This window comes from Pleurodeles waltl, chromosome 3_1 (genome assembly GCF_031143425.1).
Source record: "Pleurodeles waltl isolate 20211129_DDA chromosome 3_1, aPleWal1.hap1.20221129, whole genome shotgun sequence".
NCBI lineage: Eukaryota > Metazoa > Chordata > Amphibia > Caudata > Salamandridae > Pleurodeles > Pleurodeles waltl.
In genome coordinates, this window is record NC_090440.1 from 1,627,843,640 (window position 1) to 1,627,987,818 (window position 144,179).

Genomic DNA, 144,179 nt, shown 5'->3' on the forward strand with positions numbered 1-144,179 from the left:
TCTGCCAGATCATTGTGGCATGCTGTATGTTGCACAACCTTGCCTTAAATTGCCAGGTGCCTTTTCTGCAGGAGAATGAGGCTGGAGATGGCTGTGTGGCAGCAGTGGACCCTGTGGACAGTGAAGAGGAGGAGGCAGAGGATGAGGACAACAGAAGTGCAATCATTTATCAATACTTCCTATGACACACAGGCAAGACAGTGGAACTTCACATTTAATTGACAGTTTTCGGTTTGACATTGTCACTGGCAGGCTGATTTTCCCACTTCTATGGCTACTCACTGTAGACTTTGGCATCTCTGTTTTCAGATATTTGTGCCCCACTATCGCTCCTGGTGTATTGACAGCAGCCAACTACAGGTCATTCCTATGCATACATTTCTGTACAGTTGATTTTCAATGGTTAAACCTTGTTAAAAGAATACATACTTAAATCATTTGACATACTCTATACTTTTATTTTTTCAAAGTGTGTTTATTTAAGTGCTAAGAGGTGGGGGTGCAATGGGCTGGGGGGATGATGGAGGAAAGTCCAGGTTGCAGTCCAGTCTATTTGTATCACAGGTACATTTTCCCAGGGGGCATAGGAAGGGGAGTAATGACAGTTCAAGGTGGACAGGGTGACAGAGTGCGACACAAGGGTGACAATCAGAAGAGTCTTATTTCCTGGCGGGGTCTTGACAATAGTCTCTGGCTTCTGATTGGATTGCAGGGAACGTTTGCAGGGTGGTTCACCTTCTGCAGGGGGAGGGGTGCTGGTGGCCTGTTATCCCTGTGGCGGGGCCTCCTGTCTGTTAGTGGCAGCGGAGGTGGAGGGCTGTTCATCGGTTTGGCTAGTGGCAGAGGCCCAGTGGAGTACCACTGCCTCCCTCATAGCGTTGGCAATGTCTACCAGCACCCCTGCAATGGAGATCAGGATGGTGTTGATGTCCTTCAAGTCCTCCCTGATCTCCAGGTGCTGTCCCTCCTACAGGCTCATGTTCTTCTGCAACTTGTCCAGTATCTGATTCATCGTCTCCTGGGAATGGTGGTATGCTCCCAGGATCATAGTGAGTGCCCTGGGCCTGTCCTCCCCCGCCGCACAGCAGTGCTCCCAGCTTCCCTGTTGTCCTGTGCCTCTGTCCCCTGAACAGTATGCCCACCGCCACTGACCCCAGGTCCTTGATCATCCTGTTTTTGTGGGGTGGCCTGGGATCCCTGTAGTGGTGGACACACTGCTGATTGACGTGCCCTGGGGACAGAGGTATGGGCCCGCTGGGTGGGTGCTGTGGTGGGGTTTCCTGAGGGGGAGGCTTTCTGGTAGGTAATCGACAGTCCGGAGGTCCCTGATGGGCCAGGTTGGTCATCCAGATCCAGGCGAGCAGAACTGCTGTCATCACTGTGGGCCTCTTCTGTGGGGGGACTGGATGTTGCTGGCACCTCTTCTCCGGTGACATTAGCAGGGGGACCTGTGCGGATGTGACTGCAGTGTTATTGTTTCTGCGTGTGACATTTTGTGCATGGGTGTGTTGCCCTCTATGGTTGTTGTTGCCCTGGCAGATTTGCTTTTGAGTGAGTAGCTATTTGGTGGTCTAGGTGATTCCCTCCAGTGTGCATGCAGTGGTGATAAGTGTCCATGCAGGTCTGTGAATGGTGTCCATGCACTGGTGTTACATGCAGGGCTTGGTATTAGGATGAATGGGTTGTGATGGTGGGGTATGTGGGAGGTGGTAAAGTGAGGGGAGTGAGGGTGGGGGTGAGAGTTTGTGATGGCATGCAGGTGGGTGGGAAATAGTGATAGAGATTTGACTTACCAGAGTCCAGTCTGCTTCCTACTCCTGCCAGGCCCTCAGGATGCATGATTGCCAAGACTTGTACCTCTCATGTTGTAAGTTGTAGGGGAGGAGGTGGGGGTCCACCGGCAGTCCTCTGTACAGCTAGTTGGTGTCTTGCTGCTGTGGAACGTACCTTCCCCCGTAGGGCGTTCCACCTCTTCCTGATGTCGTCCCTTGTTCTGGGGTTCTGTGCCACGGCGTTGACCCTGTCCACGATTCTCCACCATAGCTACATCTTCCTAGCAATGGATGTCTGCTGCACCTGTGCTCCAAATAGCTGTGGCTTTACCCTGATGATTTCCTCCACCATGACCCTCTGCTCCTCCTCAGAGAATCTGGGGTGTCATTGTGGTGCCATGGGTGTAGTGTGAGTGGTGTGGGTGAGGGTGTGTGGGGTGATGAGTTGGGGTGTGTGATGTAAGGTGCGTGGGTGGTGTACAGGTGTTGATGTTATGTGGCTCTGGTTGTGTGTGTGCTCTTGCAGTCTCTCTCTGGTGGCAATTCTTTCTAGTCATAAAGGGTTGTGGGTAATATGGGTGTGTGTTTTATAGTGGTGTGGGTGTGTGGGTGTGGTGTGTGTATGGGTGTCAGGTGTGTGTAGTTTAAATTGTCCAATGTGGTTGTTTTGTTTGAGCGTGTGTATTTTCAGTGCAGCGGTGTTATCGCCAATGGTATACCGCCATTGAATGTCCGAAGCGGTGATTTGTGGGTCATAATGCTCTGGGCGTAGTTCTGTTGGTGTAACAGTGTGGGTTTTGCTACCACCAGTTTATCACTGACATTTGGGCTGGCGGACTTGTGTGTGTGGCTGTATAGTGACGGATTGGTATGTGTGTGTCATATTATGGTTGGCGATATCCGCGGCGGCTGCATTATGTTGGCGGCAGTCGGCATGGCGGAAAGCGGGATTTACCGCCAATGTCATAATGAGGGCCTATGTTTTACATTGTTAATATGGTATCAAATTTAGGTCTCAACCCATGATTACCCTTAGGTTTCTGACTTCTTTTGATATTGTTGAAGGGGTCTCATGTTCGTTAGACTATATGGCTTTTGTCTATTATTTTTTGTCTTTATCCACAGGTCATAAGCTCCTCTGTGTTTGCTATAGTTACTTTAGATGGTTATTCATCAGCCATGTGTTTATGTCTCGAAGGCCAATATCAAGTTTTAAAATGTAGAGGTCTTCCATAATGTTAGAAATGGGGTCTTTGGTTGGCAGCCTTGCCCTGTCCAAGCAAGGACCCTCACTCAGGCTAAATGAGAATTACCCTCAGCTAACCCCTGCTTACCCCCTTGGTAGCTTGGCACGAGCAGTAGGCTTAACTTCAGATGCTAGGTGTAAAGTATTTGTACCAACACACACAGTAACTTAATGAAAACCGAACAAACTGACACAACACAGGTTTAGAAAAATAGGAAATATTTATCTAAACAAAACAAGACCAAAACGACAAAAATCCACAATGCACAAGTCAAGTTATCAATTAAGAAGCAAAAAGAGTCTTTATGTAGTTTGAAACACACACTAACACTGTTAGCGTGAAAATGTGCCTTGGGTGCGTCAAACATAACCCAGCATGGGCTAGTGTGTGTCAAAAAGGGCTTGCGATGCGTCGATTTCACTCACGAGCGAGACCTTGCATCGTTTCTCCTTTCATCGGGTCAGGCGCATAATTTCTTCTCCCCGCAGGACAGCGATGTGTCGATCCGGTCAGCACTCTCGGGTCCGGGCAGGCTTTGCACTGTTTTTACATGCCCAGCGGTGCTTACGTCGGAAATCCAGCCGCACGATGATCTGAAAACCATGCAGCACGGGTTGCGATCTCCCAGCCTCCGTCAGCGATGCTGCGCGTTGTTCATCCAGATCCGTGGTTCGATTCTTCGGTTGCGTTTCTGCCGAGCCTCTATTTTTAGCCACGGAGCCGGCGGCGCCTCATTTCTTCAGCCGCAGATTGGAGTTGCGTTGATCTTTTCCCCGCACAGTGCTCTGTGCATGGATTTCCTCCTCTTAGGCTGCCAGCTTCTCCTTTCAAGGTCCCAGGAACTGGATGGGCACCACAGGGCAGAGTAGGAGTCTCTCCAGAGAGAAGCCTTTGCTGTCCCTGAGACTTCAAACAACAGGAGGCAAGCTCTAAATCAAGCCTTGGAGATCTTCACAAGATCAAAGTCACACAAAGTACAGTCTTTACCCTCTTACTCTGGCAGAAGCAGCAACTGCAGGATAGCTCCACAAAGCACAGTCACAGGCTGGGCAGCTCTTGTTCCTCAGCTCCTCAGCTCTTCTCCAGGCAGGTTGCTCTTGGTTTCCAGAAGTATTCTAAAGTCTGTGGTTTTGGGTGCCCTTCTTACACCCAATTTCTCCTTTGAAGTAGGACTACTTCAAAGTAAAGTCTCTTTTGAATGTGAGATCCTGCCTTGCCCAGGACAGGCCCCACACACTCACCAGGGGGTTGGAGACTGCATTGTGTGGGGACAGGTACAGCCCTTCCAGGTGTAAGTGCCCAATCCTCCCCTCCCTCCTAGCACAGATGGCGCATCAGGAAATGCAGACTACATCCCCAGCTCCCTTTGTTTCAGTGTCTAGTGTGAGGTGCACCCAGCCCAACTGTCAAACTGACCCAGACAGGGAATCCACAAACAGGCAGAGTCACAGAAATGGAATAAGCAAGAAAATGCTCACTTTCTAAAAGTGGCATTTTCAAACACACATTCTTAAAATCAACTTTCCTAAAAGATGTATTTTTAAATTGTAAGCTCAGAGACCCCAAACTCCACATGTCAATCCACTCCCAAAGGGAATCTGCACTTTAATCAGGTTTAAAGGTAGCCCCCATGTTAACCTATGAGAGGGACAGGTCTTGCAACAGTGAAAAACTAATTTAGCAATATTTCACTGTTAGGACATACAAAACACATTACTATATGTCCTACCTTCACCATACACTGCACCCTGCCCTTGGGTCTACCTAGGGCCTACCTTAAGGGTGTCTTACATGTAAGAAAAGTGAAGGTTTAGGCCTGACAAGTGGGTACACTTGCCAAGTCAAATTTACAGTTAAAACTGCACGCATAGACACTGCACTGGCAGGTCTGAGACATGATTACAGAGCTACTAATGTGGGTGGCACAACCAGTGCTGCAGGCCCACTAGTAGCATTTGATTTACAGTCCCTGGGCAGCTCTAGTGCACTGTACTAGGGACTTACTAATAAATCAAATATGCCAATCATAGATAAGCCAATGAAATACACATTTTGTAAAGGGGCACTTGCACTTTAGCACTGTCCAGCACACATCAACAACCTGGGAAACAGAGGCAAAAAGTTAAGGGAGACCACGCCAAGGATGAAAAGTCTAACACACACTATGCATTTTTTTAAATGATTTGGGTGTCATCTTCATAGTTGCAACAGGAGACGTTGAAGAATTTAATCAGATTTGGTAAGGAGGTTAGGTAGACATTGAATAATAAAGGGGATATGATGGACCCCTGTGGAACGCCAGAGTGTTGTGTTTGAAGAGCTGATATGAATGGTAGCACCAAACATAAGTTTGCTGTCACAGCTAAGAGGCCAATAATTTGATTGGCATTAGATGACCTCCCTTCTCACATTTCACATATGGTATGACAAACAAGAACTTTCTGTTTGAAGAGAATGCACAATTGTACAGGACATTGAATCATGTTCTCCTTAAGACAGCAACTTTCATGTCATTTTTTATTCTTAAAACATATGTAGTTGTCACTACCTAACCCTACTAATCACTCAGAAGCAATGCCCAATCAGGAAACTGTAGATTCCAATATGGCATGGGGTTTTGATTAGCCTATTGTGCTGTGGCAGTGTAATTACAAGTCAGTTGCAACTTTACATTCAACTGACATTGCTTCAGCCTTCACATGCCTGTTGTGAAATACAGCCTGGTGAGATTATATATCTGCTCTACAGGTCGTTCTTTTGTTTGGAGGAGCCAGATAGTAAGTTAGGTTAATGTGCCTTCTGCAGAGGGCTGCAAATACTCTGACTAGCAGTAGCGTGGATCTAATATGACCCTGTATAGCCTGCCAAGTTACAAAGAACTGCTGTAACAGGATATCTTTCAAAAATGGTTTAATGACTAGATACACCAGCCAGGAACAACGGTCTGAGGATTCATTTCCTTGAAAAAAATATTGTGAAAACAATAATCAGGGTATCTGAGGCTGAAAACATTTGTATTATGATTGACCTCTCTAGACATTGCCGCAGAACTTCAACTAACATTTTCTGATTTACATATATTGTTATGTAAGGTCTGCGTATTATGAATCTGTTTTTTAAAACATTTACTCTGCTTCATCTACATCAATTTTATGGTCATAGCAAACAAATCCTTGTTCTGAAGTCCTATGTAATAAATGTGCTAAAGGCATAATATTTGGTAAAAATTTGGGGTAGCATTTTTATTGGGAGCAGTGTGGGCATGCTGGGTGGTAGGATCTTTATGGATCGCGACAGATTACAGAATTTTCCTTCACAGAAATATTAGAAAAATCTGTGATTTTGCCAAAGTTTGGGGTTTCCAGGGCTTTCTGGGTAAGAAAGGGTATTGGGATCCATACAAGCTACCCCACCCAAGACTACCCTTTGTTCCTTGTTTTCAGAAATATCTGGAAGTGGCAGGTTTCCCTGGGTGGCCTCAGTATTGCAGCTAACCACAACTGGTCAATTTGCAAGGTAAAATCTTGATTTTCCTTGTGTATTAGGGGCTTTAGGGAGGATTTCCTTTCATGAGCGATAGCACAGTCACACAACTTGAGCACAATTGTTATTGGGAGAAGCGTAGAAATGGTAGGTGGTAGCACACTTGTGAATCCACACAGATTCCTTTAGCCCTGTCTGCTTTCACTTTTGTTTTGCTGTGTAACACCAGTGCACACAGCGTGCTGCGCAATACAGCAAAACAAAAAGTCAGACTTGAGAGTCATGGGAAGCATCTGTTTGCATGCTGACTTTAATTTTGGAAAAGAAAATGTTTTTGTTATGTTTTTACCAGAAACAGTTTCTTTCCCAGTACTGTGGATGGCCAGTTGAAGTCCACTGTGCTGTGAAAGTAGTGTGGTGAAGGTCAGTGTGTACTTGTCTGCCATAAAGCAGTACAAACTCACCATATCCCTGTAGCTTGAAGTCCTATCCAACAAGAAATGACAACAAGCTGCAGAGATATGATGACCACATTGCACTTACGTCTTTGTTCCATTATCATAGGGATCTTCTCCAGTTCCAGGTGGCCTCCAGGATAGGAGACTTTTGGGACTGGGGAACAGTGAAAACCCCTGAGGTCTGATGCTGCTAATGGCCATGCACATCCAAGAGACTGTTTCAGTTGCCATCCATGGTCTACGGAGAAGAGGGTTTAAGAAGAATAAACAATTATTGAGAAGTACAAAGAAGACAGATGAGAAGGTAGAGAGATGAGGTTCTAGAAAAGGAGAGAAGATTGAGAGAAAGAAAGGAGAGCAAATAGAAAAAGCAAAACAGAGCAGGAGAAGAGAAGAGAGATATGAATAGAAAGATTGATGCAGCAGAAAACAGAAGGCGATAGTGAGGAAAAGGTTGAGAAAGGCAGTAGGGAGGGATTGGGAAATTGGGAAACAATAGAGAAAATAGGATTGAGCCTTAAAGCGGCTAAATGATAGCTAGATACACATAGAGAAATGGTGATTGGAGATTTTAAGTGAAATTTATAGCTTATCATTTGTTGGTCAATACACCTGGTCCAATGTTATTTCAAAGCACAATTTTGCACTTTATTTCTTAAAGGGATTTTAGTGTAAGATCCAAAAATCATCTTGCATAGTGGTCTTTAAAATACTAAAAAGGTCTAAACGTTGTTACGTGACTCACATTGCTTTTTGCAAATTGCTTAACAGTGGTGCCCCCTTGTTAGTTGTTACTATTTGCTTTTGGTGAGAAGTGATGATGCCTTATATTTTAATGCATATCAGCCATGCCTCCATTTGCTGGTATAATTGCGGGAATATATAACCCATTTGCTGAGAAGTCCAAGTTCTGTTAAGGAGGTGATTTGGTGTTCTAGTGCACATTGAAATATGGCAGTCTCTTAAATGTTTCATAACATGAAGTCTGACTTTTATCTGTACCTGAATTAATGCAGAACAGTTTCTCTGCAAGTAAATATTTTCAATTTATAGTATTTATTGTAAGGCTTCCACACTTCCTACATTCACGTCTCAGAAAAATGCATGCTCGTCCAAGTAATGCTAGCCACCTAGAGGGTGCCACCTTGAAGGTCCTATGCAAGGAGTTTACTGCATATGAAAGTACAGAATGTCCATAATTCTGAAAGTGAAGGACTTTATAGCCTCCAAATTAGGGGTACCTTGCAAGCAGCATCAGACAGAAATGTTATCACAGAGCAGGATCCTTGATGCAAACTGTGAAACCACCACTCAAAACATAAGAGGTAGTGTGGCTGCCTGCCCATCTACAGCACCTCTAACTGGAGATGGAACTAGTTTCCCCAGCCAGGCCTCAAATGGACTCATCCCAGGCTCATACAATCACCTATACTATTCCTAACTGTTTTGCTGGTCGAAGTCTAACAAAAGTCTCCTTTTGCACACCACCTTTCATGCAATCTGCCTGTAACTATGAGGTGTGTATGCCAATGTCAGAGCCTGCTTCAAGTCCATGCAGTTTTAACTGGTGCTTTTGATGAAATGCAATTGAACTATCCATCTTTTCTCACAACCTTATAGTAAAATTCATTGTAGGACCTTCCCACCTTCCTCTGTAAAATGACATTTAATTTCTATTTAGCTTTCAATATTGTTACATTCCTAAAATGTTTAGAACACACTGTTTGTCACTAGTTTCTTAAAATGTTTTTGATGGATGTGCTCCAAGCTCTCTGTAAAGTTACTTTAAATTAGTGGTGAGTTAAATTAAAACTTCATTTACTAAATTGGTCAGAATTAGGAAACTCTATGAAGCAGATGAAGTTTCCTAAATTTACTTGAGGTAAGGTTTATCCTTTCTGGCCTTCAAGTGTGATGATTTCGTGATGTTGAATGGTGATGGTAGGACATCTTCCTGCAAAATGTTTTGAGTGTGAAGGCTGGACATCCACCTCCTGAGATTATCAATCTAGGAGGGAGGATTCTTACCTGTGGCCAGCTGTTTTGCTTTTCAAATAGAACCGGATAAGCTTTGCATTGCACAAAGCTTGAACAGTTTTGAAAACACACAAAGTTGCAAGTCAGCCTCCTATACATCCATCTACTTTAAATCCCATCTAACTGTTAGGATTTAGAGTTGAACTGTGAAATGTTGATTGAGTGCACTTTAATATGTACCCATAAAAAATGCAGGAATTCCTTCACATAGAATCACACTGTGTGGACCTGAATATTGAAATCAGAACAGGGGCAGCTCATTTGCAATGGCGAAAATGCGTCACCCCCCCGGTTAAGAGCCAGGAGCTGTAAGTTAAAACAATATTTAGTTATTGTTTTATTTTACAGCTGCTGGCTCAGCCAGCAGAATGTTCAGGGAGGGGCTGGGTCATGGGAGGGGGGAGAATGGAAGAGGAAGGAGGAGAGAGTGCACCTAAGTGTGCATGTGTGTTTGGCCGGACTTAGACAGCCGGCCAAACACACATGCGCTCTTAGGTTTCTTCAACCCGGCTGTGTTGAACAGCTGGGCTGGAGAACTGCAAAGAGCCCAGGTCTGTGCCTGAGAGGCAGTCCAAGCCACATAGACCAATCCTGGCACTGCTCTCATGCTAGGTTTAGCATGATTGCTGGGGAGCCTGTGCTGGTGTCCCAGTAAATGCTGGGACACCAGAACAGAAGAGGAGCTCGAGGCTTACTCCTCCACACCCAAGGACATTTCACTACCCTTTGTACTGGGTGAGTTCTGGGGAGCAACCAGTCACCAGACTGGATGTTTTAAATAAGGTATCAAGGGTACCTCATTACCGATGTGGTACTCCTGAAAAGAGGGAAGGAAGGAATGTTATTATGAACCACAAGACTATTTTGACTTTCCCTTTGAAAATGTTCATGTTTTTCCTCCTTGGTGTATGCTCTGAGAGCTATGAACACTACCGAACTAGTATATCTGAAGCGAAAGATGCAGCTGGTGAGAGTAGAAGCATGCAGGAGACACGTGTACCTGTTCCTATTATCCAATACATCTTGAATGTCTTTCAGAACTAGTAGGGCTGATGGTGGGATTCTGTGTCCCCCTGTGCATAGTATGAAACACATAATAATACCCAGTAATCTTCCTGTCTAGTCTACTCAATATGGAAACCACTAGGAGTCTTTTGGTAGGATTGAATGGCAGTTTGAATGCACGGAATATAAACACACAAATAAACAAGCAGAGGCAGATGTTCCTAACTGACTCCTCATCTGGGTGAGGGAAGAAAGGTAATCCAGTTCCTAAACAGGTAAAACACTAGAACAGAGGTCTTCAAACTGGGGGGTGGGCCCCCCTATGGGGGCCTCAAGTGATCTCAGGGGGGCGCCAGACTCTGGCCAATAGAAGCATTACAGATAACAGGCCTTTGTTTTAAGCAGAAGCATCTTATTGCATTTAAAAATATATAACAGTACTTAACTGCAATGTTTAAATAGGTCTAGACATGGTAAAACATTGCCATCTTTATAAAATAATTGTGAAAAATTCTGAAGGGGGGCCAAATGATTTCTATTTTTCAACTGGGGGGCACGGCATTAAGAAGTTTGAAGACCACTGCACTAGGAGATGCCGAGTATGAGCTAATCTGGCTGGGGTTGAGTGCAGAACATCCAAAAGTCTGTTCTGCACACACTGACAGTTAAGACAAAGTTCCCTCATAATCCTATCATAGTGGGGCTAGGGACCATGACTTGCGAATATCGCTCCACTTGATGGAATTGAGTATAGCGTAATTTAGAAAACAAAGATTACCTTTTTTTATAACTTGGTTTGTAACGTGGCTGCATTGTAATGTGGTCTGTTAATTGCATTGCATTATGTTATATTGCATGCTTGCAAATCCTATTGCGCCTCCTTGATAATGTGTATGCATGCATCACTACACAAATGTTTACCTGCTGAATGACAAGAGGGCTAATGTACTTATTTTATTTATTTACGTATCAACGATGACAGATACCACTGCGAGCAATAAATAAAGAAGTACATTTTCTCCGTTCCTAAAGCACATTTATGAAAGGGTAACCTCAGTGTAAAAAAACAAAAGATGAGTAAGGCAATACCGATTGCACTAAATTCGAATATGCAAATAAGACTAAAATTAGCTGCGCAGCAGGGTGTAGCTGAAAGTCGAACAAGAATGACAGGACGATGATGACATTCAAAACAACTGGTCTCGTGCTCCCAACATCATTATTTTACAGTTTAATGACACTTTCCACTTATTGTCTGACAGGATGGTTGTGCGCACCACGTGACTCTTGTAGGTGCATGCAGGACGAAGTTTCGCAATCCGATACGGTTGCATTCAAGCTGTCCACGTACCTTCCTTGTTGTCAAAACGGAAGCCGCGCTACAGTCTATTTACTTCCTCGTAGTGTATATAAGGGAAGAACGTGTAGGAGGCGGCTCATTTCACTCCTGGTTGAGAAGAGCTCGGCGCTTCAGGTACTCTCTCTTTATATTTTCTGAAATTAGTCAAGTGGTATTGGAGTCATACCTCTTGCATTAGAACGTTATAAAGAATGGCATTTGTGTTTTATAATTAGGCGTAGGTGAACTCATTTAAGGCATTAATTTAGTTAATCCGCATTAGCATTGACAGGTATCCATGGCCTCCGAAGCAAGCAACTAAAGTGGGACAATGTGGGCTAATGAGTCAGGGGTGTTACAGAGGCCCCCGCGGCGAGAGGGGGTGGATGTTTCTTGTTTTATAGGGAGCTCCTTCACTCTCTCAGCCATGCCATTGCACCCCTTGCACAATGCGTGCAGTGGCATGGAAAATAAATAGTTAAACGCTAGAGAGAGCGACCCCGCTTTCATGAGCAGCCCTCTGCAGCATGGGGGAGAGGCCCAACTGTTCAGGGGGCTCCCATGGTGCCCAAGACCAATGAATGCCTGTACGATCTGGGAGACACCGGGGTCCCTCATCACAGTCTGCGGTGGAGGGTGGGGTGGGCATCATTTTGCGTTAAGCCACTGTAGTGAGTAGTAAAAGATGGCCTTAATTGGGGGGCTGTAAGCTTCTCAGACTCCAGGGTCCTGGTGTCATTGCACCTGTTGCACCACTGTTAGTTACATTCCTATTAACCTGTAGGGGAACATGGCAGAAACAAAACACATTAACTCACTGCAACTCTTAAGTTGGTGACTCCCAATACTAAAGAAGGCACCTGTTCTAACATAAGATGGTGAAAAGAGGGATATTTTGGCAGAAAAGCTAGGCATTCATAAAAATACCCTCAATGAATGGCACAGGGGCTACTGATAAAGTTAAAACTCCAAAGATAGAAAGATGTGTACTGCAACTCGATGAAGAAACACAAGCTTTACTATGCACTGATGTCAGAGTGTGAGGCTTTGCAGGGGAGGGACTACTGTACGTCCTACTCAGTGGCCACTGACAGTAGGCTAGCTGCCTCTGAACGCTAAATAATGATCTCATGCGCAGTACTTTGCACATAGCCGTTAGCTAAGGATGTTCACAGACATCAACGTGCTCAACTGTCATAGTGTTTTTCATGTCAAAGCAAATCATAGTTCTCAGCTTGGAGGTCCTCCCTTAAAAGCTGTGGTAGGATGGCAGAATCAGACACCTTGAATTATCAGGGACCGTGGTGTGAGAACTCTTGGTACATCCCCAGTCAGGGAAAGATGAAAGCCCGGACATACTCAGAGTCTTGCCATAACTAGAGCCCTAGACCATTTGGTTCCTGCTAAATTATAATCCTTGTAAAACTACAGCCCCGATTTAAACTGAGCCTTTGTATAAATAAATTGTCTATGAATTTATAGGCTTTTGGTTTAACAGAACTCTTGAATATTTATTGTTTTTGTATAGCTCTACAAGCCACAGAACGTAACCTCGGAATGCTATGCATCAGACAATGTCAGCACAGAGATTCATAGGGTTTTAGATGTAGGAACGGATATCAACCATACTGAATGATCTAAAATGAAGATGGTAAAGCTTTATAATGACTCAGCTTAAAGGCCTCTTAAGCAGTGGCTGGTTTTAGGTGCCTAACTAGAAGGACTGGGACTGCAGGACCATGGGGACAGCTCGAAGGGCGTCAATCCAGCAGGAGTGTCCTGGATAATCAGAACCCCAATATATGAGGTCTTAAGATGGTTCCTTCCAGGAACACCCCCTCTATTTTTTGTTAATAGTGAAATATTTGTTGCGATGAAGGGCTGCAGTCTTTTATGGAAATGACCTCTCTGCTCAGAAAATTGGACCAGATACAGTGATTGTATAGACTTAACACTTATTTGATTAAATGTGTTCTTTAATGTACTCCAAAAGTTAGTTGACATGTTTCACTCTGGCGTGCTTAATGCCAGGGAGTGTTGCAAGCAGTGTCAAGTATGCATAACTTGCAGATATGACTTGGTTTGGTCAAATGTCTAACCATAGGAGAACTTCAGTCTGGCTCAATAGGCCAATGAGATCTGTGTTGTATCAATCATCTGTTTGGTCCTAGGGCAGTCCTGGACTGACCTAACTGACTGAGAAGAAATGGTCCATGCCCTCTCCCAATGATCCAACCCCAGGATCGCCACTCTATGTTGCCATTTCATAGGTGAGTTGCTTTCAGTCTAGGCTGTGGGGTTTTACTTGCCCCATCAATCTTTCTATAATGGAAGCGTTCACAAGAGGGATTATTTCTATTACCCCCACAACTTCATCCAACTCATCTCAGACTTAAACAGTGAGGCAACTCTGCCTCTGACAGAGGTGTATACCACACCCTGGGGCAAAGACCCTGTCTGCATGCAGACTTCTACCATTTATATTACTAGTATAAACAGCTCCCTTCCACCCGTCCTGTGTTTTCTCTGTCCTCGGAGAAGAGGTAAGCCGCAGTTGTTTGGATATGCATACAGCAATGTTATGTTTCTTACTTGTTTTGTTCTTTGATACAGGACATGAGAAACTCGTTTGCACTGTTCTTGTGGCGCACCTCCCGTCAATGTGCTGGGGTGAGGAGCGATTCTGGCTTTGGAGCTTGGGCCAGTGGGGAGCTGTGTAGTGCTGTATCCCCAATTGCTGTGAGTGCACCATGGGTGTGGAGCTGGCTCCAGCAGGCTGAATATTTGTCAGGTGCCAAAATCTCACAAGAACGAGATCCGGTTACTCAGCAATAGTATATGAACAGGAAGCATGCGTCCTAGTGCATTGTTTACCTGTTTTCCAATATGGAGGCCAAAAAGGCTAATAACGAGCATTTTGTTGAGCAGATTGTGGAACAACCTGAAGAAGGCGAAGATGTTGTACAGATTTCCCATGCTCAGCTTCAGGCCTTAAAAAGGAGGCTGTTGAGTTCCACTTTGGCTGATCCCTTAACCGAGAATTCAAAACTTGATCATGATGCTGATCAGGATTCTGGTCAAAGGGGCAAATATATTCAAAGCCCACAACTGAAAGACCTGTTAAAGCATATTCAAGAGATTTTGGGTTTTGAGGAGACACCCAGACAAGAGGATGGGTTGTATGTCCAATCGAGTGACGTGGAAGGAGAATGGCTTATTCCTGCACAATTACATTAAAATAATGCTCACCAAAGAATGGAAGGATCCGAACAAACAATCTATTCAATGTTTTCTTAATAAGAAATGCCTTATTAGAGACTTTGATGAACAGTTCCCTCAAATGTCAAAAGTGAATACCATGTTAGCATCTATGGTTTCTAGGTCAATGTTAGAAATGGGGTCTCCAGATGGCAGTGGTGTGCACCCTGTCCATGTAGGGACACTCACTCTAGTCAGGTTAAGGGAATCACACAGCTAGGATAACCCCTGCTCACCCCCTTGGTAGCTTGGCATGAGCAGTTTGGCTTATCTCAGATGGTAAACACAGTGAAAACACCACAAAAGTATTCCACGCAATTTAGACAAATAACCAATATTTATCTCAGTAAAACAAAACCAAAATGACAAAACTCCAACATACACAAGTAAAGATATGAATTTTCAAACATTAAATCTTAGTATAGCACTTAGAAACACAATAGAACCAACTGGGGCTATCACAGCGTCTTGTCAGATTCGTTCCCAACAGTCCGATGTCACTTGCGAGGGAGTGCGGACCCCAGGTACAGTACCTTGGAAAATTATGAGGAAACAAGGACATTGCATGGAGTCAGGAGGTTGAAGGGTGGCTGGAGCCTGTGCGGCATTGGTTCCTTAATGGTACCAGGGGTTGAGGCAACCTTTCCTTACTACTAGGCAGTGGAGATAAGGCGTTGGTTCCTTATGGCTGCAGGGGAGATGAGGTGGTGTCGGTTGCATGATGTTGGCTCCTTACATACCAGTGGGGTTGATGAATCCAGCAGGTCAAGAAGTGAGGCATTGACTTCATAGTGTCGCAATTACACCATGGGGCTATCGTGGACACAGCACTCTGGATTCACGCTGTGGTGCGACTTCAGAGGCCCTGCAGCAATATCTAGCCTCTGTTGCAGGTCACGTTCGTCAGTGGGGACCACGGCTCTGGTGCAGGCAGCGCGCAGAGTCAAAGAGCAGCACCAGTTCCTAAGTCGCTCTTGAGTCAAGGTACTTAATTTCTTCTTAGTTTCACCAGAGAGTTCTTCCAAGGGCCCAGGAACTGGATTTGGAACCCCTTTGCAAGTCAAGACTCTCAGCAAGAGAGCCCAGGTACTGGCAAATGAAGTCTTTGATAGCCCTGAGACTTCCTAATTGGAGGTAAGTTCAGTTTAACCCCTTGGAGAACCTTGGAACGGAGGATGTAGAAAGCAAAGTCCAGTCCTTTCACTCCCAGTACAGAAGCAGCAAGCAGGAAGCCAGCACAACAAAGCAACAAACAGAGTGGCAGTCCCCTTACAGCATCCAGCTCTTTTTCCTGGCAGAATGTCCTTAGTCCAGAAGTGTTCTAACTATGTGGTGTCAGAGGAACAGTATAGCCATTTCTGTCTTTGAAGTGGGCAAACTTCAAAGAGAAGTCTTTTTAGTGCACAAGACCCTGCCTTTCCCTGCCCTGGCCCCAGACACACTGCGGGTGGTTGTAGACTGCTTTGTATGAGGACAGGCACAGCCCTATTCAGGTGCAAGTGTCAGCTCCTCCCACCACTTCAACTCAGGAAGACACATCAGCCTGGTGATGGGCTATCAGGATATGCAGGACACCCCTCACCTTCCATTGTGTGACTGTCTAAGGTGAATGCACAAACAGCCGAACTGTCACTCTGACCCAGACGAATATTCAGCAGGCAGCCAGAGAATGGTTAAGCAAGAAAATGCCCACTTTATAAAAGTGGCATTTTCAAACTTACAGTTCAAAGAACAACTTCACCAGACGATGCCTTTTAAAATTGTGAGTTCAGATATCCTAGACTCCAAAGCTCTATCTGCTCCCAATGGGAAATTACACTCAAAAGATATTTCAAAGCAGTCCCATTTGTTACCTTAAGGGGGAGAGAGGCCTTGCAATAGTGAATACCAAAGTTAGCAGTATTTCACTTTCAGGACATGTAAAACACACCAGTACATGTCCTGCCTTTTAAACACACTGCACACGCCCCCTGTGCTGCCTTGGGCCAACTTTAGGGGTCTCTTACATGTAGTGAAAGGGAAGGTTTGGTACTGGCAAGTGGGTGCACTTGCCAGGTTTAAATGGCAGTTTAAAGCTGCACACAGACACTGCAGTGTCAGGTCTGAGACATGTTTACAGGGCTACTCATGTGAGTGGCCCAATCAGTGCTGCAGGCCCACTAGTAGCATTTGATTATTGTAAGGAAATGCCTCCTTGGCATGGTTACCCCCTGACTTTTTGCCTTTGCTGATGCTATGTTTTGAATTGAAAGTGTGCTGAGGCCTGCTAACCAGACCCCAGCACCAGTGTTATTTCCCTAACCTGTACTTTTGATTTCCCAATTGGCACACCCTGGCATCCAGATAAGTCCCTTGTAAGTGGTACCCCTGGTACCAAGGGCCCTGATGCCAAGGAAGGTCTCTAAGGGCTGCAGCATGTCTTATGCCACCCTGGAGACCCCTCACTCAGCACAGACACACTGCTTGCCAGCTTGTGTGTGCTGGTGAGAACAAAACAAGTAAGTCGACATGGCACTCCCCTCAGGGTGCCATGCCAGCCTCTCACTGCCTATGCAGGTATAGATAAGTCACCCCTCTAGTGGGCCTTACAGCCCTAAGGCAGGGTGCACTATACCATAGGTGAGGGCACCAGTGCATGAGCACTGTGCCCCTACAGTGTCTAAGCAATACCTTAGACATTGTAAGTGCAGGGTAGCCGTAAGAGTATATGGTCTGGGAGTCTGTTTTACACAAACTCCACAGCACCATAATGGCTACACTGAAAACTGGGAAGTTTTGTATCAAACTTCTCAGCACAACAAATGCACACTGATGCCAGTGTACATTTTATTGTAAACTACACCCCAGAGGGCACCTTAGAGGTGCCCCCTGAAACCTTAACCAACTATCTGTGTAGGCTGACTGGTTCCAGCAGCCTGCCACACTAGAGACATGTTGCTGGCCCCATGGGGAGAGTGCCTTTGTCACTCTGAGGCCAGTAACAAAGCCTGCACTGGGTGGAGATGCTAACACCTCCCCCAGACAGGGGCTGTAACACCTGGCGGTGAGCCACAAAGGCTCACCCCTTTGTCACAGCACCGCAGGACACTCCAGCTAGTGGAGTTGCCCGCCCCCTCTGGCCATGGCCCCCACTTTTGGCGGCAAGGCCGGAGGAAACAAAGAAAACAACAAGGAGGAGTCACTGGCCAGTCAGGACAGCCCCTAAGGTGTCCTGAGCTGAGGTGACTCTAACTTTTAGAAATCCTCCATCTTGCAGATGGAGGATTCCCCCAGTAGGATTAGGGATGTGACTCCCTCCCCTTGGGAGGAGGCACAAAGAGGGTGTACTCACCCTCAGGGCTAGTAGCCATTGGCTACTAACCCTCCAGACCTAAACACGCCCTTAAATTTAGTATTTAAGGGCTTCCCTGAACCTAAGAATTTAGATTCCTGCAACTTACCTGAAGAAGAAGACTGCTGAGCTGAAAAACCCCTGCAGAGGAAGAACAGAAGACACCAACTGCTTTGGCCCCAGTCCTACCGGCCTGTCTCCTGCCTTCCAAAAGAAACCTGCTCCAGTGACGCTTTCCAAGGGACCAGCGACCTCTGAATCCTCTGAGGACTGCCCTGCTTCAAGAAAAGACAAGAAACTCCAGAGGACAGCGGCACTGTTCCAAAAGAACTGCAACTTTGTTTCAAGGAGCAGATTTAAAGACCCCTGCAACTCCCCGCAAGAAGCGTGAGACTTGCAACACTGCACCCGGCGACCCCGACTCGACTGGTGGAGAAACAACGCTTCAGGGAGGACTCTCCGGCGACTCTACGACTGTGAGTAACCAAAGTTGTCCCCCCTAAGCCCCCACAGCGACGCCTGCAGAGGGAATCCCGAGGCTCCCCCTGACCGCGACTTCCTGAACTCCATTTCCAGACGGCTGGAAAAGACCCTGCACCCGCAGCCCCCAGCACCTAAAGGAACAGAACTCCTGTGCAGGAGTGACCCCCAGGAGGCCCTCTCCCTTGCCCAGGTGGTGGCTACCCCGAGGAGCCCCCCCCTTGCCTGCCTGCAACGCTGAAGAGATCCCTTGATCTCTCATTGAAAACCATTACAAACCCGACGCGTGTTTGCACACTGCACCCGGCCGCCCCCGCGCTGCTGAGGGTGTACTTTTTGTGCTGACCTGTGTCCCCCCCGGTGCCCTACAAAACCCCCCTAGTCTGCCCTCCGAAGACGCGGATACTTACCTGCTGGCAGACTGGAACCGGGGCACCCCTTCTCTCCATTGAAGCCTATGTGTTTTGGGCACCTCTTTGACCTTTGCACCTGACCGGCCCTGAGCTGCTGGTGTGATAACTTTGGGGTTGCTCTGAACCCCCAACGGTGGGCTACCTTGGACCAAAAACTGAAACCTGTAAGTGACTTACTTACCTGTTAAAACTAACATTACTTTACCTCCCCCAGGAACTGTGAAAATTCCACTGTGTCCACTTTTAAAACAGCTTATTGTGTTTTATGTAAAAAGTATACATGCTAATGTAATGATTCAAAGTTCCTAAAGTACTTACCTGCAATACCTTTCAAATGAGATATTACATGTAGAATTTGAACCTGTGGTTCTTAAAATAAACTAAGAAAAGATATTTTTCTATAACAAAACCTATTGGCTGGATTTGTCTCTGAGTGTGTGTTCCTCATTTATTGCCTGTGTGTATGTACAACAAATGCTTAACAATACTCCTTTGATAAGCCTACTGCTCGACCACACTACCACAAAATAGAGCATTAGTATTATCTCTTTTTGCCACTATCTTACCTCTAAGGGGAACCCTTGGACTCTGTGCATGCTATTCCTTACTTTGAAATAGCACATACAGAGCCAACTTCCTACATTGGTGGATCAGCGGTGGGGTACAAGACTTTGCATTTGCTGGACTACTCAGCCAATACCTGATCACACGACAAATTCCAAAAATTGTCATTAGAAATAGATTTTTTGCAATTTGAAATTTTTTTGTAAATTCTTTAAAGTCCTGCTAGGGCCTTGTGTTAGTCCTTGTTAGCATTTCTTTTAGAGTTTAAAAGTTTGGTAAAAGTTTGAATTAGATTCTAGAACCAGTTTTAGTTTCTTAAAAAGTATTCCAACTTTTAGAAGCATAATGTCTAGCACAGATATGAATGTGGTGGAACTCGACACCACACCTTACCTCCATCTACAGATGAGAGAGCTAAGGTCACTCTGTAAGCTAAAGAAAATAGCAATGGGCTCCAGACCTTCCAAACTACAGCTCCAGGAGCTGTTGGCAGAGTTTGAAAGAGCCAACCCCTCTGAGGATGGCAACACAGAGGATGAGTATAGTGACTTGGAGGGTGATTCCCCCCTACCAGTCCTATCTAGGGAGGACAGGGCCTCTCAAGCCCTGACTCCAAAAGTAATAGTCAGAGATGCTGGTTCCCTCACAGGAGGGACCAACCTCTCTGTAATCACTGAGGATAACTCCAGTGAAGAGGACATCCAGTTAGCCAGGATGACCAAAAGATTGGCTTTGGAAAGACAGATCCGAGCCATAGAAAGGGAAAGACAAGAGATGGGCCTAGGACCCATCAATGGTGGCAGCAACATAAATAGGGTCAGAGATTCTCCTGACATGTTGAAAATCCCTAAAGGGATTGTAACTAAATATGAAGATGGTGATGACATCACCAAATGGTTCACAGCTTTTGAGAGGGCTTGTGTAACCAGAAAAGTGAACAAATCTCACTGGGGTGCTCTCCTTTGGGAAATGTTCACAGGAAAGTGTAGGGATAGACTCCTCACACTCTCTGGAAAAGATGCAGAATCTTATGACCTCATGAAGGGTACCCTGATTGAGGGCTTTGGATTCTCCACTGAGGAGTATAGGATTAGATTCAGGGGGGCTCAAAAATCTTCGAGCCAGACCTGGGTTGACTTTGTAGACTACTCAGTAAAAACACTAGATGGTTGGATTCAAGGCAGTGGTGTAAGTAATTATGATGGGCTGTACAATTTATTTGTGAAAGAACACCTATTAGGTAATTGTTTCAATGATAAACTGCATCAGCATCTGGTAGACCTAGGACCAATTTCTCCCCAAGAATTGGGAAAGAAGGCGGACCATTGGGTCAAGACTAGGGTGTCCAAAACTTCCACAGGGGGTGACCAAAAGAAAGGGGTCACAAAACCTCCCCAGGGGAAGGGTGGTGAGACAGCCAAAAACAAAAATAGTAAAGAGTCTTCTACAGGCCCCCAAAAACCTGCACATGAGGGTGGGCCCAGAGCCTCTTCACAAAACAATTCTGGGTACAAGGGTAAAAACTTTGATCCCAAAAAGGCCTGGTGTCGTAGCTGTAGTCAGTCTGGACACCAAACTGGAGACAAGGCCTGTCCCAAGAAAGATACCACTTCTAACTCCCATCCAGCTAAAACTGGAATGGCCAGTCTCCAAGTGGGATCAACAGTGTGCCCAGAGCAAATCAGGTGTCACACTGAAGCTACATTAGTCTCTGAGGGTGGGGTGGATTTAGCCACACTGGCTGCCTGGCCCCCTAACATGCAAAAATACAGGCAGCAGCTCTTAATTAATGGGACAAGTGTAGAGGGCCTGAGGGATACAGGTGCAAGTGTCACCATGGTGACAGAGAAAATGGTTTCCCCTGGCCAATACCTGGCTGGACAAACTTATCCAGTCACCAACGCTGACAATCAGACTAAAGTACATCCCATGGCTATGGTAACTTTAGAGTGGGGAGGGGTCAATGGCCTGAAACAGGTGGTGGTCTCCTCAAATATCCCAGTAGACTGTTTGCTTGGAAATGACCTGGAGTCCTCAGCATGGGCTGAGGTAGAACTGAAAACCCATGCAGCCATGCTGGGTATCCCTGAACTGGTGTGTATCAAGACAAGGGCACAGTGCAAGGCACAGGGTGAAAAAGTAGAGCTGGAGTCTGGAAGAAAGGCCCAGCCTACCAAGAGAAAAGGAAAGTCAGCTGGGAAACCAGCTGCAACACAGCAAGAAAAAGAGAACCTCTCTTCTCAGGAAGAAGTTCTGCCCTCTGAGGGAACTGAGCCTATGGAGCTGGAACCTTATCAGGTTGAGCTCTTAGGCCCAGGGGGACCCTCAAGGGAAGAGTTGTGTAAGGGACAAGAAACCTGTCCCTCTCTTGAAGGCCTTAGGCAGCAAGCTGCTGAAGAGTCCAAAGGCAAGAAAAATGGAACACATAGGGTCTATTGGGAAGATGGACTCCTGTACACTGAAGCAAGAGATCCCAAACCTGGTGCCACTAGGAGAGTGGTAGTGCCTCAGGGTTTCAGAGAGTTTATTCTGACCTTAGCCCATGATATTCCCCTTGCTGGGCATTTGGGACAAAGCAAGACGTGGGAGAGGTTAGTCAACCACTTCTACTGGCCCAATATGTCCCAGAAGGTAAAGGAGTTTTGCCTCTCCTGCCCCACCTGTCAAGCCAGTGGTAAGACAGGTGGGCATCCAAAGGCGCCCCTCATTCCACTTCCAGTGGTGGGGGTCCCCTTTGAAAGAGTGGGTGTGGACATAGTTGGTCCACTGGAACCTCCCACAGCCTCAGGAAATATGTACATCCTAGTAGTAGTGGATCATGCTACTAGGTATCCTGAAGCTATTCCCCTTAGGTCGACTACTGCCCCTGCAGTAGCCAAGGCCCTCATTGGTATCTTTACCAGAGTGGGCTTCCCTAAGGAGGTGGTATCTGACAGAGGTACCAACTTCATGTCAGCATACCTAAAACACATGTGGAATGAGTGTGGAGTGACTTATAAATTCACTACACCATATCATCCACAAACTAATGGCCTTGTTGAGAGATTCAACAAGACATTAAAGGGCATGATCATGGGGCTCCCAGAAAAACTCAAAAGGAGATGGGATGTCCTCCTGCCATGTCTGCTTTTCGCTTACAGAGAGGTGCCTCAGAAGGGAGTAGGATTCTCACCCTTTGAACTTCAACCAGGGCAGAAAGTCTGGGTTCTGGAGCCTGTGGCTCCCAGGGCACTTCAGGACAAATGGAGTGGCCCTTACCCAGTACTAGAGAGGAAGAGTCAGGTCACCTACCTGGTGGATCTGGGCACAAGCAGGAGCCCCAAGAGGGTGATCCATGTGAACCGCCTTAAGCTCTTCCATGACAGGGCTGATGTAAATCTGTTGATGGTAACAGATGAGGACCAGGAAGCTGAGAGTGAACCTCTCCCTGATCTCCTCTCATCAGACCCTAACGATGGCTCAGTGGATGGAGTGATCTACTCAGACACCCTCTCTAGCCAACAGCAGTCTGACTGTAGGAAGGTCCTGCAGCAGTTTGCTGAACTCTTTTCCCTAACCCCTGGTCAGACACACCTGTGTACCCATGATGTGGACACAGGAGACAGCATGCCTGTCAAAAACAAAATATTTAGACAGTCTGACCAAGTTAAGGAAAGCATCAAGGTGGAAGTCGACAAGATGCTGGAATTGGGAGTAATTGAGTACTCTGACAGCCCCTGGGCTAGCCCAGTGGCCCTAGTCCCCAAACCTCACACCAAAGAAGGAAAGAGAGAGATGAGGTTTTGTGTGGACTACAGAGGTCTCAACTCTGTCACCAAGACAGATGCTCATCCCATTCCTAGAGCTGATGAGCTAATAGACAAATTAGGGGCTGCCAAATTCTTAAGTACCTTTGACTTAACAGCAGGGTACTGGCAAATCAAAATGGCCCCTGGAGCAAAAGAAAAGACAGCATTCTCCACACCTGATGGGAATTATCAGTTCACTGTTATGCCCTTTGGTTTAAAGAATGCCCCTGCCACCTTCCAAAGGTTGGTGAATCAAGTCCTTGCTGGGTTGGAATCCTTTAGTGCAGCTTATCTTCATGATATTGATGTCTTCAGCTCCACCTGGCAGGATCACCTGGTCCACCTGAAGAAGGTTTTGAAGGCTCTGCAATCTGCAGGCCTTTCTATCAAGGCATCCAAATGCCAGATAGGGCAGGGAACTGTGGTTTACTTGGGACACCTTGTAGGTGGAGGCCAAGTTCAGCCACTCCAGCCTAAGATCCAGACTATTCTGGACTGGGCAGCTCCAAAAACCCAGACTCAAGTCAGGGCATTCCTTGGCTTGACTGGGTACTATAGGAGGTTTGTGAAGGGATATGGATCCATTGTGACAGCCCTCACAGAACTCACCTCCAAGAAAATGCCCAAGAAAGTAAACTGGACTATAGAATGCCAACAGGCCTTTGACACCCTAAAACAAGCTATGTGCACAGCACCAGTTCTAAACGCTCCAGATTACTCCAAGCAATTCATTGTGCAAACAGATGCATCTGAACATGGGATAGGGGCAGTTTTGTCCCAAACAAATGATGATGGCCTTGACCAGCCTGTTGCTTTCATTAGCAGGAGGTTACTCCCCAGGGAGCAGCGTTGGAGTGCCATTGAGAGGGAGGCCTTTGCTGTGGTTTGGTCCCTAAAGAAGTTGAGACCATACCTCTTTGGTACTCACTTCCTAGTTCAAACTGACCACAGACCTCTCAGATGGCTGATGCAAATGAAAGGTGAAAATCCAAAACTGTTGAGGTGGTCCATCTCCCTACAGGGAATGGACTTTATAGTGGAACACAGACCTGGGACTGCCCATGCCAATGCAGATGGCCTTTCCAGGTTCTTCCACTTAGAAAATGAAGACTCTCTTGGGAAAGGTTAGTCTCATCCTCTTTCGTTTGGGGGGGGGGTTGTGTAAGGAAATGCCTCCTTGGCATGGTTACCCCCTGACTTTTTGCCTTTGCTGATGCTATGTTTTGAATTGAAAGTGTGCTGAGGCCTGCTAACCAGGCCCCAGCACCAGTGTTCTTTCCCTAACCTGTACTTTTGATTCCCCAATTGGCACACCCTGGCATCCAGATAAGTCCATTGTAAGTGGTACCCCTGGTACCAAGGGCCCTGATGCCAAGAAAGGTCTCTAAGGGCTGCAGCATGTCTTATGCCACCCTGGAGACCCCTCACTCAGCACAGACACACTGCTTGCCAGCTTGTGTGTGCTGGTGAGAACAAAACGAGTAAGTCGACATGGCACTCCCCTCAGGGTGCCATGCCAGCCTCTCACTGCCTATGCAGGTATAGATAAGTCACCCCTCTAGTAGGCCTTACAGCCCTAAGGCAGGGTGCACTATACCATAGGTGAGGGCACCAGTGCATGAGCACTGTGCCCCTACAGTGTCTAAGCAATACCTTAGACATTGTAAGTGCAGGGTAGCCATAAGAGTATATGGTCTGGGAGTCTGTTTTACACGAACTCCACAGCACCATAATGGCTACACTGAAAACTGGGAAGTTTGGTATCAAACTTCTCAGCACAATAAATGCACACTGATGCCAGTGTACATTTTATTGTAAACTACACCCCAGAGGGCACCTTAGAGGTGTCCCCTGAAACCTTAACCAACTATCTGTGTAGGCTGACTGGTTCCAGCAGCCTGCCACACTAGAGACATGTTGCTGGCCCCATGGGGAGAGTGCCTTTGTCACTCTGAGGCCAGTAACAAAGCCTGCACTGGGTGGAGATGCTCACACCTCCCCCAGGCAGGAGCTGTAACACCTGGTGGTGAGCCTCAAAGGCTCACCCCTTTGTCACAGCACCGCAGGACACTCCAGCTAGTGGAGTTGCCCGCCCCCTCCAGCCACGGCCCCCACTTTTGGCGGCAAGGCCGGAGGAAACAAAGAAAACAACAAGGAGGAGTCACTGGCCAGTCAGGACAGCCCCTAAGGTGTCCTGAGCTGAGGTGACTCTAACTTTTAGAAATCCTCCATCTTGCAGATGGAGGATTCCCCCAATAGGATTAGGGATGTGACCCCCTCCCCTTGGGAGGAGGCACAAAGAGGGTGTACTCACCCTCAGGGCTAGTAGCCATTGGCTACTAACCCCCCAGACCTAAACACGCCCTTAAATTTAGTATTTAAGGGCTTCCCTGAACCTAAGAATTTAGATTCCTGCAACTTACCTGAAGAAGAAGACTGCTGAGCTGAAAAACCCCTGCAGAGGAAGAACAGAAGACACCAACTGCTTTGGCCCCAGTCCTACCAGCCTGTCTCCTGCCTTCCAAAAGAAACCTGCTCCAGCGACACTTTCCAAGGGACCAGCGACCTCTGAATCCTCTGAGGACTGCCCTGCTTCAAGAAAAGACAAGAAACTCCTGAGGACAGCGGCACTGCTCCAAAAGAACTGCAACTTTGTTTCAAGGAGCAGATTTAAAGACCCCTGTAACTCCCCGCAAGAAGCGTGAGACTTGCATCACTGCACCCGGCGACCCCAACTCGACTGGTGGAGAAACAACGCTTCAGGGAGGACCCTCCCGCGACTCTACGACTGTGAGTAACCAAAGTTGTCCCCCTGAGCCCCCACAGCGACGCCTGCAGAGGGAATCCCGAGGCTCCCCCTGACCGCGACTGCCTGAACTCCATTTCCCGACTGCTGGAAAAGACCCTGCACCCGCAGTCCCCAGCACCTAAAGGAACGGAACTCCTGTGCAGGAGTGACCCCCAGGAGGCCCTCTCCCTTGCCCAGGTGGTGGCTACCCCGAGGAGCCCCCCCCTTGCCTGCCTGCAACGCTGAAGAGATCCCTTGATCTCTCATTGAAAACCATTACAAACCCGACGCGTGTTTGCACACTGCACCCGGCCGCCCCCGCGCTGCTGAGGGTGTACTTTTTGTGCTGACCTGTGTCCCCCCCGGTGCCCTACAAAACCCCCCTGGTCTGCCCTCCGAAGACGCGGGTACTTACCTGCTGGCAGACTGGAACCGGGGCACCCCCTTCTCTCCATTGAAGCCTATGTGTTTTGGGCACCTCTTTGACCTTTGCACCTGACCGGCCCTGAGCTGCTGGTGTGATAACTTTGGGGTTGCTCTGAACCCCCAACGGTGGACTACCTTGGACCAAAAACTGAAACCTGTAAGTGACTTACTTACCTGTTAAAACTAACATTACTTTACCTCCCCCAGGAACTGTGAAAATTGCACTGTGTCCACTTTTAAAACAGCTTATTGTGTTTTATGTAAAAAGTATACATGCTAATGTAATGATTCAAAGTTCCTAAAGTACTTACATGCAATACCTTTCAAATGAGGTATTACATGTAGAATTTGAACCTGTGGTTCTTAAAATAAACTAAGAAAATATATTTTTCTATAACAAAACCTATTGGCTGGATTTGTCTCTGAGTGTGTGTTCCTCATTTATTGCCTGTGTGTATGTACAACAAATGCTTAACACTACTCCTTTGATAAGCCTACTGCTCGACCACACTACCACAAAATAGAGCATTAGTATTATCTCTTTTTGCCACTATCTTACCTCTAAGGGGAACCCTTGGACTCTGTGCATGCTATTCCTTACTTTGAAATAGCACATACAGAGCCAACTTCCTACAATTATCAGCTCTGGGCAAACATAGTGCACTGTACTACGGACTTACTAGTAAATCAAATATGCCAATCATGGCGAAACCAATTACCAATACATTTTAGACAGAGAGAATATGCACTTTAGCACTGGTTAGAAGTGGTAAAGTGTCCAGAGTCCTAAAGCCAACAAAAACAGGTCAGAAAAAATAGGAGGAAGAAGGCAAAAAGTTTGGGTATAACCCTGTAAACAGGGCCAGGTCCAACAGTCAAGTGTGGGTTCTGAAAATGCTACACTTTCTGAGATGGTAGACAAGAAGGTAGAAGAAATTCTTAAACGGATCCTATGCAGCCGCAACTTTCTTTATCAAAGCCAACACATGTGCAGCCTATGTCACTCAGACATTGCTTAAGGACTTCCAAACATTGAGTGACACTGTTCAGAATAACAAGGAACCTACGGCTCTTTTGTTTAACATGGAACTCCTTGCCCAGTTCTTCTCTGACATCACATTCTCTGGGCTGCTTAATCATCTGCTAGAGCTGCTGTAGCAGGCTAGAGATTGTTATGGATGAAATCCTGGAAACTTTAATCCAGTCAGAGGTCTTTGATCCAAAAACTTCCTTTTAGGTGAAAGAATATTTTTGGTCCTGAACTAGATCAGATGATTTAGAAAACCATAGAGGCCTGTGGCTGGGAAGAATTCCTTTGTTACAAAGAAATTATTTCAACTGGTTCAGAACAAACATCACTTTTGAGGCCAGGCCGGGGGACAGGAGGTGCATTTGGCATCAAAGTCCAACCAACCAGTCCCAATAGTGGAGTCTAGCAACATAAATCGCTATCTGGAAGTTGGGGCAAAATAAGGTCGGTTCTTTCCTCAGTGGGGGGAATGCATTATGATCAGATGAGTCCTGGTGATGATCAAATGCGGTTATCAAGTCCCTTTTCTCACTGAACCTTCTTGAGACCGATTCCTTCGCACTCCCTTGTCAAAAGACAAGCTTCAACAACTGGCAATTATGCAAGGTGTCCAGGTTTTAGGAGGCAAAGGAGCAGTGATTCTTGTTCCATCAGATCAGAGAGGAAGAGGTTTTTATTAAATGTTATGCTTGGTTCCCATGGCCATCAGGAGATTACGTCCCATACTGAAACTCAAGGTACTCAACAAATATGTTTTGGTGGAACATTTCAAAATGATTTCAATTCAGCCCATACTTCTGTTATTTGCAGTGGTGGATCTCCTTGTCACTTTGGACTTACAGGACACCTAATTTCACATCCCAGTTCATCCAGACAATCAAAGATTCCTTCATTGTGCTGTTGGTCACCAGCATTTTCAGTTCAGGCTTTGCCTTTCGGTTTGGTAACATCTCCCAGGGTTTTCACAAAGGTGCTTATGCCTGTTGTAGCTGTTTTGCATTTGCAGAACATTTCTATATTTACATACCTTGACGAATGGTTATTACCTGCTTTTTCTTTTTTAAAGGCACAGGAGCACATGTAACTGGTGATTACACTTCAAATAACAAACCAATCTGTCAGCAAGAGCATGGCTCAAAGTACAAAGACTAACAACAGCCACAATGGTGGTGGTTCCATGGGCAAGGTTTCATCTCAAGCCTTTAGTGAATCATATCCTGCTTCAGTGGTTGCCACGTTTTCAAAATTACAATACTTAATCCCAGTGACACCTCGGATTCACCATTGTCTGGATCAGTGTCTAGTGTCAAGTGTCCAGTGATTTGTCAAAGGGTGTCCTGTTGCAACCCACATCCCTGATACAGGTCACCACAGATGCAGTTTGGGGGTGGGGAGCTAGCCTGGGGAATCAGAACAGGAAAGTGCCCTGGTCATCATGGGAAGCTAGTCAGTCTTCCAATTGGAAGGAGATAAAAATAGTGTGGCAGGCCCTCCAGGTCTGTACTCCACAATTGGAAGGCATGAATTTAGTTTCGAGGATAGACTACTAGGTGACGAGATGAAACCTGAACCATCAAGAGGCTACAAAGAGATGGAAGCTGAATTGGGTTGTAAATCAAATTTTTCCTGGGCAGAGAATCACCTTCTAGCCTTGTCAGAAGTATATCTCCGGTTGGGTCTGAATTTCAGGGCAGACAGTCTCAGTTGGAACATGCCTTTTTCTATCATCTATCACCTGTCATTGATAGGGAGTTCAGTCAAGTATGTGCACTGTTCGGGAGTCCCTGGATTGTCTTGTTTGCCTTGCCCCAAAATGCCATGCTTCCCAGAATCTGTTCAGAACCTTGGTGTCCCCAAGCTTGGTCGATCAATGTTCTCTTGATCTCTTGGCCTCCAGGGAGACTCTGTGCATTTCCTTCAATTCGCTTCCTCCCGAGAATGCTATAGAAGATTCAGGAGGAGAGGAAACACTGTGACCTTTGTAGCCCATTTATGGCTATGACGACTGTGGTTTCTGCTCTTGATGAGTCTCTCCAAAGGGGAATATGTCCATCTATCTCGTCAACCTCCACTGCTTCAGTTTCCTGGTCTTCCGGCTGTCCAATTACAACATCTCAAATTGACTGCTTGGATCATGAAGTGGTACGCATGGCACTGATTGGCTGGTTAAGGCTGGTTTGCTCTGGATATTCAGTCATCACAAAAGCCATCTACATTAGCCTCATACAAGAAGCCTTGGGGTTCTTAAATTCTGTGGTGTGCTTCAAGATATCTCAATCCCTTAGCCATTGATCTCTTCCAGATTTTGGAATTTCTGAGGGATTATTTTTTTAAAGGGACTGTCATCTTCCACCTTGTCTTCTCAATGGGCAGCCATCTGGGCTCTGAATGTTCAGATGGATTCTTCACACGTCTTCATTGGTCTCCACATTGCTGTGGGGGCTTAGAAGGAAATGTCCAACAACCACACATCCAATCCCTTCATGGGACTTCTCAGTTGTTCTAAAAGGTTTGCAGTTAGAACCTTATGAGCCTCTGAACCGTCAGATCTAGCCTGGTTGTTTTCCAAGATGGCCTTTATGATGTCTATTACTTCTGCTAAGAGATTAGGAGAATTAGGTGCCTTAACAGTTCATTTTCCGTATCGCCTGTTCTTTTGTTCTTTCTAGATAGAGTAATTCTGAACCTGGACGCCAAATTAATTCACAAGGTCCATTTATCCTTTCATGTGGCACAAAAGGTGTTCCTTCCTGGTTTCACTTAGATTCAGATAGTGAGTTTACTTCTTCTTTGGATGTCAAAACAGCTTTGACTCTTTATTTGGGCCAGACCAAGAGTTTAAATCATCCAAATTCCTCTTTGTGTAATATGGGTCCGCCATAAAGGTTACAAGGTATCAACTCACTCACCCGATGGGTTCACCAAGTTATATCCCAGCATTATGAATCTCTTGGGAAAACCATTCCATTGAACATCCAGGGTCAGTCCACCAGGGCAGTTGCAGCATTTTGGGAAGCATCTGTACATGAGATATGTCGAGCTGCCATTTGGTTGTTTCATCAGACTTTTTTTTAGACACTACAGAATGGATCTGTCCAATTCAATGAATTCTTGTGGTGCACCAGTTTTGAAAACAGTAATGATGTAAATGTTGTTCAAATAAATTTGGTTTGAGCATCACGTGTTATCTATGCATGTTTTGATAGCATGGCATCTCCTCACTGTGTAGGTCTGGGACTGGGTGGCCAAAGATGAGGGGGTAATGAGGAGTACTGGTAAGTAACAGAGTCACTGCACAGGAACCACGTCATTTAACTGCAGGAATGCCACTTTCCCAGTGGACATTCAGCGCCTTATACTTTTTATAGCGCCGCATTTGTGTCATTTTTTTACTCAAAAGAGACGCAAACCTACAAAATTCAATTATATTTTGTACGTTTGCACTGCTTTTGCGTCAAAAAATGATGCAACTGCGGCGATAAAAAAGTATAAATCAGGCCCTCAGTGCTATAGAAGGGGCCTTGCACAAAATAAAAGTTTGGCCCTTGCAGGACAGGCACAAAGGCCCATATGTATACTTTTTTAGAGCCGCATTTGCGTCATTTTTTTATGCAGAAGCGGCGCAAACACAAAATACAATTGTGTTTTGTAAATTTGCACCGCTTTTGCGTAAAAAAGCGGAGCAAATGCGGCGCTAAAAAAGTATAAATATGGGCCAAAATCTCCCTGTTCAAGAGTAGGCGGAGGCAGTGCATGTGCTTATCAGGGTAAGGTAAGTTAGCAGTAACATATTATGCAGTGCTACATTAACGAAAACATCTTCAAACTTGCCTTTATTCAGTGAATCTTGACCGGAGAGTGCTCCAGCTGGTAAAATTATATTTTGCTTGAATATTCTTGTAAATTGCTCGCGAAGAGGGGACTTCAAGCGAATAGGAAATATCACGAAGTCTAGGTTCTTAAAAGAAAAACAAATAGGAATAAGGCCAAATATAGAAAGTAAAAATCAAGGGGAAAAGTCTGTTAAAAATGGGCTGCTCTGAAATGCAGTGGAAGACAGAGGTTGCGCCGAATTGTCAGGGCAAGTGTGGGAAGTGGTGACTTGAAAACAAATGCCAATGTAAAAGCGTCCGCATCACTGCTTTTAAATGAGTCACGGGGGGTCGAGGGGATCAAAGCCTTTCAGACTTCATTTGTCCTCATCAAATCTGCTGACACCGTTCCCTCCTCTGCTGGATGTTTTCTTCTCTGTTTTGCTTGCTAAGCACACTCCCACTCGTGCTGTTCAGGATTACTGGCTCCCATCAGTGCAGAACACTCTCTACAGTGTATACGCTGGTCAGGACAGCGTTGGAATAAAGAGAATTAACACGCCCATCACATCTCTGAAACAAGATTTCCATTTTGTGACAATGTATTTTTAGTTCAAGCTTCTTTCCGAATAGCAATCAACTAAACAGCAGTCTCTCTTTTGAGAAAAGCTGGCACAATTAAACACCCTCTTTCGCCCATTTCCCTCTGTTTTTGGTATTTTTTTTAATATGATGTTTTTAGTTACCAGTCACAGAAAGTCCACGTTCCTCCTCTCATAGAAAACGTTTTTTTTTGTTTTTGTTTTTTTTATTTCAGAGCAGCTCTGTATCCTGACTCAGTGGGGAAATGTATGTGTATGTTGCTTTTCTGGTCGTCGTCGTAGTGTTTTGCTACTTATGGTGGAAAATCAGAGATGGACAGAAGATCTCAACTGTCACGGAGAAGTATGTTTTCATCACCGGATGCGACACCGGATTTGGAAACTCTGCTGCGAAAACTTTCGACAGATGTGGATTTCGGGTGCTTGCCGGGTGCCTGACAGAAGTTGGGGCCACGCAGTTATCTGAAGCAACCTCCAACCGCCTTAAAACAACGCTGCTAGACGTGACGGACTCCGACAGCGTCGACAAGGTAGTTGACTGGATCAAGAATGAAGTTGGGGACAAAGGTGAGTGAGTGCATGGCAGCCGCGCCATCTTTTATCAGATTGGCAGTTCTTGCACGTTTATGAATCTAAAGTAATTGACACAACGCTTACTTGGAACCTGTACATGAAACAGGCGACGTGTGAAACGCCACATAATTTTAAACCAAAACACTGACTAGAAAAACTAGTCTTGAAAGTTATATCCGTGGGGCAAAAATGCAACGCTGTGATCTACAGCGCAATTTAAGGCGCATAGGAATTTCCATTTGAGACGAAAGCAAACATGAAAGGCCTTAAGGAACGTACGTGCAAAAAAGTGATAGCTGAACCCCTTTCTCAAGATCCAAAAAGAAGGGGTACGGCAGGAGAGGGGTGCTGTCTTCCCACAATACATTAAAGGTGGACGAGCCAACAAATGAACTGGCACAGCCAAACCATGGCAATACAATATTTGGCATGTAAATCATGCAATAGGCTTCATGTACAAATGCAATATAACACAGTCTCTTACAAATTCAAAAAGTATGATTAGTTTCCACGATGGAGCATTTCACCTTCATGCATCAAATTATATCTCTGAATTTAGAGGTATTATATAAAAGTGATAGTTTTTAGACATGGACTTAGAAACACTCCTCCCTACATGGCAATGTCATTAATAAACAAAGAGACACGCCAGTTGTCTTGTGCCCTCGATATGTGCCCTAGAGTCTCAGCATAAATGAATTACCATTGCAGTCTATTAAATCGAACACAAGCAGCCCATAGGCTGTGCTCACGAATTTAAAGGTGCACTCATGGGTGATAGTGAAGAAGAAGGAGGCTCGGTGAAATAAAATATTTTCCTAGTATCACACAATTTAGTGAAGCAGGGAAGCTAGGATTGGTCCCAAGTTTTCTCTTTTCACATTGTGCAATTCAGCCACTAGGTGAACTTCTCTTTCTCTCCGTTTTTTTTTTACATCAAAGGTCATTTTTTGTCTTTAATTCTTGGTGCATGAGATTAGAATGTGAGTGGCAAAGAGAAGCAACATGAAAGCTTGGCTTTTTAGGGCTTGAAGGTCCAAGGAGACCTTGGGCTGAGCCAGAGCCAGCACGAGCCTGGCTGGAGCTTTCAGTGTTTTGCCCACCTCTATAATACAGTACCGTTTATGCAAAGTAAAACACAGGACACACTCCTGCCAAAAATACACATCTTACCAATGATGGAATGACGACAATTACACAAGCAACCACTTGTTTTCAGGAGTTGTCTATGTTGTGTGTTAATGCACCACTGCACATCTTATGCACTATTCCAATCCATCTGCTCAAATGAATTGCTTCATGACAACACAGTGTAATTTAATGCTGCACTGGACTAAAGCAGATTGAGGTCATGGCTTCTTAATGGTAATTACTAAATGATGCATTCCTTAAACTTCTTGTGTACTCTGCTCTGCGAAGCAAGCATTTAGCTCAGGGCTGAGGCTGTCTAATTTGGCAACACTTTTTCATTGATACTTATGAATCTTGCAACATTTCTGTCTTCGGAAACAGGTGGCACTGCTCCCCTTGCACTTCACATCACATGGCGTTCAGAAAACATGGTGAATGCCACTGCCATTGTGACTCATCTTTGGTTTGTGGTTGCAATATCCGCTGCTTTGAGTCTCAAAAATGCCATTTATGGGCGACCAAAAACAGCTGCACCAACTGCTATTTATCTTATAAAAGAAACCATTTTCCAAAGTGCAACTTGCGGACTTGAACTTCCTGCTCAGTTAGTCAGTACCTGACACTTACCACCACAATTACCGCCACAGTAGCACACTGTAGAGGAAACACCACCATGCACTACTTTGTGCTTCTAACATACGCAACTCTGATACACAAAATCCATGAATAAGACCCTAGGCGCATTAAGGAATCATGACTTTGAAATAAAGGCAAATAAATATAAATTCATTAACAGAGATGGAGGAAGATCTTATGAGCAAACTGATGATGCCGATTAACCCCTGAAGATGGTCGATATACAAATCACACAGGAAACTAGTGTGTAACTAGTGTGGAGTTACATGATGTGGTCGTCTTGGCGCATAAATATGTATATGCATTGACAGGCATGTATAAATAAATAGTAATTGGCCTAGGCCTAGTACAATTACCCTTGGCATTACTCTGTGGGGAATATCTATTCTGCTTGTCTCAAACATCTTTCATTCTTTTTTAACCAGTACATGCCCATGCTCTAGTGAATTTAATATGCTGTAATAATTAATAATTTTGAGGCTTTCAAGAGAGATTTTGGTGGAAATTATTTTTAAGATTAGGTGTTCTTGATGGTGAAGTTTACCAAAAAATAGTAGTATGAACGTTAGGTGTATGTATCACATGAATAATTTAAAAGGACTGTGAATTATCAGCATAATGGTTGTAAATCCATAGATTGATTACATCAATGAGTGTTTGTCGCTACGTGCTATAAAATAAATCACTCACAACAGTGATCAATAATATTGCAAACCAGACCTCCTTTATTTTCACATCATTGCTATAAGGGGAGTGAGTCTACAAGGTTCAATAGGATAAAATAAAGAGTAAGACTTTCAGATTGTAATAGGTTGTTCACATACGGGTCAGAGCTGGTCACATGCACTTTGGATCATATTGAGCAGTCTTGCAACCTAACTTTAGAGACTAGCAAGACTGTTTAGGTGTTCTGCTTGTTTAGTACATTTTATTATTGAACTTTCCTAAAAAACTATCTCTTTTAGGGAATCTATTTACCAAGTAAGATTGATATGAAGGGTTAATTGTCACTGGTTGACTTCAAAATGCATTAATGCAAAGGACGTTTCTCTATTCTATTTTACTATTGCTACGAAAGTATTTTTCTGTAAAGTAACGTATGGGGCTGGATAAAGAAGGCAATCGCGCAATCATACATCAGCACTCATTCACGTATTACTCCCTGGGGTTTCAGCTTTAAATGTTCCCTCTTTCAATCTAGAATGCAAGGTAACCCCAGTTGTTTCTAGTTGTGAAGAGCATTTATGCAACTTGACATTAACATTAGTATAATGATCTGTGGCACTTCTAGAATATCTGTGTTCCTCAAAGAGGAAGAAGATAAGAATATTTTGAGGAAGGAAAAGTCGAACCAAGTCATGCAATTTAAAAAGGTCAAGCTATATCTTGAGAGTAAGCAACGAGCAGGCACAGAATACTGCAGAGAACAACAATTTGTAGATTAGTGGATCTGGCTTGTATTTTGAACTCTCGCTTAAAGAATAAAAAAGCCTGTTGTGGTGAAAAACAGAACAATTTATTTCTGTATATGGTGCATTAATGACATAAAGACTTGTATGTGACATGTTTCAGAATATTTTGGAGATGTAAGATAATCATGCTTTGCAGAGCAAGCATTCTATACAAGATCGAATAATGGTAGACCAGTCAAAAGCATGAGGTGAGAGAGGAAGTAGGCCCCCCTAGAGCAAATGCAGTCTGCACAGCTCTAATTGAACCTGCTCTTACTGGTAGGCTCTAAGTGCTCTTGTTAGCATTTGATTCTATGTTCCCCATTCTGACTTGGATGTAACCGACTGAACTGTGATCACAAGTTTCACCTCAACATTTCAAACGGATAAACCCTTAAACATGTTTTGGTGATAAAAATGTCTGAAAACAAATGAGTTACTGCAAGATTAGGTATGGAGACACGGTTCCGATGGTAATCCCCATTTGTTTTAGATCTGGTGCTAGGCAAGATCCTTTGATTTTAGTAAAGTTCTATATATAATATATTTACTTATAAGAGTTTACAGCAATCCCTCTTCGTGTAGTGGTCGTTGTGTCGTTTTCATTTTAATTCCACCCACTACAGCACATAGCATGAATCAGTGGATCAACACACTTCCGCCATTGGTGAACTTTGCTGCGATTGGTGGTATTCTGCTCTCTCACAAGGAGAACTTCCTCACACGATTTAGTTGCCTTCAGTGGTAGGGACTACTGTGGCAATGTGTGCTTTTTATGACCAAAAAATATTTTTGCCTTTAACTATGTTTTTTTCTATTGACGACAATAAACAGACAAGTTTAAGAAAAACTATGAGAAAGCCAAAATGCTGGTAGCCCCTACCTCACCTATTGACTTTGGCACTGCCTGTGTATTGATAGTTAGCTCTGTCCTCGAGTTGTTCTTTGCAGCTTTGTGAACCTTCTACTTTGGGTTCCGTGTCAATTCCATTTTTGATAACCCCAGAGACATTGCAATAAACAGTATAAAGTTTGGTATAATGATTAACACTTTAGCGGTTGGCTGAAACTTTTCTCTCTGCCCAGGATGCAGCCGCTCATATAACTATGATGAAAACCGTCACTCCTTAACGAATCTCAGGGAGATGTAAGTCGAAAAGTACTGAACTGTTCATTGTTCTCTATCAGTGACAATACGTGTGCCTCGCCCCACGTGTACACACACCTGCTTTGCTGCATGCATTCCCTGCACTAATTGCAGACCTCTGCCCTTTGACTCCTCCCTGAAGTGAACACGAAAAGGGGTGTGGCCTGTGGGTGACAGAACTTGTATGACCCAACGCCTCTTCTCCTGGAACGGAAATAAATACGTGATTCATGAAAATAAACCTACATTGAACTGGAATAGTTTCGGGGAGTCGGTTGTAAGAATCCAGAGTCATGGAGGAAGAGAATGTCGAAAAGAGATATTCACAGATGCTCTTTACTTGCGCTACACGTACAAATGCTGTTTATCATATTAAAGCCTACCCTATTGACTTTGCCAGTAAAGGGAACGTGTAGCAGAAAACGACTCCATTCTCTGTAGAATGCATGCAAGGCATAAAGTAGTGAATGTAACAAAGATCATGGCGATTAAAATTATTTAGATGTTACATAGTCCTCACAGATTCCAATTGAAGGACTTTCAAGAAAGTGGAATGATACATCAAGTGGCCAATAGCATGAGATGAGCAAGTGGTACTCCTCGGGTTGGCAGAGGAATAGCTTAGTCAGTGAGATTGAGGGGGTGTAAATCTAAAATGACCCAACTAAACAAGCAGTGGTCATGGAAACCCTAAATGTGACCTAGATTCTTCTTATAGGTAGACCAACATTACTCTCTATTAAATCAAACAGGTGCTTGTGCAGCACACATCCTGAACTCAATTATTTAAAAGTGCACTCACATGTACTAATAAAGAAAAAGGAGGCTCTGTATGATCCTAGGCAAATAAACTATTTGTCTAGGATCATACAATTTGGACAAGCAGGGAAGCTTGAATCAAAGTTAACTGTAGTGTCTTTTTTACTTGGCTAAGGATGAAAAACTAGAGATGGAGATAACGGACCCACCTGGGGCCCCCAGCCCCAACTACAAAGCCACAGATGCATTTGAGGGGTGTCATACTCCAAACAGCCCCCTGAAGCTACACTCCTGCTGTTTGGAGTCAAAGATCACTCTATGTAGACTTTAAAAAATCAGTAAGAATGCATGTTAGACACAGTTGTGCTGTCAAGCCAGACCTAAAATCCAATACTCCAGCTACAGCAAAAGTACAGCTATGGTGTATACAGAGGGTATTGTCCAGTAGGTAAGTGTTTTGATGGTACTGCTGTCAGCAACGTTCCAAAATCTCAGTACTCTAGTACGCTCATTGCAGTTGTCCATTATTAGAGGATAGCAGTACTACTGCAATGCATGCAAATATTCAAGATGAAAGCACACTTATCTATGACCAGCCCAGATCATGCTAAAGATATGACATGGGTCAAGACCTCGCAGAGCTCACTTTGCAATGACTTACAGTATGCTGATATGAAATGTACTGATAATTTGTGATCTAATTGTGTATAAGCATATGACGCCTTGTTAGCCAAACATCACATTTCCTTTCCTAGATTAGATGCATTTAGTCATACCATACGTGTAGGCTAAATGTCACAAATATAGAACCACCCTGTTGTGGTCTTATGGAAACAAATTAGCAGAATGAGATATTTTCATTTGCTGTGTCACCAGGAGCATGGCAGGATGTCTTCTTATACTATCCATGTCCAGAGTGAGATGGATGCCACTATTATCTCACAACAGTAGACTTCCATTGCTCTCTCCTGGATTGGCAGAGTAGGCTAGCCTCACCGAGGTCCGGTGGTTCAATGGATTAATGCATTCATTGACGGGATCTGCAGTTGGCTTCATGGTTACAGGTTTGACTCCTGTTGTAACCTTATATCCTTCTGAAGTTGCTAAAAAGAGCACTTAACTAGGTGAGCAGCAGTAAACATCTGTTATTTCAGTGCCAAGAACCACAAGGTGTGAAGCTGCTCTGTAAAAACACATGTTAATTAACTACCTTTTCTCTTGTCTTTCTCCAAAAATAATAGTGAAGGTCCTTGTGATGTACGTTTTGGTACCTCATACTGCTATGAAGGGCTTTGGCTAAATTGTTTGAAACCACACTTCATTACTGTCTGCATATCAACCCTCATTAATTACTACCTCTAAGGCTGCTATTTCCTGACACAGCCTGAAGACACCTTGTTGCTGACATGTCACAAGTTGACCATAACATGACAGTCAATCCGTACCCTTCATGTTAAAACTGTTTTTTAGTGCTTTGAAGCAGCTGTGGGCCACATACTCACTGTACAAAGTTCATGACGAATAACCAATCTGCACACTTAGCAATGTAACTGTTTAAAATTTAAGACTGCCGATATAGATATGTAGGACTAACTTAAGAGTGTTTACAGAAGTATGGGACACAAACAGACAGATTGCCATTCCTAACAATGGAGGACAGATGAACATTTTACATATTCGTTTTTTTCAGTTCTGTGAGCGAGGACACCTCAAGGAAACTCACTGTCTCTTCCTACCATGTCACCTGAAACAGGAACACAACATATCACGGAACACATTCTTCTGACATTCACTCTTCTGAGTGGTCCTTCACTGATGCTGAGTGCAGAATGTCCACTCCTGAGAACTCTGATATCCACCAAGGGGGTGAAGGACTGGATGCAGACTCTGCTATGCAATACAGCTCAGCAGCTAGCTCTGGGACTGAAAAGTCTGCTACCAGTGAGGAAAGGGTCTACCTGCCATCTTCCCTAGGTTTTATAGGAGACTCCTATGGCCTGCAGAGGTATTAACATTCCTGTAGCTTCACAATGAAACACTTTATTGGGGAATGCGTATAGTGCAAAGCCATGGAGAGGATGTTGAAGATTCTCGCAATGTAACAGAGCTTGGTGGCCAGACCCAAGACTGAACAGAGTACTTCTGGTGAGTTATGAAGGAAATTAGTATGTTTCTTCTGTTTGGCAGGGACTCTCTCTAGGGTACGGTGACATTGTTGTGACTGCAGGCCCAGTAAGTTGAGGAATGCTGCCGATGGTGAGAATCACAAAACCCATGGAAAGAATGTCGAGGAGGTGCATGGTGGCCATGTTTGCACACTTCTTCAGGGGTATGTCCTCATGTAAAACGTTGTTGCATCATAACATAGAAGTGGCAGGCATTTTAGATGATAGACTTACTCTATCAATCAGTGTTGCTTACCTGCCAAGAAATTATTTCAATTACGATGACCAATTTAGTCATGAATTTGATGTTGTGGCAATCTTAGATGAGAGGATTCCCTCTGATGCAACAGTTTGGGTCCACTTGAAATCACAGCGACTTGAACAGCTAAAGCACTAGTGTGCCTTCAGGCTGTAGAGGCAGTAGCATCAAGTCCCAGTCTCTATCCAGCCCAGCTTTTCTCACCTGCTAGAAAAGGAATTGCTTCATGTAGCACTGCCACTGCGATATGATGTTGAAGCAATGGCATCTTAGAGAAAATGTGTTGCCTGATTGTGTTATGATGTTGACGCAATGGTGATCTTAGAAAAAAATATGTTATCTGAGAGAAATTACATTCAACACAGTAACCAATGGAAATCCCATAACAACATACGAAAACATCCATGAAATGCCATGGTCTGATGCTAACATGTGACGGACTTCCCAGCAAACCAAAGCCCGAAGGTGTCTCGCCCACACAAACCAATAATTAAAATGTTTGTGAGATGTGATGCCAAGAGCTCTGATAGACAGCTAAAGATGTATGTAGTGTGGCCTAAAAAATCATATCATGGCTAGCACGCAGTCCCCCATAGAATGGGCCACCACAAGTAAATAAACATTATGAGCCACACTACAAGGTTCCCGAAGTTTCTTGTGCACCACAAATTGGACAATACCAGGGGTTTCATTAACTTGAGGGGTTTAATCATGTTCCCGAAGTTTCTTGTGCACCACAAATTGGACAATACCAGGGGTCTCATTAACATGAGGGGTTTAATCATAACATGGATTCTGGAATGAACCCTCAATTAAGGAATCACTGGGGGATTGATAATTCTGGGGTACACTCCCCTGATACTACCTCATTCTCCACCTCAGATGGAAAGAATATCAAAAAATTGCTTTTTATTTTATTTTATCGCACGAGGTCTGTATATTACCAGAGAGGGCATAGGAACCATGTCAGCGGAGGGGATGTTTTTAGATTGTGTACTATAGTGCTGCAGTGGTATGGGGAGAATTTCTTGTGCCAGGCCAGAGGCTGGAAGACAATGACAGCTCCAAACCACTCTGCTAGACTTCATTATTGGCTTTGTTTAATCAGCATTCTCTTCATCAAAGCTAAGCAAAATCTAAAAATGGTTTCTCTATTCAGGGCCTAATGGCAAAAGTGTCAAAACCTGTCGCCTGCAGACTGCCAAACGCGTTTTTCTAAACTCTATCTTTCTAACTAGTTAGGTACATCTACTTCTGCTCTTTTTGCTACATAAAACCAAACACTATAGAGTATTTCACTTTGTTAACATTCGCCTTGAATGAAGAAAAACTATTTCTTTACTTAGCCAAAATAAACATGCACTGTAAAAATATATAACGTGTATTAGCTGCCATCAGAATCCATCAATGGTAATGGCTAAAGTCGTCGTACACATAAGATGGGATTGCTTGGCAGCAGTGATAAAGGTCCAATTAGAGAAAGTCCATCAAATCCACAGTTTCTTGGGCTATGAGGCAAATATTTAGGCGTCATTACATAATTTCAAGAGGTCTACACTTCCCACTGGGGTTCACTGGGGCGACCCCAGACCATTAAACGTCAAAGTGCCTATAAGAATGGGCACCCACTGTTAAGCGGTCCATTGATAACAAAATACTACCCCTGCAGGTGGACTAGCCTCTTCTGTTTAAGATGAGGTCAGTCGACATTGAAATAGATTGCACTACTGAACATCGACCCCAGAACATCGCTATACAAGAAGATAGAGAACAGAATATCGAGAGACAAAATATTGAAAGTTAAATGCTTATAGGGAAGTACAGATTTACTTTTCTAAATTCCACATCTACATACCTTAAAGGTATATGTCCCACAAAGGTACATTTATGTGGAGTTAGGTATAGAAAATCTAGGCTACCTGTCATTTTTCAATACTTCTTCCTGTACATTTTCTCAGTGTTAATTCCCATTGATATTCTGGGGTCGATATTCAGGGTACACACCTTAAAGATAGCAAGGTTCGGAAATGGGTCTATTACCCACCGTATAACACTATAACACTATTTGTGCTGCATGCTGCTCAGTGTTCATGACAAAGCTTCTTAATCATATCATGATCGTAAAGTTCATTATAAACTTATGAGGATAATTTTTCTTGATTCGCAATCGGTTTATTGAAAATCAATGAATATATAATATCAGTTGATTAGGTGATGGTGTTATCCATACTGACCCAATGCATTTCCGAGTGGAGCGCCCTTCATAGGGGGTTACTGTTCACCCATTCGGTATATGCATTAAATCACCAAAAAACAGAAAAACAAGCAAACAAATAACTTAGAATATCTTCCTGCAATGATAAATTAGAGGATGCATGCAATATTTTACGTTGGCAAAACCGAACCCAAGACCAAAACCAGGTTATACGAGCACAGAAGCAACAGTAAAAATGCCTTTAAATAATCTTCAGTAGCCTGAAACTCTCTGTGCCCTTCCTATGACTACCACTGACATCTCATATTTGCCTAATGTGCCAATAATTCTATATTTACTTGAACTTGACATATTCTTTAGAATTGTCTAAATTTGAGGACGGTGTCAACATTCTACATGTTCATGAAATAGCCAATCGGCTTTGTAGGGCAAGAATAGAATTAGCACCATTGCCTATCTCAGGAAATCCATCAGAATAGCGGCTATTACCTACCGTTTCTAAAATGTATCTTTCTGTCTCTGTCTATCCAGGCCTGTGGGGTCTGATCAACAATGCTGGAGTGCCTGGAGTCATTGCTCCTACTGACTGGCTGAAGATCGAACATTTCAGGAAGCCTATTGCAGTGAATTTGTTGGGCCTGATACACGTAACATTAGCCTTACTTCCTCAAGTAAAGAGAGCCAAAGGAAGAATTGTGAATGTGGGCAGCATTGGCGGAAGAGTGGCAGTCAGTGGAGGAGGATATTTTGCTTCAAAATATGGAGTTCAAGGATTTACAGACAGCTTAAGGTAAGTTGGGCCTTCAAAACCAGATCTCATAGTTGTAATTAAAGGCTCTGTCGCAAATGTCACCGACACAAAAGTATGTTCAAATAGCTTGTGAGATGCCAAATGCAGACTAAATAAATGCAATTAATTGCAGTCAATTAAGGAGGGAAAGAGAAACAAGTAAATACTAAGCCAATCTATATAGATTTCAGGTTAATGCATTAATATAGAAATCAGAAATGTATGGGGCAAAGGAAAGCGAAGCTGCTACTGGAAAGTGATTTGTTGGTAGGAGAGTAAGGCCATTAAGGTAAATTCTGACAACATCTAGATCAATATTGAACTCAAATCTCTTGGCTTTGTTAGCTGGGAGAAGTTCGGCTAAGTGTAGATTACTTAGCAAGAGTCTACTCCTTCAGCTAACAAGGCATGGCACAGTATAGGATCAGGTCTGGCAAATGCATAGAAACACATCGTTCAGCAGTGTCGTAAGTACGAGTGATGGGATGCAAGACCAACCCCCAATTCTCAGCCCTTGTGTACCTTATACTTTCACAGGCACCCCTGTATTTCTGAAATATGTCAAAATATTGAGAGAATATTGGAGTGTGACAAAATGGTCACATCAGGTTTGTATCCTGCAAAGTTATGGCCTTTGTCTAGTGAGTTGTTAGTCTGATCTCAAAATAGGTAGGGATGCACTTTGCAAACTCATTTGAGACAACTGTCTTAAGTTTGGTTTGGTAGTGGTAGAGACATATTATGCCTCTCATGACACATTATGCCTTTCCTATTCTCAGCATAACTGAGACAACTATTGGGAGAAGGCAATACCTGCTCCGGGGTTAAAATATCATACTGACGGCCCTGAAAAGTAGTAGCCGGTGTCAGTGCTAGCAAAGATGCAGAGGGGACGGTATTTAAGGTACACTACCAGTACTCTGCCTGATCCTTCCACTTGACCTTCATAGAGACTTGTGCCTGCCATAGTAGGTCTGCAGGCCTAAGCTGCAGATTGTGGGTGGAGAGCTTTTGCAGCAGTTGCAGTGTCACCTAAGAACAAAGGGACTGAAGGACCCATTAAGACTGAATTCGGTTTACAGCAGATGCAGTTGTAGTGCTGGATGCCAGCTATGTTTGATGGAAGTTGGACCTGAACTAAACTTATTAGTACTTACTTATTTAATGTTTTTACATAGTGCCACGCATCACTTGAACCAAATCAGAGTGCTGAACCAGGAGCACCCAAAAATACATAAAGACAAAAGGTATTACAGTAAGTGAGGTAGAGTCCAACCAGATAAAATTGTTGTGCATAGAGTTGGCTTTTTTTAAGTGCTTTCCGGATGTGTTAAATTTAGGTGAAGGAGTAGTTGCCAGGTTTGGTTTTCAAGAGATTCCTGTTCTGAAGGTAGCACGCTTTCATATAGAGTTGAAAAACTATCCTGTTGCAATGTTTGGACCCTTACCTTCCAGGTCTCAGTTCAGCTCTGTCAAAGACAGCGACTCCTAGGCCAGAAGGCAAATTACGGGAAGTTATGATTGCCCCTAGTGGAGTACACTGCAGCTAGTTTCACTCCCCACACCACAAAACTGTCTGGGTCATAATCGTTCTGTTTGAGCTGTGGATCTCCGTAACAACACTTCTTATTCCACCTTTCTTTGTATTCCGAGAGGTAGACTTAACCACGTTTAGTCTAATGTTCCTTTATTGGCAACGTCAGAGCAATCAGGTATACACCCCTTCTTCTGCAAACCAGTGCTAGAAAACAATTAATACCAGGTTCAGTGCCAAAGTTCAAGGCAGCCTAACTGCTTGGACACAAAAAAGCACAGGAGACAGCTTAGCCCATCAAGCAGACTGAAGTATACAGCCATCTAGTACTGGACCGCCTAGATAAACCTGCCATTGATGCTGCTTACGTTTGCTGTTGGTCATGGTTTCAGCTGACATCCTTATTAAACCTATTCTTCCTGTTATTCTTCAATAGGTCGATCAGCATCAGCAAGTCAGTAAAGTAGGTTATTTAGTGAGAGCATGGGGGTGGGCTCTGGTAATTGCAAACTTCATGCATCAGCCATTTTTATCTGGCACAGAATGTATACTTTGAAGCAACCTTTATTCACTTTACAGTCATTTTATTTTGCCAGAATATATGAAATCTGTACATGCATTTAAAAATAAAAAAAAGGAAATTGTGGTAAAGGTAAATTTATACATAGCTAGGCCACACATAAACTATGAAAGTGGGAATAAGGGCTTCATTAGATCACCTATGTAGGCAAGTGAGTTTTGGGCCACGCACTACTCCCTGATAAATTTTTTGGGCCACCTAAATTGGATCTCTGCCTTGAGTAAGAGTATCTAATGAAGTCTGACCCATTGTGAGCGTCTGTCAAAAGGGCTATTTGCTCCAACTGCCAGCGCCCACCTTTTAAAGTTAGATCCACTTCTGCACAGTTAGGGTAAGAAGTCTGTGCTGGTTATACGTGAACATGTGTCGATAGATATGTGCACAAATGTGGATGTTAAGCAATTAAGACTGTTGTCAGGCTCAGCTTAGTATCTTTGTGGAAGTAGCAGAGTCACAGATGGAAACCTAGAATAAATTCTCTATGGCCGGTGTAGACCTTGTAATCTACACCAGAATAAGCCAGTCTCTGGGCTGGTCACAGTAAATGACAGTTAAGGTTGAAGGGGTGATGTAAAATCTCTCGATTTAGTATGAACACATACTTTCCAAATACTCACCACTTCCACTTTTGAGGCAGTGAGAAGAGTGAACTACAAATGAGGAAGGACAGGCAGGCTCACCAATAAACTTCTGCCTAGATTGGCATCTAGGTATTTAATTCCAGAACTCTTTTAGACTCTGTCTCCAGAGCCAGAGCTTCCCCACTCCCTCTGGGGCAAATTAGATGGAGGACTTGTTGAGGATCCTCAAGGAGAAGGATCAGTTGAAATGCTGTGGGCTGGCGCTGTGGTGGATGCCCCTGAAGGGGTTCCCCCTGATTTCTTTTTGGCAAACATGCACCCTTCAAATGTCCAGGAAGCAATGGGGCCTGAGGAGTGCAGGCAAAGAGTGGAATCTTCCTGAGGGCCAACAGGTGCTGCAGTAAGACAGCCCCAGGCCAAAGAAACACCAGGAGCTAGTACAGGAGGACATGTCATGGACTTTTTACAGCTCCACACAACTAGAAAGAAGCAGCAGGGTCTAGAAGATGTGGAAAAGCATTTCTTAACCCCTAGGGTGCCTTAGAAGTAACGGTTACGTCCTCGGCAGCACTGCTCGGGTGCTGAGGACATAGATGTTAAATCCTGCACCAGGCCCATGGGGGGAGCACTAGCGTTCCCCTCCATAGGCCTCCCACCCACCCCACCCCCTGGGAGGGGATGGAAGCAAATTGCTTCCCCTTCCACCTCGACTATCCCCCCAGAGACATCTGATGATGTAAGCGTGCGATCGCGCTCTCACCTCATCAGAGGCCGCCCCAATTGCACTGGAAGCTCAGCTTCCAGTGCGATCGGAAGAGAAATGAAAGCATTTCTCTTCTGATCGAGGGGTGGGGCAGGCAGAGAGGCATGAAAGAAAAGGCCTCTCCTTCCTTTCATGTCTTTTGAGCATTTCTGCAGCCCCATTGTGAAGCGATCGGGTTGCAGAAATGCCCACTAGACACCAGGGATTTTGTGTTTGTTTGTTTTTGTTGTATTTACTTATAAGAGGAGCAGCCCCTTTGGCAAGGGCTGCTCCCCAAGGGGGGCATTTTTTTATTAAGCCTTTTCTGCCCCTGGGGGGGCAGAACCCATTAGACACCAGGGATATATATATATATTTTTTTTCACATGTGGGGAGTGACCCTTTAGGCAAGGGTCGCTCTCCTGGGGGCAAATTGTTTTTAGGCCATTTCTCCCCCCTCAGGCCAATCTGCAAACCAGTAGAGATCAGGGATTTTTTTTAACAACAGTTTCACGCAAGGACAACAACATCTTAGGCAAGGGTCGCTCCCCTGGGGGGCAAATTTATTTTAGGCCATTTCTGTGCCCCTTGGACGCAGATCAAGTTATTTTAGTTAGGCCAATAAACACAAGGCAACGGGTTTTTTTTTAAGAAAAATCTTTTTTTACAGATGGAGAGCGACCCTTTAGGCAAGGGTCGCTTCCCTGGGGGGCAAATTTATTTTAGGCCATTTCGGCCCCCCTCTGGGGGCAGATCAGCCTTTTTATATTGGGCTGATCTGCCCCCGGGGGGGGCAGAAACCACTCAGGCGCCAGGGATTGGTGTGTGTGTTTTGTTTGGGGGGGGGCAGCCCCTTGGGCAATGGTCTCTCCCCGATGGTGGCACATTACTGTTGGTCATTTCTGCCGCCTTGGGGGCAGATCAGCCTATTTTTGTAGGGCCCACCTGCCCCCAAGTGGGACAGAAATCCCACCAGACACCAGTTAAGATTTGTTTTTTTTTAAAAAGAGGGTGAGCGTATGCCAATACCCCAACCCAAATCAATGGGGCCAAAGTTGTTCTTCCCACCGGTGGGCAGATGGGGCAATAACCCCTGATCCACTCCCTGGGGGTCGAAAAGCCTACTAGATGCCAGGGAATTAAAAAAAAATAGTGGGGTGGTGGCTACCAACCAGTATGGGCATGGTTATGCCCCCCAACTGAAGGGGGGGACAGTCTTTCAGCTCTCCCCACACACACTAGAAGATCTTATCCCACCTGCAAGCAAGAGGACATTTGATTATTTTGGGTCTTGGTTTTACGTTTGGGCCATGCGAGCTTGGCTAACTCTCAAAATCGTCCCACTTGGAATGGTGAGAGCTGCACTTTTTGGACTTTGGGAAGCTGCTATGTAGAAAAATCTACGAGACCTAGACGCATCTGAAAACTAAACGTCCGGGTGAATCCAGAGTGATGTGCTTCACGTGAACCCCGCACCATTTTCTTACTCACAATGCCAAGCAAACCTCCAACTTTGCTTGAAATCACACATTTTTCCCACATTTTTGTGATGGAACCTTCTGGAATCTGCAGGAATGCACAAAATTCCTACCACTCAGCTTTGCCGCATCTATACCAATAAAAATCCGACCTCACTTGTCAACCGAAAAACTTTTTTTTTTCAAACTGCCCTTTTGGACCCGCTTTAGTTCCCCCTCAATTTTGACATGTTTTTGGCTCTTCCCTGTCACAGGCACTTGGCCCACCTACAGTGAGGTATCATTTTTATTGGGAAACTGAGGGGAACGTTGGGTGGTAGGAAATTTGTGTGGTGCAGTGAGCCTACATAGAAATGTAGTAAAATTAGATTTTTTTAGCTAAATTTGAGGTTTGCGCAGGATTCAGGGTAAGAAAACACTGGAAGATCCATGCAAGTCACACCTCCCTGAACTCCCTCAGGTGTCTAGTTGTCAGAAATGTTTGAGTTTGCTAGGTTTCCCTTAATGGCTGCTGAGCCCAGGACCAAAACCCCAGGTGCCCCTCCCTGCAAACACATGTAGTTTTGTATTTGATCATTTTGATGTGTCCACATAGTGTTTTGGGGCATTTCCTGTCACAGGCACTAGGCCTACCCACACAAGTGAGGTGCCATTTTTATCAGGAGACCTGGGGAAATGCTGGGTGGAAGGACGTTTGTGGCTCCCTTCGAATTCCAGAACTTTGCAGCACTGAAATGTGAGGGAAAAGTGTTTTTTGTTGACCAAATTTAAAGGTTTGTTAACAATTCTGGGTTACAGAACCTGGTAAGAGCGCCACAATTAGCCCCATCCTGGGTTTCCCTAAGTGTCTAGTTTTCAGAAATGTCCAGGTTTGCTGGGTTTTCCTAGGCTAGAGGCCAAAATCCATAGCTAGACACTTTGCAAAAAAACAGGTCAGTTTTCTTTATTGGGAAGGTACCATTTTTAGCAGGAGACTTGCTGGAATGCTGGGTGGAAGGAAGTTAGTGGCTCAACTGAGATTCCAGAACTTTCTATCACCAAAATGTGAGGAAAAAGTGTTTTTGCCAAAGTTTGAGGTTTGCAAAGGATTCTGGGTATCAGATCCTGGTAAGAGCCCCACAATTCACCCCATCCTGGATTTCCAGAGGTATCTAGTTTTAAAAAATGCACAGGTTTGGTAGGTTTCCATTGTTGCCGGCTGAGTTAGAGGCTAAAATCCACAGCTAGGCACTTTCCAAAAAACACGTCAGATTTCAAAGTAAAAATGTGATGTGTCCATGTTGCGTTTCCTGTTGTGGGCACTAGGCCTACCCACACAAGTGAGGTGCCATTTTTATCAGGCGAATTGGGGGAACAGAAGAACAAGTGTTATTGCCCCCTGTCTTTCTCTACATTTTTTCCTTCCAAATGTAAGACAGTGTGTAAAAAAGTCTTGTATTTGAGAAATGCCCTGTAATTTACATACTAGTATGGGGACCCCAGAATTCAGAGATGTGCAAATAACCACTGCTTCTCAACACCTTATCTTGTGCCCATTTTCTAAATACAAAGGTTTCCTTGATACCCATTTTTCACTCTTTATATTTCACCAAATGAATTGCTGTATACCCGGTATGCAATGAAAGCCCATTGCAAGGTGCAGATCATTTATTGGCTCTGGACACCTAGGGTTCTTGATGAACCTACAAGCCCTATATATCCCAGCAACCAGAAGCGTCCAGCAGACGTAACAATATATTGCTTTAAAAAATCTGCCATAGCTGGAACAAATTATAGAAATGGACAGAAATGGCTCTCTTTTTCACCTCAATTTCAATATATTTTTATTTTAGTTGTTACTTTCTGTAGGAAAACCTTGACAGATCTACACAAATGACCCCTAGCTGAATTCAGAATTTTGTCCACATTTCAGAAATGTTTAGCTGTCCAGGATCCAACATTGATTGCACATCCATTTCTGGCACTAACTGGAAAGAGGATGAAAGCACAAAAAATAGTAAAAATGGGGTATGTCCTAGTAAAATGCCAAAATTGTGTTGAAAAATGTGGTTTTCTGGTTTAAGTCTACCTGTTCCTTAAAGGTGGGAAGATGGTGAATTTAGTAATGTAAACCATTTGTTGATGCCATTTTCAGGGAAGAACCACAAGCTTTCTTCTGCAGCCCTTTTCCTCCATTTTTTAAAAACAATTACATTTTCGCTGAATTTTGGCTAATTTCTTGGTCTCCACCAGGGGAACCCACAAAGTCTGGGTACCTCTAAAATCCCTAGGATATTGTAAAAAAATGACACAAATATGGCGTGGGTAGCTTATGTGGGCAAAAAGTTATGAAGGCCTAAGTGTGAATTGCCCAAAATAGCCAAAAAAAGGCCTGGCACCTGAGGGGGAAAAGGCCTGGCAACGAAGAGGTTAAACCACCAGAAAATCATCCCAAAAATGTAGAGGCCAGGACGTACTAAACAGATAGTCCTGGAAGCTTGAGCACATCACCAAAAGCAGAAATCACAAGATCTCATTCAAGAAGACCATCAGGACAGAGATACTGCTCTATTTCAAAGCCGAATGTGTGCAACATTGGTTGTTCCTAGCACTAGTGGCTAGGGAGCACGGCCACAAGTCACCTGGTCCTAGAAGGAACCTTTACATTTCCTTAATGTGAGCCCTGGACCTGAAGAGTCTTTCCCAGGGAATCAGCCTTCATCTTGTGTTGATGTGTTCATGTTGACACAGTTGCCCCATCTGAGGTGGGTAGGACTGGTTGGAAATGCTTATGACCAGCAAGGGCTACAGAGAAGCACCCTAAGGCATCCCCTGCTCCAGGGAGTCATTAGTCTTTCCTGATACCCCTGTGAGGCAAAAATGGTCTCATTGGGTGAGGGAGGCACCTCTTACCTCAATCGTCTACTTTTCTTGTCCATTTCTGAGGGATGGCGACTGCCAGGTGGTTTCCTTGCTCAACTGCGAGTATTGCGAGATGGTCAGTATGTGAAGCCATGCAACCACATCTTAATGGTATATGGGTGTCTCAAGGGTGACTAGGGGCACCCACAGGGACATCACCGGTGGGCACTTTCAATAGAAAAAGAAGAGGGAAAAGTTTCCTCTCAGTGGATGTTCGAAGTAGGACCACCACAAGCCTAAAGATGTGTCCCAGAAGGCCTTGGGGCTCTTCAAAGAAATGTACATAGTGTGACCCTGGTTCCCCAGGAGGGCAAGGCCACTACAAGAAAGTGAGATTGTGTTGGGGCCACTGATGAGAAGCATTGCCCCCCCATCAGACATTTGGAGCCCACTCTGATTTGTGTTTTGTGACGCTTGACTCAAAATAACATGTCATAAAAAGAGTAACCTCAGAAGGGCTTTCGTTCCAACTCCATTTATTCGTGGAGCTAGAGCTTTTGGTATAATCTTTGGGGTGTGGTTCTCTGTAGTTGGTAAGCCACTTTATTTATGTTGAACCAAGGCTCTTTCACAAGAGATTAAGGGCCAGATGTATCATGTTATCCAAAAGCGATTACTTAATTGCTATTTTTTGCGAATCGCAATTAAGTAATCGCTACTGGAATGTATGAAACTCCATGAGTTTCATACTGCGATTCACAAGGGCTCGTAAATGGACCTACAACATCAATATTCATGCCATTGCAAATTGCTATAATCACAGGGAGGGTGGCCTACTGGGTTCAGCAGACTACCATGTCTGTGATTGTTTTTCAATAAAGCAATCTTTTTTAAAAAATGCAGCCGTTTGCCTTAAAGCAAAACGGGATGCATTTAAAAATGAAAAATTTAAAGTTTTCTTTTCATTTTTTAGGAGTAGGCAGTGGTCTGTGGGACTACTGCCTGCTCTTAAAAAACATTTCCACATGCATTCACTTGGGGACCCCTTCTCTTTTGCGAATGGGTTACCACCTACTTGAAATATGTGGTAACTGCGATTGTTTTGCGACCGCAATCACGGTCACAAAACAATCATGCATACCTCTGCGATTCGGTATTAGGAAGGGATGCTGTTAAAAATGGGTTCTTTGGTTGACAGTCAGGTTACCCCCTGTTCAAGCAAGGACCCTCACTCTAGTCAGGATAAAAAAGAATCGCCCTCAGCTAACCCCTGCTTTCCCCTCTTGGTAGCTTGGCACGAGCAGTAGGCTTAACTTCTGAGTGCTAGGTGTAAAGTATTTGTACCAACACACACAGTAACTTAATAAAAACACTACAAAATGACACAACACAGGTTTAGAAAAATAGAAAATATTTATCTAAACAAAACAAGACCAAAATGCCAAAAATCTACAATACACAAGTCAAGGTATCAATTAAAAAGCAAAAAGAGTCTTCATGTAGTTTTAAACACACACTAACACTGTTAGCGTGAAAATGTACATTGGGTGCGTCAAAAATAACCCTGCACAAGCGAGTGTGCGTCAAAAAGGGCTTACGATGCGTCTATTTCACTAACGAGCGAGACCTTGCGTCGTTTCTCCTTTTGGCTGGTTGGGGTGCGTCGTTTCTTCTCTCTGCAGGAGAGCGATGCATCAATCCGGTCAGCACTCTCGGGTCCCGTCAGGCCTTGCGTTGTTTTTACATGCCCAGCTATACTTGCATCAGAAATCCAGCTGCATGATGATCTGAAAACCACGCAGCGCGGGTTGCGATCTCACCAGCCTCCATCATCGATGCTGCGTGTCGTTTCTGCAGCTCCGTACATTGATTCTTCGGTTGAGTTGCAGGCGAGTGTCGATTTTAAGCTGCAAAGCCATTGGCGCGTTGATTTTTAGCCGCAGATCGGAGTTGCGTCGATCTTTTTCCTGCACGGCATTCTGTATGTGGATTTCTTCCTCTTAGGCTGCCAGCTTCTCCTTTCAGGGTCCCAGGAACTGGATGGGCACCACTTGGCAGAGTAGGAGACTCCAGGTGCTGGGAGAGAGAAGTCTTTGATGTCCCTGAGACTTCAAACAACAGGAGACAAGCTCTAACTCAAGCCCTTGGAGAGTTCTTCACAAGAAGGAAGGCAACACAAAGTCCAGTCTTTGTCCTCTAGCACAGGCGGAAGCAGCAACTGCAGGATAGCTCAACAAAGCACAGTCACAGGCAGGGCAGCTCTTCTTCTCAGCTCTTCAGCTATTCTCCAGCCAGAGGTTCCTCTTGGTTTCCAGAAGTGTTCTAAAGTCTGTGGTTTTGGGTGCCCTTCTTATACCCATTTTCTCCTTTGAAGTAGGCCTACTTCAAAGCAAAGTCTCTCTTGAATGTGAAATCCTTCCTTGCCAAGGCCAGGCCCCAGACACTCACCAGGGGATTGGAGACTGCATTGTGTGGGGGCAGGCACAGGCCTTTCAGGTGTAGGTGACCACTCGTCCCCTCCCTCCTAGCACAGATGGCTCATCAGGAAATGCAGACTACATCCCAGCTCCCTTTTGTGTCACTGTCTAGTGTGCGGCGCAAACAGCCCAACTGTCAAACTGACCCAGACAGGTAATCCACAAACAGGCACAGTCACATAAATGGTATAAGCAAGAAAATACTCACTTTCTAAAAGTGGCATTTTCAAACACACAATCTCAAAATCAACTTTACTAAAAGATGTATTTTTAAGTTGTGAGCTCAGAGACCCCAAACTTCACATGTCCAACTGCTCCTAGAGGGAATCTACACTTTAATCAGATTTAAAGGTAGCCCCCATGTTAATCTATGAGAGGGACAGGCCTTGCAACAGTGAAAAACTAATTTAGCAATATTTCAGTCAGGACATAAAACACATTACTATGGCCCTCATTCTGACCTTGGCGGGCGGCGGAGGCCGACCGCCAAAGTCCCGCCGTCAGGTTACCGTTCCGCGGTCGAAAGACCGCGGCGGTAATTCTGACTTTCCCGCTGGGCTGGCGGGCGGTCGCCTTCAGACCGCCAGCCAGCCCAGCGGGAAAGAGGCTTCCACGATGAAGCCGGCTCGGAATCGAGCCGGCGGAGTGGAAGCTGTGCGACGGGTGCAGTTGCACCCGTCGCGTATTTCACTGTCTGCGCAGCAGACAGTGAAATACATTTAGGGGCCCTCTTACGGGGGCCCCTGCAATGCCCATGCCAGTGGCATGGGCACTGCAGGGGCCCCCAGGGGCCCCGCGACCCCCCCCTACCGCCATCCGGATCTCGGCGGTCCGACCGCCGGGATCTGGATGGCGGTAGGGGGGGTCGGAATCCCCGCGGCGGTGCAGCAAGCTGCGCCGCCGCGGAGGATTCAATGGGGCCGCGGTACACTGGCGGGACCCCGCCAGTGGTGCCGGTCCGACCGCGGCTTTACCGCCGCGGTCGGAATCCCCATTGGAGCACCGCCGGCCTGTCGGCGGTGCTCCCGCGGTCCTCCGCCCTGGCGGTCAAAGACCGCCAGGGTCAGAATGACCACCTATATGTCCTACCTTAACCATACACTGCACCCTGACTTTGGGGCTACCTATGGCCTACCTTAGGGGTGCCTTACATGTAAGAAAAGGGAAGGTTTAGGCCTGGCAAGTGGGTAAACTTGCCAAGTCGAATTTACAGTTAAAAACTGCACACACAGACACTACAGAGACAGGTCTGAGACAGGATTACAGAGCTACGTATGTGGGTGGCACAACCAGTGCTGGAGGCCCACTATTAGCATTTGATTTACAGGCCCTGGGCACCTCTAGTGCACTGTACTAGGGACTTACTAATAAGTCAAATATGCCAATCATGGATAAGCCAATTACATACACATTTTGTAAAGGAGCACTTGCACTTTAGCACTGGTTAGCAGTGGTAAAGTGCCCAGAGTAACAAAAACAGAAAAATCAGAGTCCAGCATACATCAACAACCTGGGAAACAGAGACAAAAGGTTAAGGGAGACCACGCCAAGGATGAAAAGTCTAACAGTCGCCCTTGACATGGCCCTTCCTAATACCGAATCGGTTTGTAGTCGCAAATCCAATTTGCAATTCGGTAATAAGTTACCGAATCGCAAAATGGACTTGTTACATACCAAAACTCATTTTTGTGATCGCAAACATGTTTGATACATCTGACCCTAGTTGTTTTAAGGCTTTTTTGCACAGAAATTGTAAGCGCAAACAAAATTCAAGATTAGTGTATATTTCTAATGCGATCTTAAAATGTCTTGCATTGCTGTTCATTGGCAGTGAAGGCTTATGTTCTAACTGTGGTTTATACAGTATGGTGACATCTAACAATGTATACTTATATTTTTGCAAACCCCCCCCCATGTTTCTGTTAGGTGTATAAGGGAGCTATGTTGTGTTTACGTGTTAGAACATGCTGGTGTACAGACCAGTAGAAGTTTCTGCAACTCAGGGGGTTCAGTGTACACATAGGAGTAGGTTGACTTGTCTAGCCTTTCTTTGCTGTGTGCCCCATGTAAGTTTGTGAGACCCTTTAGATGATGCTCTCAAAGGCATTAACCCTTGCAAGTCTGTATTTATTTGTTAAATTGTGCATAGTACTTAACTTTATGTATACTCGTTTTCTTGTTAGAAGTAAAACACTAGAGAGCCATTTATCAAGTGTTGTTTGTAGTGATGCTAAGTTGTTATGTGTATTTATCAAGCACATGTCTCACCCAGGTGGGTATCCTGGCTCTTAGTTCTGAGTTTCTAGCCCAAATTGCCATTCCCTCAGTAAGCCTTGGACTGTTGTGCCTCCCTATGATCTGAGTGATAAAAGGTTAACTTCGTTGCCATTTTGGGGTCCGCAGAACTGGAGTTCTAAGACACCAGAAGTCAAAGAATCAAATTGGTATAATTGGGGCCCTGAGCCATCTGACTATTGTGGGTGCCTCTGACCCTGATTTCTCATAGCTTTTACCTTGCATGTCATATGTCGTTCACAACTTGCTCAATTATGCTCCGGTTGTAAGCATACTATCTTCAAAAATGCCATATTTCATTCACAGATTGCTTGATTATGCTCCATTTATAGGCATTTACAGGCATAGAATATCCTGCTTACTTCCACCATAACAAACTAGTCATAGTGAGTTAAAACAAGTACCAGTGGATCTTGATGGGGCTAGTAGAGTCGGCACACTATACCTTAGTATGGTAGCCAAGCACATATAATCCCACACATTCACATTAGTCCTTGAATTTTATTTTGTATTTTTTATGCTTCTCTCTGCCTCCAAATTGAAACCTGGCCTATCCCTTTAGATGATGAAGTGACTATGGCCCTCATTATAACAATGGCAGTAAAAACCGCCTACCGTTGCAGTGACTGCCGCCACAATACCGTCACCGCAGCCACCATCCGTCCACCAGTTGAACGCCGCCAGCCGTATCATGACCTGTAATACGGCCTGGCGGTGTTCTGCTGGTGCTGTGCCCCTTCCCATTCCCTGCCAGATGACCTCCTCATTCAAGGTAAGTGAGGATTCTGACAAGGGAGGGGGTAGGAGGGTGGGAGATGTATGTGCGTGTCAGAGTGTGTGCATGAATGTGTGAGTGTGTGTGTGTGAATGCATCTGTGTGTGTTGTGCTGTTTGCTTGGTTGTATGCGTGTGAGTGAATGTGTGTAATAATGCTGCAGTGAGTGCGCGTCTGCATGTCAGTGTGATCATTCTAAGAATGTGTGTGAGCATGTCTGGAAGTATGCATGTATGAATGTGTGTATTCCAGTGTGTGTATGAATGCGTGTATGCCAGTGTGAGTTATTGGGTGTATGCGTGGTGCTTGTCTGCGGATGTGTGCATGTATAGGGGGAGTGTGATGATCGGAGGGTGTGTGTGAGGATCAGAGGTGGTGGGGGTGTGTATGTGTGAGGATCAGAGGGGGTGAGTTTGGATGGAGGGGGGTGGGGATGTCAGGTGTGTGTTGGGGGTGGGGGAGTCGCCTACTGGTGACAGGAAGGAATTCTCTGTCACAGGTAGGGCGTACGGCCATGGTTTTTGTGGCATTAGGCAGGTTTATAATGCCGCTGGTGGTATTATGCCGGCTGCCGGGCTAGAGGTTGACATCTGAGGCCCGGCGGCTGATACCGCCATGGCGGTATGAGTGGAGAAGTGGGGGGTTGGCTGCAGCCAACCCGCCATTCTCATAATGTGGTGGTATGTACCGCCAGCCGGTTGGCGGTACTACCGCAACATTTCCACTCACCGCCGGGGTCATAATAACCCCCTATGTCTTTTCTCTGGATATCAAAAATTTCTAATGAAAGACGATAGAAGCAGCAAATAAACTAAATAAAGTGATTACATATTCATAGCACATGACATGCATGATATTTTTGAATTTCTTTATGATGCAAAGCATTAAAAATGAACCTGTCAACCTGCTGTTTTTGTGAAAAAGTATAGCTAATGATTGAAGATCCTCGTCCTCTTACCTCTGTCACCATTATAAATTTATTTATGGGTCAGTGCAGTTTAGCTGCAGGGTTGAGGTATCGGAAACACGGCCTAAAGAGATAACACAGGCTCTTTTTGTGGTGTTCTCTGCTTGTTTGTTAGATGGTTGGATTTGAAATGGTGCCAAAGCATCAATTCCCATGTCTTCACTATGTGCCCACCCAAATCTCATGTGTCCCCTTTGGCCTAACTTGGTTCTTAGGCCTCAGATGAACTGTGGTTGGATAATGTTTTAGTGTTTTAGTTAGGTAGTAGCAAAGTAGTAATTTATGAAAATACATAGTATAATTTTTCATAAAGATAAATTAAAGGCCTTTGATATTTTGGGAAACTTAATACTTTTTAATTTAGCCACTCTTGGGGGTCAGAGGGGTTTCAGTTGAAAATGAATGTTATTTTTAATGGGTCTACATTTTTTTAAAGATTGAAAACAAGATTAACATTTGGGGCCTCCTTCCCTGGACCTTTTGTCATAATCAGAGCCTGTAACTTAACATCAGCATCCTCAAATATTGGCCACACTTTCTCCAAACACTTCACTTCACCCTTCCAAGTGAAGTCCTTCCTAGGCCAGGAAGGCACTGAACACAAATCAGTATCTATTGCCATATGGCTGGTATGGCCATAATTGCGAGATTTTGACTGACACACGCCAGGAAACTGTTCTGGTGGCCTAATGTATCAGGCACGCTTTGTTCAGTGTTATTCTTGAGAGTCACCATTGCACGAGGCAGCTTCCTGTGCGGTTCCAGGTTATTGGTGGGGCCATGAAGCCCCACCACTTCGTGAGCCCCTGAAACTGTTTCCTTTCTGGACCTGATTCAGAAAGCTAAGGGGGTGATTCTGACTGCGGCGGACGGCGGTCGCCGCCTGCCACGCGGTTCCCGCCGAAAGACCGCGGCGGTCATTCTGGCTTTCCCACTGGGCTGGCGGGCGACCGCCGAAAGTCCGCCCGCCAGCCCAGCGGGAAACACCCTTCCCACGAGGACGCCGGCTCAGAATTGAGCCGGAGGAGTGGGAAGGTGCGACGGGTGCAGTTGCACCCGTCGCGAATTTCAGTGTCTGCTAGGCAGACACTGAAATTCTTTTTGGGGCCCTCTTACGGGGGCCCCTGCAGTGCCCATGCCATTGGCATGGGCACTGCAGGGGCCCCCAGGGGCCCCGCGGCACCCCCTACCGCCATCCTGTTCCCGGCGGGAGAACCGCCAGGAACTGGATGGCGGTAGGGGGTGTCAGAATCCCCATGGCGGCGGAGCGCGGGACACCGCCGACTTTCCGTTTCTGGCCGCGGCTGAACCGCCGCGGTCAGAATGCCCAGCGGTGCACCGCCAGCCTGTTGGCGGTGCTACCGCCGACCTCCGCCATGGCGGTAATTACCACCAGGGTCAGAATGACCCCCTAAATGTACACTTTTGTGTAATTTTAACATTGTTTGTTCACAAACCTGTCCCATCATTTTATGCGTGCAGACTCCACAGTCATAAAGAAACTACTAGTAAAATACCTTTGTGAATAGCAAATAATCGTAAACTTAACACAAAAGTATAACTTTACCTTTCTGAATCAGGCCCCATGTCTTCATTAACTTTGAGCTCAGCATTTTTAGTGAGCCACTCCTTGTGCAAAGGTTGAGATACGCTATGAATCGGCTTACCTCTGCCCGAGACAGCAGCTGTGTGTGCTGCTAAATGCTGCATGGCACAAAGTGTGGTTAACTGCACATGTTTCTTCCAAGTGTTTGCACAGTATTTCCATTCAAGAACCTCTTTTTGAATCAGCAGTACTCTGCCCCTGTTCACCAGGCGATAGAGCTGAAGATTTGTTTCCTTACTGTCAAGTCTCTTCCTTCCTTACAAATGATTATGCCAGTGATTTTTGATTTACGTAATCCACAATAAGTAATGATAACCTATCTAAGCAAAATATCATTAAAAACAACCTATGGCTGTTTCTTGATAAGAAAACGTTATCACATATTTTGTTGCATTAACAACTTTAACATTAACATTTTATGGTTGGGCAATTGATGCGAGGCATTGAGAGGCAATATAGTTTTATCAGTGGTGGCTGGTGATTGCAAAAAGTGGTGGGGCTTAAGTGAATACATGGAATTACATCATGTAAAGCCAAAGTCAGTGGCATTCATTTTATCGACCTCAGCAGGATGAACTGTTGTCTGAACTTACTAGGAATCATTTGAAAGTGTACTATAGAGTCAAACACAGATCCTTCCAATAAATACATTCCTTAGTGAGATGGGGAAGTAAAGGGAAAACTTGAAGAGGTTTTTATCTTCACTTTGCAGGCACTCAGAATAGATTTGGACTTACTTTTTTAGGGTCGAGCCTGCATTGCATGCACTTGCGAGACGCTTTAGGAGTTAGAAAAGGGCTCGGAGCCCCGTCCACATCACATTGGTGTCTTTCATTGGTTCATGGGCTTGCCTGTTAAAATCTGCTTGCTTTCATTAGTGGAAGGCACTCACACGTCATGCCTTTTCCGGTAGTTGGCCCACCTCGAGCGCAGCGACCAAGTACTGAAAACATGCGAGGCTCACTGTTTCCCGTCAGGTTTGTGGACTACATTTTCTCTATTTTCGCAGCATGATCCCGCTTGGCAGAAGTCGAGCGCTTTGCATAATATCTACCCTGTTACTTTATTGCACTTTTGCCGATAACGTACATAATTGCCCTTTTGCCGATAGGTTTCATTACACTTTTGCTGATTGGTTTCATTACGAGTGAACTGTAGCAATACGTTTGCGCTGTTTATTTTCTTTCAATGTGGCAAGAAAAATCAGATTGGGAGTTTACAACTGGTAATAGCTGTAACTCAAACAAATGTGTGACCGTAGTGCATTGCAAATGCTTGTTTTTCTTTAGTCACCCAGTGCGCTGCTATGGTGGGGCATGCCTGGGGGATACTTTCACAGCTGTGACCCTTCGCTTGCACTGATGGCAGGCCTGATATCCTGAGATCCTGTTAAGCCATTCTTTCTGAACTATGTCCATGGATTTGTGTATTATTGTGTCCTGAATATATCGTGTCATTAAATGATTGTCGCTCCTTCTTCCCACAACCTGTTATAGCATTGGATGATTGGTACTCTTAATAGGTTAGCACATCTGAGAACTGCTCATATTGGACAACTGGTTGACTCGATCTGTGCACCGCGTGAGTCATAGCAGTTGTTGAACTTTTTAGTTTATGCAGGGTCATCCCCAATCTTTTTGCCTCCTGCCTCCCATTTTTTCTGATCTGTTGCTGTTGGTTTTTGAACTCTGAGCACTTTATCACTGCTAACCAGTGCTAAAGTGCATATGCTCTCTGTGTAAATTGTATTGTTGATCAATGATTGGCCTACTTGATTTATTAGTAAGTATCTAGTAAAGTGCACTAGAGGTGCCAGGGCCTGTAAATCAAATGCTACTAGTGAGCCTGCAGCACTGGTTGTGCCACCCACATAAGTAGCTCTGTAATCATGTCTCAGACCTGCCATTGCAGTGTCTGTGTGTGCACTTTTAACTGTAAATTCGACTTGACAACTGTACCCACTTGCCAGGCCTAAACCTTCCCTTTTCTTACATGTAAGGCACCCCTAAGGTAGGCCCTAGGTAGCCCCAAGGGCAGGGTGCAGTGTATGGTTAAGGTGGGACATATAGTAATGTGTTTAATATGTCCTGACAGTGAAATATTGCTAAATTCGTTTTTCACAGTTGCAAGGCCTGTCCCTCTCATAGGTTAACATGGGGGCTACCTTTAAATCTGATTAAAGTGTAGATTCCCTTTGGGAGCGGATGGACTTGTGGAGTTTGGGGTCTCTGAGCTCACAATTTTAAAATACATCTTTTAGTAAAGTTGATTTTGAGATTGTGTGTTTGAAAATGCCACTTTTAGAAAGTGAGCATTTTCTTGCTTATACCGTTTCTGTGACTCTGCCTGTTTGTGGATTCCCTGTCTGGGTCAGTTTGACAGTTGGGCTGGTTGCACCTCACACTAGACAGTGACACAAAGGGAGCTGGGGTGTAGTCTGCAGTTCCTGATGAGCCATCTGTGCTAGGAGAGAAGGGAGGAGTGGTCACTTACACCTGAAAGGGCTGTGCCTGTCCTCACACAATGCAGTCTCTGACCCCCTGGTGAGTGTCTGGGGCCTGGCCTGGGCAAGGCAGGATTTCACATTCAAAAGAGACTTTACTTTGAAGTAGGCCTACTTCAAAGGAGAAATTGGGTATAAGAAGGGCACCCAAAACCACAGACTTTAGATCACTTCTGGACATCGAGAGGAACCTCTCCCTGGAGAAGAGCTGAAGAGCTGAGAAGTGCTGCCCTGTCTGTGACTGTGCTTTGTGGAGCTATCCTGCAGTTGCAGCTTCTGCCAGAGTAAGAGGGCAATGACTGGACTTTGTGTGCCGTACATCTTGTGAAGAAATCTCCAAGGGCTTGATTTAGAGTTTGCCTCCTGTTGTTTGAAGTCTCAGGGACGCAAAGACTTCTCTCTGCCAGCACCTGGTGTCTCTAGAGAGACTCCTGCTCTGACAAGTGGTGCCCAATCAAGTCCCTGGGCCCTTGAAAGGAAAGCTGGTGGAAATCCAAGGAAATCGACTGTGGACGAATTTGGACCGGTGCCGATGCTGAATCCGGTAACGGCGCCTGCAACCGACTCTGTGATCTTCTCTGGAACGCAACGACCTTCGCAGGCCCGACGTCGCTGAAGCCCCGCTGACATCTGTAACTCTGTGGAAGTCGCTGCACTACGTCGTGACAGATGCCACTCGAAGTGCACGGATTCAACTTTTCGCACAGATGCCATGATCCCCGACTTTGCGCATCGACTTGTTTTCACTCTTCACCAAAGTTCACGACGCCGTGTTAACACCTCATCGAAGCATTTTGTGTTTCTAAGCGCTATTTTTGAGTTTAATATTTTGTAGTGTTTTCATTAAGTTACTGTGTGTGTTGGTACAAATACTTTACACCTAGCACTGTGAAGTTAAGCCTACTGCTCTGCCAAGCTACCAAGGGGGTAAGCAGGGGTTAGCTGAGGGCGATTCTCTTTTACCCTGACTAGAGTGAGGGTCTTTGCTTGAACAGGGGGTAACCTGACTGTCAACCAAAGACCCCATTTGTAACAGCAGTGTTTACCACTGAATGATTGGTACTGCAGACTGCTGTGTACTCAGCGGTGCATGCCCTTTGCAACTCTGCATTCTTTGCCCACTTGCATCACTGTATGATTTGTTTGTTGCTTAACCAGCACTTGTGTTAAACTAGATTTGTTACCCATTTCTCCCAGTCTGTAATACAATGTTACTCCTCAAAACCATACTTCTTTTCTTCTGGATTTCTTTGCCAGGATTGACAACTATTTAGGGAAACTCAGGCTTTCACCTCTCCTTATTGCACAACACATACTCATTAATATTAGCTCACTTTTACCCCACTCTCCGCACTTTCCTCCCCGAACTGACACCCTAACAAGCTATTACCCAACAACCTTATTTTCTCCCCTGGACTAAACACACACTCTTCCCATCCCTAGAACTCTTTCTCAGCCCCTTGCATCCATATCACAAGAGACATTTTAAGGCCTGGGCAAAATGGGCCATTGCCCATGGCTCCCAACTTCCAAAAAGTCCCTGAGGGTAGTGAATTTGGTCTCAGTTTCACCAGTGACTATCTTACTTCTAAACCGCTCTCCCTCTCTGTCTAACTCTACCCCTGTCTCTTTTTCTAGCCCATGTAATTTTAAGGATTTTTGGGGTCCCAAGCAAGACGGGCCTGTGGCCAGTGTGTGGCTCCACCCCTTAAATATGCATATACATGCTTCTGCCCTTGGGTGACCTGGTGATCAATTTCCAGAGCCAGAAGTCTGGTCTTGGGAGCTTTTTGGCACTCATTTCAGACACCAAGCCGCCTGCCATGTCCCACACTACCGACTGTTTGCCTTTCTGAAGAGATCAGAACAACAAAGTACTGTTATAGGATGTTAACAGCAGTGACTGTGCTTCAACATTCAAGCAACCACAGGAAAAATAATCAGTTATGGACCGCCTTGAACTGCATTTATCATGATGCACTGGGGAAGACTGAGGGAGATCTGTGACCAGTGTGCTGCTTTCCTCCTAGTAATACAAATTTGTATTGTTTGGCATCACACAAGTTTAATGACAATGCCTGTCAAACAGTATCTGAAAAGTCTGCAACTTCTGAATCATGACAGTTGAAAAGGAGGAACTTTAATTCCCACTCTCATCCTTTCCATTTCAGAACCCTAGCTAAAGCATGATCTGTCTTGCAGAAGCAGCCAAACCTTTTTCTCTTTATAGAGACTATGCCTTCTTCTCCTACTTTCTTCCATACCAACAGTGGTGATGAAGTCTACCACCACCTCAAGAGATCACTCACTTTAGTATGTGCAAGCTGTTCTGGACTTTCTTCCACCCTTTGCTGAATATGCATCAATGACTATAATTGCTGTAGTTCATTGGAATATGCCGGTCATTCACTATACACCACATACCTAGAGAAATTCTTTGATGATGTTGAGCCATCTCTGGCTTTTGGCTCTGTGACCCTATCCTAAATTAATCACAGAGGTTTTAATCTCATAAATTTTATCCTCTAGTGCATCCGTTTATCAACTCCTCTCTAAACACTCATTTTATAACTCTCTATCCGGTAGACCTTATCCTCTTATCCATGTCTCCTGATGCACAGCTGTTTGTGTGTATTATACCTACATTCATTGAAATATGATTTTAAGGTTCATAATATTTTCACAGAATTGTATTCTGTATTCAATTAGTTAAAACATACATATGAACACAAATGTACGTTTGTGCCCCAAAGCTTTTTAGGCTTTTATTTGGGGGCTATTCGTAACATTTACCAGAACCAAGAAATATTTTGTGTTTATACAGTGTATATGGAATACTTGTTGAAAGGAATCTAGGGATAATATGCACTGCCAATTCCATGTATGGAGATACAGGTCAGCATATACGTGTGTTTTCAAATAGATGACGGTGATACTAAACTGGATAATCACATCCTAATTTGAATTAAAATTGAATTTATTGCGTACAATAGAATGAGAGTCAAATCTAGAGGACTCATTGAATGAATGAATGAATGAATGAAGGTATATTTATAAAGAATGAACAGTTACCCAAAGGGCACCTGAATGCTGGAGAAGCTAGACTGATGAAAAAGCCCAAAATAATCTTGCTGAAAAAGACATGTTTTCAGCTTTTGTTCTGAAAAGAGTATGAATATGAGTTTCTCTCAATTGAAAGGGAAATTAGTTCCATAACGTAGACTCCAGATATACAAATGATCAACCTCTCCCCAGAAAGGCTTATTCTGGTAACAGCATCTAGGGAGTGCTCGTAACACCTGACTGGGACGGTGCCATTTTCACTTTCTTTTTAATATAACCTAGCTTCCATTCTTCTGGCACTTATGAGAGAGAGGGGGCTTTAAAATGATCCTCTACCCAATAGGGTGCTATTGTAGGCTTTCCAGATGACTACTTACAGAAGATGGATGCTTTGAGAATGTTATGTAATAAGTGATCTGCGGTATTATGTACTAATTGTCATCTCTTAATGAGATACTGAAGCAAGCCAAGCATAGAACATTATCATTGTTCATATGGGAGACACAAAATGCCTCGAATACTGTCTTCTGATAAGATTTGGGCAACAACAGGAAGATCTTTCTTAAGGCCTTCAAAATGGCAAAACATACAGCTGAACATACTGCCAATCTGTTACACAAAGGAGTGTTGTGCATCATGTATTAGCCTCAAGTTTTTAGCAACAGACTAAGCACCCACCCTTGTGGAAACCACAGCTGAAGTTGAAAGGAGAGGAGTGGAATGGTGGGACATCCAAAGCCGGAGTCCTCCCTGTAAAAAAATATGCTAACCAGTGGAGTTCCTTACTACAAATGTAAATCACTGATAGTCTTAGAAGTAGATTTTTATGATAGACTGTGTCAAATGATGTTGAGAGGTCCATAAGCAATAGGGCTGCTGATATTCCCCAATCCAAGGTCATCCTGAGATCATCAATCATCTCACCAAGGCAGAGTCCATGCTATGATCAGCACGAAATTGCAACTGTTATTCATTCAGAAGCCCACTAGATTCAGGAATAGGTAAGCTGGGAGTTCATTGCATTTTCCGAGATCTTTGTTGGCAGAAGCAGCAGGGATGTAATCCTATTGGTTGAAAGCTGTAGATGGACTGTGGGTGTTTTTAAGAAGTCTGATTCTACTGTGTTTTCAGGGGTGCCATGGTGTTCAGTTAAGAGAGGAGTTTAAAGGTGTAAGTAGGTAAGGTACAGTTACATCAGCTGCCCCCTGCATAACCTTGGGTGGGCAAGGATCCATCATAGATTCTGATATTTGCCTTAGTTAGCCCATCTATTTCTTGTCATAGATCCACAAGACTATCCAAGATGCTACCACTGGCTGATCTCCAGCCAAGTTTGGAACAAATATCTGAGTCAGCTCCTAGGGGCTTGCAAAACTCATTATATGTATTTTTGTCTTTCCACTTAAAAGGACTGCAAGGTCATTACATAAAGCCTGAAAGTGGTGCTTTGGGTTCCATCATTGGTGGTGTAGTTTATTAACAACATAATTAACAAATTACTCTCATGTGGGGCTTTTAGAACTAATAATGTGCATTGAATGTAATTCTGATCTAGCTGCTCAACCTGAACTGAGATATAGCTGCCTTTATGCAGCAATTTACAATCTTCATTGTTGTATTGTTGCCATTCGCAATGTGATACTTTACACATTTTTGGAGCATCTTAAGATCATCTGACCACTATGGAGCTGAAGGTTCCAATCCCCTAGGTGTAATCCTAATAGCAGGAGCCATGCTTTATATGGCTTTTGTGACACATTTGTTAAGCATACCAGCCGCTCTTTTATGATCATCAGGTAAGTCAGGAGTGTTTATGAAGCATGATACATGAATCTTTCTTAATTCTGGCTCAAAATGTGAGCCATGACAGTCATCAGGAATTGTTGCCAAAGTTATATTCTTGCTTATACATGGTAAGTGTGAATGGAAGTGCTTCTTGGCTGAACCAGACCAGGGGGAGGGATATGTTTCAGCACTTTTAGAGCAACATAAAACAGTGATTAAAAGGAAACTGAAAATGGGGATTCAGTATGTGACAAGTGAACATTTATTTCAGTGTTAACAAATAGAAATACCCTTTGTCACTAAGACCCTACCGGATATATCCAAAATCATTCTTCAAAGAGTGCAGACCCCTAACGTACTCACATAAAACATCAGTGTGCATAGATGCAAAAGACAAGGTAGCTGGTTGAGTAATCCCCTGCTGCATGGAGTGACAGGTGTTTCCCCCAGGCACCTTCTAAGACTAGCTTAACCCTTCAACACTTGTGCCTCGGTGCAGAGGTGTAGATTCATGTGGGGTGTTTGGGGTGCGATAAGTGCCAAATAAATACTTTCTTGTCTTTGTAGTTGGGTCTTGGGGCCATCAGTGGGATGTGCTGTCTGTGTTGGTTTTTCTCACCTCCCGGATTTCACTAACAGGTTTTAAACCATTCATTTTTTAGATCAGTGTTAGAAATGGGGTCTTTGGTTGGCAGTCAGGTTATCACCTGTCCAAACAAGGACCCTGACTCTAGTCAGGGTAAAAGAGAATCACCCTCAGCTAACTCCTGCTTACCCCCTTGGTAGCTTGGCACAAGCAGGCAGGCTTAACTTCAGAGTGCTAGGTGTAAAGTATTTGTACCAACACATGCAGTAACTCAGTGAAAACACTACAAAATGACACAACGCAGGTTTAGAAAATAGAAAATATTTATCTAAACAAAACAAGACCAAAACGACAAAAATCCACAATACACAAGTCAAGTTATCACTAAAAATGCAAAAAGAGTCTTCCTGTAATTTTAAACACATACTAACACTGTTAGTGTGAAAATGTACCTTGGGTGCTTCAAAAATAACCCCACACGGGCGAGAGTGAGTCAAAAAGGGCTTGCGATGCGTCTATATCACTCACGAGCAAGACCTTGTGTCATTTCTCCTTTAGTCGGATCAGCGTGCGTTGTTTCTTCTCTCCGCAGGAGAGCGATGCGTCGATCCGGTCAGCACTCTTCGGTCCGGGCAGGCCTTGTGTCATTTTTACACGCCCAGCGGTGTTTGCGTTGGAAATCCAGCAGCACGATGATCCGAAAACCACGCAGCTTGGGTTGCGATCTCACCAGCCTCCGTCAGCGATGCTGTGCGTTGTTTCTCCAGCCCCTGGCGTCGATCTTCGGGTCGTGTTGCAGGCGAGCGTTGATTTTCAGCTGGGAAGCTGGCAGCGCATTGATTTATCTTTTCCCCGCACGGTGTTCTGTGCGTTGATTTCTTACTCTTGGGCTGCCAGCTTCTCCTTTCAGGGTCCCCGGAACTGGACGGGCACCACTTGGCAGAGTAGGAGTCTCTCCAGAGACTACAGGTGCTGGCAGAGAAAAGTCTTTGCCGTGCCTGAGACTTCAAATAACAGGAGGCAAGCTCTAAATCAAGCCCTTGGAGATCTTCACAAGAAGGAAGGCAACACAAAGTTCATTCTTTGTCCTCTACCACAGGCAGCAGCAGCAACTGCAGAATAGCTCCACAAAGCACAGGCAGGGCAGCTCTTGTTCCTCAGCTCTTCAGCTCTTCTCCAGGCAGAGATTCCTCTTGGTTTCCAGAAGTGTTCTAAAGTCTGTGGTTTTGGGTGCCCTTCTTATACCTATGTTCTCCTTTGAAGTAGGCCTACTTCAAAGCAAAGTCTCTTTTGATTGTGAAATCCTGCATTGCCCAGGGCAGGACACAGACACTCACCAGGGGGTTGGAGACTGCATTGTGTGAAGGCAGGCAGACCCCCTTCAGGTGTGAGTGACCACTCCTCCCTTCTAGCAAAGATGGTTCATCAGGAAATGCAGACTACACCTTAGCTCCCTTTGTGTCACTGTCTAGTGTGAGGTGCAACCAGCCCAACTGTCAAACTGACCCAGTCAGGGAATCCACAAACAGGCAGAGTCACAGAAACGGTTTAAGCAATAAAATGTTCACTTTCTAAAAACACACAATCTTAAAATAAACTTTACTACAAAATGTATTTTTTCAATTGTGAGCTCAGAGACCCCAAACTCCACTTGTCTATCCCCTCCCAAAGGGAATATACACTTTAATCAGATTTAAAGGTAGCCCCCATGTTAACCTATAAGAGGGCAAGGCCTTGCAACAGTGAAAACGAATTTAGTAGTATTTCACTGCCAGGACATATACAACACATTACTATGGGGGTCATTACAACCCTGGCGGACGGTGTTAAAGCTGCGGTAATACCACAAACAGGCCGGTGGACAAAAAAAGGGAATTATGACCGTGGCGGAAACCGCCAACATAGACAGCCACTTTAACACTCCGCCCGCCACGGCGGTACAGACAAGCAGCGCGGCGGTCACCGCCAACAGACAGGCGGAAGACAATGTACCGCCCACAGTATCACAACCTGCCAATCCGCCACCTTTTCCGGGGCGGATTCACCGTGGATAAAAACACGGCGTAAACAGCTTTTGCAATGGGAAAACGCTCACCTCAATGCACTCCACGAGGAAGGAGGCCGCCATGGAGCCCGAACTACAAATACTCCCTGCGCTTGTCTTTCTGCCCCTCTACGATCACCAGCAACGTAGGTGCCGAAGACAACGGTGAGTACTGCACCTACGACATAGGGGAGGGGGGAGGCAAAAGTCAGAGGGACACACACGCAACACTCCTACCACCAACCCGACCTTCACCCACTACAATACACACACCAATGCATTTCCAAACAGCACAGTAACAACCCACAACCCCCCCGGAAGAATGCAAAGACAAAAGGAAATCAGTTCAAACATTGTAATGTATCAAACCACAACAACCAAATATATACAGATATATACACACATTCCAGAATTTATACATTACGATTAGTAGTGCAGGTATGCACATATCAATGTCCGTGCACCACTGGGCCCAAAATGCATGGGCGAGGCCCACACTAGATACCTGTCCACAAACAGAGAGAACACTGCAGGGGCGTCAGATAGAAATACAACAGGCACCTCAGGGGGAAGGGAAGGGGGGGCACCTCAGCCGGAATACAGCACCACGCCAGATCCACGACGGGGCTCCATGCCCATTGAAGTATCCTGGGGAGTGCAAAGCCACAGTCTCTCAAGTCTCTACAGTGGGTGGGTTGCCCACTGTTCCATCCTGGGGAGTGCAAAGCCACAGTCTCTCAAGTCTCTACAGTGGGTGGTTTGCCCACTGTACCATCCTGGGGAGTGCAAAGCCACAGTCTCTCAAGCCTCTACAGTGGGTGGGTTGCCCACTGTACCATCCTGGGGAGTGCAAAGCCACAGTCTCTCAAGTCTCTACAGTGGGTGGCTTGCCCACTGTACCATCCTGGGGAGTGCAAAGCCACAGTCTCTCAAGTCTCTACAGTGGATGGTTTGCCCACTGTACCATCCTGGGGAGTGCAAAGCCACAGTCTCTCAAGTCTCTACAGTGGGTGGTCTGCCCACTGTACCATCCTGTGGAGTGCAAAGCCACAGTCTCTCAAGTGGATAACAGTCTCCACTGGTTCTGGAGGGGGACTGGTGCCCAGAGTGCATCACGCTCCCCGTGGCGATCCCTGTTCCGTCACTGTCCCAGCTGCACATGGGCTAACAATGCTTGTTTTGGCGGTCTTTTCCCTGTTCAGCGGTGCTTTGCCATGTCGGTCTCTGCCCTGTTCAGCGGTGCTTTGCCATGTCGGTCTCTGCCCTGTTCAGCGGTGCTTTGCCATGGCGGTCTTTGCCCTGTTCATCGGTGCTTTGCCCTGTTCAGCAGTCTTCACCATTGCGGTCTCTGCCCTGTTCAGCGGTGCTTTGCCCTGTTCAGCAGTCTTCACCATGGCGGTCTCTGCCCTGTTCAGTGGTGCTTTGCCATGTCGGTCTTTGGCCTGTTCAGCAGTGCTTTGCCCTGTTCAGCGGTCTTCACCATGGCGGTCTCTGCCCTGTTCAGCGGTGCTTTGCCATGGCGGTCTTTGCCCTGTTCAGCGGTGCTTTGTCCTGTTTAGCGGTCTTCACCATGGCGGTCTCTGCCCTGTTCAGCGGTGCTTTGCCATGTCGGTCTTTGGCCTGTTCAGCGGTGCTTTGCCCTGTTCAGCGGTCTTCACCATGGCAGTCTCTGCCCTGTTCAGCGATGCTTTGCCATGTCGGTCTTTGCCCTGTTCAGCGGTGCTTTGCCCTGTTCAGCGGTCTTCACCATGGCTGTCTCTGACCTGTTCAGCGGTGCTTTGCCATGTCGGTCTTTGGCCTGTTCAGTGGTCCTTTGCCCTGTTCAGCGGTCTTCACCATGGCGGTCTCTGCCCTGTTCAGCGGTGCTTTGCCATGTCGCTCTTTGGCCTGTTCAGCGGTGCTTTGCCCTGTTCGGCGGTCTTCACCATTGCGGTCTCTGACCTGTTCAGTGGTGCTTTGCCATGTCGGTCTTTGGCCTGTTCAGCGGTCTTCACCACGGCGGTCTCTGCCCTGTTCAGCGGTGCTTTGCCATGTCGGTCTTTGGCCTGTTCAGCTGTGCTTTGCCCTGTTCAGCGGTCTTCACCATGGCGGTCTCCGCCCTGTTCAGCGGTGCTTTGCCATGGCGGTCTTTGCCCTGTTCAGCAGTGCTTTGCCCTGTTCAGCGGTCTTCACCATGGCGGTCTCTGACCTGTTCAGCGGTGCTTTGCCATGTCGGTCTTTGGCCTGTTCAGCGGTGCTTTGCCCTGTTGAGCCGTCTTCACCATGGCGGTCTCTGCCCTGTTCAGCGGTGCTTTGCCATGTCGGTCTTTGGCCTGTTCAGCGGTGCTTTGCCCTGTTCAGCGGTCTTCACGATGGCGGTCTCTGACCTGTGCATTGGTGTGTGGCATGACGGTCCTTCATTGCCCAACGGGGATGTGGCTGCCGGGGACCTCCAGGGCACTGACTCTGGCGGTGGTCTCCGGATCAGTGACGATACTGGTGCCCTCCAGGGCACTGACTCTGGCGGTGGTCTCCGGACCAGTGGCGGTACTGCTGCCCTCCAGGGCACTGACTCTGGCGGTGGTCTCCGGACCAGTGACGATACTGCTGCCCTCCAGGGCACTGACTGGCGGTGGTCTCCGGACCAGTGACGATACTGCTGCCCTCCAGGGCACTGACTCTGGCGGTGGTCTCCGGACCAGTGACGACAGTGCTGGCGGTGGCGTCCCGGCCGCCAAGGAGGATGGCGCCCTTCTCCGCCGTGCTGCTCTTACCAGACTTTGGAGACTTCTTCTGGCCCTTCACCACCTTTGGAGGAGTCACAGCTGACTCGGCACTCCCCCCAGGACCCTTGTGAGCAGTTTTGCCTCCAGGACTCTTCACCCTGTCCCGTCAGCCAGTTTCCAACTTAAGGTGCTTTACAGGGGGTGGACTGGCAGTGCTTTGGCTCTGTGTCACACTGGCTGCCCTGGTGGCCGGTGCACTCCACACACCTTTAACACGCACCACTGGTACTGGACTTTTTTTGGCTGAGGTGCTACTACTGGACCCATGAATTGGAGGGTTGGGGGTGGTGGCAAAGAGATCAACGTTGGTGAGGAAGAGTTTCTGACGAAGACTGGGATGGGTAGCTGGAGGGGGTCTGGGAGTGGAGGAAGATGAGGTGGTTGTAGGAGGTGTAACTTTAGGTGATTTGGGTGCTGGAGGCTGTCGTGAGGTGGATGGATGTTGGGTGTGTGGGTGCCCGCGTTTGTGTACTTTGGGAGGGGGTGTCACAGACACACTGGGAGTGGACACAGGGGATGTGTAAATGGTAGTGGGGGTGGTGAGTGTAGGTGAGAGGGGTGTGGTGCTGGGTGTTCTGGTGCGAGTCCTAGTGCCTGTAGATGGAGTGCATGCAGGTGAGAGTGAGGACGACACTGGGAGGGAGGAGGGAGACGACGAGGAGGGGGACACAGTGGAGGCAGTGGATGTTGTTGTGTCTGTAGGTGGGTGATGCTTCTTTGAGTGCCTGTGGGTTGTGTGGTGCTTATGTTTGCCTGAGCTACTTTTGTGTGTTGAGGTGTATGCATGCTTGTCTGATGGTGTGCTTGGGATAGGCTGGGGTACAGGGGACTGGGTCTGGGTGGAGGAAGCTGGAGGGGGGAGGCTAGGCACAGGGACAACGGCTGCCATCAGTGCTGAGGCCAGAGATTGCTGGGTTCGATGAAGGGCAGCCTGACCAGAATGCATTACCGTGTTGCAACTCCCTTTCTACACCCTGGATGGCATTCACAATGGTAGACTGCCCAACAGTGAGTGACCTGAGGAGGTCAATGGCCTCCTCACTGATGGCAGCAGGGGTGACTGGGGCAGGGGCTGAGGTGCCTGGGGCGAAGGTGATGCCCACCCTCCTGGGTGAGCTGGCATGGGGCGAAGGCTGAGGGGCTGCTGGGAGGGCGGTGCTGGTAGGGGAGGTGGTGGCTGTACCTGTAGAAGTGGGGGGCACAGATGGTGCCGCCACCACAAGGGAGCTCCCATCGGCGGACGAGTCCGTGTTGCTGTTTGGTGATCCGGTGACCGACGTGAAGCTCCCCTCGCCCTCCGTCCCACTGGTGTATTCAGAGTCTGTGGTGTGGCCCTCCATGGCCATGTGGGATGCAGCTCCCTCGTGCTCCGGTGCCACTGTACCTCCGCCTGATGATGCTGATGCACACAAGAACAGGGAGAGGACAAAAAGGGGGGCGACAGAAGAAAGACAGGTTGAGTGCATGGCTTACCGCTACCGTTGGCGGACAATACAGACACAGCAGCCCCCTGCACTACGCCGTGCTCTTGGGCTCTACAGATGCAATTCCTGGGAACTGGCCTACATGGCTATGGTGGTCATCTGCACACATAGATGACACAGGAGCACGTATACCTGTACTTGGCACTCTACAGAGGTGAGGTGGAGTGCCACATGGCTTGCATTCTGGAGGGGCCTAACCTACGTAACTCGCCCTGGCCTAGGGAAACCCACATCCCTCCTCCCCCACCCAGACCCCTCCACTGCGCGCAAAGTTCGCAGAGTGAGAGTGTACTCACCCTCTTGTGTTTGCTGTGATGCCCTCAAGCGCCCATCTAACTCAGGGTAGGCCACCGCCAGGATCCTGAACATCAGGGGGGTCATGGTTCGATGGGCACCCCTCCCACGTTGGGAGGCCATCCCCAGCTGAGCCTCCGCCGTCTTCTTGCTCCAGCGGCGAATGTCCTCCCATCTTTTCTGGCAGTGGGTGCCCCGTCTCTGGTGGACCCCCAGGGTCCGGACGTCCTTGGCGATGGTACGCCAAATGTTCTTCTTCTGGTGGGCGCTGACCTACATGACATGTACAGGGGAAGAAGAGAAGTCATTAACAACAGCACCGTCGAAGTGAGTGGCCCCCATCCCTTCCCTTGCTATGTGGCACATGCATTCACAGTCCTTCATGTTCCCTGAACTCTGCACCCTTCCTACTGACATCCAGCCCTCTCCACCCAGCATAGCCTATACAACGTGCTCCCTGTGTACTTACCTGCTGGTCTGGAGGACCGTAGAGTAGCGTGTACTGGGGGAGGACCACGTCGACTAGATTCTCCAACTCCTGTGCAGTGAAGGCAGGGGCCCTTTCCCCAGACGCAGCAGCCATTGTCTCTTCCAGACCGAGGTCACAGCAGCACTTGAAGTGTAGGTCCTCTCCTGTCGAAGATCAGGTATCGAGTGATTGAAGAGATAGAAAATGGCAGTCATGTCTGCGGCGGAGACGTCCGTGGCGGTGCGTATCATCACAGCCGGCGCACTTCATCATTGGCTCCTGGGACCCATAGGGTCCAATGTTAACCAATGCAGCATTGCGCCGCGGTCTACGACCGCCTACCGCGACGGTGTACAACGCCAGCGCAGATACCTCACATCCCATTGTCCCACTTTAGAGGTCAGGCAGCCGCCATTTCAGGGGCCCACATGGCTTCATTTACTACTGCGTCACACATACCTAGGCCTTCACTTAACACACATACAGAGGAGTTTTGTATTTGGTGTCGTGTTCTGTGTAGCTGTGGGTACATACCTGGGAATTTGTTGACTCTGTGGTCGCTGTTGTCCTTCTTAGGCACCGTCAGTTGGGACATTTGAGGAGATGGCAGAATCCTCCGGTGTACCGACCACTGGTGGACCTGTTAACAATGGAGGAGCGACATTTGATCATCACCTACAGGTTTGACCGTGCCACAATCCAGGAACTGTGTACCCAGTTGGAGCCAGACCTGATCTCACCGATCCGCCATCCCACAGGAATTCCCCCTGAAGTGCAGGTGCTATCCGTGCTCCATTTCCTTGCAAGTGGATCATTTAAAACAACTGTGGCCATAGCATCAGGGATGTCTCAGCCTATGTTTTCCAACGTGTTGTCCAGAGTGTTGACTGCCCTGCTGAAACACGTAAGGAGCTACATCGTTTTCCCTGAGGTGGAGGATTTGGCTACAGTGAAAGGTGACTTCTATGCCCTTGGACATATACCCAACATCATAGGTGCTATTGATGGGACCCATGTAGCTCTGGTCCCCCCCCACAGAAGTGAACAGGTGTACAGGAACCGGAAGAGTTATCATTCCATGAATGTACAGATGGTATGTTTGGCAGACCAGTACATCTCCCAGGTAAATGCTATGTTCCCTGGCTCAGTGCATGACGCCTACATCCTGCGGAATAGCAGCATCCCTTATCTGATGGGTCAACTCCAGAGGCACTGTGTGTGGCTATTAGGGGACTCTGGTTACCCCAACCTGTCCTGGCTATTGACCCCAGTGAGGAATCCCAGGACCAGGGCAGAAGAACGCTACATTGAGGCCCATGGGTGGACTAGGAGGGTGATCGAACGCACCTTCGGCCTCCTGAAGGCCAGGTTTAGGTGCCTCCATATGACAGGTGGTTCCCTATTCTACTCACCAAAGAAGGTGTGCCAGATCATCATCGCCTGCTCGATGCTTCACAATCTTGCTTTGCGACGCCAGGTGCCTTTTCTGCAGGAGGATGGTCCAGATGACGGTGTTGTGGCAGCTGTGGAGCCTGTGGTTCCTGTGGACAGTGATGAGGAGGAAGCTGAGGAAGAAGACATAGACAACAGGGAGTCAGTCATACAGCAATATTTCCAGTGACACACAGGTGAGACATTCACTTTCACACTTCTACCTCTATCCTGTCTGTCAATTAGTAGCAGTATTTGGTAACTGAGTTGTAACTTTCCATTACGGTTTCACAGGTGTGGTTACCAACATGTGTCATCTGCTTGCATCCTTCATGGACTTGTGATGTGTGACATAGGTATGTTGGCATTACAATTGAAAACGCATTTTGACACTGTCATTGCTAATACAATTTTCAAAATCACAGACTGACTCCAGATTGTTTTGTGGTTCAAGGGTGTTTATTGAAGTGCTAATTATTGGAGGGGGTGGCAAAATGGTGATGGGTGATGGTGGAGGAATGTCCATGGCAGAGTCCATTCTATTAGTCACACAGGTGCACTGCCCATATGGGCATGGGAAGTGGAGCTGGGGCAGTTCCAATCTGGACAGGGTAACAAAGTGGGACAGTGGGAGGACAATCAGGGAGGTTTCATTTCCTGGCGGGGGTCTTGCCATCTTGCTCTGTCCTGTTCCTGGATCTCAGGGACCGCTTGCGGGGTGGTTGTCCGTCTGCAGGGGGTGGGGTGCTGGTGTGGTGGTCCTGTGGCGGGGCGTCCTGTCCACTAGTGCCGGCGGAGGTGGTGGGAAGTTCATCGTCCATGCTAGTGTCAGGGGCCTCTTGGAGTGCCACGGTGTCCCTCATGGCCTTTTGTATGTCCTTCAGCACCCCTACGATGGTGCCCAGGGCAGAGCTGATGGTTCTGAGCTCCTCCCTGAACCCCAAATACTGTTCCTCCTGCAGGTGCTGGGTCTCCTGAAACTTGGCCAGGACCGTCGCCATCGTCTCCTGGGAGTGGTGGTATGCTCCCATGATGGAGGAGAGGGCCTCGTGGAGGGTGGGTTCCCTTGGCCTGTCCGCCCCCAGTCACACAGCAGCCCTCCCAGTTCCCCTGTGTTCCTGGGCCTCCGTCCCCTGGACCGTGTGCCCACTACCACTGCCCCCAGGTCCTTGTTGTTGTTGGGGTGGTGGGTTTGCCTGGGTTCCCTGTAGTGGTGGACACACCGCTGATTGACGTGTCCTGGGGACGGAGGTATGGGCCCGCTGGGTGGGTGGTGTGCTGGTGTTACCAGAGGGTGGAAGGTCAGTGTTGGGCTGTGCCTGTGCCAGGGGAACCGACTGTCCCGAGGCCCACAATGGTCAGGGCTGGTCATCTGGATCCAGTTGGCCAGAGCTGCTGTCGTCACTGTGGGCCTCTTCTGTGGGTGGAGTGGAGATGTCTGGACCCTCCTGTGTGGTGATGTTCCGTAGTGGTCCTGCAGGGGTATAAGAGCATGATTATTGCATCTGTGTGTGTCATGGTGTGCAATGGGTGGGTGAGCGTGTACCCCAGTGCAAGCATTCCTGTGTAGGGGTTTGTGTAATGATGGTTAGAGGGTTGTTATGGGTATGTGCAGTGAGCATGCTTTAGTGAGGGGTGACAATGCTTAGTTGTGTCATGCAGGGCTTGGTGTTGGGATGGGTGGTTTCTGTTATTAGTACATTAGTGAGGAGTTGGAGTGATAGGGGAGGGGGTGAGGGTGGGGGTGTGTGATAGCATGCAGGTAGGGTGGTAGATATGATAGTTAAGATTTGACTTACCAGTATCCATTCCTCCACCGACTCCTCCGAGGCCCTCAGGATGCATGATGGTCAAGACTTGCTCCTCCCATGTTGTTAGTTGTGGGGGAGGAGGTGGGGGTCTGCCGCCAGTCCACTGAAACGCGATGTTGTGCCTGGAGACCACAGAACGCACCTTCCCCGTAGGTCGTTCCACCTCTTCCTGATGTCCTCCTGATTTCTTGGATGCTGTCCCACAGCGTTGACCCTGTCCACGATTCTGCGCCATAGCTCCATCTTCCTGCCTATGGAGGTGTGCTGCACCTATTAGCCAAATAGCTGGAGCTCTACTCAGAGGATTTCCTCCACCATAACCCTGAGCTCCTCCTTGGGAAACCTGGGGTGTCTTTGGCGTGACATGGGGTGGTGTGGGTGAAGTGTGGGGTGGTGTATGTGTAGGTGAGTTTGGTGATGTGTAGTGGTGTGTGTTGTTTTGTGCGTGGAATGTTGTATGGGTGATGGTGTTGTGTTCCTCTGTGTGATGGGGTTCTCAATTGTTGTGCTCTCTGTCTCTCGGCTTCCTCAAAATTTCTGGTCGTAGGGGTTTGTGGGTGATGTGGGTGTGTGTTTTATATTGTATTGATTGTGTGGGAGTGGTGTTTGTATGTGTATCAGGTGTGTGTTTTTTGAATTGCCCAATGTGGCGGTGTTTTGGAGATGTGTGTGTATTTTGAGCGCGGTGGTGTGTACCGCCAATTGAAAGACCGCCGCGTGGATTCGTGGGTCGTGATAGCATGGGCGTGTTTCTGTTGGCGTGACGGTGGAGGATTTGTTTTCGCCAGTTTAACACTGACCTTTGGTGTGGCGGACTTGTGTGGGTGTCTGAATTTCGGCGGATTCCGAGATGTGTGTCATAATAGCTGTGGCGGACTTCCGCGGCCGCGGCGGTGTATTGGAGGTCTTCTGCACGGCGGTAAGCGGCTTTTACCGCCAATGTTGTAATGACCCCCTATATGTCCTACCTTAACCATGCTCTGCACCCTGCCCTTGGGGCTACCTAGGGCCTCCCTTAGGGGTGTCTTACATGTAAGAAAAGGGAATGTTTAGGCCTGGCAAGTGGGTACACTTGCCAAGTCAAATTTACAGTTTAAAACTGCACACACAGACACTGCAGTGGCAAATCTGAGACATGATTACAAAGCTACTTAGGTGGGTGGCACAACCAGTGCTGCAGGACCACTAGTAGCATTTTGGTTTACAGGCCCTTGGCACCTCTAGTGCACTTTACTAAGGACTTACTAGTAAATCAAATATGCTAATCATAGATAAACCAATTACATATACATTTTGTATAGTAGCACTTGCACTTTAGCACTGGTTAGCAGTGGTAAAGTGCCCAGAGTAGCAACAACAGCAAAAAACAGAGTCCAGCACACATCAACAACCTGGGAAACAGAGGCAAACAGTTAAGGGAGACCACACCAAGGACGAAAATTCTAACACGCATCATAAAATAGCACAGAGGGCTAATGTGCCTGCTGCAAAAAAACGTATCACGCAGATCACATAACTGGATTTTATGTAGATAGCTCAGTTGGTTGCTGCTTTATTCACATAGATCCTTCTATTACTTGCAGTTTGTAAGTTCCTGTCCTAACGTAGCACAGAGAGCTATGAACTGACATCAAAGAGCTGTTTGTGAACTGCAAGGTATAAATTACAATGTTATATTCATCCCCAGTCTTTCATTATCTTAATTTTACTAAAAGGGGTTCATTTGGGTAGAATAAATTATTTTTCATAAAGCCAACCCCAACCACAATGTTGTGTTTTAAATCCTGAGTTTATGCTTATTCAGACCAAGCACTCCTAAAACCAATGCCGGCTTTAGGGTGGTGCAAGCGGTGTGGTCGCACCGGGTGCTGAACTGAATTGGGAGGCCCTGACCTCAAGGGGGCGTTGTGTTTGGCAATAACTTAGATCTTTGGGATTTAAAAGCACCTCCTGAAAAATTCTTTGTGCGTCCAGTCTTCTGGAAGCAATTAAGATGTAAATATATCTCTTGTGATTAATGTTCCTGCTAGGGCGAGAGATGGGAGTTTTGTCTAGCGGCAGCGTTGACTCACCACACAGTAGCGTAGAGGGTTAATATGCCTGCTGCAAAGAACAGAACTATATTTTATGCAGATACCTGGGTGGATTAGTAAAGCTAGCCTTTATAAGCAATTTAAAACAAATGTATGTGAAATGGGGGCTCTGGAGAGATGAGGGACACATTTGCTAAGTGGTAGTGAGGGAATCCGAGGAGGTGGTCATGGGGCAAGGGGCGCCAAAAAAAGAATGTTGCATCGGGCGCCACCAGTGCTAAAGCAGGCCCTGCTTAAAACATATTGCCTACAAGTATGTTTTTCATGTGACTTCTACACCTTGTAGTCCTCTTTGTACTGCGTAACATTTCACGTACACGATTTACACACAAATGATTAATTGTTTCTGTATGTGTGTGACGTAAAGTGCTCTTACAGCCTACACTGACAAATAAAATACGTGTAAGAAAGGGGCTATATAGAAAGATGAGGGGAGTCACTATAGGGTGGTGGTGAGGGAATCCATGGCGAGAGAGGTCATGGGGGGGCAATAATGATTGTCGCACTGGGCACCACCAGAACTAAACCCAGCCCTGTGCTTTGTCCAGCATCTTCATTGTATTCTCCGCTCAACCTAGAGCAGAGAATGAGGCCTCCTCACAAGAGCCAAGGAGTGGTGCTCCATTTCTCAGGACTGTACTTAAAGAGCCTTCCCTGAAGATTTCACTGATGGAAGCTGTATGTATTTACTTTCTTTTTAATGGGCAAGCATCAACGACATAGAAGGGACCACCATGACATGCTTATAAACCTGTCACTAAGAGAAGATTTCTTCAACATTACACACCTTTGGCCCCTCACAAAAAAAAGACCAAAACTCTTCCTACCTAGGCCGCACTGCAATGTCAACATGGTAAGTATGCTACACATGTAATAAAGCGCTCAATGGCTCACCAGAGACAAAATGCCAATGTAATTACAACGCAACATTTTGAAATTCCATCACATAGGAGACAATTCTACATGAAGAAATCTAATTTACGAGGGCAGAATCCGGTCTTTCAAATGCCGTGAATCAGCAACAGGATTTTGCCCTAATACAGTCCCTTTTATGCACCTAATTTGACTAAGGTGCGCAAACAGGTTTGTGAATCCGCTTCTGTGATGTTCTTTTTTCAGTGTCAGAATAGCTCTTATCAACTAAGCAATTTCAGTAAATGTTGCGCTTTGTTATTATGAAAATCATCCCCTACTGAGCATGTCACAACAAATCTGTTTTTTTATTTACATTCGTTTTTTTAAAAAAAACACGTTTTATGTTCTATCAAGGTTTGCATTTATACGACTCTGTACATTTGTGCCTTTTCTGCACATGTAGATCTTGTGTTTTATTTTTTCAAAGTTCTTTGTCAATTAATTTATTTTATTTAAATAATTTCCAAGAAAGTATTTCATTAAAATATAAATACAGTAGAATTAAAATTCACAATGAAATGCAAGTTGAGTTGCAGTAATGATATGTTTGTCTTGCAGGCGGGACATGAAAGCTTTTGGAGTAAATGTGTCCGTAATTGAGCCTGGACTGTTCAAAACAGGACTAGCTGACCCTGAGAGAGCTTTCAGAGAGAAAATGGAACTTTTTCGCCAGCTTCCAGCTGCAGTTAAGCATCAGTATGGAGATGACTTTTTACGAAAAGGTGAGTGAAGAAAATGAGTACCGTTTACCTGACCAAAAGCAAAAAGCTCCGCGTATTTCGACATGTACTGATTTGAAATCCTTTTGCTGCTAGCCATGGAGTTAGGTAAAAATATCCCGTTAAGTTCTGGGGTGATCAAGTGGTTCTATGGCAGTGGCTAGGGAGGGCCTTTGGGGGGGAGAAGGTACTAGAAACCCTTGGGGAAACAATGTCTGCTCCTTTTATGTTTATAGAGGGGGCTGGTGGACACTGGGCTGTTCTTCTGGCCGCAGCCCCCGTCCTTCTGCATCTGTGGTGTTCACCGGGCTGAAAAATCAAATCCCGTTGCTAACGCGTCCCTTTATGATAATTTATTACACATCAGGACTCGTTTTAGGCCAATGAATCTTTTGACCCAGTTGAGATACACCTTAGGGCGGGATAGCTAATCAATATGTCAATCAATACATCTATGATGTCATCAATATTTATCACAACAATACATTTCACTTTAGTCAAAGTCATTAATCAATTCAAAACCCAACCATGACCTTTCAGTCATGAATAACCACTCCAGTTTAGTAGAATTTTGTGAGTTTTATTCGATATTGCTTACAAATCTAATAGCAGGTGCGTCAATCTCAAAACCAAGAAACATAATAGCATAGTCACGATATGGCAACTTTGGTAAGATTTCATTAAAGCGAGAATCACAAACATCATAAAATAACACGGCGTGAACATAGATCAATTTAGCAGAGTGTCAGTAACGCGTCAGTTCAACAAAGCATAGATTCGGATGTTTGTCTATTTGCGTCAGTTTCGGGAACACCTGTCCTAACCACTGATTAGCATTAGCATGTTGGGCTTCATGCAAAACGATTTAGAACACCAATTTGGAAAACATCTAACTATGGTCTCTGTCAAAAGTAAGCAGTTGGTACCTAGAAAGGAAAAGCAAACAGACAAATCACATATGCATTGTTATAATTACCCTCCAAAGATTAGGTCAGCACACAAGTTCAGTCTTCGTCTTCAGGACATCAGTCAAATCGCCATCTGTCAGAACTCAGCTCCGGGGCAAAAGGGGCACTTCCCTCATAAGGAGGTAAAGTGTAAAATGGGCTATCTAAGGAAAAGGATGGTTTAAGTAAAACCAAGTAAGTCACCAAACAGAGAGACAAAGTTTCTGGATAAAATCAATAGCATTCCCTACCTAATTCTAAATGGCCCCCTGTGTCATGGGTTTTTATCCCTTTTTCGTTGTACATTCCCCCAAAATTCTATTGGACATTTGTTATACCCCATTATCTTTAACCTATCAGAAAACCCATTAGGTCACCCATCTTCTCACCCCATATTATTTTACAAGTCTTTGATTGGTTCTCCTAATCGATGTCTTCAGAGGTGGCACATCCGGTATGATTTCATCTTTCTGTAATTCTTTGCACATCTTTTGGTACATTACATTAATCTACACTGTTTCATTTTGTTTTAACATCATTCTACAAGCAATGAAAAATTCATGGGAAAGGAGCTAGCATGGTTACATTTGTCTTCTAGTTTGAAGAAAAACTAAGGTCGTGTCCTTTTGTGTGTCAGCACACTGCAAGATAGGAAAAATACATTTAATATGAGAGCCAAGCAACTAAGCTTCGGCTCATGCTAATTTAAGGCCAATGATGATTTCAGCATAAATTCAATAACACAATTATTGCCAATTAGTATAAACGTACTCAATATATTGATACATATACATTTTAGTTGTCATTTTTAATCTACGTATACATTGCTGGCCACTCCCCGTGGTCACATTTCAGGTGCACGTTTAAGCAAAATTACTATTACAGTTTCTATGCAACATTATCACACATTAATCCATAGACATTTATGTTAATATAGATTATATAAGCTGTGCTCTCTCACTGTAAAACTAGGTGTGGAAACACCCAGGCAAGTCATAGTTACCCAGAGCTGAATCTCCCCACTGCAGATACCAGTCCAGGCAGCTCTTAATGATGGCCTTAGTATTAAACAACAAACACACAAAAGGTGGTGGGAGTAATGCTTGCAATAAGTCTAACCACTGGCCGTTGCTATGGGTAGCATTCCACCCCATTGTACTTTTGCCCACCATGCCACCACAGCTTCTACAGAGTCATATGTAAATCAGTCTTGGCCCCACTCCAGTAATAACAGTCCAACCCAAGCTGCCAAGCCAGGTCCTCCCTAGCTGGAACACATGCAACACAAGACTGGATTCGCCCTTTCAGTCAGGAGTATTCTCGTTCCATTGCTTAGTATTAAACAAAGCAACAGCCTGTTCGAAATTCTCATCTGGTAAAACCAGATCCAGTATTTCTGGACCTGATAATTTCAGGTACGGAGACACTAGACAACTCGTAATTGATTTTTGTTGGCTATCCCCGCCCCAGAGATATCACATCAGGAAACTATTGATTAAGAACTTAGGCCCATATTCATACTTTTTTAGCGCGCATTTGTGCCACTTTTTGATGCAAAAGCGGCACAAAGATACAAAATACAATTGTATTTTGTAAGTTTGTGCCGCTTTTTAGTAAAGAAATTACGCAAATGCAGCGCTAAAAAAAGTATAAATGTGGGCCTTAGTATTAAACAAAACTCCTTCTGTGTTCACCCCACGTCTTCTGGAAAGTATGTAGAATATCATTAGAAGCAATATTGTGCAGGCCCTTGGTACTACAGTTTTCCTGGTTACACATTTGTGTTGTCTATTGTGTCAGTCCACACATGCAGTGGTTTCAAAGTGTTAGTAGGGAAGCCCCATGTTATTCATCTGTAGTGACGGAGATTTATTTTCCATTTAGCCTGCTTCATATAAATTAAACACTACAACCTTACCACGACCCTTGGAACCTAAGCCTCTGTCACCCCCAACCCTCTGCAAAAACACACCAATTACATCTCTGTAATGACCTCATGAATTCTAAAATGAAGGTATTTTATTAGAAATACTGCTTTAGAAATGTAAACCCCACATTGTTTGCACCTTGTTGTGGAACTCAAACAACACATTACAAAGACGTCATCTTTGGTAGATTCCACATGGTGAAGGTTTCACGTTTTGTGGTTCAGGTTTGAATAAAGCAACCACATTTTACTAAAGTTCTGCCAAACAAAGTGTTGTGGTTAGGTGTTGAAGAGAATGTTGCCATGGCAGTTTTGGTGCTTCCTCCGATGAAAGGATTCAGAGACTTTCCAGTCTGGGAACAATAAGTTTAAATGCAAAACTGGATATTGCTAACCCTAATTTATCACCCCTCACCATCATGTCACATGCAGAATCTAACCATGTTGGAAATTACTATCTTTTCCACGGGGTACCCCCATATTTTCACCTTGAATGCTTTTGCTGGCTGTAGAACTCTGTGAAGTATACCCCTGCTAACCAATGGAGAAATGCTTGCGTTCTCCCTTTCACCATGATAAAATTGGCATATCCTGATTGTAATTTTTAACTTACCTACAAGTCCCTCATATATGGGACAAAAGTGTATCCATGACCTGTAAGTTAAATGTCAACTGCAGCACCCATTGTGCCATTCACTACAGTGACAGTGTTTCCTGGCTGCACATCTTTCATGTGTAGCCTGGCTGTGAAGTTTTAAACTGCAAATTCAACCTGTCATAATAACCCCTTTTGACAGGCCTAACCTTCCTTTTGAATATGACTACGTCATCCCTAACTAGGTCTTTCTGCTCATAAGGCAGAGCTCATGATATTTCAAAGTAAGATATGTAAGAGTTTAATGTTAAACATGTCTTTACAGTGAAGAGGCACCAAAAACTATTTTCACTGTAGAAGGGTGGCTGATCAATAGGTAAGTAATGGGAAACAATATTGAAATGTAATAATGGCATCTCTGGCTAGGAAGCAGCTACACATTTTATTTTTGGACTTTTTAACACATTTATTACAAGTCCAATTCACAGGTAAAGTCAGATTTGTAATACATATTTAGGAAAAGGTGCTTTTAGAAAGTTACCTTTTCTCTGCCTAAAGCCTCAGGAAGCCCATTTACATGAGCACCAGCTGTCACCCAATAGCTGAATAACCCTCTTGATGAGGTGTGAACTTGCTCCCAGAACTGAGACAAAGGCTTTGGGTGTGCAAAGGTATCCTGTTCCTCTGGCAGGATGACCACCTGGGGTGTGCCCTGAAATTTGATTAACTTCAAAAAGGCCTACCCTGTCACAGCCAAATGTTAGCTGAGACAAGCAGGACCTGCTGTTGTTCCCTCAGTCAGCCAGGCACTAATTCCAGTGGGAGAGAAGCTGCCCTAGAAATGGTTTAAAGTTACCAGAGGATGGGTTGCTCCTTTCCCTGACCACACCTCTGGGGTGGACACAGGAACTTTGTACAGGGTAAGAAAGGTCTGCCATATTTGTTTTAGATGGAGGGAGTAACTGTGGATTTGTTTGCAGTAGGGCACACAGGAGGTTCTGCAAACATGGCTACAGTGAATCCCATTGGTCAGGGAGTGGCCAGGAGAATCCCAATCTATAGGTTGTGCCAGGAATAAATGTGGCATCTCCAGTGCCATCCTCAAAATGCTTTCTAGACATTTGGGAGAAAAGAGGACTGACCTTGCTGACTCTGACTTGAGAAGAGCCTAGAAAACTGGACATGCTCTTCCTCTTCTACCCAGGAAAGAGAAGTGGACTCCAAGAGTCATAAGGCTGACCACCTTGTCAAGCTACTTTAAGCTCAGTGACACTACAAGCTAAAACAGACTTTTTTCTTTGTCTGTCCAGATGATCAGTTCCAACTACACCCTGCTGCTAGTTTCTTCCGGAATGATTATTGTCCCCAAAGTGCTGTCCCCAAAGTCCTGTGTCCCTTGGCTGGTGTCAAAGTGTACTCCTCCTTCTAACATTTTGGAAAACCTGGGAATTATGTGAGGACCATGACCAAACTACAAGCACATTTGACCAGTGTGCATTGCCACTGGGCCAAAGGTTCAGGTTGCTCCAGGTCATAGCATTTCTGCAGTAGCAAATATGATTCAGCAGGACATTGTGGAGAAGATATCCTACCTCATGGATCCCTCTTTAGCTGCAGCCTCGAGCCTTACCCACTGGAAAATCCAAGGTCCAAAAAAGTAACTAAGTCCAAAGGTAGTAATCTCCACTGGGCAAAGGTCCCAAAAGTATCTGGCTGGTGAAGGACCTTCCTTGGGTGTGAATTTCATCAAGCCCTTGTTGGCCCAGCCTGCTGTCTTGTCCCTCTGAGGATTTTTGATTTCCATTTCAGAGTGTAAAGCCCTAAGTAAAACTTCTGACAGGTTTGAATATGGCTTCTGTATCAGACCCATGCCCTGTTCTGTCATGTGCAATCAAATGACCGCAGTTGGCGCCTAACGCTATTTGGCATAATTATTTTGTAACCTTAAACTCCAGTTTCTCTTATTGGGTTTGTATTTGTGTCATTTTATTTATTTAAATTAGAGGTGAGTGAAATATTCCTTTGCGCCCGTGGAATTAGCGGAATTTTGCTGACTTTGCGTTACTCTTGTAAAGCGGAGTTCCAGCTAAATTCCTCAATCGCCACATGGTGGAAGTTTTTTTTGCACATAGCTCCTGATTTGGCATCCCTTAGCGTGGTTTCTGGTTGCTAGGAGGACATCTGGTGAGATTTTTTTAACACATGTGGTCGCGACCGTTCGCTGTCAGAGGGCTGCCACTTGAGTAGAAAATCTACTTGAGTGGCAGCGAAATCAATTAAGGTAGCTGTGCCTTCTGGCACACCCCGTGGTGTGGTTCGCACTGTTCAGCGTGGAATATACTACTGGTGCTAAATAACAGTGAGAGCAGTGTGATGTGCCTATTTCAGTTTTTTTTGGAACAGAGGTTTCATGTAACTATGCCATTCCACAGAGTTCAATTCTGAGAGTTGTGCCCGTCCCTAATTAAAATGTACTATATTTTTCTAAGTTGGTTTGGGATTTTCTATTACTAGTTTGGTACTGCATAAGTACTTTACACATTGCCTCTAAATTAAGCCTGTCTGCTCTTGCCATACCTACCAGGGGGTTGAGCTCAACTTAATTTAATGATTGTAATGCTTTACTCTGACAAGGGTTGAGGTCATTAAATGAGGTGGTTACTCGCCACCTCAATGAATACCCTAATTTCTTACATTCCATGAGTGTCCATCCCAAACCTTTCCCTGTATGCTGTTACTCACTTCAGTACGTTTAAAAGACTTATCCCTCGTGGCTTATTTTGGCCTTATCCCTCTTCTCACTAGCTTACCACAGCATCACACTGTGGTAGCCAATGCACCTGCCCTGGCTATTCCCAGTAGACCCTGACTAGTTTGGGTCTGTCTTCATTGTACAGTTCCAAAAGCTTTCTCATTCCCCTTCTTTTGATACACGGATTTGCAGCCTGACAAGTCTAGACTGAGGGCCATATGTACAAACACTTATTCCCATAGACACAGAATGGGAAAAACCTTTGCTACATCTGGCCCTTAGTCCACACCTTTACCATTACATTGAACTGATAACGCGTCCCTCTATGTCAATTTATACACATTAGGACTCGTTTTAGGCAGATGAATCTTTTGACCCAGTGGTGAGACACCGTAAGACGAGGTAACTGATCAATATGTCAAGCAATATATCAATGATATTATCAACATATATCACCACAATATATTTCACTTTAGACATTGGTTAAACTGTCGGCGCAACCATGACCTTTCTGTCATGAATAACCACACTTTTATTGAAGTTTTGTGAATTTTATTCCCTATTGATTACAATCTAATAGCAAATGTATTAATCTCAAAACCAAGAAGCAAAAGAGCATAGTCACGATATGGCAACTGTGATAAGATTTTAACAATGCAAAGATCACAAACATGAAAACACTAATATAGGAGATACACAGATCAGAATGCATAGAATATCATATAAGTCCCAGTTCAGCATAGCACAACGTCAGTCATGTCCGTTTGTCAGTCAAGGTGAATATCTAATCTAACCACTAATTAGCATCAGCATGTTGGACTTCATGCAAAACAATTTAGAACACTAATTTAGAAAACATCTAACTAGGGTCTCTATCCAAAAATACAGCAGTTGGTACCTAGAAAGGAAAAGCAAATAGACGAATTACAATAGCAATTGTCATAATTACCCTCCTCGGAATGAGTCAGCATACAGGATCAGTCTTCGTCTTCAGGACATCAGTTAGATCACCATCAGTCTATCTCATCTAAGGGCAGGGGGCACTTCCCTCATAAGGAGGAAAAGTGTAATGGGGCAAACTAAGGGTGAGGATGGTTTATTAAGTCTCAAATCACCAAACAGAGTGACAGAGTTTCTGGATGCAATTCATATCATTCCCTACCTAGTTCTCTCGAGTCTCCTGTGTCATGAGTTTTTATCCCTTTTTCGCAATACCTTCCCCCGAAATTCTATTGGATAGTTGCTTTACCCCACTATCTTTAACCTATCAAATTATACATTAAGTAATGCACTTGTCACCCCATGATAATTCATAACACTTTGATTGGTCTTCATAATTGAAGTTTTTTCGTAGGTGGCACATCCGGGGTTACTTCATTTTCTGGCACGTTCTTTGGGTCAAAAGTTCTCTTTTCCAGGTCGAATGTCCTTGAATGTTTTGAGTATTGTTACAAAAACGTATAAAACTTATACTAAAGCAGCTAGCATGCGGATGGGAACAAACCTAAGTTTGCTACATGAAACAAAGAAAAGAACACATGCTGGGTCATGGCCTTTTGCGAGTCAGCACACTGGAGAAACAGAAAAATATGCTTTAATATGAGAGCTACACAGCTAATTCTTCGACTCACGCTAACTTAAGGCTTATGGATTCTAATAAATGCAATCTTCGTAGATGTTAATGTATTCAATTAATCATAGTGCAAGCAATCATTACTTATAGTCGACATTAGTATATGTATACAATAATTCTCTACGTTTAAAATACATTTCAACGAATAATATTTTTATGATTACTAATGCAGCATTGTTAAGTATAAATGTTTCACATCTAAAATAGGTAATGTTTAGATTACGCTCTCTCAAACCCAAGAACTACAAAGAAGCCTTTCACATCCCAGCTCTTAGAATTGAGGCTCCAACTGTCCCTGGCAAGCCCAGTGAAGTTTTACGCGATTAACAGGGTAAGAATAACCCCCAGATCTGCCTTGAGACCCTTGCAATGTTCGGGTTGAAGGATATTTGTCAGCGATCTAATTAGACTTTAAATGAGTTGAGATATGCTCTTCCAGAGGCCTGCCTGATCTAGTCCTATGATCTATAGGCCCACGTCAGTTGTAGAACACCTGAGTACAATCTCCACCCAAGATGCCTCATAGGCTATACATGCCCATGGCATGTATGATAATAATGGATGTGTTTGAATCTAACTTTTTGAAGGAAGTTACCCACTCCTCAGAATGCCTAGAAATCCCACTGAATGCTTACAACTTAATTACTTCTCCGATATCACTTTGAGTCCCAACAGGTCCAGATAAGCCAAGACCTGTGTTAAGGCTTTGATATTCTACGAAGACTACGTGAAAAAAAAACCAAAAAAAAACAATGTTCTTAATGAAGGCAGGCATGTCCCCCATTGTTATCAATGCATACTTTCTAGAACCCTTTTTCCCTGAATTAAGATGCATGCATCAGCATGCATGGATCAAAGCATTCTCGCTATTTTCAGAAATAGACTGCATCCCGATGGAGGATCCAGTCAACAGCCCCTCTCTAAATGACTGTTTTTCCTCCTGATTGCCATTTTGTCCAAAGGCTCAATCTTGTTCAATTTTTCCACCTATTCATTTGTTTCCTACAAGGTCCGCTACAAATTAATGGAACACATACGTCATAGTCTGTACTGTTGTCCCCATGGCCTTTTCCCCTGTATTTCCACATAATGCAATGAGAATTTCTGTGTTTTTTAATTTGCTCTTTATTTGTCTTTTCACTGACACAGCTTTCTATACTTTCATTTTTCATTTTCTGTGTGAAAATGCCTAATTGCTCATCAGTGCTCTGACACCCATGTGGCCGTGAATAATCATTCAATAATTAAGTGAATAAGTAAATCTGAAAAGTATATGCTAGTTGGACGTACTATACAATAAAAATATCTGTTTTAGGTCGAAGCCTGCCAGACAGCACAGCTTTCTGGTTGCGAAAACGTATTGGAGACGTGTCGATAGATGACCTGTAAAACAACTCCACCCCTTGCTTTTCATCAGCTTTGTTTTGTCACTCTTTATTTTCTTGCTTTTCTGCCCTTCTAGTCTTTGTGCCTTCTGTGGAGTGTAGTCTGTTTACCAACTTTGTGACTGGCTCAATTTATTTTTCCACAAGTGTCTGGTTTCATGGAACCTTTTTTCTTTTTCTGAAAGCACTCCTTGAGAGTGGCTGCATTTACCCTGTTTTCTGTATTTTCCCACTTCTCCCAGCACATTTCTTTTCAGAAGCATTCTATAAGATTGTATTAATTTTTACCATTAACAGCGTCTACCCGCTTCTCTCAGCACATTTCTTTTCATAACATTAGAAAATGTTCATCTTCCTCAACATTGTCCATCGAGCTGCCCCAACATATCTTGTCAGTTTATAGCTTCAGACTTTAAGCCGCTATCCAGGGTGCTTGTATTCCACATTATGCTATCTCTTCATTCGCATCCACCGCCTCATCATTGGTCTGGCTCTGTTTTTTCCTCTTCTTTCGCTCTCTGTGTTGCTTCCCCTCCAGCCCCGCCGTCCATGTTGTTCTCCCCCAGTGCACCCCATTGTTGCTTCTCCACCACACTTCTGTTGCTTTCCCATGCACCTGTGCTCTTCATTTACTTTTATTTTGTTTAATGATCCAACTCAGATCAGTAAACAAAAAGAAAAAAAACGGATCCATCTTCTAGGCATGGACATGCTTGGTGTGTATACCTAAATAATGATGCAGCCGGCGACGTAGGATGTTTTTCTGTTTATTACTGTTAGTTACTTATGCTGCACAGCAATTTGGATGCTGTGCAGCTTAACTACAACCACTGACAAAGCGAATAGGTACCAAAAGTGAGACCTGTTGTCTTAGTCACTAACTGTTCCTGAATAGGTCATTGTACATAGTAAACCACTTGCTATCTGTTTCAGACTTTACAATAGAGATAAGAAAGCCTCACCTATCCACAAAACAGTAATGCATCCTTTATATGTTCAACCTGTAAAGGTTTCTTCTTGTAGAAAGAATCATAAACAAAAGAGTAGTACAATTTCCTGTAGCACTGTTGTGCAAACATCTAATGAGCATTAGCCAAAACAGGAAACAATGACTGCATGGAAGAAGCACTTTTTACCAGAAATGACACTTTCAACTTTGTCCATACTGTAGAAATTATTGCACCAGTTTAACATTTTTTTCAGTCATCTTCACACTCAGTTTTTGGAACATATACTAATGGGGAGACTAATCATATAACAAGCGGACAAACTCACACACAATGCACACATTCACACACATACAAAGTCACACACACTCACACACTTGGAAAATGACTCCTTAGACTTGCCTTTTTAGAGAAGCAGCTGCCAGTCAGAGGGAGTCGTTAGGACCCTTTAAAAAGCCAAAAAGTGACACTCGGGCTACACAGCCGACTTTTACCCCCAACTGATCCCCTCGGATGGATTCCCATTCCCCTGCTGCTTCAGGCAATCAGCTGTATGTTTGTAGCATCAGCCCTTACACCCGTAGCTGGTGCCCTGCTCCCTTTATATCCAGGGCTTTAAATAAGCAGGTACAATGTGGAAATTAATACCTGCACTTATTTAATCTGAAAAGGAGAGTGACTTCACTTTCCAGCACTTCTGCAATACAGTTAATCAGAAAGTACCAGCACTTCTCAGGAGTACACGGTTAGTGTAAATTATGAGAACTTCTATATTTCCGTTTAAGGCACTGATTATTCCAAAAAATAAGATTATGTAAATAAAACCCAGTGAGGCCCGAAGTGGCAGCATTGACGTGGAATTGGGGAGGAGATGTGGCTTAACAGCCAGAGGTGCTGATTTTGCAACTGAGGAAACAGATTTGTCTCCTTCCGTTGGCTGAACATCTGTTGGCTGAACATCCTGTGACTCTGGGCAAATCTCGTAGGGCCTGACGTACCAAATGATTTTAGGGTTGCTAAAATCAAATTTGAGCCCTTGAAACTGCAAAATGGCTTTCATTTAAATGTACAAAGGCCATATTGTGATTCAGTACCACGTTACTAAATCACAATTTGGGTTTTAGGAAAAATACAGAATCAGTATTTGGAAGGGGCTTGGAAGGTTCGTATGCATATGGAGAGTCTTTAGCATATGTATTAATGTTTTGTGACCAAAATTCAGTCACAAAACGTTATTTTTTCACCACCAAATCAAGGCAACTTACGTCTCAAGCAATGTTATGGTTGGTAAGCCTCAGGTTCATAAAATCAGAGCCTTTCCAACTGCAAAATGTCATTATCCATTTCAACAAGCCCAAATAGCTGAGTGACATATTACCGAATATTACCCAATCACTAGTTGGGCCTGAGAATAAATACAGATTCGGTATTTGAAATGGGTGTTTTTTCTCAAGTAGCTTTTTATTGTTGTTACACATAAGATAACAAAGAGAAAAGACAATATGCCCGTGACAAGAGCATCACAAAGCACAACACGCAAGACAACGTTAAAAATAAGGATACAACAGATGTCCAACATTGGGCAATCACCCCCAACAGTGTCAGTAATTTCCCGTCTACAAATACCACACTGAAAAAATGGCCGGCAGAGCTCCTGGCAAAATATTGTGAATTACATAAATCTTACATAATGGCTTCTAGGAGGTAAAGAAAGTGAAAGAAAATTAGAAAATGGGAGAATGTAGCTCGAGAAAGAAACAAAAAAATCAAATATGTCTGCGGTTGGTGGGGGTAGTCCTCCTGAGCAGTAGGTATGAAGACTCAAAGGTGCCAGGCCATGGAGAAGAAACACCCCCAATCAGTCGGGTATATAAACCTATGGAGAAGCAAACCACGGCACGGAGCAGGCTGAGGGGTGGGGTGAAGCGGGAAAAATGTGCAGTCAGCAGTGGTTGCATCAAAGGGAAGGTGAGGGGAGTCGTGGAGATCATGAGTGTCGCATTTCGATTCCTGAAGTCATGGGGGTATCACTATATCCCAGAGAACGCATCATGGTCACTGGTATAGCAGCAGTGTTAGCTCCTTAAGAAAGGCATTTGTCGGTCTTGGCCAACAGCTCAGCTAAGTATTCATCCCAGGCATTTAGTGGCGGGGATAGTCCTCGTGTTGTGGGGAAAGTGCTCCATGTCACTACCTCAGCTGTGGCCCACTTATGAAGATCGTTCAAACAGAGGTATAATGGGCACACAGTAGCCGATTTCCATGCCATGGCTATCTGCCGTTTTAGAAGCACGAAAGCTAAGTCGAGGAAGGAAGCAACACTTTTTCTTATGCATCTGTGGGAACAAGCCCAACAGGCAGAGGAGAGGGTCACACGGCAAGGCACAGTCCATAATTTCTGCCAAAGTCTGAGGTGTGCAGACTCCAGGCAGCCCCAGACCATATGGTAAAAGTCTACTACATCACAGGGGCAGCGTGAGCACATTGAAGGGACTCCTGTAAAATGCGGTGTAAATGATGTGAGGTCAGGTAAATCTGGTTGATGTAATTAAATTGTGTGTATTTGAGGCAGGAGTTCCTTCACTTGCTCGGCACCCACATTAACTCCTGATCCCATTGTTTATTTGTCAACTCATGCACGAGTGACCGCAGCCATTTGGGTCACAACCCCTGAAGGGTAGGTGTTCGTGTGTCGAGCAACCCGCCATGAAGCAGTATAATCGCATGCCTTCCAGAGTCATGTTCCAGCAGCATCTGCAGAACCAGAGATGCAAGTGATTCAGTTCGATCTAGTCCCCAGGTTACCCCAGTAGCCACCTCTAGCCTGTTATAAATCAGGACTTGGCCTTCAGACAATTTGCATTGGTCGTGTAATTCTGAAAAGGACATGAATAATTTATGATTGAAGCGATCTTCCGGAGTGATGATACTTGCTTCCGTCCAACCTCTCGAGCCATGATTGTCAGCTATGATGCCGAATAACGAGACACCAGTAAAGGCACAGCAGGGGCATATGGCACTGGGCCACAACGTGAGAAGACATAGCGACCCCAACAGTGCTTGGCTACCCAGAGCAGGCGGCTCAGCCACCTGGAGCAGTCAGCTAGCACAGCACCTTTTTGTCACCAAGCGCACGCTGTATGCTTATCTTTGTGGGACTGGGGCCATCCCCTAGCCTTCTCATGAGACATTGCAATTGGGCAGCGGCATTGTATAACTTGTAATTGGGTGCTCTGGGTGCACTGTGCCCCTTTTTCCCAAAAGGGTGAATAATTTCCGTAGTGCGACTCATTTCCTACTGGCACCTCAGATTAGGGCCGTTGAGGAACAAATTTAAATCCCTAAAAAAACACTGGGAGATTGTGACTGATAATGCTGAAAAATGATACTATAGCCAGGGCAGTGTCAGCATCTTAGCTATAGACACCCTGCACATTCAGTAGAGGGGCAGAGAGGTCCAGAACTTCACCTAGCAATGTGCTCCAGCTAACGCTCTTCTGAGATTGCTATCTACCAGGTCATGTTCCTTGTAATGGATGTTTACTCCAAGATAACAGAAGGTGTGGGACTGCCACAATAGTCCGGAGCAGCATGGGTCCCCGTGTGGTCCTCGGGGACACCCCACAGGGGACATAGGCAGGATTTAGACCAATTAAGTCACAGACCCCAGGCTGCTCCTAAGCCATCCAGGGTCTTCATCACTCCTGGCAAGTCCTGACCTGGGTCTCTAACGAATATCAATGCACCATCCACATAAAGCAAGATAATTTCCCACAACACACCACTATGTATGCCCCATTGTGGGCCTCTCTGCCTAAAAAGGCCAGCCAGAGGCTCCATGGCTAGGGAGAATATGAGAGGGGACAGCCATGTCGTGTGCCCCCATGTATCCCGAAGGGTTGCAAGATGTCTCTACCTATTCGCAGTCAAACAATCGGGTCCTTATATAACAGGTCTATCTCATGCAGTAGCTCTGACCACAATTCCATGCACCTCAAGACACCCTGAAGATAGGACCAGCCGAAAATAGGACCAGCCCAGCGAATCCAAGGCCTTCTCGATGTGCAGTGGAAGCGCTGTGGGCGCCAAGTCCTGCTCTTCCATAATGCAAAACAGCCAGCAAACATTGAGGAATGTATTTCTCCCAGGCAAAAAGCCATTTTATTGAATACAAACAAAGAAGGGCTAATATGTAGGAAGTGTTTAGATAAAAGTTGGTCCTGTGTACGGTACTCCCATCATAAAACCAAAAAAACAAAAGTACACAGTTCCAGCCAATAGACCAGTACAAATGTATACAGTAAGTAATAGAGCCCATGAGTCTGCTCTTATTATAACAAGAGCCCCCACTCACCAAATGGTGACATGCTTCATCATCGGGCTTTTTCTCCTCGTCAGGCCGGCACTGCAAAGCCTGACGGGCCCCTCGTGGGGACTCTTTGCCAGAGATCTTTTAAGTGTAAAGAATGCCGGTAGCTGAGTGCTAGTATGTGGGATTGGTATATGGGTATGTGAAAATAAAAATGGCTAAAGGTCTGGAAATATCGTATTTAATCAACCCAGACCCCTGTCATAATTAAAAACAGAGTGTGGGCCACCCTCAGAAACAAAAAAACTGTCAGTCCGTGAATTGGGGGAATGTGGAGAGTTAGAGTACAGAACTAACTATACTTCTATCATCAGGGTCAACATGTTTCTCGCAAAAAATGTCTGTTAAGATGGGTGCGATTCGTCAGGACCAAAAAACGTACCTAATCCACATGTTATAACCCAATACAGGATTTCTTCGTACCACAAAAACCCTCCTTGTATTAAAGGATGGGCCCCATTGGGATAGCGATAAGCATCAGTGGTCCAGGCTTGTATAGTCAACCCACTCGTGTGGCCACCGGGTGGATAACCTACCCCTGATCAGTGTCCCAGAAAAGCTTTTTCTGGGACATGGAGCAGGGGTAGGTTATCCACCCGGTGGCCACACGAGTGGGATGACTATACCTTTTTCTGGGACACGGAGATTGTCAGTTGGGCAGAGTCTCATCTGCTCTCTCTTTCTGCAGCTTACATCCGGTGGACAGACAATGTTCAGGCCGACAGGCTCAGTAGAGTCTTTCTGCCTTCCCACAACTGTTGTCTGCAGCCAGGTATTTTCACCAAGTTGTGTCAAAGATTTAGCACCCCTCATGCATATCTATTTGCCCCTCCAGGAAATGCTTACCTCCCTGTGTTTCTGTCCAGGTTCCCAACTCCGGGTTGTTGGGGGGTGGATGCACTCACACATCCCTGGCCTCCTTTTATTTTGTATGCTTTCCCTTCCTTCCAATTTATCCCTAAACTCCTGGCATGGATGTGGAGAGAGGAGGTGCACCTCATTCTGGTTGCTCCCTTCTGGCTTTGCAAGGGTTTGTTTCCCCTTGCTGAAGTTGATGGCTCAGAAATTAATTCTGCCATCTCACCCCTGTCCGCTCAGGTCTGTGATTCTTCCCCCAGACACTTGCAAGATGTTACGTCTGATGGGATAGCTACTGAGAGGAGGGGTCTGAGGTTACATGAACTGTTCTCCTCAGTGACAGATTTTATTCAACATTCTAGAAGGCTGTCCACTAGAAAGTCCTATGGGCATCATAGATCGTCTTCCTTCACCTGGTGCACAGATAGATATCTAGACCCAGCTACTAGTCACCCCTCTTGGGTTCTGCAGTTCTTACAGGATGGGTTTCATAAAGGCTTGGCCATTTCAACTTAGAGAGTACAGTGGGCTGCAATCAAGGCTGTTAGTGCCCCTTGGGGTGGCAAGGAGATGGATTCCTTGGATCCTTGCCTTCTGAAAGAGGTTTCCTTAATCAGGCCTTCAGTTAGGACTACTGTTCCCTTCTGGGATCTTCCTCTGGTACTGAAGGCATTGCAGTCCTCTCCTTTTGAGCTTTTGGAGGGTGTGTCCCTTAAGTTTCTGTCTTTCAAGGTATTTTTTTTGTGGCTACTACATCTGCCCATAAACTGGGGGATTTGGGTTCTCTGTCTGCTCAACCTCCCTAATTACGGATCTTAGCAGATAAGCTGATTCTCAAGTTGGGTCCCGGGTTTCTCCCTAAAGTGGCCTCCTCTTTTAATCAGAACCAGGAAATAAAATTGCCCTCCTTTTTTCCAGATCCCCTTACTCCTGAGGAAGCAGCATGGCACACGTTGGATGTTGTAAGGATGGTGAAGGTATATTTGTCCAGAACACAGGATTTCAGACTATGTGAGAATTTGTTTATACATTTTGGTGTTCGCCGTCATGGTCAGAAGGCATCCATTCCTACCTTTGGTAGATGGATTAGGTATCTGATTTCTCTTGCTTATGCCTCCCAAAACATACAGTTGCCAGATGGGGTCCAAGGAAAGATCTACAAGTTGAATGGCAGCCTCTTGCCCTGAAGCTGCTGGTGTTTCTGTTGTTGACATTTGTAGAGTGGCCACATACCTGTCTACCTTTGTTTCCTATTATCGACTGGAGGTGGAAAACTCTCTGGAGTTTGGTACAAAGGTTCTGGTTGCTGTTCAGGCTTAAACCCTCTGCTTGCTGTTTCTTTTTCCTCTTTTGGTTGGCGATGAATAAAGACATTTCTTTGGCATAATCCATTCAATTTATTTGGTTGTCCTTTCATGGCTTTGGTAGATTCTCATATTTGTAAGTATTGGTATGAGATAGAGGTTCAGGAGGTAATGCTTCAAATACTAACCAGTAATCTTCATTACTCCAAATAACCTTTTCTCATATCAATACTAACGACTCTCCCTCCCAGTTCCCACTTCACAACCTGAGTCCTCGTGTTGGCTTAAGAACATACAGGAAGTGTTGTGAGCTCTATCCCCTTTTATCAACAGATTGGTAGGAGGGGTTTGGATATTTGAGGGGGGAAGGGATGGATGGCTTTGAACTATTGTGATAGGTTCTAGCTAGGTCACATGGTGCCTGGGTAGAGATTAAACACCTCATATTAGTAAGTATTCATATGAGCAAAGGTATTCAGAGTAATGAAGATTACCAGTAAGTAACTGAATCATTAAAAATTGCTTTTTTAGGGCGAGCCTTAAAACTGAACCCCTTAGCTATTTATATTGCCCAAAACTGAACTTTGGTTGTATTTTGGAGATGATGTGTAACCAACAAACATTTTTATTTTACAGATGCAGAAAAAAAGCGGCCACTAAATGAACGGATTCTCAACAAAGACCTCTCCTTGGTTGTGTGGTGCATGGAGCATGCGTTGACTAGCAAACATCCGCGGTCTCGTTACAGTGCAGGCTGGGATGCAAAACATCTCTGGATACCATTATCCTACATGCCCACATTTGTGCAAGACTATGTTCTTTTAAAAAACAAAGTAAACCTTGCTAACCCACATGCAACTTAGGGTCCACCATGCTGATGAAATGAAGAAATGAAGGGTTGATGGCGACCACTCTTCTTCTTACATAATGTTATAGCAGAGATTCCAGTATCTAATCCAATTGTTTTCATTCAGCTAAAGAAGATGCTGGTCAAAGTGTCAATAGTAAATTATTGACAAAACCTTCAGACAACCAAAGAGAAACCTTAATTTTCCCACTATGCAGAATGGAAAAATAACTCAACCTTGAAGGGAAGATTGAAGAACTAGGTAAAATGTGCTTGCTTGCCAGGATGTATAGTGTCAGTGTCACCTTTGTTATCCAAAGAAAGCTCATCAATGACTTGTGCTTAATTTGAAAACAAAACTGAGCCCAACTTTTATCTTAGGAGCTCACTGCCCTCTGTTTCCATTGGCTACGCATTTTCCCACTGGTGGCATCTCTCACTGACTGCATGGACGAAGCCTGTAGTCTTCGGTCCTTTCACTAAACCTCTGGCAAGTTTGGTTAGGGGTCATGCAGCGAGAGGTGTGAGTGGATGCTATATTGTTTAGCTTAGAGTTTTGCTACTAACTTGTTCAACCAATGGAACAAGTCAAACAAGCATTAACCAAGATAGTGCAAATAAATTCTTGGCAGGAAACTGAGCAAAATCTAGCATGCTAGTGTTGTTTGAAAGTGGTGGGGTTTAATCTGTGCCTGAATGTAAAGAAGTGTGAGAGACTGCCGTTTTTAAAGGGACTTCATGGTGTTCTTCCCATAGACCATTTTGAAAACATAGGGTCAACAAGTGCAATGTTAGAGCACATTTTCACATACATTTTCTAAAGAGTCATGGGCTCTCAATGGGCAATCATGTAATATTCTAGTACTAGTATGGTGTGTCAAGCAAGTCTGAAGTCCCATAGAAGAGCTGAAGGTGCACCTGCACTCGGTTAATTCTGGGAACATACAAAATGCTGCATAGCACAATTTTGACCGCCTTGTCAGAGTCAGTGATAGACCAGACGTAGTCACCATTATGCTGGTGAAGCTTAAAAGAGGACCCGATTTACATGGTTATGAGAGCATCAACCTTATTCCAAAGGTTGGCAAAAGGCATGAGTGTTCCTCTTCTGCAAGTATTATTGCCATTATGCCAGGGCCCGCAATGCCAAACCATGGATTTCTTCTATATGCTGAGAATGACATTCCCACAATATGTGTGGGCAAGTATTTTGTTGGGGGGGAGGTCTCAGGGTACCACCAAGCCATGGATTTCCCTCATATGTCAAGAATTACCATCAGTATGCAGGGACGCCATTTTGCCAGGGGTGGATGCTAGTGAAACACATGTGCCCCAATATACCTAGAATTAACATCAGTACGAAAGACGCACCCAACAGTACCCTCACTCATACATTCAGTCATGCACACAGACACATCCCAGCTCCCACAGAATTCAAGACTTCTTTAAACTTATCTTAGCTAGTCAGCATCATAGGTCTACCTCTGTCTATGTTGTACCTCTCCCCGTGCCTGAGCAATGGTTTCTAGTCCAAGCCAAGGCCCTGCCAGTGTAGGAAGTGCAGTGTGGAGCTTCTGCACCCGGAGGAGGAGGTGGGTGAGCGCTGACATGCTGCTTCCGGTCTCCGAGCACTGGGAGTGAGAGGAATAGAACGAGGAGGCAATAAAACCGTTGCAGCAGCTAACTTGAATGCTCCTCTGTGAGCCTCTTGGACATGCTGATAGACAGATGCTAGGACTGCCCCCAGGATACCAGCCTGTGCTGAAGCATTGTTCTCCATTTAGGTGGATAGACAAACAGCATGTGAATGCAGGACTAGTGTGTGCACAACATGCAACTTGTCCCAACAAGTATCATAACAAGTTTGTGGTTTGCATCTTTATTCACAATCCAGACATGAAACTTTGCTTAATTAATCAGTACAATAACTCACAAGAAAGCACAAAAATACATATCAAATATTCACTTAATTGAAAACCAAGATAGTACAAGCCAGAAGCAGAAGGTTATATTAGGTACAGAGACACATAAACTTGCAATCAAACATAATCCTGAGAACTCATTGGCGTGAAGCCTACAGTGCCCATTGTGCCAGCAGGCCCCGACTTGCACCATCCCCCAGATTCTATCCCAGGCGTCAAACCAGTAGAAGGCATTTGAAAAGCAAACATTGTTATCAACCTTCCCTCACCATCCATCCATCTCGAAGGGTGCTACCAGTCCCAGGGCACCACATAACACATCAGCCCTGCCAGGGTACCTGATCACAGGTGAAACTTCCCCAAAGGCCAAACCAGGTATCTTGGGTATGACGAGGGGGTCCAGGACCACCATCCGTTCAGTCACCCTCCAACCAGCCCGGTGCGCACCCAAATAGCTCCCTGCCCAAGGGTCAGTCCAGTCAAGAGTCCAAATTCCTGGTGTTCTTCGCAATTTTGCTGCCATGGGCCCTGACAAACAAGGGAGAGGTTGGTGTGTGACGATCCTCAAGACCTATCCTAGGCAGGTTTTCAGAGAATATAATTTCTTAGATGCTGAAAAGTAACCTGGGCTGTATATGTTGGTTTTTAGTACCATAGGACCGGAAATTAAGGAGTAAATTACAAAACCTGGACAAAAAGGAACTGACAGTTTAGGTACAGAAACAGTGTACAAGAAGAGGAAGAGGTGGGTGTGTGACGATCCTCAATACCTATCCTAGGCATGGGAAGGAGAAAAAGAAGTCTGGTCTAGGGAAGCACCAGATGAAATGACCCCCTGAGCCCTTCCCCGCGCCTTCTCATGATGTCACCATCATTAGCCCCATGCTTGCATCCGGTTCTCTAGTGATAAAGGCAGGGCTCCTGACCGCGGCGCCACCAATTGCGCACTTCCACAATATGCGGGGGCACTCGCGCATGATAGTAATGTGCTAACTCATGCTGCCTTGGCGTAAAATAGGCAATCCTCTAGAAGTGGAGAGACAACTTATTTTGTTCCTGGGAGCATGGTTAAGCCTGCTAGACCTCATACAACACCACTTTTAGCTCTGTTTGTTGCAAGAGGCAAGCCATTGTCCTTGAAGCAGAGTCTCTGTTCTCTCAGCATCACAGAACTCAGTGCACTGCGCACTGCAACAACAAATGCAATTTCAAGCAACTGCTCAATCAAGTCCATGCCTTTTCTGAGTTAGCTCACAGAGCAGTTAATGGCTTTTCCACAGAAGCCTCGTAAAGAATATCTGCTGTTGACCACATACCAAAACCAGCAATATCTCACACCTTTTCAAGTTAATTTTATTCTCTACTTATGTTTAGGATATTGTATTCCAATTTCAGAGTACATTTAAGCAAATGAAAATGTGGTAATTCGCTATATAATTTATTTTGTACAACACTTTATGTTAACTAAAGTCCTATTATGTTGTTGAAATTTTTGAGCTTGCTATCCTGGTGTTTTTATTTTTTAAACCACAGTCTCAGTATATATCCCTGGGCAATTCTGTGGAAAGTGTTAAAGCACTTAAGAAATAGTCCAATCATGTTTGACAATTAGACAAGTCTTGTTCTTTCTCCAGGTTCTCACGATAGAGAGAATGTGTGTAAGTCGAGCTCTATTGGCATAGGTCCTTAGACTTAGATCTGCTAGCACCAGTGTTTCTATGGCCTCTATTATAAAATATCTAGATGTGGTGGCTTGCTAACTTTTTTCTATGGAGGAAAGGGTAGAGGCATGCAAGCATAATCCAAACACATGGCTCCTTGCCATTCATTCAGAGGTACAAGATTGTGGGTGCTCTAAAACTCCTAGACAGGCGGCCATCCAACTAGCATGTAGTGATAGCAATATACTGGTTGAGAAGCTATCCCCTTAGTTGTAAGAAAACCATTTTAAAAATAGAAGAGACCTTCATCTTGGTGATTCATGTGCCTTTACCAACCCTTCTTTACAAATCTATGCTACATCAGAGCACGTACGTCCCATTTTTAAAACTAGCTATCTATCTGAGTAGTACCTTATGTCAGGGTAAAAAAAAGTCCACAGTGTTAGTATAAAAAAAGATATAAGTTAACTCTCTACCAAACCAGCAGCCGCTCCTCTGCAATCGGGAATAAGTGTCGCCCTGCTGGCTCAGAGCCAGCAGTCAGAATATTTGATATTGCTTTACTTTTCTGCTGCTGGCTGAGCCAGCAAGTGCAGGGAGGGGTGGGATTGGGCCATGAGAGGGGGGTGGAGTTTGCTGTTAACTGCGCATATCTGTTTGGCCGGCCATTCTAGGCCGGCCAAACAGACATGCGCAGTTAAGTTTCTCCAACCCAGCTGTATTTGATTTCACAACTGGGTTGGATAAACAGCACAGATTCCCTGTGCCTGAGCGAGCGACAAACCAGCCCACTCAGGTCATTCCCTGCACAGCTCTTATGCTAGGTCATAGCATGAGAGCAGAGCGGGGAATGAAAAGGGAGTCTTTCATGCTGTCCCAGTGACTGCTGGGACCAGGAAGCAGAGGAGCGTGAGGAGGCCGGCAGCACCAAGTAAGTTTTTATTAACTCCCTATGCGTTCCCCCCTCGTGCTGCAACCCCATGGCCCCCCACCCTGCTGCTGTACCAAGCACTGTCAGTTCAGATGAGGTGGTTCTTTCTGGATCTCCTATCACACATACAGTTTACACTGGAAAGCAGGCAGGTGCGATTTCTAGGTAAGAGATACTATTTCACTACAGAATCCAGGTTTTCAGAGAATATAATTTCTTAGATGCCGAAAATTAACCTGGGCTGTATATGTTGGTTTTTAGTGCTATAGAACCGGAAATTAAGGATTAAATTACAAAACCTGGACAATAAGGAACTGACAGTTTAGGTACAGAAACAGTGTCCAAGAAGAGGAACAGGAATTCAGCTTGAATTTGTGGCGTTGCACTCAACACTCAATGGCTGCTAACAATTTGGAAAATGTTGATGCAATATGATGACAATGGTTACAACTTAGGCATGACAAGAGTTTTTGGCATTGTTACTAAAAACCAAACCTTATGAGAATGATTCAGTTGGAGCTGGAGCAAAGGAGAAAAATTAAATAAAAAAGAGCTAAGAAAGCTGTGCACATGTAGCACTCCATCCATCACCTTAGCATAGGCAGGTTTAAATGGTAGCATCAATACCACATCCAAAAGGAAACACTAAGAGCCATATTTATGCTTTTCCGTGCCGCATTTGCATAATTTTTTGATGCAAAAACGGCCCAAACTTACAAAATGCAATTATATTTAGTAAATTTGCGCCTCTTTTGCAGCAAAAAAAAGGTATGGGCCTAAGCGCCTCAATTACTAAGTTTTGGTGGAGGGCAGTGCCAAAAGCCTTTTTGCTGGGCAGCCCTGCATCAAAACAAAAGGGCAGGAATGCATCATGTGTATAAGATAACCGCGCATTCCTGTCCTTGTCTCCTGTGCTGGCGGACAAATTGCTGCCTAGTGCCAATGCAGGCAACCTTGCACCATAGTGTTTTGTCGATAGGTTGGCTTGGTCCTTGTGGGGGGTCTCTTCCCTTACTTCGGGAGTGACCACATCATTTACTGACCTCGAATATTATTTTATGTTGCTGTTTTGATCGACCAGTTTCTCCTTTCTTGACCACTATTGAGTGCTCTGATACTCTCAAGGATCATGTTACGCTATTTAAAACTTTATGAATAAAAATAAATAAATAAACTTTAGGTAGGGGCCCATTGAGCCACTTAAACCACTTTTCTTCTGTCCCACCCTCTATTTTTTCCTTCTCTCAATTTTTTCCCTCACTGTTTTGCTTTTTCCCAATGACATTTCTCACCGATCCTTCCTCTTTTTGCTTTCATTTTTCCATCTCCACACCCACTCCCAGTTAACCACTATCTCCACTTTTGCTCCCCCTCTTTAGCTTGCATTTAGGTTATGACTCTTCTTGTCTGTCTGTCACACTCTGCTCTTCAATTGTTCTTCACCTGCTAGACTACCTTTTCACCTTCCCTTATCTCTTCTTCAGCTTCTCCTAGAATCCCATTTCTTTGCCTTATTTCCTTGAGTCCTCCCCACTCGCTTTAAGTCCTCTCATCTCTAACCAACAACTTCTCTTCCATCTCATCTCCCTTATTTCCTCTTCTTCTGTTTTTCATGCCACCTCACACTTAAGTCCACACCTTCCCCTTCTCTCATCCTGTGTCACATCTGTTTTTTCTTGGCATCCTTTATGCACATCTTCATGCCCCATTTCCTTCTATTTTATTTTTTTCTTATATCCTCTTTAGTTCATCATCAAACAATTTAGTCTCTGCTGCATATGCGTTGGTGGGTGCTTTATTCAAAGACTATTATCAAATTGTTACTCATTACTACCTGACTGTTCTACCTTGCTCACATGCTTGGACCCTGTTAGGGGTGATAGTGCATGCCCATGTTGTTCTGATGTAGAGTATGCTGGCACCCTTTTGGTTGACCTGACTTTTACGAAAATGTGAGATAATTAAAAGCATAAATAAATATGCATTTGTCATTATGCCCAAAACAACATATAAATCTCATGGATGCCTTTCAGTGGGTGTTCTTTGTCATCATTCCTGAAGTAAACTTTATTAAATTTCATATGTGAACCAGTAAAAATGCCATAATACACAATTTGTATGTCTTCATTTGGTAATGCTGATAATCATTGCTGGAATGTTTTCAAAGGGGTGTAGGCAGTCAAGTATCATTCAGTTCAAAGAGCAAGTTGAAATTAATTATGGAGACAAAAGCTGCCTTTGCAATGCTTGCAAATATGTGTCCATGGAGAAAAATGTACTATTCCTCCAATAGGCATCAATAAGCCGTATTAGACACAAATAAACATTTCCCTCAACTTCAGAGTAGACTATGCCAATTCAATTGTTGTTGTATGTCATGAGACTCTTATCACTAAGACCACATGTCTGAAACATTCCTTAACCCCTTCGCTGCTAGGCCTTTTCCCCCTCCTGTGCCAGGCCTTTTTTTGCCTATTTGGAATAGTTCTTGCTTAGGCCCTCATAAATCTTTGTCCACATAAGCTACCCACGCCAAATTTGCATCCTTTTTTCCAACATCCTAGGGATTCTAGAGGTACCCAGACTTTGTGGGTTCCCCTGAAGGAGGCCAAGATATTAGCCAAAACACAGTGAAAATTTCGTTTTTAAAAACAAATGTGAAAAAAGGGCTGCAGAAGAAAATAGCATCAACAAAGGGTTTGCGGTGCTAAAATCACCAGCTTCCCAGCTTTCAGGAACAGGCAGACTTGAATCGGAAAACCCAAATTTTCAACACAATTTTGGCATTTTACTGGGACATACCCCATTTTTATGATTTTTTGTGCTTTCAGCCTCCTTTCAGTCAGTGACAAAAATGGGTCTGAAACCTAAACATTTCTGAAAAGTATACAAAATTCTGAATTCAGCAATGGGAAGTTTGTGTAGATCCTACAAGGGTTTCCTGAAGAAAATAACAACTGAAATAAAAAAATATTGAAATTGAGGTGAAAAAAACAGCCATTTTTCTCTACGTTTTACTCTGTAACTTATACAGTTATACAGTTACGTCCGCTGGACTCACCTTGTTGTGGGGATATATAGGGCTTGTAGATTCATCAAGAACCCTAGGTACCCAGAGCCAATAAATGAGCTGCACCTTGCAGTGGGTTTTCATTCTATACAGCAATTCATTTGCTGAAATATAAAGAGTCAAAAATAGGTGTCAAGAAAACCTTTGTATTTCCAAAATGAGCACAAGATAAGGTGTTGAGGTGTTGTTATTTGCACATCTCTGAATTCTGGGGTGCCCATACTAGCATGTGCATTACAGGGCATTTCTCAAATAGACGTCTTTTTTCCACACTGTCTTATATTTGGAAGGAAAAAAGTAGAGAAAGAGAAGGGGCAATAACACTAGTTTTGCTATTCTATGTTCCCCCAAGTCTCCCGATAAGTTTTGGTACCTCACTTGTGTGGGTAGGCATAGTGCCCGCGACAGGAAATGCTCCAAAACACAACGTGGATACATCACATTTTTCTACAGAAAACATAGGTGTTTTTTGCAAAGTGCCTACCTGTGGATTTTGGACTCTAACTCTGCCGGCACCTAGGGAAACCTACCAAACCTGTTCATTTTTGAAAACTAGAGACCTAGGGGAATCCAAGACGGGGTGACTTGTGGGGCTCTCCCCAGGTTCTGTTACCCAGAATCCTTAGCAAACATCAAAATTTGGCCCAAAAAACACTTTTTCCTCACATTTTGGTGACAGAAAGTCCTGGAATCTGAGAGGAGCCACAAATGTCCTTCCACCCAGTGTTCCCCCAAGTCTTCCGATAAGAATGGTACCTCAATTGTGTGGGTAGGCCCAGTGCCTGCGAAAGTAAAATGCCCCAAAACACTATCTGTACACATCAAAATTATCAAATACAAAACTACCTGTTTTTGCGGGGACACCTGCGCTTTTGGTCCTGGGCTCAGCAGCCATACAGGGAAACCTACCAAACCCAGACATTTCTGAAAACTAGACACCCAAGGGAGTCCAGGGAGGTGTGACTTGCGTGGATACTCCAGTGTTTTCTTACCCAGAATCCTCAACAAACCTCAAATTTAGCTCAAAAATCACATTTTTCCCACATTTCTGTGTGGGATCACTGTACTGGGACAAAATTTCCTACCACCCAACGTTTCCCTCAGTCTCCCGGTTAAAATGATACCTCACTTGTGTAGGTGGGCCAAGTGCCTGTGACAGGGAAGATCCAAAAACATGTCAAAATTGAGGGGGAACTAAAGCGGGTCCAAAAGGGCAGTTTGGAAAAAAACATTTTTAGGCTGACAAGTGGGGCAGAATTTCTATCTGTATAGATGAGACAATGCTGGGTGGTAGGAATTTTGTGTATTCCGGTAGGTTCCATCACAAAAATGTGGGAAACGTGTGTTTTCCAGCAAAGTTGGAGGTTTTCAGGGCATTGTGGGTAAGAAAATGGTGCGGGGTGCATTTGAAGCACACCACCCTGGACTCACCCAGATGTTTAGTTTTCAGATGTGTCTAGGTCTTGTGGATTTTTCTACATGGCAGCGTCCCAAAGTCCAAAAAGTGTAGCCCTCACCATTCCAAGTGGGACGATTTTGAGAGTTCGCCAAGCTCTCATGGCCCAAATATAAAACCAAAACCCCAAATAATCAAATGTCCACTTGCTTGCCTTGGGATAAGATGTTTTAGTGTGTGGGGGAGAACTGAAAGACTGTTACCCCCTTCAGCTGGGGTAGGGGCATAACCATGACCATACTGGTTGGTAGCCACCACCCCACTATTTTTTTTATTTTTTATTCCCTGGCATTTAGTAGCCTTCCTGCCCCCGGGGTGTGGATCGGGGTAATTGCCCCATCTGCCCACTGGTGGGCGGAACAACTTGGCCCCCCCACCCTCTTATTTTGAAAAACAATCTTCCCTGGTCTCTGGTTGGCTTTCTGCACCTCTTGGGGGGAGATGGGCCTTCCAAAAAAAAGCCGATCTGCCCCCAAGGGGGGCAGATATGGTCAACAGTAATGTGCCCCCATGGGGAGCGACCCTTGCCCAAGGGGCTGCCCCCCCAAACAAAACACACACACCAATCCCTGGTGCCTAAGTGATTTCTGCCCCCCCCCCGGGGCAGATCGGCCTAATAGAAATAGGCTGATCTGCCCCCAAGGGGAGCAGAAATTACCTAAAATAAATTTCCCCCCTAGGGGAGAAACCCTTGCCTAAGGGGTCACTCCCCTTGCGTGATATTGGCGCAAACAAAAAATCCCTGGTGCCTAGTGGATTCTGCCCCCCTTCGAGGCTGATCGGCCTAATAAAAATAGGCAGCTCTGCCCCCAAGGGGGGCAGAAATGGCCTAAAATAAATTTGCCCCCCAGGGGAACAACCCTTGCCTAAGAAGTCGCTCCCCTTGCGTGAAAGTTTAGCAAAATAATAAAAATCCCTGGTGTCTAGTGGTTTCTGCCCACCCTGGGGGCAGATTGGCCTAATAAAAATAGGCCGATCTGCCCCTAAGGGGGACAGAAATGGCCCAAAGATAATTTTGCCCCCAGGGGAGCAACCCTTGCCTAAGGGGCCGCTCCCCACATATAAAAAAAAAAAAAAAAATCCTGGTGCCTTGAGGTGTCTGCCCCCGGGGGCAGATCAGCCTAATTACAATAGGCCGTTCTGCCCCCAAGGGGGGGAGAAATGGGCTAAAACAAATTTTGCCCCCAGGAGAGCGACCCTTGCCTAAGGGGTCGCTCCCTTCAAGAGAAACTGACAAAATTAGCCTAATAGAAATAGGCCGATCTGCCTACAAGGGGGGGAAGAAATGGGCTAGAATTATTTTGCCCCCAGGGGAGCGACCCATTCCAAAGGGGTCATGCCCCACATAAAAATACATAAAAAATACCTGGTGTCTAGGGGGTTTCTGCCCCACTGGGGGCAGAACCAGCTGTAAAATTATTTGCCCCCCTTGGGAGCGGCCCTTGCCCAAAGGGGCCGCTTCCCCTATGTGTACATATAAAAAAAGAAAATCCCTGGTGTCTAGTGGTTTCTGCCCCCAAACCTAATAAAAATAGGTCGATCTGAAACCCAAGAGGGGCAGAAATGGCCTAGAAAATGTTTTGCCCCCATTGGAGTGACCCTTGCCTAAGGGGTTGCTCCCCACAAATAAAAAACACAAAAAAAACAAAAAATAAATAAATCCCTGGTGTCTAGGGGGCAGAAACTAGCAAGAGCAAAATCCATCACGCAGTTAAAAATATAGGAAGCAGAAGCAAAAAAAGACAGGGGAAACCGTTACAGGTCTAACAGGTGGGCTCTGCAAGTGACACAGTTTTGGCACTAGCAGGCTCGTTCAAGGTCATGAAGAGCACACACACATCAATGCAATCTCTCTGAGACCATACAAAAGGTCCAACATTTGAGGGACACCACTTGGGGGTCAAGGGCGTGCTCCAGCTTGATCTAGGTGTTGGATCAGGTGGTTGTGAGCCTGTTATGGCCCTATGACTCCGAACAGGAGGCCACCAGACTATCCTTTGCAGTCAGTCTGGAAGTCCTGGGTTCAGGAGCTGGTCCAATGCCTCTGACTCAGGCAGGATGGCAGCAAAGCAGGAATCCGTCCAGCAAGGCAGTAGAATGGTAGTCCTTTCAGCAGCACAGCAGTCCTTCTTCCTGGAGTATCCACGGACCAGGAGTGTACTGCAGAAGTAGTGTCTGAGGTCCAATATTAACACATGGTATGCTTCCTCTGGAAGGCAGGACAAGCTTCTAGAATTCCCTTTAAAGTCATCCTGCCTTCCCTACCTTGGCTCCAGACTAACTATAGGGGGTATGCAGCCCTATGTGTAGAGGCAGGATACAGCCTATTAATGTGTAAGTAGGGCTGTGCTCAGCTCCGACCTCCAGTCCTGTCAGTGATGGTCCATCAAGGCACACATAAGCTCTCTATTGTGTGTGGATGTCTAGGAGGAATATGCAAAGCCCAACCATAAGCTACATCCAGTCATGTGACCCAGAGACAGGCTACAGGCACTAACTGACTAAAGCAGGAAAATGACAACTTTCTAAAAGTGGAGTTTCCAGAATTGCAGTATTAAATTCTAATTTACCATAATTTAGGATTCTCATTACAATTCCAAAACACCAAACATGAACTGACTACCTGTTCCCATTTGAAAATTACAGCTAATTAAATGTAATAAGGTAATTCCAATGTTAGTCTATGGTAGAGGTCAGCCTTGCAGTAGTAAGTAGGCCATTTGCGGACCATGGTGGAGCGTTAGATCATTATCAATTACAGACTCAACTGTGCTACTGTTCATGAACTTTGTGCATTACTGGATCCAGCACTGAGATCGGCTAATCGGAAACAGCATGCCATCCCTACTGAAGTGCAAGTGCTCTCTGCACTCCATTTCCTGACCACGGGCTAATTTCAAGTGACAGTGGGCACGGGTACAGGTTTTTCACAGCCAATGTTTAGCCTTATACTGTCCAGATTCCTGAATGCATTTGTACGACACCTGCAGTCCTATGTGAAGTTTCCACAAAGTGCTGACCTCCCTGCCATCAAGTCTGACTTCTATGCCTGTGCCAACATTCCCCATGTGATAGGTGCCATCGATGGAACCCACATAGCTCTCATCCCCCCACGAGTAAGTGAACAGGTGTACAGAAACAGGAAGAAGTTTCACTCCATGAACATTCAATTGGTGTGTACTGAAGACCAGTACATCTCACATGTGAATGCCACGTTCCCTGGATCAGTCCATGATTCCTTTGTGCTGAGGAACAGCAGTGTGCCACACATGATGGAACAACTACAAGGGGACAGAGGATGGATCATAGGTAGGTGTTTCTGACACTTTTTGGCACATAGCATACAGCCAGGCTGTCTGCAACTGAGGTTTGTCAGTGACAGTCCTGTTTTGCCCCCTTTTTCAGGTGATTCTGGCTACCACAACATGCGTTAGCTTCTGACACCAGTGAGGAATCCTAGGACAGATGCAGAGAGGAATTACAATAAGACCCATGGACGTACTGTGAGGGTGATAGAGCGCACAATAGGTCTCCTGAAGGCTAGATTCCGTTGCCTCCATATTTCTAGGGGATCCCTGGCCTATGAGCCTGTAAAGGTGTTTAGAATAGTGGTGGCCTGCTACATGCTGCATAATGTGGCTGTGAGGAAATCTATTCCCCTCTTGGAGGAGGAGGGGGCTGTATATCCAGACCAGCTTCCTCAGAGAGGGGATAAGAGTGATGGTGATTATGAGGAGGGGGAAGATGTACACTCCAGGAACCAACTGATCCAACTGTACTTCCAGTAACTAAGTGTCCTTTATGGGGGTGTTGGGTCTATAGACATTGTCACTGTGACCAGGTTTGCATGGGACATGTGATATTATGGACAACTTGTTTGACAATTCTGTTAGCACAACCACATGTTATGCGTGGGGTGCCATTCCTGCTATTAAGATATGAATAAATGATTTCAGAGACAATTGCATGCACACTTCGATTTCATTCAACATAATGACAGGGGACATTTACATTGGTAAACAGTTGTTTTATTTTGTGTCAGGGATGCCAGGGTGCTCTTTACAGTGATTGGAGTGGGCTACTGGTGGATGTCCATATTGGCTACATGGTATCAGCTATTGTTGGCAGTGGTAATATGTCCATCTGTTATTTACAGTTTTTGGGGTTGTTATTGCACAAAGTGGACGGTGGTTCAGTGGCACACTTGGAGGACAGTTCTTGTCAGTGTCACTTCTTAGAGGAGGCTTGGTCTTGGCAGGTGTTCCAGTTCCATATCTGGGCCTGAGGGACCGTTTGGGTGCCTGGTGTTGGCCTGTACGTGTTGAGGTGCAGGTCTCCTGTGTGTCCTGAGATGGTGGCACAAGTCCAGTTGCTGCTGCTGCTGTTGTTGGCCGGTCTGTATCTTGGCCTGTAGTAGGGGCTTCCTGGTCTGGGGGGGTCTCAGGCTCGTTTGGGACAAGATGTAGCAGCACACCTGCTATGGTGACCTTGGTAGCAATGTGCAGTTCCCACACCTCCATGGTCTCTTGGTGTTGGGCTCTCTGCAGCCTTTTCACTCTGTTCCAGGGTGGCAACAATCTGGGCCAATCTGTCCTGCATATGGTGGTATGCTCCCAGGACCTCAGAGATCACGTCCTGGGCTGCAGCATCCATCCTGAGACCTCCCCCCTGGGCCACTGATGCCCTCCCACTGGGCCTAGCCCCCTGCGCCTGTGTCCCCTGCACAGGTCTGGCGGTACAATTTGCACTGGGGCCATCGTCTTCCTGCCTGTTGGTAGGTGGTGACTGTGGCCTCTGTCCTTATGTTCCACCAGTCTGTGGCCTGGATACACAGGTGTGAGGTTGGTTGCCCTGGCCTGATGTTGGTGGGTGTGTGGTGGGGTGTCAGTGGTGTCCTGGGTGGGGCTGCAGGATGTGACAGTCCAGGACTGTGTGATGGGCCAGGGTATTCCTCACTGTCCAGGGTTCCCTCTCCAGTGTCCTGGGTGGTGCCTCTGTCTCCATGTGGGGCACTGCCACACCTTGTCCTGTCTGTCAGGGTGGCATGGGTGGTGGTGCCTTTTGGGGGGAACGGACAGGTCTGTTACAATTGCATAATCGGATGGGGTGCACAGGGCTGGACTGTTTTGTGCTGGTTTTCCACTTTTGGGCCATGCAGGGTGCCTTTGTGAGGTTGCCATTGTATTTTGCTTAGGATGTCGAGGTGCATTGTGGGTGGTGTAGTGCCTTTGGGATTCCTTGCAGGAGTGGGTGGCTGTGCACAGAGAGGGGTATGTGGGCCTGTTGGTGGATTTGTGGGCATGCAGGGTGACTGGATGTAGTGATTGTGGCATGGGTGGGGTAGTGGTCCTGGTGGATGTTGGAGGGGTGGGGTGGTGCATGCATTACAGGTGTGATGGATATGGTGTAATTGTAGGCGACTTACCCAAGTCCATTCTTCCAGTGAGTCCAGTGAGGCCCTCAGGGTGCAGGATGTCCCGTACCTTTTCCTCCCAGTCAATGTAGTCGTGGGGTGTTGGTGGAGGTCCTCCCCCAGTCTTCTGGACTGCAATTTTGTGCTGGGATGCCATGGACCTCACCTTCCCGTGCAGGTCGTTCCATCTCTTGCGGATAGCGTCCCTCATGCGTGGATGGTGTCCCACTGTATTGACCTTGTTGACAATGGTCTGACATAATTCCATCTTCCTGGCGATGGGTGTGTGCTGGACCTGTGCCCCGAATAATTCTGGCTTGATCTTCTGTATCTCATCCACCAGGGTCCTTAGCTCCCTTTCTGTGAAGCGTGGGTGTTTGGGGGGGTGCCAGGGTGTGTGTTGTGAGTGGTGTGTTGTGTGGATGTAGGTGAGGGTGCTGTTGTGTGGTTGGGTGTGTGATTCGTCTGTTGTGGCGTTCAGTGTCTGCTTGTGGAGTTCTCGAGGTGCCTAGGACCTGTAAATCAAATGTTACTAGTAGGCCTGCAGCACTGGTTGTGCCACCTACAATAGTTGCTCTGTACACATGGCTCCGACCTGCCACTGCAGTGTCTGTGTGTGCAGTTTTAAACTGCCAATTCGACTTGGCAAGTGTACTCACTTGTCAGGCCTGAATCTTCCCTTTTCCTACATGTAAGGCACGCCCTAAGGTAGGCCCTTGGTAGCCCCATGGGCAGGGTACAGTGTACGTTTAAGGCAGAACATATAGTAATGTGTTTTATATGTCCTGACAGTGAAATGCTGCTAAATTCAGTTTTCACTGTTGGAAGGCCTGTCCCTCTCATAGGTTAACATTAGGGCTGCCTTTAAATATGATTAAAGTATAGATTCCCTTTGGGAGCGGATGGACATGTGGAGTTTGGGGTCTCTGAGCTCACAATTTAAAAATACATCTTTTAGTAAAGTTGATTTTAAGATTGTGTGTTTGAAAATGCCACTTTTAGAAAGTGAGCATTTTCTTGCTTAAACCATTTCTGTGACTCTGCTTGTTTGTGGATTCCCTGTCTGTGTCAGTTTGACGGTTGAGCTGGTTGCCCCTCTCACTAGACAGTGACACAAATGGAGCTGGGGTGTAGCCTTCATATCCCGATGAGCCATCTGTGCTAGGAGGAAGGGGAGGAGTGGTCCCTCACACCTGAAAAGGCTGTGCCTGCCCTCACACAATGCAAACTCCAACCCCCTGCTGTGTGTCTGGGGCATGGTATGGGCAAGGCAGGATTTCACAAACAAGAGAGACTTTTCTTTGAAGTAAGCCTACTTCAAAGGGCAAAATGGGTATAATGAGGGCACCTAAAACTACAGACTTTAGAACACTTCTGGAAACCAAGAGGAACCTCTGCCTGGAGAAGAGCTGAAGAGTTGAGGAAGAAGAGCTGCCCTGCCTGTGACTGTGCTTTGTGGAGCTATCCTGCAGTTGCTCCATGTGCTGACAGATAGAAGCCCTTGGAGAGTTCTTCACAAGAAGGAAGGCACACAAAGTCCAGTCTTGTTCCTCTAGCACGGGCAGAAGCAGCAACTGCAGGATAGCTCCACAAAGCACAGTCTGTAACGCTGCACTCTGACGTGGCGTCTCTTTCTGTCCTCGCGGGTGGAACGCGCTACCGATATTCGGTGCGCCATTCCCAGCGTTTTTTGACTATGCTTTCTGGGAAGCATATATTTCACTCCTGGTCGCGCTACACTTACCTGTAGCCCTTTTTTCTTCTTTTGTTGTTGGTGGTGGGTTTTTGTTGGTCCTTTTGCCTGTCTCTATCCATGTTGTGTCCATCTTGTCTTCTTTGTGTTTTTGTCCCAGCATGCTCTGTTTTTGTTTTATACTACTTTCTTTTTCCTATACTGGTCTATGGGCTTTTCCCAATCCAAGATGGTGTTACTTCCTTTTCCTGTGATGTCACTTCCTTTTTCTCAGTATATGTCAGTCAGTCTTGTTACTCCTTGCGTTGCAAACATTTCCTTCTGGTTGTGCTGTTCGCTCCTGTTCTTTGTTCCTGCTTTTTTGCCTTGGGAGACTTTTGCCTGTTCTTTGTTCCTGCTTTTGCCTTGGGATATTTTTGCCTGTTTCTTTTTTCCTGCCTTTTACCCTGGATATTGCCTATTTTTGTTTCCTGTTGTCAAGTCCTGTTTTTTCTTGTTTTCATTCAGGAGTTCCTGTTAGAGGTTTTTCCCCCAGTGTTGGTTTTTTTTCCCTCTGGGACTCCTTCTGGAGGGTACGGTCTGCTTTGGCATAGCCTGTCAAGCGGCACCGTGGCTACTAGAAGGGGTCGCCCTTATCTGGGAGTATCCAGGACCTGTAGAAGACTTGGTGTATTCGCCAATCCGAAATCCAGAGGTGAGAAGTCCAGCGCAGTACGTAACACAGTCACAGGGAGGGCAGCTCTTCTTCCTCAGCTCTTCTCCAGGCAGAGGTTCCCCTTGATTTCCAGAAGTGTTCTAAAGTCTGTGGTTTTGGGTGCCCTTCTTATACCCATTTTGCCCTTTGAAGTAGGCCTACTTCAAAGAAAAGTCTCTCTTGTTTGTAAAATCCTGCCTCGCCCAAGCCAGGCCCTAGACACACAGCAGGGGGTTGGAGACTGCATTCTGTGAGGGCAGGCACAGGCCTTTCAGGTGTGAGTGACCACTCCTCCTCTCTCTCCTAGCACAGATGGCTCATCAAGATATGCAGGCTACACCCCAGCTCCCTTTGTGTCACTGTCTAATGAGAGGTGCAACCAGCCCAACTGTCAAACTGACCCAGACAGGGAATCCACAAACAGACAGAGTCACAGAAATGGTTTAAGCAAGAAAATGCTGACTTTCTAAAAGTGGCATTTTCAAACACACAATCTTAAAATCAACTTTACAAAAAGATGTATTTTTACATTGTGAGCTCAGAGACCCCAAACCCCATATGTCTATCCGTTCCCAAAGGGAATCTACACTTTAAACTTTAATCATATTTAAAGGTAGCCCCAATGTTAACTTATGAGATGGACCGGCCTTGCAACAGTGAAAAACACATTTGGCAGTATTTCACTGTCAAGACATATACAACACATTACTATGGTGGTCATTCTGACCTCGGCGGTAAAAGGCGCCTACCGCCGGTCAGAAATCCTCCATAATCCCGCCGCGGTCGCGGAAACCCGCCACGGTCATTCTGACCCGCAGCAGCCAAACCTCCGAAAATCCGACTGCCAAAACAGACCGCCAGACCAGCGGTCGGCGGAAAAGTGGAGATGACAAAACCTCCACCGTCACGCCAACAGAAATACGCCCATGCCATTACGAACCACGAATCCACACGGCGGTCTTTCAAACGCGGTATTCCATTAGCGGGACACACCGCTGCGGTCAGAATACACACAAACGAACAAAACTCAGCCACATTGGCCTATTTGAATTCCACACACCTGATACACATACACACACCACTCCCACACACACAATACAATATAAAACACACACCCACATCACCCACAAACCCCTACGACCAAAAATTCAGAAAGAAGGCCAGAGCGAGACACCACCATCCACAAACTAGCAGCCACAGCCACTCAACACCATCACCCACACAATACCCACACACAAAACAACACACACCACCACACTCAACACACTTAACTACACATACTCCACCCCACACATCATACACACCACCCCATGGCACCCCAAAGACACCCCCGCTTCTCAGACGAAGAACTCAGGGTCATGGTGGAGGAAATCGTTCGGGTAGAGCCCCAGCTGTTCGGCACACAGATCCAATACACCAGCATTGCCCGGAGGACGGAGCTATGGCAGAGGATTGTCGACAGGGTCAACACTGTGGGACAGCACCCCAGAAATCGGGAAGACATCAGGAAGCGATGGAACGACCTACGGGGGAAGGTGCGTTCCATGGTATCCAGGCACAACATCGCCGTGCAGAAGACTGGCGGAGGACCCCCACCTCAACCCCCACAATTTACAACATGGGAGGAGGAAGTCTTGAACATCCTGCATCCTGACGGCCTCGCAGGAGTCGGCGGAGGAATGGATACTGGTAAGTTGAAGCTTCACTACTGCTTCCCCCCCACCTGCATGCCAAATCATACCCCAACCCTCACCCCCATCCTCGAACCCCACCCTCACCCCCACCCCATCCTTACCCCCACCCTCACCCCCACCACCATCCTCACCCCCACCACCATCCTCACCCCCACCCCCAGCACACCTATTCCCTGCCAATGTCTCACCATCACAACCCACACATCCCAAAACCTAGGCCTGCATGCGTCCACTAAGCATGGACACCCATCACCAAAGCATGCCCAATGCATATACACATCCCCCCCACAAGCCACCCTCACCAAAGCCCCCACACACGAATGCCAGCACTTGGGGACACGGGAACCCACAGATACACCCATATGCCACACATTGAAACTATAACCATACCTCTATACCCCTGCAGGACCCGACCGTCAACACACCGCCGCGGAGGGCCCAGAATTCTCCACACCCCCCACCCAAGAGGCCGTCAGCGATGACAGCAGCTCTGTCGACCTGGACACCGATGACCAGCCCGGACCATCGGGGACCTCTGGACAGTCGGTTCCCCTCACACAGGCCCAGGCCACTACAGACCCAAACCCCTCTGGGAACACCAGCACAGCTCCCACCCAGCGGGCCCATGCCTCTGTCTCCAGGGCGCGTCAATCTGCGGTGTGTCTACCACTACAGGGCACCCAGGATAACCCACCACCCCAACAACAACAGGGACCTGGGGGCAGTGGTAGTGGGCACACCGGCCAGGGGGCAGAGGCCCAGGGAAACAGGGCAACTCGGAGGGCAGCTGTGCGACAGGGGGGGGACGGGCCCAGGGAACCCACTCTCCACGAGGCCCTCACCACCATCATGGGAGCATACAACCGCTCCCAGGAGACGATGGCGACGGTACTGGCCCGGTTCCAGGAGATCCAGGTACTGCAGGAGGAACACTATCGGGGGTACAGGGAGGACATCAGAGCCCTCACCTCCACCCTGGTTACCATGGTAGGGCTGCTGCAGGACCTCATCAACACCAGGACGGACACTCAACAACACCAAAGGGCCCCTGCCACTAGCCTGGACCAAGAACAGCCAACCACCTCCGCCGGCGCTAGTGGACAGGAGGCCCCCGCACAGCAGCAGCCCACCAGACCCCCACCTCCTGCAGGAGAAGAACCACCCCGCAAGAGGGCCCGGAGATCTCGCCAGAAGACAGAGTAGGATGTCAAGACCCCCGCCAGCAAAGGATACCACCTGATGTCATCCGACTGTCCCACATTGTCACCCTGTCCATCCTTGAACTGCCCATGCTCCATCTCTCCACAGGCCTCTGGACAATGCACCTGTGTGACTGTTACTCTGGACTCTGCCATGGACATTCCTTCACCATAGCCCCCACCCACTTGAAACCACCCATCCCATTTTGAGCACTTAAATAAACACCTATTTTGCACAAAACTATCTGGAGTCTGGCTGTGATTTCAAAATATTGTAATTGACATGACATTGCAAATATGTCCTTGTACATAGTGAAGTCAACAAACAGCTACCACAAAGCTGTAGTCCATGGGGAAACGAAGCACAGGATTCGTAGTTGGGACCCCAGATCTGAAATAGGGAGGGAAAAGCCACAACTCAGTCATCATACACTGGGGCAAATAGACAGGCAGCAGAGATGCAGGAGAGTAGTTCAGATTTACTAAATTATCTTTGAATTGTTACCTGTGTCCTATTGGAAGTACTGTTCAATGATTCTGTCCCTGTTGTCTGTTTCAGCCCCGTCGTCTTCCTCCTCGTCACTCTCCACAGGTTCCACCGCTGCCACAACACCACCGTCTCGACCATCCTCCTGCAGGAAAGGCACCTGGCGGCGCAAAGCCAGGTTGTGAAGCATGCAGCAGGCCACGATGATGTGACACACCTTCTTAGGTGAGTACATTAGGGATCCACCTGTCATATGCAGGCACCTAAACCTGGCCTTTAGGAGGCCAAAGGTGCGTTCGATCACCCTCCTAGTACGCCCATGGGCCTCATTGTACCGTTCCTCTGCCCTGGTCCGGGGATTCCTTACTGGGGTCAGTAGCCACGACAGGTTGGGGTACCCAGAGTCCCCCAATAGCCATACACAGTGTCTCTCTAGCTGTTCCATCACGTAAGGGATGCTGCTATTCCGCAGGATGTAGGCGTCATGCACTGACCCAGGGAACTTGGCATTTACATGGGAGATGTACTGGTCAGCCAAACACACCACCTGGATGTTCATGGAATGGTAACTTTTTCTGTTCCTGTACACCTGCTCCCTGTCTCTTGGGGGAACCAAAGCCACATGGGTCCCATCAATGGCACCAATGACGTTGGGAATATGTCCAAGGGCATAGAAATCACCCTTCACTGCAGCCAATTCGCCCACCTCAGGGAAAATGATGTAGCTCCTCACGTATTTCATCAGGACAGACAACACTCTGGATAACACCTTCGAAAACATGGGCTGAGACATCCCAGAAGCAATTCCCACTGTTGTCTGAAATGACCCACTTGCCAAGAAATGGAGTACTGACAGGACCTGCACCAGAGGGGGAATCCCTGTGGGTTGGCGGATGGGGGACATCAGGTCGGGCTCCAGCTGGGCACACAGTTCATGTATAGTGGCACGGTTAAGACGGTAGGTCAGGATAATGTGGCGTTCTTCCATTGTCGACAGGTCCACCAGCGGTCGGTACACGGGAGGATTCATCCGTCTCCTCGCCAAACCCAGCGGACGGTGCCTAGGAAGGACAACATGGAGCACACAGTCAAGCAACCCACAGGTACATACTCACAGCTAGCACAGTAAACGATTCTCTATGCAGTGAATGGCGTGTCTGAGTGGCTATGCAAGGCCTAGGCCTGTGTGACGCAGTTGAAATTGAGCCATGTGGACCCTCGAAATGGCGGCTGCCTGACCTGTGAAGTGTGACAATGGGATGTGAGGTCAATGCGCTGGCGTGGCACACCGCGGCGGTCAGCGGTCAAAGACCGCGGCGCGAAGCCGCATTGGTTAACATTGAAGCCTATGGGTTTCAGGAGCCAATGGCGAAGGGCGCCGGCGGTACGCACCGCCGCGGACGTGACCGCCATTTTCTATCTACTTATCCACTTGCGACTTGAACTTTCACAGGAGAGGACCTATACTGCAAGTGTTGCTGTGACCTCGGTCTGGAAGGGACAATGGCTGCTGCGCCTGGGGAAAGGGCCCCTGCCTTCACTGGAGAGGAGTTGGAGAAACTTGTGGATGGGGTCCTCCCCCAGTATGCGCTACTCTACGGTCCTCCAGACCAACAAGTGAGTTTAATTCAATCTGGATTTGGGGCCACTGGCTGGCTTGGGGGCCTGGCGGGGGGCCTGGCGGGGATGGGGGGCATGTTGGGGCTGGCGGGGGGCCTGGCGGGGGGCCTGGCGGGGATGGGGGGCATGTTGGGGCTGGCGGGGGGCCTGGCGGGGGGCCTGGCGGGGATGGGGGGCATGTTGGGGCTGGCGGGGGGCATGGCGGGGGGCCTGGCGGGGATGGGGGGCGTTGGCCCACTGGCAACGAAAATGCAGACAAACTTGAACGTGGTATTTCTCCCTCCCTGTACGTGTCACATAGGTCCGCGCCCATGAGAAGATCGGGATTTGGCGTGCCATCGCCAAGGAAGTCCGGACCCTGGGGGTCCACCATCGACGGGGCACCCACTGCCGCAAGAGGTGGGAGGACATCCGCCGCGGGACCAAGAAGACCGCTGAGTCTCTGCTGGGGATGGCCTCCCAACGTAGGCGGGGTGCCTGCCGTCAACTGACCCCCCTGATGTTCCGGATCCTGGCGGTGGCCTACCCTGATTTGGATGGGCACGTGAGGGCAGCACAGCAGACACAAGGGGGTGAGTCCAAGCATTATCTACTCTGTTGTCGCGCAGTGGAGGTGTCTGGGTGGGGTAGGAGGGCTGTGGGTCCCCCTAGGCCAGGGCGATATCTGTAGGCTGGGCACCCCCGTAAGCCCCTGTGTCCCCAGCCAACACCCTCAGTAGTGCGTCAGTACAGCCATCCCTGGTCCGTGTCATCCATGGGTGCAGTTGTCAACTCTAGGCGTCTAGGGCATGTTCCACGGAATGCGTAGCGGACCCCAAGTGCGCAACTTAGTGCAGGGGGCATCTGTGTCTGTCATGTCCGCTAACTGTACCGGAGATCCATGTACTCAATATCCCTTTATTTCTCTCTCCCCCCCCCTTTTTGTTTGTCTTTCTGTGCTTGTGTGCATCAGCATCATCAGGCGGAGGAGAAGTGGCATCGGGGCAGGAGGGAGCTGCATCTCACATGGCCCAGGAGGGCCATGCCACAGAGTCTGACTGGACCAGTGAGACGGAGGGCGAGGGGAGCTCCACAACGGGGACGACTGGACCCTGCAGCGACACGGACACGTCCTCGGAAGGGAGCTCCCTTGCGGGGGTGGCACCATCCGTGCCCCCCGCCATTACAGGTACAGCCGCCACCCAGCGCACCATCACCGCCCTCCCAGCAGCCCCTCAGCGTTCGCCCCGTGCCCGCTCTGCCAGGAAGCCGGGCATCTCCTTCGCCCCAGGCACCTCAGGCCCTGCCCCTGTTACCCCCGCTGCCCTCAGTGAGGAGGTCATTGACCTCCTCCGAACGTTCATTGTTGGGCAGACTACCCTTTTGAATGCCATCCAGGGGGTGGAGAGGGAGGTTCATCGCAGCAATGCGTACCTGGAGGGCATTCATTCGGGTCAGGCTGCCCATCAGCGATCGTTCCAGGCTCTGGCCTCAGCACTGACGGCAGCCATTGTCCCTGTCTCCTGCCTCCCTCTACTAACTCCCTCCTCCCAGTCTCCTGTTCCTCTGCCTGTCCCACCCACACCATCAGACCAGCCTGCACACACCTCAACACCCAAGAGAAGCTCATCCAAACATAAGCACCACAGATCACGCAGACATTCACACACGCAACATTCCGATGCAGACATGCCAACAGTCACTACCACCTCTGTGACCCCCACCTCTTCGTCTCCCTCCTCCCTCCCTGTGACATCTACACTCACACCTCCATTCACCTCACCATCAGCCAGTGTTTCCATCACCAGCACACCCTCCAGTCCAGTCCGCACACGTGCAGTCACCACCCCCACTGCCATTTACACGTCCCCTGTGTCCTCTCCCACTGTGTCTGTCACCCCCTCTTCCACACCACACAAACGCAGCGCAACGTGGACACATCCAATTTTTTTAAAGAAAACAGAGGTGTTTTTTGCAAAGTGCCTACCTGTAGATTTTGGCCTCTAGCTCAGCCGGCACCTAGGGAAACCTACCAAACCTGTGCATTTCTGAAAACTAGAGACGTAGGGGAATCCAAGATGGGGTGACTTGTGGGGCTCTGACCAGGTTCTGTTACCCAGAATCCTTTGCAAACCTCAAAATTTGGCTAAAAAAACACATGTTCCTCACATTTCTGTGGCAGAAGGTTCTGGAATCTGAGAGGAGCCACAAATTTCCTTCCACTCAGCGTTCCCCCAAGTCTCCCGATAAAAATGATACCTCACTTGTGTGGGTAGGCCTAGCGCCCACAAAAGGAAATGGCCCAAAACACAACATGGACACATCACATTTTTTCATAGAAAACAGTGCCTACCTGTGGATTTTGGCCTGTAGCTCAGCCGGCACCTGGGGAAACCTAGCAAACCAGCACATTTTTGAAAACTAGAAACCCAGGGGAATCCAAGACGGGGTGACTTGTGGGGCTCTGACCAGGTTTTGTTACCCAGAATCCTTTTCAAACCTCAAAATTTGGCTGAAAAAACACATTTTCCTCACATTTTGGTGACAGAAAGTCCTGGAATCTGAGAGGAGCCACAAATTTCCTTCCACCCAGCGTTCCCCTAAGTCTCTCGATAAAAATGGTACCTCACTTCTGAGGGTAGGCCTAGCGCCCACGAAAGAAAATGGCCCAAAACACAACGTAGACACAACATATTTTTTCACAGAAAACAGAGGTGTTTTTTGCAAAGTACCTACCTGTGGATTTTGGCCTCTAGCTCAGCTGGCCCCAGGGGGGGCCAAAAATGCCCTAAAATAAATTTGACCCCCCACCCACTCCCAAACCCCCCCTGCCCGGGAGCGACCCTTGTCTACGGGGTCGCTCCCCCTGCGTGACATTGGCACCAAAAAACAATTTGCCCTGGCGCCTAGAGGTTTCTGCCCCCCCGGGGACAGATTGGCCTAATAATAGGCTGATCTGCCCCCGGGGGCAGAAATGGCCTAAAATAAATTTGCCCCCCCAACTCACCCCCCCGGGAGTGACCCTTGCCTACGGGGTCGCTGCCCCTGCGTGACAGTGGCGCCAAAAAACAACTCCCCGGTGCCTAGTGGTTTCTGCCCCCTTGGGGGCAGATTGACCTAAAATAGTCCAATCTGCCCCCAAGGGGGGCAGAAATGGTCTAAATACAATTTGCCCCCCAGGGCAGCGACCCTTGCCTTATGGGTCGCTCCCCAGCTCTAAAAAAACAAACAAAAAAAAAAAATTGCCCTGGCGCCTAGAGGTTTCTGTCCCCCGGGGGCAGATCGGCCTATAATTAGGCCAATCTGTCCCCGGGGGGGCAGAAACCTCTAGGTTTCCCCTTGCCTACGGGGTCGCTCCCGCTGCGTGACATTGGCGCCAAAAAACAAATCCCCGGTGCCTAGTGGTTTCTGCTCCCTTGGGGGCAGATTGACCTAAAATCGGCCAATCTGGCCCCAAGGGGGGCAGAAATGGTCTAAATAAAATTTGCCCCCCAGGGCAGCGACCCTTACCTGATGAGTCGCTCCTCATCTCTAAAAAAACAAAAAAAACAAAAACACAAAAAAAATAATTTGTCCTGGCGCCTAGAGGTTTCTGAACCCCCGGGGGCAAAAATGGCCTAAAATAAATTTGCCCCCCCAACCCCCCCCCCCGGGAGCGACCCTTGGCTACGGGGTCGATCCCCCTGCGTGACACTGGTGCCAAAAAACAAATCCCAAGTTGACCCAGGGGGGGCAGAAATGCCTTAAAATAATTCCCCCCCCAGGGGTCGCTCCCCTTGCGTGAAATTCACACAAAGAAAAAACTCCCTGGTGTCTAGTGGTTTCTGCCCCCCTTGGGGGCAGATTGGCCTCATCAAAATAGGCCAATCTGCCCCCAAGGGGGACAGAAATGGCCTAAATATAATTTGCCCCCTAAGGGAGCGACCCTTGCCTAAGGGGTCGCTCCCCACCTAAAAATAAAACAAAACATAACAAAAACAAAATTATCCCTGGGGGGCAGAAAAGGCCTTCCCGAAAAATGCCCCCCCCCCTCCCCGGGAGCGACCTTTGCCTAAGGGGTCGCTCCCTTATGTCAATATCTGCAACAACAAAAAATCCCTGGTGTCTAGTGGGGTTTCAAAAGACGGATTGCAAGCAATCCGGCTTTTGAAACCCTTCAAAGGGAAGGAAATACATTTCCTTCCCTTTGAAGCCCCTCCGGGCCTCTCCCAGTGATTGAAAGAGAAATGCTTTGCATTTCTCTTTCAATCGCGCTGGAAGCAGAGCTTCCAGCGCGATGGGGGAAGCCCCTGTGACAAATCAGAGTGCGCTCGCGTGCTGATGTCACAGGGGGGTGGGAGGGGTCGGGGGTGGAAGGGGAATGTCTTCCCCTTCCATCCCCACCTTGGAGGGGAGGGGGGTGGACAGGGGGGGGGGCGCGCTAATGCTCCCCCAAGTTCCCGTGTGCCTTGGACGAGGTGACCTTGTACAAGGCACACGGGAACTGTAGCCTTGGACGAGGTCACCTCGTCCAAGGCACAGAACCGGTTAAAGTGCCCAGCGTAACAAAAACAGCAAAAACATAGGCCAGCACACATCAACGACCTAGGAAATTAGAGTCAAAAAGTTAAGGGAGACCACACCAAGGATGAAAAGTCTAACACGTGTCCCCCCCAGCTGAAAGTGGGGAGAAACGACCCAGCCTCATGGGAGTTCCCATCACTAAGGCGGAAGAACCTGGACAAACCATCAGCATTGGCGTGTTCTGTACCAGGGCGGTGTTCCACATAAAGTCCATCTCCTGTAGGGAAATGGACCACCTCAACAGTTTTGGATTCTCACCCCTCATCTGCTTTAACCATCTGAGGGGCCTGTGGTAGGTCTGAACACGGAAGTGAGTCTCAAACAAGTAGGGTCTTAGCTTCTTCAGCGCCCAGACCACAGCAAACGCTTCACGTTCTATGGCACTCGACCTAATTTCCCTGGGGAGTAACCTCCTGCTAATGAAAGCTACAGGTTAATCTAGGCCCTCTTCATTAAGCTGTGAGAGTACTACTCCAATACCATGCTCTGAGGCGCCTGTTTACACAACAAACTCCTTGGAGTAATCAGGTGCCTTTAGCACAGGTGATGTGCACATGGCAGCCTTCAGGGCATTAAAAGCGGCCTGGCAAGCCTATGTCCAGATTACCTTCCTTGGTTGTATCTTAGAGGTCAACTCAGTCAAGGGGGTCACAATGGTACCATACCCCTTGACAAACCTCCTGTAATAGCCAGTGAGGCATAAAAAGGCCCTCACCTCAGTCTGGGTCTTGGGAGGCTCCCAAGCCAGAATGGTGTCAATTTGTGGCTGCAGGGGTGCCACATGGCCACTCCCTACCTGGTGTCCCAAGTACACCACAGAACCCTGCCCTATTTGGCACTTGCTTGCCTTAATAGTGAAGCCTGCCTTCTGCAGGGCCTCTAACACTCTCCAGAGGTGTTGCTGGTGTTCCTCTCATGTGGAACTGAAAACAGCAATGTAATCCAGGTAGGAGGCACTGAACTCACCCAGCCCAGCCAACACCTGGTTGACTAATCTCTGAAAGGTGGCAGGGGCATTTTTCATCCCAAAGGGCATCACTGTGAATTTAAAGTACCCATCTGGGGTAGAGGATGCAGACCTCTCCTTGGCCCCTCAGTCAAGGCAATCTGCCAGTACCCAGACATTAAGCCAAACGTATTGAGGTACTTGGCAGCTCCCAACCGGTCTATGAGCTCCTCAGCTCGGGGAGGGGGTTGCGTCAGTCTTGCTGACCGCATTGAGTCCTTGGTAGTCCACACTGAATCTGAGTTCTGGAGTGGTACCAAGTGCAGCAGCCTTTGAGACCAATACCACTGGGCTGGCCCAAGGACTGCTGGAATGCTCAATAACCCCTAGGGTTAGCATTTTGGATATCACATCCTTAATGCTAGCCCTGACCCTGTCAGTCACCCTGTAAACCTTCTGTTTAATGGGTGGACTGTCCCCAGTGTCTACATCATGTGTGCACAAGTGTGTGACCCCTGGGATCAGGGAAAACAGTGAAGCGAACTGTCCCAACACCTGGCGACAGTCACTCTGCTGCTCTTCACTCAGGGAGGGGGAGAGGATCATTTCCTCCACAGGCCCATCTTTCTCCCCTGCAGAAAGGAGGTCAGGAAGAGGCTCACTCTCCTCCTCCATCCCATCATCTGATGCAAGGACACAGTTCAATCCACTCAAAGTGCGGCTTGAGGCGGTTAACTTGCAGGACCCTTAAAGGGTTCCTTGTAGACTGCATGTCCACCATGTATGTGACTTTACTCTTGCTCTCCACCACCTCAAATGGCCCAGTCCACTTGTCCTGGAGCACCCTAGGCTCCACTGGCACCATCACCGACACTTTCTGACCAGGTTGAAACTCGACCAGAGTGGCATTCTGGTCATACCACCGTTTACTGTCTTCCTGGCTTGCTTCCAGGTTCTCCTGTGCGAGACTCCTGAAGCGGTAAGTCTGGTTTCTCAGAGACAGCATGTAACTGAATACGTCCTGGTGGTGTTACTAGGGCCTTTCTCCAAAGCCTCTTTCTCCAGACTCAAAGGTCCCCTCACAGGGTGGCCATATAACAGCTCAAAAGGACTAAAGCCAAGCCCTATTTGAGGCACCTCCCTGGAAGCGAACAGAAGTCATGGCAAGAAGACATCCCACCTCCGCCTCAAGGGCACTGGCAGGCCCATTATCATGCCCTTCAAGGTGCGGTTGAATCTCTCAACCAGACCATTGCTTTGGGGATGGTAAAGTGTGGTGAACTTGTACGTTATACCGCACACCTTGCACAGAGACTTCATATATGTTGATATGAAGCTGGTACCCCTATCGGACACCACCTCCTCAGGGAACCCCATGCGGGTAAAAAAAAACATCAATGCACGGCCGACCACAGGTGCAGTGATCGATCTCAAAGGAATGGCTTCTGGGTACCGGGTGGCATGGTCCACCAAGACCTGTCTTGGCATCCAGCAGCCCCACAGTGTCAATACCAACCCTCTTGTAGAGGGTAGTCAGCAGTTTTGTTGTTTCTTCTTCGAAGAGTTATGTCCTGTTGGGTAGTGAGAGGGGACCAGGAACTACCCAAGGGACCTCTAGATCTACTGTGCAGGATCAGCCACATGATGGAGTTTGACATTGTCAATGGAGATGAATCTGTTTGCTTTGGAACCAGGCAGCGGTGGTAGGATGACAGTTCTGGTACCTTGTATTCCAAGGACTTGGACCGGTGCTCTGTAGGATGGACCAAATTCCTTCTTCACAGTATTCTTCTTACAAACCAGATCCCCAACTTTAGGAATCCAGCTAAATCCCTTATTCCTACGGTGGCAGCACTGGCGGATAACTTATCATCACGAAATTGCTGAAGCTCCTGTAAGACAGTGAGACGTTCATTTATGTCAAAATGTGTATCTGCTACCACCAAACCAGGGCCATCTAGATCTGGGACATACATAAGTATCCCAAAGAGAACCTCATAAGGAGTGCATCCCCCCAAGGACGCTCTTGGAAGATTATTCAGTGCTCTCTGGACCCTAAATAGATGGTGAAGCCGGCTGCAAACAGGACCTACTACTCTAGCTGTTAAAGACTACTTTAGATCATGATTTCCTCCTTACCACAACTGAGTTTCACTCCGTCAGCTGGTGAGTAATGGAGTTCCACACCCATTGTCTCCATGGTATCCCTGAATGCCTTAGAGGCAAAAGCAGGGCCCGGGTCCGAATGGATTGCTGTAACCACATATGTACCGCTAAAGATCAGCAAGTCTTTGAAACAGTTCGAGCGTCAGCAGACCACTGTGGCCATACCCACAGAAATCTAGAACAAAAATCTATAGTGACTTAATGTATTTGTATGCACCGTCTAGTGGAAGGGGATCCCAATGGTCCAGGTACTCACATTGTAGTGGCTTGTTGGACACTAGGAGGGATGTCTGTGGTGGGCGTTTGATATTTGAGTCCTTGATCTTCTGGCAAATGTCACAACAAAGGATATATTGCTTGGTCTGCTTGTATAGACCTGGCCACCAGAAGAATTTCTGTAAGAGTGTCATTGTGGCCACAATACCAGCATGTGCAGAAGTGGCACCCTCATGTGCTGCTTTTATCTGATCTAATCTCTGGTCTTGGTTGGGGATCACTTGATCTCCAACCCCAGGAAATGTTGCGTAGGCAACATTCTGTGCACTGATGTGGTAAGAATATTTTTTAGAGCATGCTTTTGGGAGAGGCTTGCCTTCAGCCGCAGCTTTCACGACAACCAAAATGTCATTATCCAATCTCGTCTGAGAACGAGTCACTGCAGCCACAGAAGCCGTAGCTACTGCAGATATGGCTGCTTCATCAGCCAAATTATTGCCGATAAAATTTATTTCTATACGTTGGTGGCCCAATGTAAGTACTACATGGACACAAGGTAGCTTATCCTTGAGATCAACCACCCTCCCCCACAGAGTTCTGTGTTTTGTGGTGTTCCCGTTCGAGTCTCTGAACCCGTTCAATCACCAATGATTAAGATAATCATTGTAGGACTGGATGCAGTAGTATGAGTCACATACAATCAAAGTCTGTAGTCCTGGCTCTGTATGTTCTAGTGCTAAGATAAGGGCTTTGAGTTCAGCAAGCTGAGCTGAGCTGTCCTCTAGGGTCTGCATGTAGGTATGATAAGGGTGGAATACACCATCCTTCATCACTCCGCTCACGGCTGCGCAAGCGACTGAGTGTTGATGTTTGGTACCTACAGCTGATTGTGCTGAACCATCACTGTAAATGACAGCATTGTATCTGTCAAGTGGCAAAATATCTAGAGGCGCGGGGTACTTCTGTTCGTATTGGAGAAATTCTTGTGTCTGAAGTTTTGGATCAAAGATGTAATCAACATCAGTGGCAGTCAAGGAGGTTACCCATTGAATCTAGCTTGGAGGTAATGCTTCAGTGTTAGGAATGCTTGCTTTGGTGACAGCCTCTAAGGCTGGCACCAGGGTAATGATAATAATGCGTTTCCCTTGGACAAGTGACTTCTCCTTAATGACAGCCATCTGAACTGCAGTTAGTGTTGCGTAGGCTCTCATTATTCTAATGAGACTACTTTATTTTGGGGCAGCAAGATCGTCCATGGTGTGGGAGACTGAGTCTGACCCACTGTGGGTGACACCTGTCGCCCTAAATCCGGGTTTTGCTCCGGCTAACTAGCAGTGCCTCATCTCTACCAGCAGATAGGGATGATTGGGAAGCCGAGCGCATGTCATATTAGGCTTCTCAGGGAAGTCGCGGTCAATCAGGTCTCATCCGGTTCTCTCATTCATACTTCGGTCTCATATATATATATATATGACAATAAGAAGCAGTATAAGTTTTAATGACTAGTTTAATAAAACAACTGCATTTTAGATGGCAAAGCGTGAGCTGCAATAACCAGGACGACACAACATGACAATATTAAAATGGTGACGAGAAAAGTGAAGCATAAGAATAACTCTATCATATTGTCACTAAGATTGATGGACTATTTCCTATCTAAGTCATAATCTGAGCACAGCATGTTAAGCTCTAATTCTGCCTTTCAGGTTCCCCCGGGAGGACATCAACCCTCATACCTGAGCAAAGGCCTGTAGTCTGCGTTAGCATCTGCAGCGAAGCATTCAGCAATCAGCATACAGTCATGGTTCCCTGCTGGAATCTCCCTCTTCACGTGTAATGGGACTATGAAGTGTTTTTATAATAACACAGCTGTTGTTCTAAGAAACTGTCCCTACGTAACGCTGTGTATTTTCTACGAATGTTGGAGACTAAACTTCTACCACGTTCACCGGCAATGTACCAAACTGTAGCCTTGACTGAAGCACAAAGTAATCAAGAATGTCTTGTTTGAGAACACAGTGCTGGGCTAAGCAAAAACAGTTAGATAGATGAAAATAAAACAAGACCGTAAAGCTGGTTATTGTAAAAATAACAATGTGAAGCTGAATAAAACATATCTAGGTCAAAGTACACAGCGGCCTAGTGTGTTAAACTAACGTACATGGAGCTATAACTAAAATGGCTTCACAACATTAGAATTTTTTTGGTGGGCGCAAAGCCTTGTTCTGCATTGGAGTATAAATGTGATTTATATGCTATGGGCACTGTGTCACCTTCAATAAAGGGGACAAATGAACCCAATGGCAGCAGCAGTATTCTGATAACCAAATTTGTTTTGTTATCATGGGTGCATAAGTGCTTTGCTTCTAGTATCTCCTGTTGTAGTCCTCTAAGGATGCATGTATGTTCTACTGTCCAGTGTCTGCTAGAAAAATCAGGGTGTATTAAGTCATAAAGGGGCTTGATATATTGTGCATAGTCAGGAATGTAAGTTCTGCCAAAGTTAAAGAAACCAAGTAAAGACTGTAGTTTCTTAATTGTATTTGGTGGCTGCAGTTCAGCACACTTCTCTAAAAAGTGCAGGGCCAGGCTCTTGCCCTCATTGGATAGCTGACGTCCCAGGAATAATATGCTGAGGAAGGCTATTTTAGTTTTCCTAAAATAAAATTTGCAACCAAGAGCTGCAAATCCTAAAATGATCCGATTGACCCTGGCAAAGTGAATGTTGAGGTTGTTATCTGTGAGATAGATGTCATCCACATAGGACAACGCCTTGGGATCAATAGCATGTAATATTGCTGTTACATGGGCTGAGAACAGCCATGGGCTGTTCTTGTAGCCTTGGGACAAACAGCAGAAACGTTTTTGTGAGCCAAATGAGAATGCACTCAGGTCCCGACCTTCATGTGCTAAGTTTTGGCAGAAAAAAACCGTTGCAGATATCCAAGGTTGTTTTATAATTTTTAGACACTATGGCGGTCATTACAATATTGGCGGTAAATGCCGCTTACTGCCGTGCAGAAGACCGCCAACACACCGCCGCGGAATTCCGCCACAGCTATTACGACCCACAGCTCGGAATCTGCCAAAATTTAAACACCCACACAAGTCTGCCAAACCGAAGGTCAGTGATAAACTGGCACTAAAATAAACCTCCACTGTCACGCCAACAGGAATACGCCCACACTATCACGACCCACGAATCCACGAAGCGGTCTTTCAACCGCGGTATTCCATTGGTGGTACACACCGCCGCGCTCAAAATACACACACATTTACAAAACACAACCACATTGGACAAATCAAAATACACACACCTGATACACATACACACACCACTCCCACACACTCAATACAATATAAAACACACACCCACATCACCCACAAACCCCTATGACCACAATTGCGACTGAAGGCCAGAGAAAGACACCACCATCTACAAACTAGCATCCACAGGCACTCAACACCATCACTCACATTACATCCACGCACCTCACACAACACACCTCTAAATATCACCCCACACATCACAACACACACCACCCCACACATCACCCACACCACACCATGGCCCTGCAGAGACACCCCAGGTTCTCTGAGGAGGAGCTCAGGGTCATGGTGGAGGAAATCATCCGGGTAGAGTCACAGCTATTTGGATCACAGGTGCAGCACACCTCCATAGCTAGGGAGATGGAGCCATGGCGAAGAATCGTGAACAGGGTCAACGCAGTGGGACAGCACCCAAGAACTAGGGATGACATCAGGAAGAGGTGGAACGACCTACGGGGGAAGGTGCGTTCCGTGGTCTCTAGACACCAGATTGCAGGTCAGAGGACTGGCGGCGGACCCCCACCTCCTCCCCGAGAACTAACAACATGGGAGGAGCAGGTCTTGGTTATTCTGCATCCTGAGGGCCTCGCAGGAGTAGCTGGAGGAATGGACTCTGGTAAGCCAAATCTTTCCTACTTCATCCCCCACCCAACATGCATGCCATCACATACCCCAACCCTCGCCCTCACCCCATCACTCCAACTCCTCACACATGTCCCAATATCACAAACCACACATCCTAAACCCAAGCCCTGCATTCAACACCAAAGCATAGCCACTGCACATACCCATACACCCCCCTAACTCATCATCACACAAGGTCCTACAAAGGAATGCAAGCACTGGGGTACACAGTCACCCACCCATTGCACACCATGGCACACACAGATGCAATAATCATGCTTTTACACCCCTTCAGGACCCCTACCCAACCTCACCGGACAGCAGGGTCCAGATATGTTCACTCCCCCCACAGAAGAGGCCCACAGTGATGACAGCAGCTCTGTCCAACTAGATGTAGATGACCAGCGGCCCATCTGGGACCTCGGGACAGTCGGTTCCCCTCACAGTGGCACAAGAGGAAACACCAGCACAGCACCCACCCAGCGGGCCCATACCTCTGTCCCCAGGACACGTCAAGCAGCAGTGTGTCCACCACTACAGGGAACCCAGGCTAACCCACCACCCCAACAACAACAGCAACCTGGGGGCAGTGGGCACACATTTCAGGGGACAGAGGCCCATGAACACAGAGGAACTGGGAGGGCTGCTGTGCGACAGGGGAAGGACAGGCCCAGGGAACCCACTCTCCACAAGGCCCTCTCCAACATCATGGAAGCCTACCACCATTCCCAGGAGACGATGGCAACAGTACTGGTCAAGTTTCAGGAGACCCAGCGTCTGCAGGAGGAACAGTATTTGGGCTTCAGGGAGGAACTCAAATCCATCAATTCCACCCTGGGCACCATTGTAGGGGTGCTGAAGGAACTCGTGAACACCAGGAGATACACTGTGGCACAACAAAGGGGCCCCTGACACTAGCCTGGATGATGAACTGCCCACCACCTCCGCCGGCGCTAGTGGACAGGAGGCACTGCCACAGGACCACCACACCAGCACCCCACCCCCTGCAGAGGGAGAACCACCCCGCAAATGGTCCCTGAGTTCCAGGACAAAGACAGAGAACAATGCCAAGACCCCCGCCATGAAATGAGACCACCCTGATTGTCATACTTTTGTCCCACCTTATCACCCTGTCCATCCTTAAACTGCCCCAGCTCCACTTCCTATGCCCCTTTGGACAATGCACCTGTGAGACTAATAGACTGGACTCTGCCATGGACATTCCTCCACCATCACCCCTCACCATTGTACAACCCCGTCCAATATTGAGCACTTGAATAAACAGCACAAAAAATTAAAGCACAAAACAATCAGGAGTCTGTCTGTGATTTCGAAATAGTGTATTAGCAAATACAGTGGCAAAATGCTCTTACAAATGTAACGTCAACATACCTATGTCACACAGCTCTAGTCCATAAGGAAACAAAGCAGATGTCACACAGTGGGACCCACATCTGTGAAATCGTAAGGGAAGGTGACAACTCAGTGACCATACACTGGGTGAAAATGACAGACAGTAGAGAGGTAGTAGATTTAAATCAGATGTAGCAGGCAGTGTTGTCTTCTTACCTGTGTCTCACTGGAAGTAGTGCAGGATCACCATGTTCCTGTTGTCTGCTTCCTCATCTTCACTGTCCACAGGGTCCACAGCTGCCACAAGACCTCCATCTGGACCATCCTCCTGCAGAAAAGGCACCTGTCGTCGCAAAGCCAAGTTGTGAAGCATACAGCAGGCCACGATGATCTGGCATACCTTCTTTGGTGAGTGAAATAGGGAACCACCTGTCATATGGAGGCACTGGAACCTGGCCTTCAGGAGGCCGAAGGTCCGCTCTAAAATCCTCCTAGTTCACCCATGGGCCTCATTGTAGCGTTCCTCTGCCCTTGTCTTGAGATTCCTCACTGGAGTCAGTAGCCATGATAGGTTGGGGTAAACAGAGTCACCTGCAAATGGTGAGGGACAACTGTTAGACACACACTAACTCATAGGGACATCCACAGACCCAGACAACTATTCCCACTGTATTGGGTCAATGTGCTCACCTAATAGCCAAACCCAGTGCCTCTGGAGTTGCCCCATCACATAAGGGATGCTGCTATTCCGCAGGATGTAAGCGTCATGCACTGAGCCAGGGAATTTTGCATTAACATGGGGGATGTACTGGTCTGCCAAACACACCATCTGCACATTCATGGAATGGTAACTCTTCTGGTTTCTGTACACCTGTTCACTACTGCGGGGGAGGACCAAGGCCACATGTGTCCCATCAATGGTACCTATGATGTTGGGGATATGTCCCAGGGCATAGAAATCACCTTTCACTGTAGGCAAACCCTCCACCTGAGGGAAAACAATGTAGCTCTGCATGTGTTTCAGCAGGGCAGACAACACTCTGGACAACACGTTGGAAAACATAGGCTGGGACATCCATAATGCTATGGCCACTGTTGTTTGAAAAGACCCACTTGCTAGGAAATGGAGTACTGACAGCACCTGCACTTGAGGGGGGGAATCCTGTGGGATGATGGATAGCTGACATCAGGTTTGGCTCCAACTGGGCACACAGTTCCTGGATTGTGGCACGATCATGCCTGTAGGTGATGATCACATGTCGCTCCTCCATTGTCGACAGGTCCGCCAGCGGTCTGTACACCGGAGGATGCCGCCATCTCCTCACATGTCCCAGCGGACGGTGCCTATGCAGGAGAACAGTGAGCAGAGAGTCAACCAACTCTGAGGCACGTAAACACAGCTTAATTGAAATTTGCCTGTATGAGTGTTTAGGCAAGGCCTAGATATGTGTGACGCAGTCCAGAATAATGCCATGTGGGCCCATGAAATGGCGGCTGCCTGACCTGTAAAGTGGGACAGGGGGATATGAGGTAACTGGGCTGGCGTTGTACACCGTCGCGGTAGGCGGTCGAAGACCGCAGCGCAAACCTGCATTGGTTAACATTGGACCCTATGGGTCCCAGGAGCCAATGACGATGTACACCAGCGGTGACGGTACGCACCGCTGCGGACGTGACCGCCATTTTCTCTCTGTTCAATCACTTGATACCTGATCTTCGACAGAAGAGGACCTAGACTGCAAGTGCTGCTGTGACCTCAGTCTGGAGAGACAATGGCTCGTGTGTCTGGGGAAAGGGCCCCAGCATTCAGCACAGAGGAGTTGGAGAAACTTGTGGATGGGGTCCTCCCCCAGTACACGCTACTCTACGGTCCTCCAGACAAACAGGTAAGTACTTTGTGAGCATGCTGTATGGGCAATGCCTGTGTGGAGTGGGGTGGATTAAAGATACGGGGTGAGAATGAGGCGTGCATGAAACGACGGTGAGTGCATGTGCGTCATGGCAAGGGTAGGGATGCGGGCCAATGACTGTGACGGTGCAGATGGTAATAACTTCTCTTTTTCCCCTGTACAATTCCTTTAGGTCAGCGCCCACCAGAAGAAGGACATTCGGTGTGCCATCTCCAAGGAATTCTGGTCCCTGGGGGTCTACCACAGACAGAGCACCCACTGCCGGAAAAGATGGGAGGACATTTACCGCTGGAGCAAGAAGACGGCGAAGGCCCAGCTGGGGATGGCCTCCCAACATGGGAGGGGTGCCCGTCACACCATGACCCCCCTGATGTTCAGGATCCTGGCGGTGGCATACCCAGAGTTTGATGGGCGCTTGAGGGCATCACAGCAGCCACAAGGGGGTGAGTACACTCCCATTCTGCTGAATCAGCGCGCATTGTAGATGTCTGGGTTGGGGTGTTGAAGCCTCCTTTTCTATCTGCCCTCAGGAACAAACCATAGACCAGCCAGCCTTAAGGTACAAGCAGAAATATTTAATAATACGTGCACGGAGACTGTGGCTTGAAAGGCCAAGGCCAAGCAGTCTGAATTGCGGAACTCCAATACAATCTTTTATGCATGAAAACCACAAAAGGGTGAAAATATATCATCCAATCAGAACAACTGAAAGATAATTTCTTCATCAAGTACATGGCATGATGTTGATCAGGAGATGCATGGTATTACACATATATTAGGCATCTATCCAATCACAGTAGAATAACATTTCATGGTGGCAGCGTGATACAAGATGACCACAAGCGTAACCTTCACATTTCGCAGACGTTTGGGACTTTCCAAGGCGTCACCAATCCAGCTTCCTCATAACCTCTCCTCAGACCTATGTGGACATCGAGATGTCTGTCTGTTGCTGGGCGAATGATGCAATGCATGTCACATGAGCTGTCTCTTTTAGGGAAGCCTTACATTACAAGCTGCCTGTCAGGGTTAATGTACTAAAGGTCATTCAACCTTCTGCATATGTTTTTCAGGCCTGTACATCATTGAGTATCACAGGATGAGGTCAGGCCTGGGGGATAATAAAATGGATTCCTTAGCCAGTTTCCACATTCCGTCCTCTGATAATCAATGATGAAATGGTTTTCCCAATCCTCCTGGAACTGTCTCCCACCCATCAGTGTTTAGGTCTAGATATTGTGTCTGGTATGCATGCTGTTGTTATCTTGGGAATCATTACTATTGCTGTCTTTTGTCATCTTTTGTACCTCTTGTTCAAACTTCAGAGGATACCTGATATATCACAATATGTGTTTTTTTTTGTAAGCAATGTTGCACATGGGACATTAACCTTAGTTGTTATCTGGTGTGTGTGTGTAATTAGGAACAAATATTTGTTTCCTCTACCTAGAATCTGGGAAGCAAAGTTGGGCCACTACTTACTAATCTAGTCTTAACCAAACAACAACCCATTCCTCCTATTATGATCACTACACCTGTACTTGATATTATGCATTATTATCAATGACAACTCTTATTTGACAGGAAATGGAATGTTGATGCTGTTCTATGTATTTCACAGCTATAGTTGGTAAAGGTGATGTACAGCACTACTCTATATTTTTTTTATTTTTTACTAAGCACTGTTGGAGCAGGTGTGCGCAAACATCAAATGACACAATATATTTAGCTTTGCATCATACTTTACTTTCAATTTAAAATTCTTCTAACGTTCTTCTTTGTCCCTCAAAGCATCTTTGCTCATCTCTGTGGTGCTTACTTTTACTGATAATTTGGGAAAGAAGTTCAAAGTTTTAATGTTCAAAGTCTCATTGTCATTTAATGCTCCTATTCGAAGTAAGGGTGATCCGTGGGAAATCAGCAGACTCCATGAGAAGTAGCAAACAACAAAAAAAAAAATCTAGTGCCCAGGGCTATTTCTTGGTGGGCCTTGAAGGGGTGTCGGACATCGTTGCCTTATTGAATTTCATAAGAGAATTTCAAAATGATCAATTTCCTATACCTTATATTTTGCCCCAGAGGTCACCAGTACTTGAGGCAAAAGGTATTGTAGAATGGAGGCCAGGTACTCTAGAACTGAAGGCTTACTGAGGTCTTTCAGCCAGAACTGCAGGAGATGAAGGTTGTGAAGTTCAAGTTGACAGTTTGGTGAGGTTGACGGTGCCCATAGTCCTTGCAGTTATACGCTTTGGAGGAGACGAAGAGATCCTTAAATGTTGCAGTTGTAGAGGGCTCCTATTCCCGGAGCCAACAGTTTGCAGTTACAGTACCATGGAATGGCAATCAGCTGTGCCACAGTCAGTGGTACCCCCTCAGTGTGGCATCAAAGGATAACTTGATTACTTTGTATTAGAACCAAACAGGGCCCGCTTACACCCTCAGTCTCTTAAAGGTGTGCAGCACGAGCAGCCCTTGTTGAGCGGAGACTCTACCATGATGGTGGGTCCACCAGTTGTTCCACTCGTTTCTGCTGCTGCGGATGTCCATGTTCCGCTACCTTCTTGGTGTAAGAGCTGTGGATCCAGGAGGTCAGTCCCTCCTACTTTACGGGTGACCAAAGCCCAATCTCCCTGTTGGAGATCATGCCCAGGTAGTGTTGTCTAGCCAGGAAGGGCCTGCAGCACCTAATGCTGAAGGCAATTCAAACTGCTGTCAAAATGTCTTATCAGATAATAACTTCTCAGCACCAGACATGTTCATAGGCCAGTCAAACAGTATTTTGGTCGTGCTCAGTTTGACAACTTTGTCAAGGGTGCCTCTCTTGACCAATGAAGTAAGTGGTAGTGCATCAATCTAGAACCGTTCAGCAGATGCACAGAATCTTATAAAGGGGCATATCTGACTGGTTTATGGGGTAACTAAATTAAATAAATTATTTCACCCCCTCCTCTTTGCGTACACCTAATGCCACAGTCTATTGTACCACCTGTCAGCTGTTACTCATATAAAAAACTGGATCATCATAACACATGTAACATACAACATCACTGTTAGTAGCACCATTCTATTCAACTAACATAGGCAGGACAGTAAAATTCACATTTCAAAGGCACAATCGTTATCACTGCAAACCATACATGTGCTACATCGGAAACCTGTAACTCAACTACGTGAGGCTAAAGTGGAGCTAGGGGTAATATGCATCTAAAAATGTTTTTGTTTCATTATTATTATTATTTATTTTTTTAATCTTCTTTTAATTTTTTTTAAATCAGGAAAGGAAAACCCAATTGAGGCACGTGGGGGGAAAGGCTCTCTACTCTGTGTGTAACCACATGCCACACTGTGTAACCACATGCTTCTGAAAGAAGACAGGTATATTTAAACATGACATAAATCTGTACACAGAAATAAACTTTCTCTCCCTCTCATCACTGCCTCACACTCGCAACATAAACTTCTCTAATTATACTTTCAAAAATAATATGCATTAATAAATTTGGAAAACACATGTTAATAGTAATTGCCAACCATCCTTGTATAGTCAAGTGTATAATCAATGCATCAAGTCCTTCTCTTATAGTGTAAGTGTAACACAGGACATACATGCAGAAGTGACATTGTAGATCAACTGATAACATTATATAATATGTTGTTACTGTCCCTGTATCTAAAGTCCCATCACTGAGACATTTAATAAGTATGAACAAATAGATGCTATAGGATAGCCCTTCTAATCACATATACTAGTACACTCTTAAACGGAAATCAACACTCAAAAAATAAATAACAATGACACTCAGTAACTGTGGAATATTCACACAAACTATTTAACCAAACAAATGGTAATCCAAAGGTCAGGAGAAAACACATGTTACACCGGCATACAGCCAGTATTTTTGGAACACAGCATTGTATCCTATTATTCTAGTTCAACACACAGAATACTTGCATCAATGCTGGAAGGGTTGGGACCTTGCAGGCATCACCGCCATCAGAAGTCACTTCCCCTTACTCGTGCAAGTGTGGTGTTGTGAAATGCAGATGTTCCTTTAAGATAAAATATGGGCATTGGACACACACCAGTCTTTACTGGGTGCTCACAATCTGTAGTTGTCTTTTGGCTAAACTCTTTCATAGTGCAAAAACACAAACAGGATGCAATTTATATTTGGCACCCTCATCATCAGAAGTATATTACTAATAGCTGTATTGCAGTACTACATAGCACATCTTAAGGTAGTAATAACTCTGTCCTTATATAGGTATGTCTAATACTCAAAACCACCATGGAAAATATATATAGTTGCAATCTACCAACACATGAAGGCAATCCATGTCACTGTGCACATTAAGATGTACCCCGGAAGACTCCCATTAATTATGAAAACATGAAATGGAACATAGACAGACGATTACAGAAAACACATCTTCTCGTCCATGTTCTGAAACCTAGGAAAAAACACGGATAGAAAAATACTCCTGCTGCCGCCAATTATATGCACATATATATACGTAGATACATACATCCCTGCGTCCAGAGTGTATAATAAAATCATATAAACTTAAAAATAACAGAATCCAAATACTTATTAGGCATCAACATTCAGCTGTACATTTATTCTTTATTCCATACTTCAAAGAATCATGCTAAATCCAGTACACTATCCCATCATTGTGTGCACCACACCTCTACTTTGTCCGTCATGGCGACATATTGCAACAATCGTGGCTTTGCCCTTGGAGCCATGCCCAGAGTCTGTGTTTTTCAGAAATGGGGAAGGTAATCTTAACTGCCACAACTAATGCAGGAATCTTGCAGATAAATGGTAAATTTGTGCCCAGGGCTTATCAGTTAATGCCACAGATAAAATTACAGTAAAAACATTGGATCAATACCATCCAGTCAGTGGATACATGTGGGATAAAAAAAACACGCACTCTTCTTTTACCTGTGGAGGAGACATAACCTGTAACATTGCATAACTGCACCCAGATGTTTTCCTTCAATAAATTCATTTCCTTTCATATTCATATTGTTTTTAACTATGAGTGCAGAAGTCACCCTGTGTATCTCATAAGATAGGTGTAACCAGAATGTTTTACCCTAAAACATCACATTCACTTTTTTTGTTCAAAACATATTCCTATAGCTAGAGACATTGTACAAAGTGCAATGCACATTAATTAGGTGGATCCATTAAAGAATCCATTAATATTTACAAGAGATCTACTGTCCTGATACAATATAAGCAGTATTGCCGTTACTGCTATAAAATAAAATACATTTGTGACAAATATGTTACATTTGTATTTATTCATTGCCCTTTTGATACTTTAGTTGCGCTCACATGACTTCAACATACTACATGTACTGCAGGTGTTTAAACATCCACTTGTGTTATTTTCTTTTAGCCTCTTATTAAGTGAAATCTATCACTGTCACTAACACGTCATGTGTCATTATTATTACTGCACTAATATGTTTACTTTAAATATCAATACACCTTAGTAGAAGTATGTTATCACATAACTAACTCACTTTAGATCCCAACAAGAACCCTAATGTTTCTATATCTATTATTTCCTGATATTATTTACAATTCAGAACATAGTAACTCTTCTGTTAATGTCTAGATCTCTTCCATCATTGCACATGACTGAATTATTTGTATGTACTCTATAGAGCTATGAAGAAATACACAACCAGGGGTATGGAATTACCGTAAACAAATGCCCAGCACAATTCTTCCAGAATGATTTCTCATCAGATGCAAATATTGGCAGAAGCTCGAAAGCAAAATTTACTATTCTTTGCTTTCAAAATATCTTCACAAACAATGTAACTAGGAAAGAAACATTTTGCTAAACTACCATGAAATTTTAGGTGACATTTCTTTGAAGCATCATTTAGTAAAATGTGCGGATGCATGGTGGTATTTCCAAAATGTATATTCATAGCGGAAAAATCAATGTAACCATTTCAGCAAAGTTATGGGCAAAATGAAAATAAACAAGCATTGGCAAAAGCAAACATATTTGTTCTTCCCGTCCTCTAAAAGTACACATTGCCACAGTAGTTCCTGGCATGAACAACACTACTTTGTGCCAATATACTTCGTATGGAAGAGCAGAATGGTGTCACTACCAATGAAGACAGTCGATTAACAGAGAGACAGAATTCAAATAACAAAAGGTCAGTGATAACCAGTTTGTGGCAGAATTCTTAAAGAAAATCACAAAGTGCACCCATGGTATCTGTTCTTGCATTAGTGCAGATTTACAGCTTTTATGCATGAGCTTAACATTTACCGAGGCAGACCAGGAAATTGGACTCCTAGACAATATTTGTAAACGTCATTTTAGCAGGAGAAAATATGAATGTGTTTTTACAGGGCAAGTAGACTGATGACACAAACTGTCCCATGGACAAGTGGACATTTTATAAAATTCCACACTCCTGACAACATATTGTTAACTGCTGCAAATAAATCCTCTGTTCCCTCAAGACTAAGGGGGTCATTCTGACCCCGGACGGCGGCGGAATCCGCCGGCCTGGCTGGAACCTCCAGAATACTGCTGCGCGGTCAAAAGACCGCTGCGGGTATTCTGGATTTCCCGCTGGGCGGGCGGGCGACCGCCAGAAGGCCGCCCGCCCGCCCAGCGGGAAACACCCTTCCATGAGGATGCCGGCTCCGAATGGAGCCGGCGGAGTGGAAGGGGTGCGACCGGTGCAGTTGCACCCATCGCGATTTTCAGTGTCTGCATGGCAGACACTGAAAATCTTGGTGGGGCCCTGTTACGGGGGCCCCTGCAGTGCCCATGCCATTAGCATGGGCACTGCAGGGCCCCCCAGGGGCCCCACGACACCCCTTACCGCCATCCTGTTCCTGGCGGCCAAAACCGCCAGGAACAGGATGGTGGTAAGGGGGTCGGAATCCCCATGGCGGCGCAGCAAGCTGCGCCGCCGTGGAGGATTCCCCAGGGCAGCGGGAAACCGGTGGTACACCGCCGGTTTCCCGTTTCTGACCGCGGCTGTACCGCCGCTGTCAGAATGCCCAGGGATGCACCGCCAGCCTGTTGGCGGTGCATCCGCGGTCCCCGGCCCTGGCGGATTTTACCGCCAGGGTCGGAATGACCCCCTAAATTTGTTCACTGTAAGAATTTTGGCAACCTTTGCATGGGTCAAATATTTTTAAATGTAAACCCTACATAAGAAAGTTTTTATTTGTTGTACACCTGTGGTTCCTAACCTTTTGACTCCTGGGGACAATTAAAATTTCAAACATGAAAACAGTAATTCGCAATAAATAGTACACACCAAAGAAATATTAACATTACTAAAGATATATAATTCTTGTATTTTTAAAAAATAGGCAAAAATTAAAACATTCTATTGGGAATGTTGGTGCTGCATCTCGGCGACTAACTTTTCAATTTTTTTTTGTTTTATTTAGGAAAGGTGAATCCTTTGGGCAATTTCTTTAATTATTTCCGGGGCTATTTCTGTTATTATTTTTTAGGTACATAAGATCTAAAAAAGCTTTTACACATAAATATGTGGTGTGTAAAGGAAGTAAACCATAAGTGACTCTCATCTCTCCCTATCCTCTTTGTCACATGTAATTAATTTTTATTATAGCACCTCTCATACCTGTGTAGAGTGTCGGAACACTTCACAGGGAGTACAAGGTATAGTATTCACATGGCATCCACACTGGTAGGCATTTTGCTAAGAGTGCTTGGTCTGGAGAAGCACAAACTCAGCATTCAGAACACAACACAATCATTAGCATTGTCTTTAATAAGAAGAATGTATTTCTACACAGGCAAAACTTTTTTTATTTTATTTTGAGCAGCATAAGGAAAATGAAAGACTGGGAAAAAACAGCTTTCTAATTTGTGCTATGCAGCTCCTTAATTGCAGTTCATATCTCACTGTGCTAGATTACGATTATGAACTGTACAGTAACTAAAGAATCTCTGTGACAAAAGCAGTAACCCACTGTGCCATCCACATAAAATACTGTTCTTTGCATGATACACATCCTTTGCAGCCGGCATATTAACCATCTGCACTACCTTTCAGTCAAAACTGCCACTGTCCAAAACTCTTATTCCTCCCCAGCAGGTACATTAATCACTAGAGTTATCTTGACGCTTTTGTTTTCGTGTACAAGGAGCGTTGCAGTGCTTTTAAACCTGCTGAAGAAAGGAAGTAATACATATAAAAACACGCACACACATGTTTCTGTAGAGGCACCAGCTGGAGAAGTGACTTCCTCCCAGCCAGGCCTGCGGACCCCCTGGGAATGTGTCACTGACCCCAGTGGGCCCACTGACCACAGGTTGGGAACCACTGTTGTACACTATCCACAGCTGTACAGTGAAACCCCCCTGAGGATCTTAACCTAAAGCCACTAACAAGTAATAAAGTCAGAAGCTTGTGTCTTATTAGTTGTGATAACTTAACAATTGAACTTACATTTTCTACAGTGTGTAAGCATGTTACATCCATCCCTTGTCTACTTGCAAACCTTTCCCATACTTAGTCTAGTGCCAAATGATAGTGTAGTAATTGCAGTACTGGTCACATATTTGAGGCCAGTGTATCACTTTCTTACAATCCTCCCACAAATCTCTTGGTACAATAATTCTAAACAATATATCCAGATCCTTCCAAACAGCCCTCCTATGGCTATTATTCTGTTTAACTCTGTAAATTTTTTTTTTTTTTGTATACCGAGAGACTGTCTTGTGATCTCTAGCTGTGTGTTTGTATTGCTAATCACCTCCTACCACATCTTGATGTAATGGAGTGTGTGATGTACATACGTGGACATATCCCATAGTAAATTGTGTGATCCCTCACGCCCCTTGCCAATGCACCC

At 46.0% G+C, this 144,179-nt stretch overlaps 1 protein-coding gene across 3 annotated transcripts; it reads left to right on the top strand.

Moving 5' to 3' along the window:
• Positions 1–11,346: 11,346 nt before the first annotated feature.
• Positions 11,347–105,201, top strand: DHRS9 (dehydrogenase/reductase 9). Of its 3 annotated transcripts, none has more exons than XM_069225281.1 (5): positions 11,347–11,476; positions 32,049–32,400; positions 42,701–42,959; positions 80,637–80,800; positions 98,151–105,201. In XM_069225281.1, exons 2-5 carry the CDS (start codon positions 32,079–32,081, stop codon positions 98,375–98,377), a joined length of 972 nt encoding a protein of 323 aa, XP_069081382.1. In that variant the 5' UTR covers positions 11,347–11,476; positions 32,049–32,078; the 3' UTR covers positions 98,378–105,201. The 3 variants fall into 3 exon arrangements, with proteins under 3 accessions (XP_069081382.1, XP_069081384.1, XP_069081383.1); XM_069225283.1 differs by having other exon boundaries at positions 11,411–11,476; positions 32,054–32,400; XM_069225282.1 differs by lacking the exon at positions 11,347–11,476 and adding an exon at positions 31,740–31,946.
• The last annotated feature ends 38,978 nt before the right edge of the window (positions 105,202–144,179 follow it).

What these genes read in the sequence shown, in the direction of transcription:
- DHRS9 (XM_069225281.1), top strand. Translation starts at nt 32,079, where the DNA reads ATGTATGTGTATGTTGCTTTTCTGGTCGTCGTCGTAGTGTTTTGCTAC. An exon ending in GAATGAAGTTGGGGACAAAG is followed by an intron (nt 32,401 to 42,700) that starts GTGAGTGAGTGC and finishes CTGTCTATCCAG; the next exon opens with GCCTGTGGGGTCTGATCAAC. An exon ending in AGATGACTTTTTACGAAAAG is followed by an intron (nt 80,801 to 98,150) that starts GTGAGTGAAGAA and finishes TTTATTTTACAG; the next exon opens with ATGCAGAAAAAAAGCGGCCA.